Source organism: Pinus tabuliformis, chromosome 6, assembly GCF_031772625.1.
Source record: "Pinus tabuliformis cultivar Carrire ecotype Pingquan chromosome 6, CPIR1, whole genome shotgun sequence".
Classification (NCBI taxonomy): domain Eukaryota; kingdom Viridiplantae; phylum Streptophyta; class Pinopsida; order Pinales; family Pinaceae; genus Pinus; species Pinus tabuliformis.
In genome coordinates, this window is record NC_142292.1 from 1,992,055,211 (window position 1) to 1,992,199,389 (window position 144,179).

At 38.9% G+C, this 144,179-nt stretch overlaps 1 protein-coding gene across 1 annotated transcript; it reads left to right on the forward strand.

Annotated features, from left to right (window-relative positions):
• The first annotated feature begins 56,747 nt into the window (after positions 1–56,747).
• On the forward strand, positions 56,748–103,576 carry LOC149267227 (bidirectional sugar transporter SWEET2a-like). Its single transcript, XM_089410544.1, has 8 exons — positions 56,748–57,043; positions 58,720–58,866; positions 59,071–59,225; positions 101,686–101,722; positions 101,817–102,036; positions 102,111–102,269; positions 102,428–102,547; positions 103,033–103,576. Exons 1-8 carry the CDS (start codon positions 56,748–56,750, stop codon positions 103,249–103,251), a joined length of 1,353 nt encoding a protein of 450 aa, XP_089266670.1. The 3' UTR covers positions 103,252–103,576.
• Positions 103,577–144,179: the final 40,603 nt, after the last annotated feature.

Here is a 144,179-nt window from a genome sequence, read left to right on the forward strand (position 1 = left end):
CTATTGCACCCAACATAATTCAAATGCTAATCTAGAGTAGTAAATTAAACGAAATGTAGAAATTGGATGAAATAACAAATCTGGAAAATGCAGCAAACAACAAATTAGTTGAAAGAAAGGAAATCTACTTTAAGGAATGACAATTGAAATTCAAATAAACAAATACATAACTAAACTACTGTAGATGTTCAAGGCAGCACCTCATCCAAGTTAGTGGGCCCAACTACCCAAGACTCAATTCCACCTTGAGAAATAATTTAGATCGGATTACAAATAACAGATGTAAAACTCAATGGATAACTTCCTTCATTAAAACATATGAGAGAAATAATTACAGCATAATCAAGCTCTTATCTTTGCCTCAAATTCAACAATTGTTCATCTCCCATTTCTCATCTCTTATCTCTTCTTCTACACCCTATCTAACAATTATCCATCTCCTATCTCCTAATTATTCATCCCACTATTCCCCTATTATTCCCCTCATTATCGTCAATTATCTTTTTCTCTTTGATCTTTGTTTTCATTTAAATACACAGAGAGCAAAGGGAAGTTACTAAAAAGTTGATTACAAAATAATTTCAATTACAAATTTGGATTGTACAAAACAAATTTATTAGCAAGATCATATCTTAAAGATCTTTCCATCAACATTCAACATCAACAAATCAAATTTGGTATTGCAATTGGAAGAATTTGGAAAACGGTCACAACAACAAATCTGAGAAAATAATCTTGGAATAACCTTCCGTTTCTCTTAATACATACCGAATTTTGGAAAAGTGCTTCTCACAAAACTAATTCGGTCCGTTCTGGACAAAATCCATGTTTCAAATTTTCTAGATTCTCCTTCATTTGCCCGAAACGTCCAATGAAAAACTATCACTTCTTATTCCAACAAATTTCTAAGTTGGAATATTTAATTATGAGTTGGAGATCAAATTTGCAATCTGGAAAAGATATTGGAGGCTAAAATCATGAGTGATGTTACAACAAATCCATTAATAAACCATCATTGGTAAAATCATGCATAATAATCATCAATTTATTAAAAATAAAGGAGAAAAATAGTATTTATCCATAAGAGCATAAATAATTATAAAATGGAATTATATGATAAATTATGATAAATGACGTGATAAAGAATGGTAGAAATGGATGAAATAGACGTTAAAAAGTGATATTAATAATGTCAAATTGCTGGCCCAACAGTGGGTTCTGGCTGAGGGAAGGACACTAAAGGAAACCACTTCGTAGTTTTAGATTCCAAGGGAGGTTGTGCTTTATGTGCATTGCACAGTTCCATCGAGCAAGGGAAAAAGCTTGAGGGTTGTAGATGTGAAGTGCGCAGTTCAGGAAAGATGGATGAGGCTAGGTTGCTAGGGAAACTCCAGAATTTGGTTAAGTGTGGGATCAGTGGAACCGATGTGAACAATGATAGAACTTGACTATGATCACACACTTAAACACTTAGTGACAGAACATAAACCATCTAGAACATATAAAAACATACTTCGCTTAATGCAACAACCTTTGCGGCAACTTACAAAAAGTGTGGCTCCAATGATAGACTTTGAGAGGATAAAGTCGACACTTGTGAAAGAGTGTGTGAAATGAGTGTGAAACATGTCTATGTGGTGAGGACAACCCATTATCACAAATATTTCCCCTTGAAGCAAAACAATTTTCCCTTTGCATGAAAAGTGATAATCCTCATGCTCAAATATGACACATATTATATAAAGATAAAAGCATGAACGAATCTTAATATCGAAGAGGAGAGATTGAGCTCATCATCTTACCAATAAGTGACTAAAGAAAAATTGATCACAAGATCCACAGTAGGCTCTGAAATTTAATAGTAGGCCAAAATTTTGTAGGGTGTTACAGTTGCTACAACACTTGGTGACACACTGGTTGAATACCAACTTCTCTATCTTGGTTCATTTTAGTGTAGGGCCTTGGTTCTTCAGGGAGTATTGATTCATCGTGCAGATTACTTTGGCTTCCCCACTTACCCCATGGGTAGACATGGTCCCCTTTGTACCTTCTCATTTGAACACAACATAATATTCACCCAAATCACAATGTTTCTAATTAGGAAGGGTAGTTTAGCTTGCAATATTAAGCTTCTTAGAGTATAGTTTTTCATCTCTGGTGTTTCTCCGCTACTAGCAAGCCTAGACAGTACCCCAGTGGAGTCACACAGGAACAAAAGCATTTCTCCACTGCCACCGAGCTTGGAGAGTACCTCGGTGGAGTTGCATGTTTTACCTCTCTGCGTAGGAAGCCTTTCTCTTCTTTTGCATTTATTATTTTTAAAAGATAATTGTGCATCAACACTTATTTATTTTGGGGAAAAAGAGGGATCCTGACTTATTGAGAGCATGAGAGGTTTCTCTGTTAAAGAGGCATATAAAGACCTCTGATTTAGGTTTTCTTGTTCGGATTTTCCCCTTCTCCAATTCTACTAGTTGGATAAGCTTGAAAACGCCAAATTAAAAACAATGAGTATTGGCATGAGGTTCCCAAACTGGACACAGGTCCATGGTTGGACAAAATCTCTCCTTACAGATGAATCGTATTTTCCGTCAGAACTTCATGGGCCAAAAGATACAACCAAATACAAGGAATCCAGATACAAGGCTAGCCAAATGTTGAAGTGTCATAAGGCCCTTTGAACTTCACCCACATACACACTTGGAAGCCACAATAGGTCCAAGCACAACACTTATTTGCGTAATGGAAACTAAAGGAAAACTCGACAAGGAAGAAAACAAAGAAAAAAGGAAGAAGACACAGAACCAGGAGACAAAATCAAAATACACGAGAACAGAAGGCTAAAAAAACACGATGTAGAATAAGAAAAGGAAATAAGGATGGACTACAAAAAATGAGTGCAGAATGAATGTAGGAAAGGGAAAGCTAACAATGTAGCTAATCCTACTCCTGACCTAATAGCTAGAAGGTTGGGGTTATGTATAATGACATTTCTAGTGAATCCACCATAGTCGTTCTTGACCTACATCCACAAAGATATGAACAATTAAAACAAATAAAAAGTGATGTGCAACATAAGATATAAAAACTTGGAAGACTTGCACAAGAGAAGGAAGGTATTTCCTGTGGGCAGAAAGGTGTGTCACAACCACTACTTTCATCCAATTTACATGCTTACCTTATTGATGCATACCACTTTTCAACAAACCTCGAAAGCCTCCTGCGGATGTGTACTCATTTGCACCGAGATTCTCAGCAAGCGCAAGGAAGAATTGAAACTTGCTTCCTGCAACAGAGCTTTCTAAGTAAGATTGTTCTAGCCATTCAACGATTGGATCATAAAATTCATGATGGTTGTCTTGAAAGCCTCATGCTCTTTGAAAATATGATTTTTTGATTTGAGAAGCAAGATCACGATGGGAATATTGTGAAGGAAAATAGATCTGTTCATTCTCGGCAGTCATGCCAAGACAGTGAGGACCTGCCATAACCATCAAAGAAGGCTAAATCATCTCACTTGCTTAACAAAAATATGAATAGAGAGATGTTGAACCTTGAAGACCAAAGGGTGTGAAACATATGTCATTGGATGTGCTTATGGGAAAATGATAAGTTGAATGATAGTCGCCCAAGATAGAGAAATGATCAGGTGAGCTAATTGAAGCATCAGATTTCCAGTTTGCAATAAGCGAAGAAAAATCAATTTGAACAATCTTACGAATTCTCTAAACAATCAAATCAAGTTCCTTGCAAGCTAGATATGACAAAACACCTTCCTACAACTAGTGACCAACTATGCAAGCATTGTAGTCATCGAAATAATTCAAAAAGGATGCTAGCATCAGGAATGCATGAAACTAGTTGATGCATGGTGAATGGAGAAGAACTCGATTCGTGTGACAACTTGTGCATTGATTTTCGCTCAAGAGGATTTCGGGTGTGATGAGAGGAAAAATTTGCAATGTAAGATTCACAAGAAGACCGAGGAGTTGACAATTAAGAGAGAAATTTGATAAGTATGATTCTTGTGGGCAAATATATTCTTTGAGATGACTAAATTCACAATTCCATGACTTCATGAGAGTTTCACATTCCCAACCTGAGTTTGATGAGAGATATTTGCATGAAGACGCGTGGACTACAATAGATTCGTGAATTCGGTGATAGGAAAAATCTTGGAAATCTGAGAGGTCACACCTAGAATACCAAACATTTTTTACACGGGAATTCACATCAAGTGAAACCATGCAGATGGATGGATTGTGTGTGAGAAACTAGATCTAATTTTGTTTGGGGGGTTTACCAGAGTGGTGATATCCTGACATAACCATCAATGGAAATTGAAGTGCCTCGAGTCCCTGATAGGCCCCGAAACTTTCCAATATTTTATTAACACATTTTGAAGCTTGGACCAGATCATGCATGGTTTGAGGGTGGTTGTTGTTGCTAATTTCAAAATTTCTCTCCAGATGGAAGCCATCTCTGTCACAGGTTTCACCAGATTTTTCAGCTTCAACAGCAATCGAATTACTCAATTGAAGAGGCTCTTCTGGTAGTACATTCAAAGATAAATGCATTGGTGATATCTCATAAGCAAGTTGATTTGAAGAGTTGTCTTCATGCAAAGGGAGAGTTGATGAGGGGTGGGAAGATTTCTCTGCGATTTGACTGTTTTCAACTTCATCTTGGACATCCTCACTACCTTGTGTCAATTGAGGAGATAACCAATTGGAGGAAGAAACAAAAGAACATGGAGTATATCTATCACAAGTGGATATGTTGTGAATGGTAGGACACAAGGGATAGTGAGGTGTAGGGGAAGTTTCGATATGAGAATCTTCTTTGACTGAAGCATATTCTAGATCTAAATTAGAATCTTCATGAGAAACAAAAAGATCATTGGATGTGCTTGGGAATAAGTCACGACATATAGAAGAATTGTAATGATTAATTCCCAAGGCTGGGGGTTGATTTAAATAATTTATTGTACAGGATGTTCCACCGAGATTAGTAGATTGAGAATCGTTCAAGAATGGAAGCTCATTGTTTTGATAGGGATAATTTCGAATCAGAGCGGGGAAATTGATAGTGTCCACGCCTCTTTGTTCTTTTACCTACGTAATATGACTACCTTGCGCCTGATCGCAATTTGAGCTACCAACTTGAGAATCAAAAGAATGTGAAGAACTGATTGGTGAAGAAGATGGATTAAGCGATTCATGGTACAAAGAGTCAGGATGTGAAGAAGATAGAGGATAACATAAATCTGGATCAGCGTTGAGATTAGAGTTATGAACAATGATGTCCTCTTGTAGAATGGAGAAGTGAGTCTTCATGGTAGGCTTAAGGCCATTATGGAATTTCCTCCATTGAAGTGGGAGAAGAATGAGAAGATGGGTTGGAGATTAGATTTGTATATTTCCCAGTTTTACAATCACGACAAGGAGGCACCCGCATCGGGACCGAAAAAGGAGGAGGACAAGGAACAAAAGGAGTGGTAGGCTCCTCCTCTGCAATTTGAGGTGTCTTATGATCTGCAAGAGTTGGGGAAGAGGGAAAAATAAGATGTTCAGGCTCACCGTATATTAGACATGAACCAAGCATTCAAACTCTTGTCTCAAGAAATGTGAGTTCAAATCTTTTTTAGTAATTTCACAACAGAGGCGAAGGAACCGATCAGCAAAATTTTCATCTGATTCAACGAGATTCATTCTTAAATGATGGATTATTTCACAAAAATCTTGGTGGCTATACTTATTGAAAGCTTTATACAGCATCCTGCCAAGCTAACCAAATGAACATATAGAAGCAATGGGTAATATATCACACCATTGTTTAACATGACCTTCGAATGTGAGGGTGAATAATCTAGCCATGAAATATTCATAACCTACTATGTGACAAAGACAGAGATGGATAACATGAAATAGATGTTCATGAAAATTTGATTCATCCTCACCGTCGAACTTAAGTTCAGACAGGTCATGAATAACTTCCGCATGGATGGTCCAATTAAGCTCTTTGTAAAAACATCATGGGATTATGATTTTCGGAAGAGCCATTTGAAAATAAGAGATTCAAACTAGACGATATGGGTACAAGTTGTCGTCTAACCCTCCTTCCAGAACCATTTTGTTGACAATGTTGGAAATCCATCAACCAAGGGGATCTCCCTAATATGAAGTCCCAACTAGACCTCATATTGTTTGGTGTAGGAGTCCAATCTAGTGTAAAGGCCCAATTTCCATATACTTAAAGATTTGTCTTAGCTCTAACTGTTAGCACAGGAGAGTGATGCAATGGTATCTTTGAACAATAAGGTAAGTGTGCCTACTGAGTGTGCAACATAATTGTGCCAAGGTTCTCTTACTACAAAACGGGGGGAGAAAAGTGAGCCTTTAAGTGAGAGGTAATAGTACCACCCAAGAAGAGACACACGAATCAGGAAGGTTTGTCCAAAATCCAGTGGAATAGTCCACAACGGACGCAGAAGTCTTTAAAACCAAAGTACAAGGAAAGACCCATCCACCATCCAATGGAACATTCCACAACAGATGTGACATTCATTATAACCAATGAGAGAGAAAGGTCTGTCTATTATCCTATGGAGTAGTCCACAAGGATGAGACAACAACAATAACCAATACAACACATTCGCAACAAGGTAAATACTAAAACAATTGTTCAACTGACTTAGTACATTTGAAACAAACATGAATTACAAATGTCGAAAGAATAGTCTTAATAACATCCACAAAACATTCATGAAAACGTGTTGGCCTGAACAGGCTTCCATATTAAGCAAAAGTTCCAATGTAGGTTTTAACCCCACACAGTAATTACTTGCATATGAATTCTAAAACACAAAAAATAAACAATGCGAGAGCATAACACATAAAACACATATACACAGAGATTTCCCTTGGATCCCAAAACTAGGACTACCAACTTGATTTTTCATTATATTCCTTTCAATGTTACAATACATATTTATACATGCCGAAGCATCCAATACCATGGACCGAAAACCATCGTGTCCAAAACCATGGACCAAAAACCGTAGGTAGGTTTGCCCAACCTAATATAGGGTCCAAAAATACCCGCCCCCCTCAAACCCCCTTGTGACCCCCCCGCTGCGCAATCGGCGCAACAAAGGGGGGGCTCTGCCCCCCCTCTAACTCCCCGTTTGCTACGTAGGTTAGTCATGGAAAAAATATAACACAAACCAACATGCAAGACACATATTTACATCATACATCACTAGCCCCATTGGTGGTACATTGGAGCTACTCCTCGCTCCTCAAAGAAACTGACTAAAACTCTCTATGCTTTGTGGGAGGAGCCAATCTGAATAGTCTTGTGCTCATACAATGAGGGGGTATATATAACCAAGTGGTGATGCTTAACCCTTGTGACTCTTTGACTACCCTCATGATTTTTCAACTTCCTATGAATTTTCAACTGACATGACTCTTCATATTCATTTGTGTCCATTGGACTTCCACTTTACATTACATTCGATTAACAATGGACAAGGCTCATAGTAGTGATGTGGGCTTTTGTAGTATACCTAGGGGGATAATATGGGGTACAGAGGGAGGTACCCAAGGGAATAATGTAATAATGGGATGGGCCATAGTAATAAATAAGGTGGTTAACCCGTATCATGTAAGGGACCACAAGTAGTTAGTAATAATGTAATAAGCCCATGGTATTAGATAGATGGTATTGAGGGAACCATGGTAATGACCCATGGTATTGTATGTATGAGGCCTATATAGAGGGTAGAGACTCCCCATTGAGAGATGTCAAGGATTATTGTATGAACAGGCATATGGCTTGTGGAGCATTCTCCTTCCTTAAGGAGTGAATGTATGGTGTTGTCCTACCTTAAGGGTTTGATCAATAAAGAAGCATTTCTATCTATTTCAATCTTATTATTTCTGGGTATATTTGTATTCTCATATATTTTCATATCAGATCTATAACACCTTTAAAAAATCATGACACGAATTGACATGACACTGCTGACATGGACTAGCTTGTTGAGGTGCCAATGTCAAACCGTTGTTTCTATTGAGTGATAGATGTGTTCTTCAATGCACTTTCTCTTCTCCGCATAGCTTGATGATGCGGGATCTTCAATGATCTTTGGTCTTGCAAGGTAGTTGCATGCATTTGTTCCCTTCGCTTGTACTTGATAAGTTTCACTCATGATGGGACGACATCAAATCCAAACAATCCCTAGTCTAAGATGATGCATTATTATCCATGAACTGAGCTAGGGACAGGTGACATGTTGAGAAACAAGGCCCAGTAACTATGGACTGCGAAGTTCCATTTGAAAGGGAGGGAGACTGGTCACTAAGGCTGCGTAGAGAGTAGCTCAGGCTTGGCTAAGGAACTCCTAAGAACAGTCTTCACTACCAGGAAAAATTGCGGAGAGGCCACTAGGAGATAGGATTGAGCATTTTATACCATCATTGGCTATTGCAAGATGGGGCCCCGGGAGGCAAGTCTGCACATTTTTCAGAGGCAAGGTAGGATTGAGCAGTGAAGGGGCTTGGAGGACAGATTTGCATAGGTTTTTGAGATCAGCGAGTCCTGGATGAGGGAGGACACTAGGGGGAACTTTTGTGCAGTTTTGGGAGGCAAGGAAGGTGAGGTTCTCCACCCATTATGGGATTCCAGTAGGCAAGGAGGAGGCTTGATGACTGATCTTGAGAAATACATAGTTCAGGTCAGGCTAGCAAAAGCTACTGAGAAATTCTAAGGATGAAGGAAGTCTACTCAACTCTGGGATTGCACAGTACAACTACCCTGGGGGACAATGACTACACACTATGCACTTCCAGGTAGCAAGGTTGCATCACTAAGGGCTTACATTGTGCAGTGCGCAGTTCATATGGGGTCTGGTGAAAGTGAGTTCCCCGGTCGGGAGGATTTTCGGAAAAATGGTTGTGTGGGTGGTAGGTGGACTTGTTAGGAACTTAAAATTGTTATCACACACTTAACATACTTCGACGACATGCCAACATAGACCACCAGAATAACAAGAAAAAACATTACCCTCTATGAGACTATGTAAAGAAGTTGTATGGGGTCTGAGTAATCCAAATTACACCTCACCCTCAACTTTATACTATGACACGGGTTGTGCCTCCCAAAGACAACCTTGGATTTCTTACAAGACCAGTGCTTGGGCACATCTAGATTGGTGTGTCCCAAATGATTTACAGGAAGCTGGAGACATCACTTATGTTCTCTCTCTCTCTCTCTCTCTATATATATATATATATATATATAGGAAATGGGTTGGTTCATTTATCCAAAGAAATAATACATGAATTTCTGGTACTTCTTCACAGATTCAGATCTCAGAAATATGCATAAAAATAGTGGAGGCCAAGTAGTCCAAGGGCTTACAACTTAATAAGATTTTGTATAGAAGATGAGAGAGGACAAAGAGAAGGAGCAACTCATCACATAGAGTGTAAGGCTTCAAGACTTCTACACTTAACACATCGATCTTGAGGCATTAAGGATTTCTATACTTATATGAGTTACAAGCGGAAATAATGGATGAAGGAGGGGATGAATGATATGATTCACATGTTTCATATTTAAAGATATGATTTCAATAGTCCACACAGGTATATGCATCAACAATATTGAGAAAAGTGAATATGTGATATAATTACAGGCACTTGCATTAACATATCAATACAAATAAATCTATGAGGAAGCTTGAAATATTTCTGGCAGCTATGATTGCATGAATACAGAGAAGAAATATGAACACAAAATGGGTTTCAATAGAGGGAACACATACAGTAATTCTTGAGGAGGGGATCACCACCATTCCCTTGATATTCTGAAAAATCTGTGTTACAAAGAGATATAGTCTGAAAATAGCATGTAGTGTTTTCTATAGAATTTCTGAACCTTTTCTAAGTCTTTCTTTCCCCTATTTATCTGGAGAGGGGATCAAAAACATTCATTACAGAAAAATATCTCTAGTATAGACTAAATTGTCGAGTTGACTAGCTTTCTCAATCATAAATGGCTCTGTGGCCCAAAATATTACAAAATTAAATGCATAAGGAAAGGAGGAATTTTATAGTACAACAAATAAATAACCATAAGATGAAAAATATACAAATATCTCCTTGCCCATCCTATGAGCGTCTCTGCCTCAGGTAGTAGTTTTCTCATGGTATGGCCTCCTGTGCTACCCATCCGTCCTCTGTCACTTCTATTGTATGTGACACCATGCCTGAGAATTAAATCATCCGAGCTACCAAGTCTCTTTTAACTCCTTCCAACGTCAACCCTAATTATGTGTTTCAATGGGCTTTTATGAATCGGCGCATGACGGTTTTGAATGCACCACATGTTTCCCTTAATGCCACAGCTCTCAGCCCATCAAGCCTTTAAAGCCCTGTATTATCGGCACCTTGATCTTCCAAGTGATTCTCTCTAGGTGGTAATATGGAGGACTTTCCCATGCTGCCTTTTACTGCAAAATACATTGAGAAACAGACGAATCTCGACCCCCTTTAGCCCCTTTCACTTTGGCTCCTTTTCATAGCTTTCTTCATATGGCGAGGGGTGGGAACCAGGGGCTTAGCCTGAGGGTGCTAGAGCCATTGAACTACCCACCAAGGGATTTTCCCTTTGTTATATGAAATCCTACATATCGAAGATTTCCACTGTTGGCCCCTTATATTTCATTTTGACATTGCGATTGCTGATCTATGGGATTGGGCCAACCTAGGGTATCGCAATTGCAAGCTAGGAGAGATAGATTGCTTCACATCTTTTCATATCGTAAGCTAACGGTCCGTTCGTGAAAACTTCACAGGAAAGATCACATAACATACCGCATCTGGGAGCTTCCCACATATTGCAATCGCAATATCGGAAGGGACATCGACGAAGGAAGGGTTTTTCCTTGTGCGATTGTCCATCACCGATTGCGATGGGTGACATCATCAATGCCACATGTCATCCTATGAGTGGTGACACATGTCACCCAGAAATTCCCTCCTTAGGACCAAAATCCTGAATCTACATGACATGTGTCCTTTGTACTACCACATCATTGTGATGTCAGTTTCCATGTCATATATATGAGCCAATGGTATTGCGCCACATGACCTCCTAGAGGAGAGAGAAAAAATGCTCATTCACGCCTATTTTGCATTGATTTTCTTGGCTAAAGTTCTTTGGCCTTTCTCAGTAGTTTAGCACTTCATTTGTGCTTCCCCTGCATATCATAGCCTTCTTAACCCTAGCCCTGTTTAGAATCATCGATCTCTGATATTGCGAGATTGTGGGGTGCCCGATATGTGAGAGCCTTAATATTCTGTCACATGGCCCCCTAGAGGAGAGAGAAAGTGGGCTGCCTGCCTTGGTTTTTTCTTTGAATTCCTTTTTTAAATGAAATCGGCCCTCCCCTGTGATTTAACACTACATCCCCCTGCAATTCCTTAAGGATGGCCCATCAGGTATTATAGGGGCCATGCGGGACTGCGGGATTGTGGGATGGGGGATTTTCCTCCCGTTGATCGTCAATTTGTGAGATTTGCAGGATGCGGGATTGCGATACTGTGGGATGCCTGACTTGCGGGGTCTTCCAACCGTTGATATGCTTGACTTGCTATGCGCAAGGCCCTTTGATAAGCTCTTTTCTTTCACTTCAAGGCAACAGAACTCCTGATCTTCAACATGTCATATCTTCTGATCCAGAAGTCCATTTTGGGACTTCTATATACCATTGGAAATATTGTTCTTGAAACTATGCCATGGAGGGGTTCCTATATGCCTTTAAGTGCTCCTATGGCCTAGAAAGTTGACTTCAAACTTAACTACTCTTGGGAAACCTTGACCAACTGAAACCCACAATGCAGTGGGTGATAACATTGGCTCCAACTAGGGAGAGTGCCTTGCTGGAAAGGTGTTGAGAACTTGCAGACCGGTAGCTTTCCTTCCATTGGGCATGCAGTCATTTATAAGAACTGAAAAATTTACTAATCGACTGCAAACTGAATAAATGATTCTAAGATTCACTAAGTAAATAGCTTATATAGCAGAAAACTTTTAAGAAAAATAAAAATTTTAGACAACACATCACCAAATTCTTAAGGGCTTCTCCTCGGGCTTCAAACATGAATGACAGTTGTCCATACCTACTACAAATAATTATTGGGTGATCTCCTCTCTCCAATGGAACCGGTTAAGCAACTTGTTACTTGACTGAGTTCTGCTCATACCTCTTACGAGTAGGCAGAAGGAAAAAGGGGGTGGCAACTCAAGATTCCACTGATTCTGAAAACAAACCTTTCAATGATATGATCTCCACCACAGGGCACTGGACCTCATTCCATTGTTCTCTAGAAATTCAACGATTAAAGCCAGCATGTACCTCCTAAAATCTTCGGACAAGAACTTTAATATGTGTTACCAACTTGGTAATTGATGATCAACTCTTTTGATCTCCTCCATGAACCTTCTAATTGAGTTACTGAGCTCCTTACCTTATTCTATAAATTGTCTGGTCTGCTTAATAATCATCTCAAATCCTCCAACCACATTCAAGCATTTGACAATCACATTCCTTATTGTTTATAGGCCAAGGATAACTTCTTCATGTTCCACTACGTTGTTGGTCGCCTCAAATTCCAGCTTGAATGAGGGGGGTATCGGGCTGCCCTCCGGAGATACCAACAATATTCCAGCTCCATTTCCCTCTTTTGAGTTTGCTCCGTCAAAGTACATTTTTCCATACTTTGTTTTCATTTAAGTGCTAGTATTCCAACTGCCTTGTTAGTTGTACTAATGCTTCTTCCAAGTGGTTCTCGTCTTCTTCTAAGAATAGGCAGGAGTGGTCGCTTTCTTTTCCATTAGCTGGGAAGTTTTCTAAGCCTTTAGCTGGGGTCACAGTTTTTACAAACTTGGATTCTCTGTATAGCCTCCTTTGCTCACCTCTGAAAGTGGGAATAGTGTCATAAGTCTGATCTAGCTTGATAGAGCCACCCACCTTGGAACCCCAAGATCTGGATAAGAGCATTCCAAAACAAGGAGGTATATCAGCCACCACTATGTCCATTACCACACTTTTCACGGGATCTGAGCCAGGTTTACCACCAGATCCTTTATCATGCCTAAGCACTTGAATCTCTTGGAGTCAAAGGAGTACAGGTCCTTGTATGGTCTGGTGATCTCCAAACCCAGTTGTTCCATTACTGATAATGGCATGAGGTTGTGTGAGGCCCCAGAATCTAGCATGCAATTATGCAACAAAAGGTCATGGATCACCAAAGTCACATAGAAAGGCACAGTAGAAGGGTCCAACTCTTCCACATGCGGCCCAAAAACAACCATGGGCCTCTCCTCTTGGAGGTTCAAACTATCCTGGGTTGGTGTTGAGGTGACTGGATGCATGAATTGAGAGACCTGAGCTTTGTAATTAGGCTATTTTAGGAGCTCAGTTAGGGGAACAAGAATTTTTACCTTTTCAAGCTCCTTCTGGAGATTGAATGTGGGTTGGGCCTTTTCTGTATCTCTCGGCTCTATTATTTTTCCCTTCCTATTGGCAGTTTTCAGCAAAACAGGTGCCTCCTTTTCTATGTGCCCCTCAGGACCATTTCTCTCCTTATTTGCAGAGACTCCTGTCTTGGGTGGTCAGGATGGAGCTTACCTTTCCCCTTGTCTAGTGCTGGAGGAACCACTTGGGGAGCGTCTTCCCCTTGTTGTTTTGGTTCTCTCGTCTTCTTCTTTGAAGATATTATATTATACTTACGTTGGGGTTGTGCTTGCATGAAATCTGCAAACTGTTTTCAATAATAATCCATATCTTCCTCATCGATTGTTGCTTCTCTATCATGACTGGCCTCCTTGTGAGACATATTCTCATGTTATTCTTCGGCAAAAACAGAATACATATTTCCCTATATCTCCTGTGTATCCGATGATTTTTTGTTGGGACCATCTTCCAAGTATAAAGGATGAGGGATCTTATCAAGTTTCTCATTTCTTTCCTTTGGAAGTAGTTGTAGTGGAGGCCTTCTATATTATGGGTTATAGCCCCAATTGTTGAATTGAGCATTGTGTTTGGAGAGGTTCTTGTTCTCAATTTCAAGCTTTCCAACCTTTTGTGATAGACTCCTAATAAGTCTCTCCAGATGGTCCCACTTCGATTCTGATGATTCTCTATCTCGACCGGAGGAGGATGCCTCTTCGTTCCCTCTTTTGGGTTTGGTAGGTTCTTTCTTTACCTGTGAATTCCTTGCCAAGGCTAGATTTGCTTACACTTCGAGATCATTGATCTGAAGTTGGTCTAGAAGTGAGATACTTCCTTTCTCTCAAGGTAAAACCAATGTCAGACTCAAAAGATCCTAAGTAAACCATACAAGCTATAATTGGAGGAGGCTTTATGTCAGCTGACAAGTTATTGTACTACTTATTGAATCTTTTGATAAATTCTAAACTATCCCCCTTCGACTCTTTTCTTATGGCATTAAACTCAATAAGGAGATACTCGTGATTCCTCTTTTCAACCCATTTCTATGTAAAAGAGTTTTCAAGTTCCTCCTAGGTGGCGATGGAGGCATTGGGTAGGGTTTTGAACCACTTTTTGGCCTCTCCATCAAGGGATTGTACAAAAAGTCTCATGACTACATCCAGTTGTTCCACATTTAGGATCTCAGCAAAAGAACCGAAGGTTTCAATGTGACTCTGTGTCATGTTATCATCTTCCCCATTGAACCTAGGCATATTCTTTAGGTAGTCTTGGGGCATTGCACTCAAAGGCTAAGCTAAATTAACAGGTGCATATTTATTTAGTGAAAAACATAGAAAAGCCTTCTGGATTAATGGAGGGAGATTGAGACTTAACTGAGGAACTTGGCCCAAAAACACAGTGGTAGGAGTGACTAGACTGGATGCAGGGTATGTCAGGGCCTTAGGAACAAATCCTGAGTAGTGAGTAACAGCGAGCTAAGAGCTAGATGAGGAAGCTTCAAAGGCTGGTGAGATGGTAGCACAAGCAGGGGGAGTTTTCTCTTTCCAGACTTTCTTGAAAATCAACTTTTCTGGGTCAAATACAAATGGGGCTTTCTACTGAGATGTATCTGACCAAGTATGAGGCCTTTTAAAAGATAGGTTGATAATTGATAATTGGGGGTTGTGGAGTTGCCAAGGTGATTTGAATGCAATCAAAACATACTTCACTCACCTACACAAAGAGTGCTTAATTTTTCGTATCCTGGGGGGGAAATCCTTCAATACGCTCCCTGGAAATGGCACTAAAAGATGTTGTCACTCCTAGAGAGAGCCTTGGATTGCTTACAAGACCAGTGTCTGGGCATATCTATATTGGTGTGTCTCAAATGATTTACAAGAAACTGGAGACATCACTTATGTTCTCTCTCTCTCTCTCTCTCTCTCTCTCTCTCTCTCTCTCTCGATATATATATATATATATATATATATATATAGGAAATGGGTTGGTTCATTTATCCAAAGAAATAAGACATGAATTTCTGGTACTTCTTCACAGGTTCAGATCTCAGAAATATGCATAAAAATAGTGGAGGCCAAGTAGTCCAAGGGCTTACAGCTTAATAAGATTTTGCAGAGCAAATGAGAGAGGACAAAGAGAAGGAGAAACTCATCACATAGAGCATAAGGCTTCAAGACTTCTACACTTAACACATAGAACTTGAGGCATTAAGGATTTCTATACTTATTTGAGTTACAAGCATAAATAATGGATGAAGGAGGGGTTGAATGCTATGATTCACGTATTTCAGATTTAAAGATATGATTTCAATAATCCACACAGGTATATGCATTAACAATATTGAGACAAGTCAATTTTGGATATAATTACAGGCACTTGCATTCACATATCAATACAAATAAATATATGAGGAAGCTTGAAATATTTATAGCAGTTATAATTGCATGAATACAGAGAAGAAATATGAACACAAATTGGGTTTCAACAGAGGGAAAACATACTATAATTCTTGATGAGGGAATCACCACCATTCCCTTGATATTCTAAAAAATTTGTGTAACAAAGAGATACAGTCTGAAAATAGCACACAATTTTTCTATAGAATTTATGAACCTTTTCTAAGTCTTGATTTCCACTATTTATCTACAGAGGGGAGCAAGAACATTCATTACAACAAAATATCTCTAGTCTAGACTCAGCTATCAATTCAACTAGTTGTCTCAGTCATAAATGGCTCTGTGGCCCAAAATACTACAAAATTAAATTCCTCAGGAAAGGAGGCAAGTTACAGTACACTAAATAAATAACCATAAGATGCAAAATATACAAAGATCTACTTGCCCATCCCGTGATCATATCTTCTTCACGTAGTAGTTTGCTCATGGTATGGCCTCCTATGCTGCCCAACTGTCCTCTGTCACTTCTGCTATATGTGACACCATGCCTGAGAATTAAATCCTTCAAGCTACCAATTCTCTTTTCACTCTTTCCAACACCGACCCTGATTATGTGTCACAATGGAATTTTCTGAATCAGCCCATGCTAGTTTTGAATGCACCACATGTTTCCCTTAACACCATATTTGGCGGCCCATCACTCCTTTAAAGCCCTGTACTATCGGGGCCTGATCTACCCAATGATGCTCTCTGGGTGGCAAGATGGATGACTTTCGCATGCTACCCTTTGCTGTAAAATACATTGAGAAATAGACGAATCCCAACCCCCTTTAACCCCTTTCACTTTGGATCCTTTTCATAGCTTTCTTCATATAGCCGGCGGTGGGAACCAAGGGCATAGATCAAGGGTGCTAGAGCCATTGAACTACCCACTGGGGGCTTTTCCATTTGTTATATGAAATCTTGCATATCAACGATTTCCGTTGTTGGCCCCTTATATTTCCTCTTGACATTGCGATTGCCAATCTGCGGGATTGGGCCCACCCGGGGTATTGAAATTGCAAGCTGGGAGAGATAGACCCCTTCACCTATTTTCATAGTGTAAGTTGACGGTCCAGACGCAAAAAATTCAAAGGCTAGATCACATAAAATATCGCATCCGAGAGGTTCCCTCATATTGCAATCGCAACATCAGAAGGGACATTGACAGAGGAAGGATCTTGCCTTGTGCGATCACTGGACATCGATTGTGATGGGTGACATCATCACTACCACGAGTCACCCTATGAGTGGTGACATGTGTCACCCAAAAATTCCCTCCTTAGGACCCTAAAAATGTTGAATCTTCATGACATGTGTCCTCCGTACTACCACGTCATTGTGATGTTAGTTTCCATGTCATATATATGGGCCAATGGTATTGCGCCACATGGTGTCCTGGAGGAGAGAGAAAAAAAGGCTCACCCGCCCTTGTTTTGCATCGATTTTCTTCATTAAAGTTCTTTGGCCTTTCTTGGCAGTTTAGCACTTCATCAGTGCTTCCCCCTGCATATCATAGTCTTCTTAACCCAGGTCCTGTTCAGAATCGTCGATTGCTGATATTGCGGGACTATGGTGTGCCTGATATGAGGGAGCCTTAGTATCCTACCACATTGCCCCTTGGAGGAGAGAGAAAGGGGGGTCGCCTTCCTTGGTTTTTTCTTTGAATTCCTTTATTAAATGAAATCGGCCCTCCCCAACGATTTAACACTACATTGGTGATTTCCCCCTATAATTCCTTAAGGATGGCCCATCAAGTATTGCAGGGGCCATGCGGGACTACACGGTTGTGGGATGCGGGGTTTGCCTGCCATCAATCACCGATTTGTGAGATTTGCAGGATGTGGATTGCGGGACTGTGGGGCGCCTGACATGCGGGGCCTACCCACTGCTGATATGCTTAACTTGCTATGCTCAGGGCCCTCTGATAAGCTCTTTTCTTTCACTTCAAGGCAATAGAACGCCTGATCTTCAACAGGTCATATATTTTGATCCAGAAGTCCATTTTTGGACTTCTATATACCATTGGAAAGCTCATTCTAGGCACTATACAATGGAGGGTCTATGATCTGGGTTTAAGTTCTCCTTAGGCCTAGAAAGGTGACTCAAAAATTCACTTCTCTTGGGCAACCTTGACCAACTGAAACCCACAATGCAGTGAGTGACAACAACACACTTTGAGGGGTTAATAATGTGTTTTGGACCCTCAAAACCCACATTTCCTAAGTTTAGTGGAAATTGTGGCATTTAATTAGGCTAGAATTAAATAAAATAGAGAGAAATAAATTATTCCATGTGATAGAATGACATGGAAATGACTTGGAAATTATCCTAAGTCAAAGAGTTGAGTCAACGGACATGTGGAAGATGACTGAGCACACCGCCTCATAATACACCAGTATTTCATCAAATCAAATTTCCCAGAGATAAAGCAGCAGTTTCACATGTGGAAAATAAAATTTATTAGAGGAGCTCATGCACTGAACGAATATTCCATGGTATATTTGCACTGAATATTATGTGGGGCATCATCTCACAGTTATTTCAGGTTCTTCTACTCTTAACACTCCACTCTTAAGGATTACGAGTTTCACTTGGCCAGACTATGAGTTGCATATGGAGGAATCACCCAGTTCTTAGGGACCTACGCAGAGTTATCTAGGGATCATCTACATATGTGGTATCACTTAGTTCGAGTTTGCATTTGTTGACTGGAGTTATCATTGTACTTGGATTCACTCATGTATGAGTTTACTATGCCATATATGGAATTTGATTTCCCTTGATGTGCACATATGGAATTCGATTTTGCTTTGATGTCTCTATCTTCTCCACATCGAACTTGACTTATCTTTCCTTGGGATTTTCTCCAAGTTTAGCTCTCACATGCATTCTTCCTTGGGATTTTCTCCCAACTCTCTATATAATGAGGCTATATGCTCTCATATTGTATCATGTAATGAGCTATTGGGCTTGAGGAAACTCTGCCATTTTGTACTTGCATACTTTCTTAATACAATCAATACTTTGGGGCTATCTGGCTGGTGTTCTCTTGGCGTTATGAGGTAATGTCCTTTCACGATACTACTATTATGTTTAATTTCTTTTTCACTTTGAATTAATATTAGTTTATAGTTTCCATATTTCTTGGATTGATGTTGGCAAGCTATCTTGCACATATAATTAATTTAGAGCAGTGTTCTAGGGATAATCTTGCCAATAAATTTTAGGAGGAATGCTTGGTTTATCTTATTCATTATATTTCTCTAATATTGTGCAAACTAATACGTGTTCAAGTGTGTAGGAAAGATCTTTTGTAATAGGGGAGCTCAACAAGCTCATTATTAAAGATAAATTTCCCATTCCTGTCATTGATGAAATATTGGATGAACTGCATGGATCAATTTACTTCACCAAGTTGGATCTTCATTCATGATATCATCAAATCAGAATGAAGACTGTATACATTCCAAAAATATCATTTAGAACTCATGAGGGGCATTATGACTTTGTGGTCATGCCTTTTGGCCTTACTAATGCACCTTCTACATTTCAAGGTTTGATGAATTCCATTTTCAAACCCTTCCTTAGAAAATTTGTGTTAGTATTTTTTGATGATATACTAATCTACAACAAGTCTTGGAAGGATCATGTCCAACATGTTGACATGGTGCTCAAACTATTGGAGGAGAAACAATTATATGCAAAAATATCCAAATGTTTCTTTGGAGTACAAGAGGTGGAATATCTGGGTCATATTGTATCTCATGAAGGTGTTAAGGTAGACCCTAGAAAAATTAAAACCATTAAGGAATGGAAAATCCCCACATCCATAAAGCATCTACGAGGATTTATCGGGTTGACAGGGTATTATCGCAAGTTTGTTAGGAATTATGGGAGAATTGCAACACCTCTAACAACATTATTGAAGAAAGATGCATTTTCATGGACTCCAGAAGCAACGAAGGCCTTTGAACATCTTACAGAGGCAATTTTCCAAGCACCAGTCTTAGCTACACCAGACTTCACAAAAACATTTATTGTGGAATGTGATGTGTCAGGAAATGGAATTTGTGTTGCTTTAATGCAAGAAGAAAGACCCATTGCTTTCGAAAGTCGTCCAATCAAAGGAAATTATTTACACAAAGCTATTTATGAGAAAGGAATGTTGGCAATACTACATGCACTTAAGAAATGGCGACCCTACCTAATGGGAAGACACTTCAAGGTAAAAATAGATCATGATAGTCTTAAATACTTTTTAGAACAAATATTATCTTCAAAAGAGTAGCAAAAATGGGTCACAAAGATGTTGGGTTATGACTTTGAAATCATCTACAAAAAAGGGAAGAAAAATGTTGTGGCAGATGCACCCTCAAGAAAGGATGAGGATGTGGAAGCATTTCTTTACACCATTTCTATTATCCAACCAAATTGGATAAATGAAGCAAGGGATGAATGGAAGAATGACGAGGAAGTGTGAGCACTCATTCAAAAGATACAACGAGATCCCAGTACATCTGATACATTTAGCTGGAAAAATGATTCGTTATGGTACAAGGATCAGTTATACCTATGTAAGAATTCCCAACTCAAACAAAAAATTCTTAGGGAATTGCACACCTCTCCCTTAGGAGGGCACTCAGAATTTCTAAAAACCTACCACAGGGTTAAGAAGGATTTTTTTTGGGATCCAGGACTATTACAACTTTTATCCATTCCAAGATAACGTTGGTAGGAGTTTTCAATGGATTTTATCATAGGTTTACCCAAGTTCGAAGGAAAGAGTGTTATCATGGTGGTATTTGACAGACTTACCAAGTATGCACACTTTTGTGCATTATCTCATCCATTTAAAGCAAGTATAGTTTCTACTGCATTAATGGAAACAATTCAAAAGCTGTATGGAAACCCAAAGATTATTGTAAGTGACAGAGATCCCATTTTCATTGGAAATTTTTGGACAGAATTATTTGCTTGTCTTGGTACTCAGTTAGCTCATATCTCATCTTATCATCCTCAATCTGATGGGAAAACTAAGATAGTAAACAAATGTTTGGAAGGATATCTTTGTTGCTTTGTATCTGATAAATAGACACAATGGGTCAAATGGTTGCCTTTTGCTGAATGGTGGTATAACACTTCCTTCCATACTGCAACAAAAATGACCCTTTTATGGCACTTTATGGATATCATCCACCATCCATCACATCATATTTAAGAGAAAATTCTAAGGTTCAAGCAATGGAAGATCACATCAAGCATCAGCAACAAGTTCTCCAACTCTTAAAGGATAACCTCACCTTGGCACAAAATAGAATGAAACAACAAGCAGATCAACATCGCAGCAAAAGAAGTTTTGATTTAGGTGATTAGGTATTCTTATGGCTACACCATATAAACTAATGTCCCTCAAGCAAGCTAAGAAGGATAATAAATTATCACCAAAGTATTATGATCCGTACAAGGTGTTGCAAAAGATAGGTACTATGGCATACAAATTGGAGATTCCTGCAGTTTTACGAGTGCACCCAGTTTTCCATGTTTCATGCTTAAAGAAGGTTATATGTGACAAGCTTCCAGTTCAAACAATATTGCCAGAACTTGATGAGGAAGGAAAAATCATATTGGAACATGAAGCAGTCAAAGAAACAAGAACTCGACAGCGACGAAATCGATCAATTTCAGAGTATCTCATCAAGTGGAAGAACTTACCCGTTGAAGATTCCACATGGGAGGATGAGAATTTTATACAGAAGCATCCATAACTACTCAATCATTGAGGAAAAAACTTTTTTGAAGGAGATGGGCATGTTAGGTCCCTATAATACTAGTGATTCCCCCATTACTATTGTCATTGTATCCCTTATTGTTATTGTTGTGCCCGTATTGTCCCCATATTATTAGCCCCATAGAATCCCTCTATTGTTATTTTTGTGCCTTTATATTATTATTGTTAGGTCGGCTTGGTTATATTGTGACCCCTTAGACTCCTATATATAGAAAGGAGGTTTTTTCATTTGAATCATCCAAGAATTGTTCATTTGTGTAATGTAAAGGAGGTTTCCCCCTCGAAGAGGCTGAATTCTAAGGCATTGATCTATCTTTTCTATCTTTTTGTGAGCTGATTTCATAATAGGAATGGAACAAGCCAATCTTGTTGTAGAAGGAGACTCAAAGAAATTCAAACCCGAAGATGTTAGGGTCCAACCCTAACCCCTCTATTTATGTAATAGGGTCGAGCCATAGTTATAGTTAGTCAAAGAGTCAATAAAGCTCGTATTAATAATTGTAAGTGGTTGACCTGCATTTAAGAAAGGGACCATAGTTAGTTGCAAATGGGCCATCGTATTAGATAGATGGTATTGATAGAACCATGGTAATGACCCATGGTATTGTATGTTTGAATCCTATATAAAGGACAAAGACTCCCCATTGAGAGATATCGAGTCTTATTTTGTAATTGAGCTCTGCTCTGTTGGAGATTGCCCCCTCGAAGAGGCAAGTGAACATTGCTTTCATCTCTGAATAATAAAATACTTGTTGTTTTTCTCATTTTGTTCTATGTTTTGGGTTGTATTTCTTCGCATATTTGGTATTCTAGAATTTCTTGCAGGTCAAGAGCACAACAAGTGGTATCAGAGAGATTTCCAGGGCCAGTGGATACCTCCATTTTTGGCATATTTTTTTTTAGGCTAGAGACTTGTTTCAGCGTCTTTAAACCATGGGATCTATCGCTGAGCGCATAAAACTACAGATTTGGGGAGGCATGCATGTAGGAAATACAAGAGGTGGTCACGCTTGTTGGACTCCCTTGTAACCCCTATGGGTACCCCTTCGAGTAGTAGCGTATTAGACAAAACTACGCACAGACTGCCTTCCACGTACCGTCTGGGTTTATCGAAAGCTCCCTAGGCTCACTTGAAACCTTGCCTTAGATAAGCGGTTGACCATCTTACTGCTACAGTACATTGATAACAGCACTCGGGGAGACTACTTGTGCGTACGATAGGGTAGTCAGGTAGTACGACTAAGGATACGATTGATCCTCCTTAGTTAGTGCCGTGAAAGATTGGACCGAGTACTATTGTTGGACCCTTATGTATATTGCGATCTGCAGCACTTGACACTGCTTTGTGACCATAGTTCCCTCGACTCTCTAAATATTGCCCATTATCTTATTTTCCAGATCAGATCCACCAGTTGGGGTTCTACTACCGCAGTACGATTTACATCTAGTAATTGGGGTTATGTTTCCACCGCAACAATCAGATCCACCAGGTTAGGTTTTATCACCACAGTAACATTCAGATCGAGCAGTTGGGGTTCTGTAGCCACCGCAGTCCAACTCACATTCAACTGTTGGGGTTTCACAGGCAGGTCTGACCATCTGCGCAGTGAGGCTTGTGGCTCTTATAGTCTAGGCCAATTTTCTTGGACATTGGGCAGGATCAGGTTTTTTGGAATTTGGCCACTGTAGTATTGATCAGCGGGGAGTAAAACTCCATTCAGAGTAACAAAAAAAAAATGAGGCCTTCCCGGGACACTTACAAGAGATTTAGCCCATAATATTCAGGACAACAAGCTAATTGCAGTGGTACCATTCACTTGTCAGTATCAATTTTCAGGCAGTCCCAAATCTTTTCAAAGTGACGACAAGTGACCAAGATCTGTGTATGGTAGAAACTAGAGCTCAAGCCATGACCAATGAGAATATTGAGTGCCTTGAAAAATAGTTGGATTCTTTCAAGGACATAGCGGACCAGATGCAGAGATTCATGGAAAATTTCAAAGTGAGCACATCAGGGTTGCATCTGGAGCCATATAGTCTTAATGAAGACCTTGAAGGTGTATGAATTTGAATAATATAACACTTAACCACAAAGATTATCCTGATTATACACTATTTGCGGAATGCATGCATAATACATAACCTCCTCTACCATTGATCATCAATTTGCGGAATTAAAAAAAACAATCACATGCGCACATTGAAACATCAATCACACATATCAACACAGTATGTAATGGGGAAAGCATATAGCTGAAAACCCCCAACTATCTATATATTATAATGATAGAGAACATGTAACAATACATAGTACAATACTCCTCACAAGTACTCAGTACTATCTCCACATGCTACACACAAACTAGCTCAGATCTGAACAAGTCACGGGTTCAAATCTCCTCCACTGTTTGCCTGCCTCTACTGCGCAATCCAAGTTGAGAATAGATCAGATCCAAGTTCGAATTCCCTTGGCTTATACTGTGCAATACTCATTGGCAACCTCAATCAATGATTGTGCAAATCTCATGCACAGGTATAGTCACAACTGATAGTAGTCTCACCCTTTCACCCACCTCTAACACTTGTCTCCACTGAACTGTCCATGCACTGAGTTAACTGATGTATTCTTTAGTTGATTTATGATTTAATAATTAGTGAATTAATTAATAATTAATTCACATCACTCATCACTAGTGTATTTTGTAGTTAGACTAAATACAACTAGTTCAACTAAGTCAAACTGAACACAACTCCATCAACTCCTCAATCAACTCCACCAAACTCAATCACTTGAGTTCTAACTGAAGTCCATCATGCAATAGCTCAACTAACCCATAGTAAAAGCGTATTTCCTTCTGGCAGTTGCATGTGCCACATCCATAGCTCGAACTGAAGTGCTGCAAGAGGATAAGATAATGTTTATAGTCCAAATATTATTGAGCTAATAATATTCGACTATTCTATTTTTTGACTAGCAGTCTAAAAATAGACTCCGCCCATATGTCCAAAAATAGAGGTCCATCTATTTTTACCAACATGACCAATCATCCATAAATAGCATCCTGCAACTCATAGACCATGATCCATATGTCTAAAAATATACATAGTCTAAAAATAGACTTTGCGCCAAAAATAGCCTGCAAGCCCACTTAGTGAAGGCGACTTCTTTTCAGTAAGATCCATCATCTTGTTGCATTTTCAACACTCCCTCTCAATAAGATATGGATTATATGCAACCCCTATCCTACCTCTGTGGTATTCGAATTTGCTCCTGGTGAGCGCCTTCGTCAAGATATCAGCATCCTGATCCTCCGTGGGAATGTATGAAAGTAACATGATTCTCCACTACACACAATCTCTGATATGATGGTACCTGATGTCGATGTGCTTGGATCTATCATGAAATACTAGATTAGTCGAGAGTTTAATGCAACTCTGGTTATCACAATAAGTCACAGTAGGCTCCAAGTGTGACTCGAACAACCCGACCAGGATCTTCCTCATCCATATAGCTTCGCATGCAGCCAAACTTGCTGCCATATACTCGACCTCTGCTGAACTGAGTGCCACGGATCTCTTCTTCCTGCTGTACCAAGAAATTGTTTTCGACCTGATACTAAAGATCCCTCCAGATTTGCTCTTTTTGTCCGTTGGGCTCCCTGCCCAATATGCATCCGTGAAGCCACATAGCTTCAACTCATCCTCCTGTCTGTACCACAATCCATATCCTGATGTGCCTCTGAGATAACGCAATACATGCTTGCCTGCCTCCCAGAAGAACTTGGTTGGCTTAACCATAGCTTGTGAAAGCTGGTTAACAGCATAGCATATATCGGGTCGTGTATTGACCAGATACATAAGCGACCCCACCAACTGTCGATATATAGTGGTATCCACTACCTCCGCTGAAGAAGCATCCTCCTTCCTCCAACCTCCAAGAAGAGGATTATCAACAGGCTTGCAGCCATGCATGTTGAACTTCTCCAGTATCTCCCGGGCATACTTACCCTGAGAAACAAATAGTCCATCACTGCGCTACCAGATTTCCAATCCTAAGAAATAATGATGGAGGCCCAAATCCTTCATCTCAAACTCTCTAGCAAGATCCTCCTTGCATGAAAGTATCAACAGCTCATATCCCGTCAAAATCAAATCATCTACATAAAGTAAAATGATCAACAACTTACCCTCCACCACAATCTGGTATAGGTTAGGATCCACCTCACTCTTGGAGAATCCAAGTCCGGTGAAATAACTATCTATCCATGTGTACCAAGCACGAGGTGCTTGTTTCAATCTATACAACGCTCTCTTGAGCCTCCAAACATGCGACTCACTACTGAAGATCTCGAAACCTTCGGGCTGCTCTATGTACACCTCCTCCTCAATGACTCCATTGAGGAATTCAGTCTTCACATCCATCTTATGGATGTGCCACCCCATCTACGCTGAGAGAGCAAGAATCGTCCGTATGGCAGAATACCTTGCGACAAGTGCAAAGGTCTCCTCATAATCGATCCCCTCTATCTGTGAGAAGCCTCGGGCAACAAATCTTGCCTTGTACTTCTCCACACTCCCGTCAGCTACCTTCTTCACTTTGTAGATCCATCTCGAACCCACCACTGATTTGCCCTCCGATCTTGGGACAATCTCCCATGCACTGTTTCTGACAATCGAATCATACTCTTCCACCATGGCATCTACCCATGCAGGATCCTCCACAGCTTCCTCGAAAGAGGATGGCTCAGTCATGACACATTTGCTCACAAGAGCCATGTATCTAGTGTACCGATCAGGTGACTGTCTCTGTCTGCGCTGTGCTGTAGGTGGTCCTACAACCTTCTCTGCATCTTGAGCCAGTCGCTCAGCTTCTGTAGTGCGCTTTCACCCTCTGATGGTTGGTGCTGCATGAGAAGTCTCTTCCACTCCATGAACTTCATCTTGTGGCTGATCCACATCTTGAAGCTCATCCTTAGGAACTAGTAGCTCCTCACTGCATGCAAGTGTGGCTCCCTCTCAAGCGAACACTTCATGGCTTTCTCCTCCTGAAATTTGATATCCCGTCGCACAACAGTCTTGCGACTGTCTGGAAAATACACACGATAGTTGGGCGTATTAGTGTACCCCACAAATATCCCAACCTCTGCGGTCAGCCCCAGCTTCTTCCTAGCATCCTTCGTCACATGCACCTAAACAGGAGAACCAAAAATCCTCAAATGGGAAATATCAGGCCTCTTACCAGAATAAGCCTCCTCGGGTGTACTCATGCCAAGTATCTTGTGAGGACAACGGTTCTGCACATATACTGCAGTATTGCATGCCTCCACCCACAAGTGAAGGGGTATGCCTTGATCATGCAACATCACCCGTGTAGCAGCCACGATCGTTCTATTCTTCCTCTCAGCAACCCCGTTCTGCTGTGGGTTATGGGGAGCTATGAGCTCTCTTCGAATCCCTTCTGCACTGTAGAAGTCCTTGAACTCACCAGAGATCAATTAACCACCATTGTCACTCCTAAGAGCCTTCACCTTCTTCCCCGATTCCTTCTCGACCAGTGCTTTGAACTCACAGAACTTTGAGTATGTCTCGCTCTTCTTTTGCATGAATAAGATCCGGCACTTTCGAGAGAAATCATCAACAAAGATCACATAGTACTTGTGCTTTGCTGTCGAAGCTACTGAGAAAGGTCCACACACGTCTGTGTGAATTCTCTCAAGGATCATCGTGGCGCCACTATCCTTCTCGTGAAAGGTGGCTTTCACAAATTTTCCTAAAGTACACCCCTTGCACTGATCTGACTGCGCAAGAGTGCCTTTAGGAATCCCAGTAGAAATCTGCTGTAGTATCTTCAAGGCTCCATGGTGAAGGTGGCCCAATCTCCAGTGCCACAGCTCACCATCATCCTGGCTCACCAATCCTTCTACCTTGCATGCCATTGTTGCGCAGCCATATACATGCAATTGATAAAGGTTCTTGACTCGAACCCCTATCTTCTGGGTTTCTCCAGTTGTCTTACTACGCAAGAAAGCCTTTCCCTCGCTGAAGACAACATCATATCCCTTGTCTTCTAACATCGCCACAGAGATAAGATTCTTCTTCAATCCTGAAACATGCATCACTTCCTTCAATACGAATGGTTTATTAGACTCCCTCTCAAAGGAAATGGTACTGATACCGATCGCACTGTATCTACCATCATCGCCCATCTCGATGTGCACTCCAAGATCTTTCTCATCCAGATCAGAAAACAAATCTCGATCTCCTGTCATGTGAAAAGACGCACCACTATCCAAGAACCATACTGGTCCCATCACACTTGATACCAAGCATGCGATCAGTAAAAAATCCAGCTCAAACTGTGAGGCTAATGCCTCTCCCACTGGAGATCCAGTAGCTTGCTTATTTTTCTTCTTCTGCGGACAATTTGTGGCATAATGTCCGTGCTGGTGACAGTGAAAGCACTTCACCTTGGACATGTCCTACTTCTTGCCTTTCGCACCAGAATGATAAGCTTTCTTGTTCTTCCCCTTTTATTGCTTTGGCAGCCAAAGCGCAATTTTCTTCATCAGATGCCTTTGATGAAGATTCATCCCTGGTATTCCGCCTGATCTCCTCTTGCACAAGATCCGACCAAAGTCTCTCCCATCCTGGAAATTTCTCATGACCATTGATAGAGTCCTGATAGGAATGCCAACTCTTCGGAAGACCAAGGAGAGCCAAGCTCACCAAGTCCTCATCATCGACAGTCACCCCCACACTTCCCAGCTCATCCTGGCATTGGGTGAACTTCGTGAGATACTTGAGCATATTGTCTCCTTTCTCACACTTGATGTTTCTGAGTTTATCCTTGAGCGCCAACTTCCTCTGGTCACTCTTGCTTTGGAATAAATCTGTCAACACTTTCCACATCAAGTATGGAGAAGCCTTTCCATGCAGGCTGGATCCAATGCGATCCTTCATGCCATCCAACAGAATCCTTCAACACTTTGCTGTCTTCTTTTGCCAAGCCTCGACTTGAGCAACATCAATAGGCTTTGGGACCTCAGCATCTATGAACTCCTTCAACCCATTGTCATCTAACACCGCCTCCATCCTGTCTTTCCATGCAATATAATTTGAGCTGCCTTCAAGGGCATACTCCAATCGCAATCCATTGAAAGACATTTCAACTTCGACACCAAGGAAACGCTACTGCAAATTCGAATTCCACCAGCTCAAAACTCAACCACTTTTGATCTAAAATTCGTGAGAACAAAGTATTTCTCATATAGAGATTGACTGTATGGGCATTTACCGGATATCTCACCTTCCAAAAGAAGGATGAATCCAGAGGCTACCTGTTATAGACATTTTTGTGCCTTACAGCTATAAGCATGAAATGTCCATAATTCAAGGGATCCAAAGTCCCTAAAGATGTTGTTACAGCTCCTAAAGGAACAAGGTCAACCAATGACAGCTTCTCCCAGAAGTTCTCCACCAAAAACCACTCAGAAACAGTCAATTCAGGATCAATTCAAAGGCTCCACTAGCTGCCTGCGTTGAAATGCAGAGGCTACACTGGCTAGGTGCACTGCAACGCAGGTGGAAGCACTACCAGGGTGCGCTGAGCGGGAAATGACAAATGGTAAGATCATTCAACGAGGTGGAAAGACCCTGGAAGCTTCCAGAATATTCTCCAATGACACTTGCCTCAATGAATTCGACTGGTGATGAGTAAGAGGCTCTCAACCTCCAAGTGGAAGCAAGAACTGACAGAGAGAAGCCACAAGTCAAAACATAAGCTAACTCATCCTCTCTGCTTACATCTATATATGGATCTCTCACCCAGAGGTTCAGGAGGCTGGAATTTTGTACTTTGTAGAGAATTGTTGTTGGTTTGAGATTGAGATTAGTACATTGGGTGATTTATGCTTTGTTGGAGGAGAGGAAGGGATTCCTTTGCTGGGAGGTACATGCTGGATCGGAACTCACTTGGTTGTATCTCCTCTTGGACTTTCTTATTCTATCAATAAACTATTTGAGTTTCTCCTACATGCTGTGTACCAATGATGTTTTGTTATGCTTACATGTTTAGCTTAATCTGATCTTGAGCTTTTTATGAATGTATATCTGTATCTTTGTGTAGTTTCTCTCTCTTGTGATCTTGCAGGAATTCGGTGAAGCTGGGCCGGTGAAGGAGCAAGAAGCTGGGAGCTACTGAAGAGAGCAGTGATTTGGATCGACAAACTAGCGGAAGACACAAGTTAGTTAGATCCTTCTTCCTCATTTACATTTCATAAAGAAGAATACTCAATTAGTTTACCTTGTTTCTTGCTAAGGCACTATCACACCTTAGAGTGGGATAGGGGCATTCCGAATTGGATACTTTTCCCAACAACAAATTGGCGACTCCGCTAGGGACTGGATCTTGTTAGTTTATTTGTGTTTCTATTGTTGTTCTTCTCATAAACTCAGGAGTGCCGAATCGAAATGCATTTGCCATTTTCAAATGCAAAGTAGAGATCTGCCACTCTAGTCCACTCACTGGGCCTGTTTTTATGATCTGAACAGCTGATCCACAAGTTCTCTAACAACCCTTTGTGATAGATCTTAGTCCTCCTTTAAATCATCCTCCTAATTGTACCTAATTGATAGCTTTTATCCGGCCAAAAACTGTAGATTAAACTGCAAACCGTGACCCAGAACCCAGAGACAATTCTCGTTTCTGCTTCAGCGCAGACTCTGTGAAGAGGTTTTGCATTTCAACGCAGGTCCCGTGAAGGATACTTGCGCTGAAGTTTAGTTTCTCTGTGCTGAGGGTGCGCTGATCATCCTTTGCCTTGTGCAGCTGTGGTTCCCTGCTTCCTTTTGCTCAGTTTTATCTTTGTTTTTTGCAGCCTGTTATCAGTCAGTGTACCTATCTGAAACCCCTTTTCTTTGCCTCAATTCCGCCTCAGTTGTATAAAGAAAATGTATTTGTTCTTTGTGTATTTGTTACATCATTTGCAGTTTCCCATTACAAAAGTAAACTAGTCATACTGTCGCCCTTAGATCTAGACCTGTCGTAAGTGTCGTTTTGATCTTAGGAGTGAGTTTGTTTGCTGTTCACAGTTGATTAAACTTTTACTTTTGTCGTTTGGTTTGAATTTATGCATTTCTAGTGTCGAAACAAGTAAATCATAAAGTGTCGTAATCGTCTTTTTGATTTCGAAAAAGGAACTTGTTTATGTTTTCACTTGAAATCAAATTCAAATTTGTACAACAACTTTCTTTTTAGGCATCAATATTAAGAAAGCGAAAACAAATACATGCATATGTGCATTTGCATTTTGATAGTTTGCATGCTTTGATTTAGGAAAAGTGCATTTACAGTGTGCTCTATGCTCTTTGAGAAAAGATTGTGTCTTTCTTTTCCCCTTGTAGCTAGGATTTTCATTGTTGAAAAGATATAAAAGCTTGCTTATCATCTTTAGACTGCATTTAGGAATTGTATCATACATCTCGTGGTGATCCAAAAAGGCAAACTTCTAAGAAAGATCAACCTAAAATAAATTGAATGAACTTAACAACGCTTTGTAACTTAACGCACAACATAGAGGTCTAGGCTAGAGACGTGTTTCGGCGTCGTAAAACCTGGTGACTGTCGATCTCGCTGATGGTTGGGTGATTCCTCCTGAGAGACGATAGCGCCAGTACGGATTGTGCTCCCACGTACCATCGAGTATATATTGGGAGACCCCTATAGGCATAAAACCTTTATCCTTAGGAAGCCGTGTCGGCCGCCCTACTGATCGCAATGCACTGAACACAGCATTCGGGAAGATTGACCGCCCGTACCTTAAAAAGTATTCTGCGGTTTTGCGAAAAGTTTGGCACACCCTCTACCTAGAACTCCAGAGCAGTTCCTTTTGGCCTTTTTCAGACTCTATAACGGAAAAAGTCCATCCGAGCATTTGTCACTTCGGGCTCGTTAAAACATCGAAGGAGACTAGAGTCATCTTTTGCTTTTTCTCGACTCTTTAAAATTGAAAAAGCAAGTTGTGTCTAAAGCGTCTAAAAATTCATTTAATTCGGAAACACACTTTCCCCTTTTTGTATTTTGGTTGATCGAGTAATCCGCAATTGTGGAAGAAAGTCAATTGAAACCCCGTCGTTCGCGGAGGCTTACGAGTCAACCGTCTTTGTCTCCGGAATCGAAAACAGTACGGACAAAGCGAACTCGTTTAACCGGTTCGAAATCTCCTATCAAAGTTAGAACAAGTGTTCCAACAACATCTGAGATTCCGGTTACTCCAAACATTTCTGGAAACCCTGCCTCTACAGAAGAAGTTCAACAGCCACAGAGGGACAGTGATACTGATCCTAGTCTGAGAGCAAACACTTGTGTTACTGAACCAGTTCCATCTGTAACCGGTTCAGAGAGTCTTGTTCCTCAAACATCTGTCGCTGTTGATTCAACCCCTTCTTCGGCACCAGAAATATTTTACGGACCTGACGGTCTTCCCCTTCCACCTGGTTTGATTGCGATAGAGGAAATTGTAGAAGATCCGCAAGCAAGTACTCCAACACATTTTGGAGTCGGGGTCACTCTATTTCCTTCGACATCAGAAGTTAGTCTACCACCAGTGGAAGTTCCTGTAGAATCGCTAGGTAATCTTTTGGATAGACTCAAAATGTCTGAACAACCGTCAACATCTAGGACTGTGTCGAATGACACAGCGACAACAGAACTCCCTGCCGTCACTCCGACAATGTTTGCCAGCATACCATCTGTCCCGACTAGCTCACAACCGCTAGAAGGAGTCCACCCAGGGACTATTTCGACAGTATGGTCCGTTCCTGTTTGTTCCTCCGGAATAATATCCGGCAACTCTTATGTTGAGACTCGCCAAATTGATCCATTTGGAGGTCAATTTGGGCAATCCAGTCCCCAAGGGCAGACAATCCCCTTGAGTTCGGATTTCCACCGTATGGGGGGCAGTATGCCCTTTCATTACCCCCTCCGGGAGGATATCCATACGGGAGTTCACAACAGTATTCAGGTTATACTGGAGTTACATCAAGTGGTTGGGTACCTATACTACCCCAACAACCAAGGGTTGTGTATTCTATGCAACAATGTGTACCTATGTCGAACATCCCGACTACACCAGCTATTGTGACCGTGTCGCAAGTTCAAACGTTGCCTGTTGTATGTCAACCTCAGATTTCTCAGGTTGTAATGCAACAGCCCCTTGACCCTGTGACTCAACCACAATCGCCGACTAGTGGGGCGACACAGGTCCAAACGGGTACAATTACCCCACACCTTGGTCCAACGGTTAGTATAGCGCAACAAAACATGGCTTCACAACTGTGGCTGGTGCAATATCAACAACCACAATTCCAACAAGTATACCAAGGTTCTGAGCAGCAGATCTTTGCGAACAGTGGACAACCGTACATTCAAAACGGTCAAAATCAACCACTTTACGGTGGTCATGTCCACCAACCGTATCAGTCATACCAGCATCAATTACATTATGCTGGTATGCAAAGGCCAACTGCTCAGGAAATTCCATCGTATCCTGGGTATGCTTCACCTAACCTGAATCAACAGTTACCATTCGTGGCAACTTTAGAGTTACCCGATTTACACCGGTTAACAAACGATCCAATTGCTTACGCCCCTTGGTGGCCAGCGATTCCTCACAAACTTCCTTCAGATATTCCTAAATTTAATGGAAATCCAGGTGAGGACCCATCGAATCACGTGATGACATTTCATCTATGGTGTTCATCAAACACCCTAAACGATGATTCGATAAGGCTTCGCCTTTTTCAGAGGACGTTAACGGGTCCAGCGGCAAAATGGTATATTGAATTGCCTAGAGCTTCGTTCGACAATTTCAGCACCTTAGCCACGACTTTCTTAACCCATTTTCAATTACCGATAAGGTATGAAACGGGAACGAAAATCTTAACCAACTTCAAACAGACAACGGCCACTCACATATCTGATCATATACATGAGTGGCGACGTCGTCGTAGGATGGTAAAAACGTACGTTCCCGATCAGCTATTAGCTGAATGGTTTATCAAGTCGTTACTTCCTGCTATAACGGAAGATGTGGCAAAGGGGGGAGTCGTAATGGAAGAGCAAGTTATCGCTCGTGCGCAATATCTAGACTTAGTCTATACTCAGTCTGGCATGCTCTACGACAAAATACCTGACGCCCCTAGACCGGAATTCTCAATTCCTCCTCCTCCTAAATCAAACAATGACTCTCATGCCGGTGATGGCGTGATTGGCACGACAAACGCGAAATCGACAAAGGCCAACTCCAAGAAGGCCCGTAAGATTTCAGATCAAAATGCAAAAGACAAAATTCTTGCTTCGGAAGTAAATGTCGTATCAGCAGATAAGGGCAAAGAAACCAAACAACCAGGAAGCAAGAAGAAGCAAAGTAAAGGGAAGAAGAAGAAACAGGGTGAATCATCTCCTGAAAAAACTTCTTCAAACCCTCCTGGAGATAGGAAACCCCCCTTCGGGTGTCAGATATGTGATGAGAATCACTGGACGAGAGAATGTCCATACAAAGCTGAGCTTAAAAGATTCTTTAAAAGTTCGCAAACCTCAGCTGTGTTAACTGATCCGTTTCCAAATCCAGGCACAAATCTGGTTGAAAGTGGAAATGCTTCCCCGTCGCAAGTGCTAATGTTGTCGATTTCGAAGCAACAAAATGATGCTTTGATTTCGACAAGAAACAAAGATTACGGGAATCCGCAGCTGTCGAACAACAAGGAAAAAGATCAACCAAGCAGTTCGACAACAACTTCGACAGAAGTTGTACCACCCATCATTCCTGAATTAACAATAAAACCGCCAAAGGGAGTAGTACACAAGTCGACATTTAATCCTCGCGCTAGAGCAGCGCAGCATTATAACATAGTGGAAGATTTGGCCCAATCGCCATCCGCTATGTCGACTCTTGAAGTACTACAAAATTGCCCATCCCAAAGGCAGGCTTTGTTATCAGCCATTGGTGGGGTTGATCCTAAGGATTCCAATCTTGTATCCTTTGACCACAAAGGATACGATCCTCAGTTACCAGCTCAACTAGCTTTCCTTATCCAAGTGAAAGCCCTCAACAAAACTGTTCATCGAACAATTATTGATGAGGGGGCATCTACATGTATTATGTCGATGAGTTGCTGGAAAACTTTAGGATCTCCAACCTTGTCGCGATCCTCGACAACATTAAAAGCATTCGACGGAAGGACATATACCCCATATGGTATCCTAAATAACTTGAAGGTTGAACTGGGGGGAAAAACAGTAGAAATAGATGTTGAAGTCATCGATGGGAATCTTGATTACAACATCCTACTAGGAAGACCGTGGATCTATGCCATGGCAGCTGTTGTGTCGACCTATTTTAGAAAGATTGCATTCCCCTTTCAAGGGGGGATTACGATCGTCGACCAACAAAACTTCCTCCCTAATGGTTCACAAGTTACAGGAAGCATTCCCATGATCCATGGAAGCCCCATTCGCTTCAGAATATCGGAGTAGGCCTACTAAAAGATCCTATACTAATGGGAACTTTCGCTCTTCCACCTCCAATCGACTTGGCGGAAGTAGCGTCGATAGGTACCTGCAATATGATATCTTCCACGAAGATCTCAGAAGACGATATCAACATGGATCATGCAATGGTTTTGCCCCCAAGCCCAATAGAAATATTGTAGCAATCAATGTTTCTGGCATGGGAGGCGAACCCAAATCAACGCTCATCAAGCGTTTGGGTAGATAGGTCTAGAGAATATGGTACCCCTTTAGATCCTTGGTCGCGAGTGCATGGAACTGACGAAGGAATTCTACAATCAATGTTGATTGAAGGGGCCCATGGAATGATCACCACCATCGTTCCCTTCTTCCTGATTATGAAGAAGATACTCAAGATGACCTTTATCACCCTACAGTTTTTGAATTCCTATCAAATACTGTAAATACGGTGGATTCCGAGCGAAACTTATCCAATATTGAAGAGACTATAGCCATAAATATCTCGACTAAAACAAATGTTGTAGAGAATATTTATGTCGGCAAAGGTTGTTCTCCTTCAGAACTGGAAATATATAACGCTCTTTTTCGCGAGTTCAGAGATGTCTTTGCTTGGTCATATGATGAAATGCCAGGCATTGACTCGAGTATCGTTGAACACGAAATTAAGATGTATCCAGATGTCAAACCGGTACGACAACGGCTCAGGCAGGTGCACCCCAAGAAAGTCGCTGCCATTAAGGCAGAAGTTGAAAAATTTCTCCATGCTGGTTTCATCTACCCGGTTCCTCTAACCGATTGGGTATCGAATATTGTCCCTGTTATGAAGAAACAAGGGACAATTAGAGTGTGTGTCGATTATAGGGATGTAAACCAAGCTTGTCCAAAAGACAACTACCCTACACCCTTCATCGACCAGATAATTGATGAATGCGCCGGATGTGAAATCTTTTCATTCATGGATGGATTTTCCGGGTATAATCAAATAAATATCCGCCCACAGGACCAGTCAAAGACTGCATTCATTTGTCCGTGGGGCACATTCGCATATCGAAAATTACCCTTTGGTTTAAAGAACGCAGGGGCGACGTTTCAGAGGGCAATGAATTATGCCTTCCATGACATCAAGAACATCGTTCAACCATACCTCGACGACCTTCCGGCTCATTCGCGAAAGCGGACTGATCATCCGCAGCATTTAAGAGCGATATTTCTACGTTGCCGACACTACAAGATACGACTCAATCCGCACAAATGTGTATTTTGCGTCAGTTCTGGTCGTTTACTTGGCTTTGTAGTCTCCAAGGATGGGATTCGTCTCGACCCTTGCAAGGTATAGGCAATCATCAATTTGCCTCCACCTTCAAATTTGCTTCAGATTCAGAAACTCCAAGGGAAAGCAAACTTTCTGAGGAGGTTCATTCCAAATTACGCCGAACTTGCTAAAGGTTATACACGTCTTTTGAAAAAGGAGGTACCCTTCGTCTGGGATCAGGTTGCGCAAGCTTCCTTTGATGCTTTAAAGGATTCCTTAATAAAAGCATCATTAATGTACGCACCCGATTATCAAAGAGACTTTAACCTGTATCTGGCTGCAGCAGATACGACCATCGCAATGGTTTTAGTTCAAGAAGTCAATGGAATTGAACACCCTATATATTATTTAAGTAAAAACTTAAATGATACAGAAAGTAAATATTCTTATGTTGAAAAACTAGCGCTTGCAGCTGTTCAAGCGATACAAAGGTTTCGACACTATGTCCTCTTTCGGAAAACTACCATTTTGTCTGATTGCAACCCCATGACTTATATATTGTCGCGACAGTTGCTGGGGGGAAAATATTCAAAATGGATAGCAATCCTTCAAGAGTTTGATCTGGAATTTGTAAAATCCAAATCAAAGAAAGCTCTAGTTTTCGCAGAATTATTGTGCGATCTCCCATCGTCGTCCAACGATGAAACATCCGAAGAATCAATCGTGGACGAGAATTTGTTTCTGATATCCACAAGCAATGAGTGGTATGGAGATATAATAATTTATCTCCAAACCCAAAAGTTTAGGTATAACACCTCTCACTCAGAACATAAATGTATACGATACCAAGCAAAAGACTACATGATCGTCGGTGATACGCTTTACCGTCGTGGTATCGATACAGTTCTGAGAAGGTGCCTCACCCATGAGGAGGCCGAAAAAGCCCTGAATGAGTGTCATTCAGGCGCGTGTGGGGGGCATCAATCTGGATATGCTACAGCACAAAAAATCTTACGAGCAGGATACTTCTGGCCAACCATGTTCAAAGATTGCATAACCGCAGTCAGAAGTTGCCATGCTTGTCAAATTTTTGATAGCAAAACCAGAAGACCACCCGCACCTTTACAGCCAATAGTTTTTGTTGGGCCTTTCGCCAAATGGGGCATCGATTTCATGACATGTAACCCCACCTCGACCGGGGGGCATGGGTATATTATAGTCGCCATTGACTATTTTACCAAATGGGCCGAGGCGATGCCTACATTAGATAACACTGGTGAAACAGCTGCCCTTTTCTTTTTCAATCATGTAGTCGCCAGATTCGGCGTACCACAGGCTATAGTTACGGATCATGGATCGCATTTTCGCAATCACATGATGGTTGAATTAGCTGCCAAGCTAGGGCTATCTCACGACAGCTCTACCCCGTATTATCCGCAAGCCAACGGACAAGTTGAAGCGATCAACAAAGTCCTGAAGCGTATGTTGCAAAGGATGATCGGAGTTCACAAAAGAAGGTGGCACCTAATCCTGTACTCAGCCTTGTGGGCTTACCGAACATCGGTAAGGAATGCGACCGGGTTCACACCTTTCCAACTGGTATATGGCCTGGAAGCAGTCTTACCAGTCCAGTGTGAAATCTCGTCTCTTAAACTCGCAATTGATCTCCTCCCTGGAACTTCAGAAGAAGAGGCCCGTTTCTTGGAATTAATCCAATTGGATGAAACCCGTCGTGATGCTGCTTTGGCTAACGAAGCCCATAAGAAACGAGTCAAGGCGCATTTCGACAAAAATGTCAAACCCCGTGTCTTCTCAGAAGGTGACTTGGTCTTGCTTTACGACCAAGAATCCGATAAATTGGGAGTAGGTAAATTTAATTCTTTATGGATGGGCCCCTATATTGTTAAACGAGTGTTAGCAAAAGGAGCCTACGAGTTAATGGATTATGACGGAATTCCACTGGCGCAACCCCGTAATGGGTTGTATCTCAAGCGTTACTATGCTTAAATAGTAACCAGTATGCTTTTGTTGTATTTTGGTTTCGCTGAAGTGTTTGTTTTGGTCGAGTAATCCACCTTTTTACATTTATTGCAGATGTCAAACCTTTCGGAGACATGTGTTGGATATGCCGACGGAGCGAGTCGTAGTTCGCGGAACCTGTCCTCCGCAGCCTGGGCCATTTTTGATCCAAGCGGCGAGTTAGTAAGTTTCAGAGGTGTATGTATTGGGCAATCAACGAATAACATCGTTGAGTATAGCGCGTTGATAGAACTGCTCTCTGATGCCATCACCCATGGTATACGCCGACTAATCGTCAGGCTAGACTCACAACTCGTAATACTACAACTCAATGGTATATATTCCGTCCGAAATCCAGCTATTTATCGCATGTTCCTAAGGGTTAAGATTTTGGAAAGACAATTTGATTTAATTCAATACCAACATATTTCCAGAAACTTAAACACATTAACCGACTCATTAGCAAACTATGTGTTAGATAGACATTTGCGACATTTATAAAAAGAAACACATCATTAATGTTGTACATGTGGATCATATAACTCCCAGAATAAAACCCCGAAAATCAAATATATATATATATATATATATATATATATATATATATATATATATATATATATATATATATATATATATATATATATAAGTTGTTTATGGTTTACATATAATGTTCTGTAACCAAGAAAAAATCGGTCACATGACCCAAAAACTCAAAAATGCTAGGGGGCACCCTAGTCTAGTGATGCTCATGATAGCACGTCACGGCCTGTGCGATCATGCGTAAGAGACGAGTCCATCGTCTAGGCACACCAGTAGTATGCCGCTGCAACTGTAGAGGTAACTCGTCGATCCTCACGTCTGGAATGCCGAGAGTAAGGCTCTCAACCTGCTCCTGCACAGCTGTGAGGGTCTCGGCCACATCAAGGTCATGAAGAATAACCCTCCCGGCAGCCTCTCCTGCTGGGGCAGCGGCTGGCGCTCTCGGGTGAACTGCTGGACGAACAGGACCAACATCTGCATGCACACATGAGTTTGATTAAAGTCTTGATAGAATAAAGCACAAGGACATTATGAATAAAAACAGTAAACAGTGATATGGTCGAAAATTTTACCAATAGCGCCCCACTGCTCGCCATCCAGCAGTACCAAATCCGGATCACCCCGGAAGTCCATGCCAACATATGGATACTCGGAATAGACCATCTCCTGACGCTCAAACCACCTGAAGAAGGTATCAGAGAAAGAAATCTGAGATTGACCAGCATGCCTAGACATGTGATCAACCCATCTCTGCATGCGTGGTTCAGTAGGAGAAGGCAAGTCGAGTGCAATATACTGTGGCTGCATCAGTGGTATCTTCTCCAAAGCAAAGGCGGTCAAAATAGAACCGAACCCAAATTCTTCAACCTCCAGTCCTTTACCTTGGTGAACTGACTCATCATCTGAAGAAGTACTGCATCACACCAGTTGAATATTTTCAGTTGGAGGCACTCCAAGGCATGCTGCATATAAGATTTGTTGGCTACATGAAGAGACGCACTACCAGCCATCCTGCCAATAGTGTACAGGATAGACCTAAAGGACCTGTCAGCAACCTCACGGATAACGATCTTGCCGTCTTTACTCGGCTGAGATCCTTCCCTGCAATACTGGTGGACATAATCTCTCACAGAGTCACTCCCTCGGGCCGAACCTGACAAAGAGATGGGGGCACCCTGCCTCGACAAGCCGGTCAAGAAGTAAATGTCTACTGCGGTCAAGGGGATAGATTTGCCCCTAATCTGGAATACTTGGTTGATAGGATCGCAAGCATCGAGCAAATATTGCAATAGGCTAATCTGCTGTCTCATGCTAGAGATGCGGAATAACTTCAGCAGGCCACAGTTCCGCAGCGCATTCACCGTAACCAGATCATGTAAGGCAATCATGTCCTCTTCTTCATGTTCTCGTTCTCACCATGTAAGGGTCATTTTGCTCCAATATCTCTGAAAAACAAACATGAGAGGAGTTAGATCCTGGATTTGATGAGAAACTGGCAAAAATTTTCATCAAAAACTGTGCAACAAAACCCTTTTCTACGCCCAGCGCACCTGCCCAGTGTTCCACCTGCGTTGAAGGTCAGACTGCCTTCATGCTACTTGACATTCAGCGCAGGTTTCGAGTGCACAAGGTGCGCTGATGGCAGAGCGACCCCATCAAACCCCAGGGGCTCAAAAAAATAGGAAATCAAGCACAGAATGCAGAAAGGAAACCATGAAATGAAAGAGCTCAGGTTTAGCTCCTACCTGGTCCAGATGGCGCCGAGAATCGTCCACAGAATCTCCCGAAATCAGTTGATGAAAATCAAGGGGGAAGAGGCACCTCCAAAGCTCCAACAAACCAAGTTCAAATGAAATGGTAAAATGAGAGGTAAAAACACTTTTAATAGATTTTTACATAGTTCAAAGTGAAATATTAGTGTTTTAATCTCATTTTCAAGCAAATGTTATTCATTTCTAACTAGTTTGATGCAGCAATTGAGGGTACAGTACTATCTTTGAAAAGGCAAAGCTATTTATGGTAAAAAATCAAAACAAGACCATGTTATCGAGCAGTTTTAGCACATAGTTCATGCTCGTTAAAAAAATAAACATAAGATCGAGCAGTTTTAGCACATAGTTCATGCTCGTTAAAAAATAAACATAAGATCGAGCAAGTGTTTCAACCCGCGTTTAAGCTCGTTAAAAAATGAACAATCCTCCGATAAATAACCACTGTGAATGTAACATTATCAGCCATTAAAGCCTTGGTCGTGTTTGCACCGTCACCTCCACTTTTCCATTGGCCGATCATTCACCTCCATTTGATTGTTTACCCATTTTTAGGAACAGCTGCGAAGAGTGATTTCACTAGCCATCCTTGTGACACTGCCGTGATTGGAAAATTCCAACCCTTACCTGGAATCAGCTGCTAACCCGTTTTATCACTCGTTCCTCAAAAGATGAGTCTTCTTTAAGCTCTTTTCATCTGACTCGTAAAATATGAAAAGATTGCCGAGTTTTGGCCTTCCAGCTCGTTAAAGTGACCGGAAGTGCTATCCCTCCTCTAGATTTTAATCTTTTTGGACCTGAGGAATTATTGCACAAAAAGATCGAGCACTTGTTTTGTTCGGCTCGTAAAAACTATCGAAAATTCATCCCTTCTGTATTGCTTTATACTTTTTCGGACTTAAGGGATTAGATGACGAAAAAGGACTTTCGGAGTTGACTTTACGTACCTTTTCAGACTCTCTAAAAATGAAAAGGACCGAGTTATCTTTGTCGTTAGACTCGTTAAAAACATTAAATAGTGACAAACTTGTCTTTAGACGAGAACGAGTTTCACTAGCGCTAGGCTCGTTAAAACATAGCGATGGGTTTGCCCGAAGGGTAAATTATAGAACAAGCATATGTTATCCTCCTCAAGCTTGACAAAAATTAAGAGGTACTGGTCAGCAATGACTGGAGAAAATTGGGAAGAAACTCAAAGAACTTTATTGGTAGCAAGTCGCTCTTGAACATGACACTTCCACTCTGTGCCAGAGTCGGGTTGGGTTGTTTCATTCACCGGTCACATCGCCATGGTCTCGCCATACCATCCACCTTTGGGGTAAATGCTACCAATCCTTTACACAAGTGTCGCCGATATGTTCAAGAGAAGTCATCCAGAGAAGTCAACCGTGTCCCATCCACTACCATACATTATCCTTCATTCTTTCATGACCGCCACCCTGAACCATATATCATCAGATCGTTTTCACCTCCATCAAAATCATTTGCTCTGTTCCGTGTCACTGATGTGGGATACATTAAGGCCCTCTTTTGACGGATCGCTTCTTGTCGACATCAGCTCATTATCCAAGAAGTTGATCTAGGGACAACCCCTTCAGTACTTTGAAGCTTGCATGCCTCAATGGCAAGTTTCTCACTTCTGGCGACAGGTATACATCAATGACCTTCGACCGAAAGATTTTGCGTGGTGTTCGAAACCAAGTCCTTTATTCACACCACGTGAATTGTACTGCAGTACCTTGAGGGTCATTATCATTATCGGTGATTCCTCTCGCGCTTGTTAACGGTTTACATCATTGACCGGTAATCAAGCGATGTCTTTCCATGTTCGACTTCAGAAAATTTCTCACATGGATCGACTTGTACTTAGAGTGAAGATCGAATGAGTTTGAAGACCCCAGATCTAGTTTCATCCATCCGGGTTGCGATATATATTCAGGAAAAATAAAGACATTGACATGTACAACATTGCAGCACAGACAATCATCCCACCAAAGGATGATGATTTCAGCAGGATCATCAGTCTATCATCAGACAATTGTCTGTCCTATGCACATAAAAATGAATTTATAAAGCTGAGCATGGGAATGCCCGCCTCAGCTAGATCATGAAAACAGTATGAAAAATAATGTATTGTATTGTATCTTATTACAGGTCTCCTCCCAGCATTGAATGAACTTCGGATCCTCCTAATAAAGCATTTCACCCGATAAACAACCTCATACTTTAGGGGGCAACTGTTATAGACATTTTTGTGCCTTACAGCTATAAGCATGAAATGTCCATAATTCAAGGGATCCAAAGTCCCTAAAGATGTTGTTACAGCTCCTAAAGGAACAAGGTCAACCAATGACAGCTTCTCCCAGAAGTTCTCCACCAAAAACCACTCAGAAACAGTCAATTCAGGATCAATTTAAAGGCTCCACTAGCTGCCTGCGTTGAAATGCAGAGGCTACACTGGCTAGGTGCACTGCAACGCAGGTGGAAGCACTACCAGGGTGCGCTGAGCGGGAAATGACAAATGGCAAGCTCATTCAACGAGGTGGAAAGACCCTGGAAGCTTCCAGAATCTTCTCCAATGACACTTGCCTCAATGAATTCGACTGGTGATGAGTAAGAGGCTCTCAACCTCCAAGTGGAAGCAAGAACTGACAGAGAGAAGCCATAAGTCAAAACATAAGCTGACTCATCCTCTCTGCTTACATCTATATATGGATCTCTCACCCAGAGGTTCAGGAGGCTGGAATTTTGTACTTTGCAGAGAATTGTTGTTGGTTTGAGATTGAGATTAGTACATTGGGTGATTTATGCTTTGTTGGAGGAGAGGAAGGGATTCCTTTGCTGGGAGGTAGATGCTAGATCGGAACTCACTTGGTTGTATCTCCTCTTGGACTTTCTTATTCTATCAATAAACTATTTGAGTTTCACCTACATGTTGTGTATCAATGATGTTTTGTTATGCTTACATGTTTAGCTTAATCTGATCTTGAGCTTTTTATGAATGTATATCTGTATCTTTGTGTAGTTTCTCTCTCTTGTGATCTTGCAGGAATTCGGTGAAGCTGGGCCGGTGAAGGAGCAAGAAGCTGGGAGCTACTGAAGAGAGGAGTGATTTGGATCGACAAACTAGCGGAAGACACAGGTTAGTTAGATCCTTCTTCCTCATTTACATTTCATAAAGAAGAATACTCAATTAGTTTACCTTTTTTGTTGCTCAGGCACTATCACACCTTAGAGTGGGATAGGGGCATTCCGAATTGGATACTTTTCCCAACAACACTACCTGGCCCGATTACAGACTCTGCTTGAAGAAATAAAATGTAATCACTTTCTGAATAATAGATCTGATGATCAACCTCGCTCTGATACCATGTAGGAATTTGAATAATATAACACTTATTCACAGAGATTATCCTGATTATACACTATTTTCGAAATGCATGCATAACACGTAACCTCCTCTACCATTGATCATCAATTTGCGAAATTAAAAAAAACAATCGCATGCGCACATTGAAACATCAATCACACATATCAACACAGTATGTAATGGGGAAAGCATACAGCTGAAAACCCCCAACTATCTGTATATTATAATGATAGAGAACATGTAACAATACATAGTACAATACTCCTCACAAGTACTCAGTACTATCTCCACATGCTACACACAAACTAGCTCAGATCTAAACAAGTCACGGGTTCAAATCTCCTCCACTGTTTGCCTGCCTCTACTGCGCAATCCAAGTTGAGAATAGATTAGATCCAAGTTCGAATTCCCTTGGCTTATATTGCGAAATCCTCATTGGAAATCTCAATCAATGATTGTGCAAATCTCATGCATAGCTATAGTCACAACTGATAGTAGTCTCACCCTTTCACCCACCTCTAACACTTGTCTCCACTGAACTGTCCATGAACTGAGCTAACTGATGTATTCTTTAGTTGATTTATGAGTTAATAATTAGTGAATTAATTAATAATTAATTCACATCACTCATCACTAGTGTATTTGGCAGTTAGACTAAACATAACTAGTTCAACTAAGTCAAACTGAACACAACTCCATCAACTCCTCAATCAACTCCACCAAACTCAATCACTTGAGTCTAACTGAAGTCCATCATGCAATAGCTCAATTAACCCATAGGAAAAGCATATTTCCTTCTTGTAGTTGCATGTGCCACATCCATAGCTCGAACTGAAGTGTTGCAAGAGGATAAGATAATGTTTATAGTCTAAATATTATTAAGAGCTAATAATATTCCACTGTTCTATTTTTTTATTGCAGTCTAAAAATAGACTCCGCCCATATGTCTAAAAATAGAGGTCCATCTATTTTTACCAACATGACCAATCAGCCATAAATAGCATCCTGCAACTCATAGACCATGATCCATATGTCTAAAAATAGACTTTGCGCCAAAAATAGCCTGTGGGCCCACTTAGTGAAGGCAACTTCTTTTCACTAAACTCCATCATCTTGTTGCATTTTCAACAGAAGGAGAGTCTAGCCATCATATTCACTTCCATGGAAATCACCAACATTCCCACCCTCGGCCACCCAAGCTGGACATGTATAAATTTGATGGCTCTAATCCGACAATATGGGTAGCACAAATGGAAAAATATTTCCTTCTGAATGATATCCAAGATGATCAAACTAAACTACATGTGGGAGCCCTTTACTTGGACCAAGAGAGATGGCAATGGTGGCAGTGGCATTGGAAATGCTATCCCGGGAACATAACTTGGCAGGTGTTCTCAAAATCTCTTTGTGACCGCTTTAACAGAGACTCTAATTTTTTGGGTCATCTTACTAAGCTTCAACAGACAGGCATAGTAAAAGAATACATTGCAGCCTTTGAGACATTGGCCATCCACACAGAAGGTCTAGGAGATGAATTCTACTTGGAATGTTTTATAAGTGGTCTCAAAGAAGCCATCCAAGCACATGTCCGGATGCACCACCCACCTACATGAATAGACGCTTGCAACAAGGTTATCGAAGTGGAACGTACTTTAGCTGCCCAGTCCAAATTTCATAGCCAAGGGACGCCCCACCCAGGCTCAGGGGCCTACCCAAACACGTAAGGTTCAAAAGGTGTCTCTAGTAGAAATGGTTGAAAGAAGAAAACAAGGATTGTGCTACTACTGTGATGACAAATAATCCTTGGGGAATAAATGCAAGGAACTAAAATTCTTTCAAATTGATGTTACTGATCACAGCTCATCTGAGGAAGCCCCACCCCTTGAGGGACCAGAGGATGAAATTGAGGAAAGCCAACAAGACAATGAGCTCCTAGCTATGCCAGGGGAACCAGTTATCTCGCTACATGCTTTGGTAGGCATTTCTATGGCCCAAACTCTCAAAATCATAGGCTTTATTAAACATCGCCCTGTAGTAGTATTGATTGATAACGGGAGCACTCATAACTGTATCCATCATCGAGTCACCGAAGTTGTTCATTGTTTTGTCAGGGCAGTCTCTAATTTCCAGGTCTAGATTGCTAATGGGGGGCCAATGAAATGTGAAGGCTGCTGCGAAAACATCAAACTTCAGATGGGAGACTACAACCTAAAGACCCACATGTTCTCTATTAACATGGGTGGTTTTGACATTGTCTTGGGTGTTGAATGGCTTTGCACACTAGGCCCAATCATAATGGATTTCCGAGAGTTATATATGAGCTTCATGTAGAATGACCACATGCATACCCTCCATGGACTCCAAGCAGGTGCTCCTTCTATCATCAGCTCGCATCGAATGGAAGAGTTGTTAAAAAAGGGTCATCATGGAGTTATTGCCCAGTTTAATGCCATCTAGGACATAGAGCCCACTACTCCTCATATTCATCCTGAGATGCAACAGGTCTTAAACCATCACTAGCATGTATTTGACAAACCTAAAGACCTTCCACCCTCTAGAGGGGAACATGATCATAGCATCACTTTGGTCCCATGGGCACAACCACCGAATGTGCACCCATATCGATATTCTTTTTCCCAAAAGAATGAAATTGAAAAAAATTATCAAGGAATTCCTTGAATCCGGTGTTATTCATCCTAGCATCAGCCCTTATTCATCACCAGTGGTCATGGTGCTAAAGAAATATGGGGAATGGCGCATGTGTCCGGAATTCTAGGCCCTCAACATGCTCACTATCAAAGAAAAATTCCCTATCCCAGTTGTTGATGATCTGCTTGATGAACTACATGGTGCGCAATTCTTTACTAAGTTAGATCTTCGCTCGGGCTATCACCAAATATGCATGAAAGAAGTAGACATTCCTAAGACTGCTTTCTGAACTCATGACGACCATTATGAATTCTTGGTCATGCCATTTGGTCTTTGTAATGCCCCATCCACTTTCCAAAGCCTCATGAATCACTTGTTGAAACCATATCTCAGAAAATTTGTCCTCGTTTTCTTTGATGACATTCTCATCTACAACCTAACCTGGGAAAAACGTCTTTAGCATGTACACCTGCTCTTGGAAGTACTCCAGACTCACAAATTATTTGTCAAATTGTCCAAGTGCTCTTTTGGCATAAAAGAAGTTGAGTATTTGGGACACATTGTGGGTTGTGAAGGTGTCTTGGTGGATCCCAAAAAGATACAGGCAATGCAAGATTGGCCCCAACCAAAAACATTGAAGAGTTCAAGGGGATTCTTGGGTCTCACTGGCTACTATCACAAATTTGTCCGCACTTATGGTCACATTGATAGACCCCTCACTAACCTTCTCAAGAAAAATTCATTCCTCTGGACTGATGTAGCACAACATGTGTTTATGGCTCTCAAACAGGCCATGTGTTCCACTCCCGTATTGGCACTGCCCGACTTCACTAAATCTTTTGTGATTGAATGTGATGCTTTAGGTACTGGTATTGATGTTGTTTTAATGCAGGAAGGTCGACCCTTATCTTTCACCAGCCAACAACTGAGTGGGAAACATCTGGGACCATCAAAGCCTCAAATATTTTTTGGAGCAACATCTATCCTCGCCCCAACAAAACAAATGGCTAGCCAGAATGTTGGGATATGATTATGAGATAATTTGCAAACAAGGGTGTGACAATGTAGTAGCGGATGCTTTATCACGCCAATTTGAGGATGAAAGCACCCTGCTATCAATTTCTCTTCCCATACCAAATTAGCTTGAAGAAGCCTGCAAGGAAAGGTTTTCACACCTCTCTCTCTCCCAACTCTTTGATAACTTGATAGCAGATCCTAATTCCTCAGATGGCTACTCTTGGAAGGATGAGATTCTTCGCTACAAGGATAGAGTAGTTATATCATCGACATCTAACCTCAAAACGTGCATCTTGGAAGAGTTGCACTCTTCTCCCACTGGAGTCCATGCAGGCTTTCATAAGGCTTATGCTCGCACTCGTCGTTGTTTCTTTTGGACTGGCATGAAAACTGACATTCTTACCTTTGTAGTTGAATGTGATGTGTCTCAATGCCACAAAGGAGAAACTGTCAAGTTACCAGGCACCTTACAACCATTGCCCATCCTTGCCTCCATCTGGACGGATGTTTCTATGGATTTCATTACAAGTCTCTTGAAGTCAGGCAACAAACTAGTCATCATGGTGGTTGTGGACAGACTTTCTAAATATGTTCATTTTTTCGCTCTACCCCACCCATTTACCCCCACTTTGGTGGCTCAAGCTTTCATGGCCGAGATCTTTAAACTGCATGGCATGCCCACTTCCATTGTATCTTCTCGTGACTCGACTTTCACTAGTACCTTTTGGAAATAACTTTTCAAGCTACAAGGAACCCAACTCCAACTAAGTACTTCCTATCATCCCCAAATTGATGGTCAAACTAAAGTAGTCAACAAATGTTTGGAGACATATATAAGGTGTTTCACTTCAGAAAAGCAACATCAATGGGTACAATGGATACCTTTAGCTGAATGGTGGTATAATACTAACTATCATGAAGCCACCAAGATGACTCCATATGAAGCAGTGTATGGCCAACTCCCACCTTCCCCTATTTCTTATATCCTTGGATTCTCTAAGGTGCAAGCAGTGGATCAACTCCTATAGAACCATGCAGCCATGCTAGCCTGTCTCAAATATAATCTCCATCAAGCTTAGAATTGAATGAAGCAATAGGCAGACCAACATCGTTTAGAGCGCACATTTCAAGAAGGGGATCAGGTATTCCTACAGCTACAACCATATAAGCAAACACTGCTAAAAGAAAAGGGTTGCCAAAAATTAGCTCCAAAATTCTACGGACCTTATCAAATACTTCAACGCATTGGAGCAATAGCCTACACGCTGGCCTTGCCACCAACTTCAAAAATCCATCCAATCGTCCATGTATCATGCCTCAAGAAAGTGGTCGGGAATAATTACAGAATTCAAACTAGTCTACCTGAATTGGATGAAGAAGGTTCACATTGGCTCCAACTTGAACAGGTCCTAGATACGCGAGAACGACATCTGTGCGGCTGCACGATCAAGGAAGTCCTTGTCAAGTGGAAAGAAACCTCTCCAGAAGATGTGACCTGGGAACCATCCACTATTCTTCAGCAGTTTCTACAGCTTCAGCCTTGAGAACAAGGTTGCTTTTAATGGGGGAGGGCATGTTAGGGTCCAACCCTAATCCCTCTAGTTATGTAATAGTGTTGAGTCATAGTTATAGTTAGTCAAAGAGTCAATAAAGCCCCTATTAATAATTGTAAGTGGCTGACCCGCATTCAAGAAAGGGACCACAATTAGTTGCAAATGGGCCATGGTATTAGATAGATGGTATTGAGATAAGCATGGTAATGACCCATGGTATTGTATGTTTGAATCCTATATAAAGGAAAAAGACTCCCCATTGAGATATATCGAGTCTTATTTTGTAATCGAGCTCTACTCTGTTGGAGGTTGCCCCCTCGAAGAGGCAAGTGAACATTGCTTTCATCTCTAAATAATAAAATACTTGTTGTTTTTCTCATTTTGTTCTATGTTTTGGGTTGTATTTCTTCACATATTTGGTCTTCTGGAATTTCTCGCAGGTCAAGATCATAACAGAGGAACCCGACATTAGGGACTTATGCTATTATTTCCTTTGCTTGTAATTTTATATATCTTTTCTATATGTTTTATAATTTATAGATTTTTAACATATTTTTGGAAAATACATTTTGTATTTCTTTCAAGTTTGTAGGTATCCCTCAAGCTTTGGAGGGAGCCCCCAATAACTCTCAAAGATAAGTATCTCACGTCTCTTCATTTTTGGATTCATGTACTCATTTAATTTTGATTATATTAAATACTAATCACCTCTCTCCCTCTATTGTCTTGATTAGGAAAACATTTGCAAGAAGGAGAATCTCTCAAAGACAAAGTTAGTCAAGAAACAAAGGTATGCTTTGAATACATTGATTGAAAGGATTATTAATTTGATGATCTATTACTAACTTTGTTATGACTAGCTATATTGAATCTTATTGATTCTTGTTTGGGTGATTCATCTCTTAATAAATCTACCCACCCCTCTCATATTCTTGATTGACTATGTAGAACCCTAGACAGGTTCTAGAAAACCCTAACCAAAGCGTATGCTATTTTGAACTATTGAAACCCTAAACTGCTTAGGGATATTGTGAAATGCTAGTTGAAATTTTATTGATGATGTCATGTTTGGGATGATTGGGAAATCCTAACTTGTTAGGGTTGAATGATAAGGTATAAATCCTAGAACCTTTGAAGTTTTGGTAATGTAATGTTTTCTATTTTTCTACATTGGAACCCTAGCTCGCTAGGGTTTGGTAGAATGTGTGAGCAAGACCTCTATAATGTCTTAGAAATGTTTTCCTTGGCATTGGTGTATTTGTCTGATAAAACCCTAGTGTAATCAAGGTTGTTGTGTGTCTAACTCTTATTTGATATTGATGTGAAGATGGGCTTAACTAACACATGATATGAAATATATTTGCGTGTTAATGAAATCTAGGCTTGTATAGATATGTCATTTTTTTGTCAAAACCCTAGCTTGGTCTAGGTCAGATGTATTTATTGTTGGACATATGATATGCTTATGAATGATTATGAATTCCTATATATGTGTGTTGACCTAATCATTGACGGCCATGAGTCTTAAGATTTAATGGAAATCCTTGTCTAAGATTCTAGGATGATGATATTTGGAATGTAAGGTTAAATGTAGCTAAATCCTAGTGAAGTTAAATTTTCTAGTATGAGTGATATAACAATCTGAAATCTATTTAAAAGATTGTTGAAAAAATGAAAATCTAGGGTTTTGTAGTTAAATCCTAGTAGTGAAATTGTCTAGTGTGAAATGTAAAAATCTGAGATCTATGTAATTAATGGTTCTTGAGATTGTGTAATTATAGGGTTTTGGAGTTAAAATTTAGTCAAAGTAAAATCTCCGAAATATGATGATTTGAGATTTGTGTAAGATTGTTGAGATTGTGAAATTGGAATTCTATGGTTTTGGAGTTAAACCTTAGTCGAAGTAGAAATCTTGGATATATGATGACTATATGATAATTTGAGATTTGTGAAAGATTGTTGAAATTTGAATATTTGGTTGAGATTGATGATTGATCAGAAATCTAAGGTTTTTAACTAACCCTAGTGGTAGTTGGTCATGTTAGTGACTGATTGATGATTGGTTGAAAATCTAAGGGTTGGAACTAACCCTAGTGGAAGTTGGTCACGTTAATGACTAAGCTATGATTGACTTTGAAGGATTCTTTTGTATGAAATCTAGGATTTGTATGAATCCCTAGTGAAGAAGCCTAACATATGTATTTTTAAAGGTTTTTAGATGATTTGCATATCTATATTTGTGTGAATTACTTCTAGGGTTTTATATATGTTGAAGGAAGGTATCTCATACCTTTGGAAGAAACTTTAAAACCCTAGATGGAATGAGAAGTATTCTGATGTAGTCTAGGGTGTGTGACAAAAGTCCCTAGCAAGATGTTGAAGAGTATATGTCTCTTGTTTCTAATTGAGTTTGGGTATATGATATGTATAAATATGAAATGCTTACGTGATTCTGATATGGCTAACATCATGCTTCTATAGTTTTGGTTGTACTTTCTATTTAAGTTGTGTAGGTACATAATCTTCAACTTCGTGAAGATGCTTGTTGATGTAATAAGCATGATGAGGAAGATGATAACTCTGATGAAATCGTTGGAATCCATGAAATATTCTCCGATATTGAAAAGAAGAAGTTGATCTCTCATAGGAAGCATGACGAGAAGAGATCTCCCTAGATTAAGAGGGAGTCTGGATGAAGAGATGCTTCCTGGTTGAGAGGGAGGGCATAGCTTGGTATTGATTGAAGAATGAATTTCAGAGGATATGTTGTTGCATGGGAAGTAGAAATGTATAATTGAGGAATCTTCTGTCAAAGATTTGGTTGAGAGTCCTACTGTGAAAATTTGAGAAGCAACATCTAGTTGGTTGAAAGACCCCAAAGGTTTGTATTTTTTTATGTACATGTGAAAGTATATTATTGATTGGGGTTGTGCTTGTACAGGTGAATATCTCGAAGGATTTGATAGCATGTTGGTTACCAATCAGTTTGATTGGGAGAGATTGTTCATTCTTGATCTGCTGGATCAAGGGGTGTTGAGGCTTTATGAGTGAAGCATTTCCTCGGAAGACATATGGATGACACTTTGTGTTGATGTCTAAGTCCCGAAGTTGGAAAGATGGTGTTGGTCATTGAGCTCAGTTTTGGATATACACCTATATTTTTGGGTTGATGGTTAGCTAGTAAGCCTAAGGGTACCTAAAGGGTTGAAATATTGAGTCCATCTTAGTCCCACCTAGATAGATTACCTTGGTTAGGAATCTATTCCATGGCATTGTAGTGCCTAAACTGTTGAGTGACTAGATTTCCCTAGTTAGGAATTTAGTCCATGGCATTGTGGTGCCTAAAGTTCTTCATAGTTCATATAGTTTGAGATCTTCCATTGTATTTGTACATTATGAATACCTCCCTAGTGAAGAGGGAGTGTTGGAAAATGTAACTATGTTTGGTCTTCAATAATGTACTTGAGTCATTATGCAATGTACTTGTAAAATAATAAAGAAAAGAATTTTATTATTATTATTGTGACTTATTAAAGTATGTGTTTCATGCTTGGGTCACCATGTTTTAGGCCAAAGTTCCCAATGAAGACTTCTAGGATTTATTCTGAGTCTACAGAATTATTGTACATTTAAAGAGAACCTTCTTAGGCTTTTGAATCATGTAAAAAGGTTAAGTATTGAGTCAAATATGAATTATGGAACCTCCACACCACGTCGGCCTAAGAGAAGATCAAGTCGGTCTAAGGACCCTATTCGACCCCACAAGAAGCCTAAAAAGGGAAGGCCATCGAATTCATTTGGAGCATCATTCTCTCATCAAGTTGGAATTCTCTTGTAGCTAGAAGCAGTGCGAAAATCTCTTGTGGCTGGGCAGAAGTGCGAAGTTCTCTTGTAGTTGGGAAAAGGTGTGAAGTTTGTTTCCGAGAAGCCAAAGTGAATGCGAGTTTGGGGAGGTCTAAGGAGACAAGGAAAATCAAAATTTTGGTCTCTCTCTCTCTCTCTCTCTCTCTCTCTCTCTGTGTGTGTGTGTGTTTTGTGCCCTAGATTGGGAGATCAAAGTCTTCCAAGTTTCACTGTTACCAAAAGCTGTCAGTGGTTGTAAGTTGTTGCATAGTCGAAATTATTGGGAAGAGGTCAAAATTCTGGGAGGCTGACTTGGTGTGGAGGGAAGGTCTGGTCTTGGTCTAGGGTGAAGAGTCTCAAAGAATACTATTGAAAGGAAGTACTGCCTTGACTGGGTTTTCCCCTCGAATGGGGTTTTTCCCTAGCATGTACCTACATCTAGTATCTATTGTTTTATGTGCTGCTACTTTTCATAATTTCTTGATGAACTAAACAAACAAGATATAAAGAATCATAATAATAAGAAACATGACAAGTAATTATCAATAACAAGAAAATCTTTATTGCCTTTCTGATTTTCTAATAAGGAGCTTTTGTGGCTTAAGGTGGGAGAGAGAAACCCTCATTGTATTTCCCTGTTTCGGTGTTGAAATACACACCATAGCTAATGTTTCTTAGTTTCGATGTTGAAAGACACGCCCTAGACAATTATTATGTTGGAGGCATAGTTATCAAAACGAGACTAGTCATTGAATCGGTAGACCCCGCAGACTAAGAACAGTTAGAACCGTATGGAAACCGGTAAAAAAATGGACCAAAAAATCAATCAACCAAAAACACATAGAATATTCAAATTTTAAATAAAAACATATATTCATGTGCATCCATATGAATCCAAACCATTTATACACAAATAAGCAAAAGTTCTCATTTATATAGCATGTAAGGGTGCACATAACCAAAATAGCACTGAATGCAATCCATCTCTAAACAGAAAATACATCAACAAACAAACTCCACATGACCTCTAACATCCAAAAAAAATTATACTACAAGAAATATCTACATATCATCAAAATCATTTCCTATATTGGGATATTCATCATCAATATCACCCTCTAAACATTAAAATAAGATAGAAAAATCATAACATGTCGAGTCAAGATTTTGTTTGAGTGGTGGGTATTGTTTTTAGTAAGCTCATGATAAAGGAGTTCAACAACTAATGCCACTAACATCAAGTATATGCTTGGTGCTCTTGATTAAATATTAGTTCCAGACCCTTGTACATAAGAAAATCTGATGTAGCGATGCAAACCCCCCAATCCTGAAATCCTAGAAAACTGTTAAGTCTCTTGGATTTAGAGTGAGATCTAGAATTCTACTTTCTCCACAAGAAATCCAGTGAGGTTAAAGCCACTCTCAACCATCTTGAGTCATTTCATGGTAATCTTAAAAATTTAAGTAAAAGGATTTCATTTTCATCCTTTTACTTTAAGAATTTAACATTACCATGAAATGCATAGAAATAGTAGGGTCATATGCTTAAATATTAGGCACCTATTTTGGGCTAGTGCCCAACTAAGACAAACATTAAAAGGAAAAAAGGAAAACAAGCCCCACTAGCTACGTTATATGTCACTTTACCGTATCGAGCCAAACAAAAACGGTTCAAGTCACTAGTTTGAACTGGTTTTTGCCTCAAAGTGATAAGACCGGTTTGAATCTGCCGGTTTGGTTTAGTCCTTATAACACTGGTTGGAGGTCGTTAGTTGTGCTTCACAGCGCCGAATTATTATATCTTGGAAGGGTTGAGTTGGTGGACCGAGTTGCTAGAGATTATATTATATAAGTCTGAGAACCAGAAACCCAATATATCTTTCAGGTTTTCTATTTAGTATATTTATACCAATTATTATTAAAAAAAATAAACTTTATGTAATATATTTCTGGCAATTATTCTTGAATAAAATAAAATTGGGTTTCTTGCATCTTGTTTGTAATTTTTATGGATCTGTGTTGCATTCTATATTTTATTAGTATTTACGACAAAAATATATGTTGTAATAAATTCTAAGAAATTTTAGCAAAATAATAAAAAAGAATATTACAGTGGTATTTGAAATATTTCAAAAAATTGAAGAATAAAAAAGTGATAAAAGATTTGAAGATTATAATGGAGACCATGAAAAAGGAACTGAAAATTATAACAGGAATTTCACCAAAAAGGTAGATCAGGTTGAAGCAAGGGCATCATCAATGAATTGATAGCAAAAAAAAAATCAAAAAATAAACAACAATGGAAGAAGAACAAGAACACCCACATTGGAGATGCAGGTAAAACAATGTTGAAGATGAAATTTACAATCAAAATATCAACGACAAGAAAAGTTGCACCCATGAAAAATAAACAATAGCATCATTGGACCTGCACACAACCTCCATATTTGTGGACTGTAACAAAATTCACCTCCATATTGGTGCGTTGTAACAAAATTCACGACTTTTGGCAGTATAACGAAAAACCCTGAAATTTGTGTGCTAGTTATACTTCAGATTCCAATAATCACACTAAGTAGCCCCTTGACATTCTTCTGCATTAAACATTTGTCAATACTATTGACACTTCATTACTAGCACTATTAGTTCGTATGGTCCAACGTGATTTTAGAGGTTGAATAACTTGTAAAGAACAAATCGCATTGCCAATAACAAGGTATGATTCCGCTCATGTGATTGGCATCATCGAATCAATGGATGGTCTACAGTTCAGCGAGCTTTGTCCCCAATCCCCATTATTCCTTTAAATTTTGCAGGAAAAGTACATGGACTTCGTAGGCAAAACGAAAATTACCAAATAATGGTGGGATTATTATGGACCTGCTCGTCCTCATTCATCTGAGAATGAGCATGACTAACCCTAACCTTTCGTTCCCAATGGATATTCTACCATGGTCAGATTGCTACAAAGCGGTATCTGATCGCGCAATAGAAATGATTGCACAAACTATGGCCGAAGCGGTGGGCTCATTTTTGTCTGCACAGACTCCATACAATCCCTAGGCCATAGGGCTTTCGAAACTAAGGATGAGCGTCTTTTATGAAGTTCCCTTTGAAAAAGTTGCCGAGCTAATCGTCCTGCATTGTTTTCCATCAGGATTGGAATTTGAAATAGACTCACCCATTAAATTTGATAGCTTTCTATGAGGGTTCATTTTCACAATTTCAACAAATTTTTTTAACTTTAATTTTATGTAACAGGCAAATCACCCCATAACACACAAATTATCTGTCAAATTCCATCCTTGCTTTCCATGAATCAGCGCGCAGTGGCCACTATATCGAAATGGAGCCGAATGTATCGTGCTTGTCTCAATTTTGGAATAGCAAATTATCTGTTAAAATCCATCCCTGCTTCCCATGAATCAGCGTGCAGTAGCCAAGTATATCGAAATGGAGCCGAATGTATCCTGCTTGTCTCAATTTTGGAAAAGCAGAGCATATACTCTTCATTTTTTAAACCGGGCAGCACTTAACCAGCGGCAGTCTCATGCATTAGGCACTGCAAAGGGCCACAACAACAAAAGTAATTATAGGGGAGCAATCTTTCGCAGTCGTGCACACATTGTTTCTTGTACCAGATCTGCAAAATGCAAGACAACATCCGTGGCAATTGCAAAGTGCTTGTTCGTAGTTCTTTTACTTCGTCGGTATATGGTCACTTTTCAGTGTTATCTTTATGACATCTTGTTAGTAGGGAAGATGTATTGGGTTCATATTTTTCAGACTTCCATGTTTTTGATGTAGATATTTTTGTTAGGGAACAAATTTAAACTAGTCAAATTTTGACACACCTCGAGTAGGTCATTTTATTCTGGGGTTGATTATGGAGGCACAATTTTCAAAAAAATCTAACAATAAGAGTGTTTACATGGTTTTTTATGGTGGAAATGTATTCAGCACTATCAAAACCCCTTAACACTAGAAATCTTGAAATTTGAAAGCTATAACCAGATTTCCCAAAATTTCTACTTGATTTTTGATCAAAATCTGACCAAATTTTCTACTATTTTCCAGAAAAATTTGTAGCTTCATTAAATTACTCTATTCTAAAAACTCTTTGGAAAAATATTTAATTTTCTTTGATGATTCTATTGATGATTGTTACTTATTTGATGGGATTCGTACACCAACTTTGCCAACAGTACCGCCTGGCCATACCTCTGCTGATAAATGTTCTTGGTACAATTTCAAGTACGTTGAAGAGAAGATATTTTGTTGAATCAAATATTGAAGGAAACATTTAGGTCGGTTGTTATTCTCTTATAAGCCTGGCCTTGCTCTTGTTGTTCATGCTTACCTCACCAGGAAAAATATGGCCTCAGAATCAAATGCTGGGAAGTTGAAAAAAGCCCAAAAGTCTAAACTGTTCCCATGTAACAAAACACTCTGTCAAAAAGGAAGGGGATTGGTAGTCCCAAGCGGTTAGAAACGCAAAAGCTAATGACCAAGGTGTTATTGTGGAGTCATCTGTCAGAAAAAAGGAGATGGGCAGCCCCAAGGGAATTAATGGAGGCTGCAACTCTGGTTAAACACAGTAAAATACAAATGCCATATTTTCGGAGGCCTTTTAACACTTCGTTTTTACAGTGTTGCGCCACTATTCTTGCTCCAGACACTCGACTTCATACTAAAAAACTAAAACTTCATGACATTTGTTTCAAACACACATTGATGTATTAATTTTTATGAGAGAGTAACATTAAACCAAAATATGGGTTCACAGACCAAAAAAAAATAATTTTCATTACTTTCAAACACTACGCAATACAAACTCCTTCTTGGGCAGTACACCTTGGCATTTGCAATTTACCAACACCACATAGGAATTAAATCTGAATTTGATTGACTGGTGTTTTGCAGGAGGAAAGAACTTGTAAAGTGTTATTATGGAATTTTTTTTTTCAATTTAAGAAATTGTATTGGGAGTAATTCTCAGGGGTACATAATTCTGTTAGGAAGTAAACCATAAAATTAGTGAGGACCAATTTTTTCACCTAACCATTAGACCACAACCAAAACTATGTTATTGTGGAGCCACCTGCATTACCATCCAACCAAATTTTAATCTTGGGGAGAAGTACCAACACAATATGATTGCAGCACCATCACTGTCAATATCTGTTCACCATGACACAATGTCAGATATTGGATTCGGGTTTGAAAGTGCTTCACATCCGCAAAAGAGAATGCCCCTGCATTGACATCACAATCTAGCTGTGCATTTATACGATTATGTTATTCCCCATAACTTTCTTACCAATGGAGATATAACGAGGGAAATAGTGGAGAGATATTTTAAACATACATGGATCCTTACAGTCTTCATAGAATTCACTGTGGATCTATCTTTTTCATGGCAAAGATACAAGGCTGCATTGTCCACTACCGTTGCACCAACAACAATTCGTGATCCTTCTGACAAACACTACTCCAAGGTTAAGAATCTGTTAATGGATTTGAGGAGTCTTCTGTCAAACGGTGATTCAAATGGCAATGACAGTCAGTCGAAGTTAGTGCGACATTATAACAGTGCCTTGGGAAGACACAAAAGAAGAAACTTATTGCTTGGTAGAAATCGTACCATGGATCAACATTGATAGCAGCCAGTCTTTCGGGGCTGACAAATCTTCATCAAAATTTTAATTTACTACTGTCATTTGTGCTTTTGGCGCTATCATTTGCCAAGTAAAATTGAAGATTACTTTCCAACAAGGTTAGCAGATAACTTGGATAAGCCTATATTGAAAGAGAGTCCAGTAACCATTATTGCATTCATTGCTGAACCTGTCATGGGTGCTGGAGTCATTTCACTCCTTGCCACATATGATGGAAAGGTGGAAAGGTGTGTTAGTTTTGACAATGAATTAGGTAAATTGTAAATAAACAGTTACATACTGAATGTTTAGTTATGTAACGGTAGTTAGTGACATGAATATATCGAATGCTCATGTAGAGGCAGAATCATTGTTGAATAAAGTAGATCAAAATTCAGTTTCGAATTTCTTCGTCATTCTATTGTGTTTTTCTTCTCCTATTTTCTTGATATTCTTTCTACAATCTCTGCTATTCTTTCTACAATTGGTATCAGAGCCAAGTTCAATTAAAAAATGCCCAAAAGATTTCGTGGATGCGTTGAGATATGAGGGCGTTGGAGCAGTTGATCATTTCGATTTGGGCGATTGTTTTGCTGGTGGAGTCTTTTCCGTCTGTTCTGTGTGTTGCAATTAGCAAACGTGGATCCTTTGTTGCGTGAAGACTGGCAGACTGTGGAGTTTTTTTTTTTTTTTTCGCTGGCGCCTGTCACGTTGCTGCGTGGAGAGCCAAAGGTGACGTTTGCAGTGTTTGATTGTTGTGCTGGTGGAGTTTTTTCCATCTGATCTGTGTATTGCAATCAGATCCTTTTGTTGCGTGGAGGCTGAAAGACCTGCATGAGAGGGAAGATCTGAGTTGCTGCCTGCGTGTGGAGACCAAACGTATCCCAAAATCTGCGTTGTTTGCCAGAATTTGTTTGTGTGTTGGTGTTGGCTGCCAAACCTCTGCTGCGTTGGAGCAAGTGGCTCTGAAGTCTGCTGCGTTGGAGCAAGTGGCTCTGAAGTCTGTGTGCTGCTGCCCAGGTCCGCTGCGCGTGTTGGCTGCCAGAATTTATTCAGCAAATCTTCTACAAATCCGGGTATTTTTTAAAGAAATTTGTCTCAGAAAGTATCCTTTTTTCAAAAAGATGTGAAAATAAAATTTGTGCAATTTGAAGATAATTCTGGAAATAAAATGGGAGGTTTTTTTTTTATATAAATATTGGTGGAGAAGAAAGGGGAAAGGGTTCAGGATTCTTTTTTGGCTGTTTTGAAACCAGAAAAACAAAAGGGTTTGCAAGAATGTTTTGAAACCAGAAAAACAAAAGGGTTTGCAAGAAAGAAAGGATTTGTAAATAAAAAAAAAAAAATTTAAGAAAAATATAAACCCTAGTTTAAAAGCTGAGGTTATTTTTTTTTTAAAGGGAGAAAGTCTGAAACCCTAGGAAGAAGGAAAAATGGCCAAGATGTCAAATGCAAGATTCGAGGTGGAGAAATTCACCGGAAAGAGCAATTTTTCTCTTTGGAAACTGAAGGTTAAGGATCTGCTCGTGCAACAAGGGTTGCACAAGGCATTGGATGGGGTAACTAAGAAACCTACAACCATGACTACTTCAGACTAGGAGGACTTGGATGCCCGAGCTCTCAGTACCATCCGGTTATGCCTAGCGGATGAAATTCTCTTCAACATTGTTGAAGAGACTACGGCGTCAGGATTGTGGGAAAAACTTGAAAATCTCTATATGACAAAATCGTTAACCAACAAAATTTATCTGAAACGACAGTTATATAGTCTTCGAATGAAAGAAGGTTCAAACGTTGCAGAACATTTGAATGTTTTTAATACACTAATTTGTCAATTAACAGATATGGAAGTCAAGATACAGGAAGAAGATAAAGCCATAACCTTGTTGTGTTCTCTGCCTGAATCATGGGATCACTTCGTAACTTCAATCAGCTTCAGCTCTGCTGATTCTTTGAAGTTTGAATCAGTCGTGGGAGCTCTTCTGTCTGAAGAAGTACGAAGAAAATCCAGCATTGAAACAGCTGCATCAGAAGCCATGGACGCTAGAGGACGCTCAAAGGAAAGAGGAGAAAAACCAAGGGGGTCTTCCAAGTCGAAATCGAAGGGCAAGAAGTGTAAGGCAAAATGTTGGAACTGCGGTAAAGTTGGACACTTGAAGAAGGACTGTTGGAAACGGAAGGAATCCGAAAACCCGAAGAACGAAGCGAATCACGCTGATTCAGGTATGGTAGACGAAGTTTTATCTGCTGAAGAATTGTGTATGATAGATGAAACTTCACCGAAATGTAATGTCTCTCAGAGTTTTGATAGCTGGCTGTTAGACTCTGGTGCTTCGCATCACATGTGCCCACATAGAAATTGGTTTACTTCGTATGAAAATGTAAACGGTAGTTCTGCGTTTATGGGTAACAATATGTCATGTAAGACTGTTGGGATGGGAGATATCAGGATTAAGATGTATGATAACACAATTAGAACGTTAACTAGTGTTAGACATGTACCTGATTTGAAGAAAAATTTAATCTCTTTGGGAGTGTTGGATTCAGATGGTTATAAGTTTACAGGTCAAGATGGCGTCTTGAAAGTCTTCAAAGGTGCTCTTATCGTTATGAAGGCAGAAAAGGTCGGAAATCCTTACAAGTTAAAAGGAAGTACTCAGGTTGGTGAAGTAGTGGTTGCGTCAGAAAAGGAAGAAGCAGGTACTCGTCTGTGGCATCAGCGTTTGGGTCATAGAGCGAAAAAGGTCTTCACATACTGATGAAACATAAATCTCTTCCCGGTCTGAAATCCTTGAATTTAGATTTCTGTAAACATTGTGTGTATGGAAAATAGTGTAAACAAAGATTTAAAGTTGGCAATCATAATAGTAAAGATGTTTTAGACTACATTCACTCTGATTTGTGGGGGCCTTCCCCTGTTATGTCATATGGAGGTGCATTGTACTTTTTAATGTTCATTGATGATTACTCTCGTAGAGTTTGGGTCTATATGCTAAAAAGGAAAGCTGATGTATTAAATGTCTTTAAATAATTTAAAGTAATGGTAGAGAAAAAAACAGGCAAATCTATTAAATGTCTAAGAACTGACAATGGTGGTGAGTTCACTTCTGTTGAATTTGAACAATACTGTAAGGATGAGGGTATTGTTAGACACAAAACTGCTGTTTATACTCCTCAGCAAAATGGTGTTGCTGAGTGTATGAATCGGACTCTTATGGAAAGAGCCAGAAGCATGATCAGCAATGCTAACTTGTAAAATGAGTTGTGGGCAGAAGCAGTGTCTACTGCTTGTTATTTAGTTAACAGATCACCTTCAGTAGCAATTGATTGTAAAATTCCCGAAGAAGTTTGGACAGGTCAGTCTTGTGACTATTCTCATTTGAGGATATTTGGTTGTGATGCTTATTCTCTTATTCCGAAAAATCAGCGTTCAAAATTAGATCCAAAGTCGAAATGTTATGTCTTTGTTGGGTATGACTATGCAGTGAAAGGATATAGGTTGTGGGATCCTACGTTGCGGAAGATAGTCATTAGTAGAGATGTAACATTTGATGAATCCTCTTTGTTAAAATCAAATGTTGAAAGAATTGAACAGGAACAGGTATCGCCGAGTCAACAAGTTCAATTGGAGGCTAAATCTTTCGGTGACAGTCGAAAGGAAGGAGAGACTTCTGGAGACAAAGGTGTTGAAGACACAAAGGAAGCCGTTGAAGCTTCTGAACCAGTGCAAGTTTCTGAACCAGTTCAGCAACCAATCGCTCTGAGAAGGTCTACAAGGGAAAGGAAAACTCCCAAAAGGTATGAAGATTCTGCTTCATCTATTGCTTTGGTTACTGAAGATGGGGAACCTTCTTGTTATCAGGAAGCAGTAGATGATACAGATAGCGAGAAATGGAAAATGGCTATGGAAGACGAAATGGACTCCTTAGCCAAAAACAATACCTGGGATCTTGTGGAGCTTCCTGAAGGGAGAAGTGTTGTTGGATGTAAATGGGTCTTCAAGCTGAAACAGAAAGTTGATGGTAGTATTGAAAGGTATAAGGCGCGACTGGTAGCAAAAGGGTATTCTCAGGTTGAAGGTATAGACTTTCATGAGATTTTTTCTCCAGTTGTAAAACTTGTCTCTATACGTACTGTGTTGGCACTAACTGCGTTGCTTAATCTTGAGTTAGAACAGTTAGATGTTAAAACAACTTTTCTACATGGTGATTTGAACGAAGAGATATATATGGAACAACCAGAAGGTTTTGTACGAGGTCGCAGCAGAAGATTAGTTTGCAAGCTCAGGAAATCATTGTATGGTCTGAGGCAGTCTCCCAGACAATGGTACAAGAAGTTTGATTCCTTCATGGTGAGCCAGAACTTTATAAGAAGTGAGTATGATCATTATGTGTACTTCAAAAGTTTCAATGACATGTTCATTATCTTAGCTTTGTATGTTGACGATATGCTTATTCCAAGCAAAAGCATGGAAGAGATCAACAGGTTAAAGGCTCAACTCTCTAGGACATTTGATATGAAGGATCTTGGAGCAGCAAAACATATCTTGGGCATGGAGATACACAGAGACAGGAAAAATGGTAAGCTTTGGTTGTCACAGCAGAAGTATGTGGAGAAGGTACTTGAAACGTTCTCTATGAATAATGTGAAACCTGTTAATGTTCCTTTAGCTTCCCATTTTAAGCTTTCTTCGGTTTTGAGTCCTAGAGCTGATGAAGAAAAGCAGTATATGTCTCATGTACCATATGCAAACGCTGTAGGCAACTTAATGTATGCGATGGTATCTACAAGACCTGACATTTCACATGCAGTTGGAGTTGTCAGCAGGTTCATGGCAAATCCAGGGAAAGAACATTGGCAAGCAGTGAAATGGGTGCTTCGATATCTAAGAGGCACAAGTGATCATTTCATCGTCTTTAATGGTAGTGAAGGATCAGTCTGCGGATATGTAGATGCTGACTATGCAGGTGATTTGGACAAAAGAAGATCTACTACAGGTTACGTCTTTACTCTTGCAGGTGGAGCAATTAGTTGGATGTCAAAGCTTCAAAACACGGTTGCATTGTCCACTACCGAAGCTGAATATATAGCTGCTTCAGATGCCAGTAAAGAAGAAATCTGGTTAAAGGGTTTGCTTGATGAGATTGGAAGGACGCAAGAGAAAGTGAATGTACTTTGTGACAGTCAAAGCGCTATTCACTTGGCTACAAACCCTGCCTATCATAGCAGAACCAAGCACATTGATGTAAGGTATCATTTTCTGAGACATGTGATTGATGGCGGAAAAGTAGCTCTTAAAAAGGTCCATACACGAGAAAATTGTGCAGACATATTCACAAAGCCAGTTACAGTAGAGAAGTTGCGGTGGTGTTTAGCTTCTCTTGGCTTGCAGGAAAGATGATGAATGGGAAAATTGTTGTCAAGGTGGAGTTTGTTAGTTTTGACAACGAATTAGGTAAATTGTAAATAAACAGTTACATACCGAATGTTTAGTTATGTAACGGTAGTTAGTGACATGAATATATCGAATGCTCATGTAGAGGCAGAATCATTGTTGAATAAAGTAGATCAAAATTCAGTTTCGAATTTCTTGGTCATTCTATTGTGTTTTTCTTCTCCTATTTTCTTGCTATTCTTTCTACAATCTCTGCTATTCTTTCTACAATTGGTATCAGAGCCAAGTTCAATTAAAAAATGCCCAAAAGATTTCGTGGAGCAGGCGTTGAGATATGAGGGCGTTGGAGCAGTTGATCATTTCGATTTGGGCGATTGCTGTGCTGGTGGAGTCTTTTCCGTCTGTTCTACATGTTGCAATCAGCAAACGTGGATCCTTTGTTGCGTGAAGCCTGGCAAACTGTGGAGTGTTTTTTTTTTTTTTTTGCTGGCGCCTGTCACGTTGCTGCGTGGAGAGCAAAAAGTGACGTTTGCAGTGTTTGATTGTTGTGCTGGTGGAGTTTTTTCCATCTGATCTGTGTATTGCAATCAGATCCTTTTGTTGCGTGGAGGCTGAAAGACCTGCATGAGAGGGAAGATCTGAGTTGCTGCCTGCGTGTGGAGACCAGAACGTATCCCAGAATCTGCGCTGTTTGCCAGAATTTGTTTGTGTGTTGGTGTTGGCTGCCAAACCTCTGTTGCGTTGGAGCAAGTGGCTCTGAAGTCTGCTGCGTTGGAGCAAGTGGCTCTGAAGTCTGTGTGCCGCTGCCCATGTCCGCTGCCTCTATTCTGTGTGTTGGCTGCCAGAATTTATTCGGCAAATCTTCTACAAATCCGGGTATTTTTTAAAGAAATTTGTCTCAGAAAGTATCTTTTTTTCAAAAAGATGTGAAAATAAAATTTGTGCAATTTGAAGATAATTCTGGAAATAAAAGGGGAGGTTTTTTTTTATATAAATATTGGTGGAGAAGAAAGGGGAAAGGGTTCAGGATTCTTTTTTGGCTGTTTTGAAACCAGAAAAACAAAAGGGTTTGCAAGAATATTTTGAAACCAGAAAAACAAAAGGGTTTGCAAGAAAGAAAGGATTTGTAAATAAAATAAAAAAAAAAATTTAAGAAAAATATAAACACTAGTTTAAAAGCTGAGGTTATTTTTTTTTTAAAGGGAGAAAGTCTGAAACCCTAGGAAGAAGGAAAAATGGCCAAGATGTCAAATGCAAGATTCGAGGTGGAGAAATTCACCGGAAAGAGCAATTTTGCTCTTTGGAAACTGAAGGTTAAGGATCTGCTTGTGCAACAAGGGTTGCACAAGGCATTGGATGGGGTAACTAAGAAACCTACAACCATGACTACTTCAGACTGGGAGGACTTGGATGCCCGAGCTCTCAGTACCATCCGGCTATGCCTAGCGGATGAAGTTCTCTTCAACATTGTTGAAGAGACTACGACGTCAAGATTGTGGGAAAAACTTGAAAATCTCTATATGACAAAATAGTTAACCAACAGAATTTATCTGAAACGACAGTTATATAGTCTTCGAATGAAAGAAGGTTCAAACGTTGCAGAACATTTGAATGTTTTTAATACACTAATTTGTCAATTAACAGATATGGAAGTCAAGATACAGGAAGAAGATAAAGCCATAACCTTGTTGTGTTCTCTGCCTGAATCATGGGATCACTTCGTAACTTCAATCAGCTTCAGCTCTGCTGATTCTTTGAAGTTTGAATCAGTCGTGGGAGCTCTTCTGTCTGAAGAAGTACGAAGGAAATCCAGCACTGAAACAGTTGCATCAGAAGCCATGGTCGCTAGAGGACGCTCAAAGGAAAGAGGAGAAAAACCAAGGGGGTCTTCCAGGTCGAAATCGAAGGGCAAGAAGTGTAAGGCAAAATGTTGGAACTGCGGTAAAGTTGGACACTTGAAGAAGGACTGTTGGAAACGGAAGGAATCCGAAAACCCGAAGAACGAAGCGAATCAGGCTGATTCAGGTATGGTAGACGAAGTTTTATCTGCTGAAGAATTGTGTATGATAGATGAAACTTCACCGGAATGTAATGTCTCTCAGAGTTTTGATAGCTGGCTGTTAGACTCTGGTGCTTCGCATCACATGTGCCCACATAGAAATTGGTTTACTTCGTATGAAAATGTAAACGGTAGTTTTGCGTTTATGGGTAACAATATGTCATGTAAGACTGTTGGGATGGGAGATATCAGGATTAAGATGTATGATAACACGGTTAGAACGTTAACTAGTGTTAGACATGTACCTGATTTGAAGAAAAATTTAATCTCTTTGGGAGTGTTGGATTCAGATGGTTATAAGTTTACAGGTCAGGATGGCGTCTTGAAAGTCTTCGAAGGTGCTCTTATGGTTATGAAGGCAGAAAAGGTCGGAAATATTTACAAGTTAAAAGGAAGTACTAAGGTCGGTGAAGCAGCGGTTGCGTCAGAAAAGGAAGAAGCAGGTACTCGTCTATGGCATCAGCGTTTGGGTCATATGAGCGAGAAAGGTCTTCACATACTGATGAAACATAAATCTCTTCCCGGTCTGAAATCCTTGAATTTAGATTTCTGTAAACATTGTGTGTATGGAAAACAGTGTAAACAGAGATTTAAAGTTGGCAATCATAATAGTAAAGATGTTTTAGACTACATTCATTCTGATTTGTGGGGGCCTTCCCCTGTTATGTCATATGGAGGTGCATTGTATTTTTTAACGTTCATTGATGATTACTCTCGTAGAGTTTGGGTCTATATGCTAAAAAGGAAAGCTGATGTATTAAATGTCTTTAAATAATTTAAAGTAATGGTAGATAAAAGAACATGCAAATCTATTAAATGTCTAAGAACTGACAATGGTGGTGAGTTCACTTCTGTTGAATTTGAACAATACTCAAGGATGAGGGCATTGTTAGACACAAAACTGATGTTTATACTCCTCAGCAAAATGGTGTTGCTGAGCGTATGAATCAGACTCTTATGGAAAGAGCCAAAAGCATGATCAGCAATGCTAACTTGCAAAATGAGTTGTGGGCAGAAGCAGTATCTACTGCTTGTTATTTAGTTAACAGATCACCTTCAGTAGCAATTGATTGTAAAATTCCTGAATAAGTTTGGACAGGTCAGTCTTGTGACTATTCTCATTTGAGGATATTTGGTTGTGATGCTTATTCTCTTATTCCGAAAAATCAGCGTTCAAAATTAGATCCAAAGTCGAAATGTTATGTCTTTGTTGGGTATGACTATGAAGTGAAAGGATATAGGTTGTGGGATCCTACGTTGCGGAAGATAGTCATTAGTAGAGATGTAACATTTGATGAATCCTCTTTGTTAAAATCAAATGTTGAAAGAATTGAACAGGAACAGGTATCGCCGAGTCAACAAGTTCAATTGGAGGCTAAATCTTTTGGTGACAGTCGAAAGGAAGGAGAGACTTCTGGAGACAAAGGTGTTGAAGACACAAAGGAAGCCGTTGAAGCTTCTGAACCAGTGCAAGTTTCTGAACCAGTTCAGCAACCAATCGTTCTAAGAAGGTCTACAAGGGAAAGGAAAACTCCCAAAAGGTATGAAGATTCTGCTTCATCTGTTGCTTTGGTTACTGAAGATGGGGAAGCTTCTTGTTATCAGGAAGCAGTAGATGATACAGATAGCGAGAAATGGAAAATGGCTATGGAAGAAGAAATGGACTCCTTAGCCAAAAACAATACCTGGGATCTTGTAGAGCTTCCTGAAGGGAGAAGTGTTGTTGGATGTAAATGGGTCTTCAAGCTGAAACAGAAAGTTGATGGTAGTATTGAAAGGTATAAGGCGCGACTGGTAGCAAAAGGGTATTCTCAGGTTGAAGGTATAGACTTTCATGAGATTTTTTCTCCAGTTGTAAAACTTGTCTCTATACGTACTGTGTTGGCACTAACTGCGTTGCTTAATCTTGAGTTAGAACAGTTAGATGTTAAAACAGCTTTTCTACATGGTGATTTGAACGAAGAGATATATATGGAACAATCAGAAGGTTTTGTACGAGGTCGCAGTAGAAGATTAGTTTGCAAGCTCAGGAAATCATTGTATGGTCTGAGGCAGTCTCCCAGACAATGGTACAAGAAGTTTGATTCCTTCATGGTGAGCCAGAACTTTATAAGAAGTGAGTATGATCATTGTGTGTACTTCAAAAGTTTCAATGACATGTTCATTATCTTAGCTTTGTATGTTGACGATATGCTTATTGCAAGCAAAAGCATGGAAGAGATCAACAGGTTAAAGGCTCAACTCTCTAGGACGTTTGATATGAAGGATCTTGGAGCAGCAAAACATATCTTGGGCATGGAGATACACAGAGACAGGAAAAATGGTAAGCTTTGGTTGTCACAGCAGAAGTATGTGGAGAAGGTACTTAAAAAGTTCTCTATGAATAATGTGAAACCTGTTAATGTTCCTTTAGCTTCGCATTTTAAGCTTTCTTCGGTTTTGAGTCCTAGAGCTGATGAAGAAAAGCAGTATATGTCTCATGTACCATATGCAAAGGCTGTAGGCAACTTAATGTATGCGATGGTATCTACAAGACCTGACATTTCACATGCAGTTGGAGTTGTCAGCAGGTTCATGGCAAATCCAGGTAAAGAACATTGGCAAGCAGTGAAATGGGTGCTTCGATATCTAAGAGGCACAAGTGATCATTTCATCGTCTTTAATGGTAGTGAAGGATCAGTCTGCGGATATGTAGATGCTGACTATGCAGGTGATTTGGACAAAAGAAGATCTACTACAGGTTACGTCTTTACTCTTGCAGGTGGAGCAATTAATTGGATGTCAAAGCTTCAAGACACGGTTGCATTGTCCACTACCGAAGCTGAATATATAGCTGCTTCAGATGCCAGTAAAGAAGCAATCTGGTTAAAGGGTTTGCTTGATGAGATTGGAAGGACGCAAGAGAAAGTGAATGTACTTTGTGACAGTCAAAGCGCTATTCACTTGGCTACAAACCCTGCCTATCATAGCAGAACCAAGCACATTGATGTAAGGTATCATTTTCTGAGACATGTGATTGATGGTGGAAAAGTAGCTCTTAAAAGGGTCCATACACGAGAAAATTGTGCAGACATATTCACAAAGCCAGTTACAGTAGAGAAGTTGCGGTGGTGTTTAGCTTCTCTTGGCTTGTAGGAAAGATGATGAATGGGAAAATTGTTGTCAAGGTGGAGTTTGTTAGTTTTGACAACGAATTAGGTAAATTGTAAATAAATAGTTACATATCGAATGTTTAGTTATGTAATGGTAGTTAGTGACATGAATATATCGAATGCTCATGTAGAGGCAGAATCATTGTTGAATAAAGTAGATCAAAATTCAGTTTCGAATTTCTTCGTCATTCTATTGTGTTTTTCTTCTCCTATTTTCTTGCTATTCTTTCTACAATCTCTACTATTCTTTCTACAATTGGTATCAGAGCCAAGTTCAATTAAAAAATGCCCAAAAGATTTCGTGGAACAGGCGTTGAGATATGAGGGCGTTGGAGCAGTTGATCATTTCGATTTGGGCGATTGCTGTGCTGGTGGAGTCTTTTCCGTCTGTTCTGCGTGTTGCAATCAACAAACGTGGATCCTTTGTTGCGTGAAGGCTGGCAGACTGTGGAGTGTTTTTTTTTTTTTCGCTGGCGCCTGTCACATTGCTGCGTGGAGAGCAAAAAGTGACGTTTGCAGTGTTTGATTGTTGTGCTGGTGGAGTTTTTTCCATCTGATCTGTGTATTGCAATCAGATCCTTTTGTTGCATGGAGGCTGAAAGACCTGCATGAGAGGGAAGATCTGAGTTGCTTCCTGCGTGTGGAGACCAGAACGTATCCCAGAATCTGCGCTGTTTGCCAGAATTTGTTTGTGTGTTGGTGTTGGCTGCCAAACCTCTGCTGCATTGGAGCAAGTGGCTCTGAAGTCTGCTGCGTTGGAGCAAGTGGCTCTGAAGTCTGTGTGCCGCTGCCCAGGTCCGCTGCCTCTATTCTGCGTGTTGGCTGCCAGAATTTATTCGGCAAATCTTCTACAAATCCGGGTATTTTTTAAAGAAATTTGTCTCAGAAAGTATCTTTTTTTCAAAAAGATGTGAAAATAAAATTTGTGCAATTTGAAGATAATTCTGGAAATAAAAGGGGAGGTTTTTTTTTATATATAAATATTGGTGGAGAAGAAAGGGGAAAGGGTTCAGGATTCTTTTTTGGCTGTTTTGAAACCAGAAAAACAAAAGGGTTTGCAAGAAAGAAAGGATTTGTAAAAAAAAAAAAAATTTAAGAAAAATATAAACCCTAGTTTAAAAGCTGAGGTTATTTTTTTTTTAAAGGGAGAAAGTCTGAAACCCTAGGAAGAAGGAAAAATGGCCAAGATGTCAAATGCAAGATTCGAGGTGGAGAAATTCACCGGAAAGAGCAATTTTGCTCTTTGGAAACTGAAGGTTAAGGATCTGCTTGTGCAACAAGGGTTGCACAAGGCATTGGATGGGGTAACTAAGAAACCTACAACCATGACTACTTCAGACTGGGAGGACTTGGATGCCCGAGCTCTCAGTACCATCCGACTATGCCTAGCGGATGAAGTTCTCTTCAACATTGTTGAAGAGACTACGGCGTCAGGATTGTGGGAAAAACTTGAAAATCTCTATATGACAAAATCGTTAACCAACAAAATTTATCTGAAACGACAGTTATATAGTCTTCGAATGAAAGAAGGTTCAAACGTTGCAGAACATTTGAATGTTTTTAATACACTAATTTGTCAATTAACAGATATGGAAGTCAAGATACAGGAAGAAGATAAAGCCATAACCTTGTTGTGTTCTCTGCCTGAATCATGGGATCACTTCGTAACTTCAATCAGCTTCAGCTCTGCTGATTCTTTGAACTTTGAATCAGTCACGGGAGCTCTTCTGTCTCAAGAAGTACGAAGGAAATCCAGCACTGAAACAGCTGCATCAGAAGCCATGGTCGCTAGAGGACGCTCAAAGGAAAGAGGAGAAAAACCAAGGGGGTCTTCCAGGTCGAAATCGAAGGGCAAGAAGTGTAAGGCAAAATGTTGGAACTGCGGTAAAGTTGGACACTTGAAGAAGGACTGTTGGAAACGGAAGGAATCCGAAAACCCGAAGAACGAAGCGAATCAAGCTGATTCAGGTATGGTAGACGAAGTTTTATCTGCTGAAGAATTGTGTATGATAGATGAAACTTCACCGGAATGTAATGTCTCTCAGAGTTTTGATAACTGGCTGTTAGACTCTGGTGCTTCGCATCACATGTGCCCACATAGAAATTGGTTTACTTCGTATGAAAATGTAAACGGTAGTTCTACGTTTATGGGTAACAATATGTCATGTAAGACTGTTGGGATGGGAGATATCAGGATTAAGATGTATGATAACACGGTTAGAACGTTAACTAGTGTTAGACATGTACCTGATTTGAAGAAAAAATTAATCTCTTTGGGAGTGTTGGATTCAGATGGTTATAAGTTTACAGGTCAGGATGGCGTCTTGAAAGTCTTCAAAGGTGCTCTTATGGTTATGAAGGCAGAAAAGGTCGGAAATGTTTACAAGTTAAAAGGAAGTACTCAGGTCGGTGAAGCAGCGGTTGCGTCAGAAAAGGAAGAAGCAGGTACTCGTCTGTGGCATCAGCGTTTGGGTCATATGAGCGAGAAAGGTCTTCACATACTGATGAAACATAAATCTCTTCCCGGTCTGAAATCCTTGAATTTAGATTTCTGTAAACATTGTGTGTATGGAAAACAGTGTAAACAGAGATTTAAAGTTGGCAATCATAATAGTAAAGATGTTTTAGACTACATTCATTCTGATTTGTGGGGGCCTTCCCCTGTTATGTCATATGGAGGTGCATTGTATTTTTTAACGTTCATTGATGATTACTCTCGTAGAGTTTGGGTCTATATGCTAAAAAGGAAAGCTGATGTATTAAATGTCTTTAAATAATTTAAAGTAATGGTAGAGAAAAGAACAGGCAAATCTATTAAATGTCTAAGAACTGACAATGGTGGTGAGTTCACTTCTGTTGAATTTGAACAATACTGTAAGGATGAGGGCATTGTTAGACACAAAACTGTTGTTTATACTCCTCAGCAAAATGGTGTTGCTGAGCGTATGAATCGGACTCTTATGGAAAGAACCAGAAGCATGATCAGCAATGCTAACTTGCAAAATGAGTTGTGGGCAGAAGCAGTATCTACTGCTTGTTATTTAGTTAACAGATCACCTTCAGTAGCAATTGATTGTAAAATTCCTGAAGAAGTTTGGACAGGTCAGTCTTGTGACTATTCTCATTTGAGGATATTTGGCTGTGATGCTTATTCTCTTATTCCGAAAAATCAGCGTTCAAAATTAGATCCAAAGTCGAAATGTTATGTCTTTGTTGGGTATGACTATGAAGTGAAAGGATATAGGTTGTGGGATCCTACGTTGTGGAAGATAGTCATTAGTAGAGATGTAACATTTGATGAATCCTCTTTGTTAAAATCAAATGTTGAAAGAATTGAACAGGAACAGGTATCGCCGAGTCAACAAGTTCAATTGGAGGCTAAATCTTTCGGTGACAGTGGAAAGGAAGGAGAGACTTCTGGAGACAAAGGTGTTGAAGACACAAAGGAAGTCGTTGAAGCTTCTGAACCAGTGCAAGTTTCTGAACCAGTTCAGCAACCAATCGCTCTGAGAAGGTCTACAAGGGAAAGGAAAACTCCCAAAAGGTATGAAGATTCTGCTTCATCTGTTGCTTTGGTTACTGAAGATGGGGAAGCTTCTTTTTATCAGGAAGCAGTAGATGATACAGATAGCGAGAAATGGAAAATGGCTATGGAAGAAGAAATGGACTCCTTAGCCAAAAACAATACCTGGGATCTTGTAGAGCTTCCTGAAGGGAGAAGTGTTGTTGGATGTAAATGGGTCTTCAAGCTGAAACAGAAAGTTGATGGTAGTATTGAAAGGTATAAGGCGCGACTGGTAGCAAAAGGGTATTCTCAGGTTGAAGGTATAGACTTTCATGAGATTTTTTCTCCAGTTGTAAAACTTGTCTCTATACGTACTGTGTTGGCACTAACTGCGTTGCTTAATCTTGAGTTAGAACAGTTAGATGTTAAAACAGCTTTTCTACATGGTGATTTGAACGAAGAGATATATATGGAACAATCAGAAGGTTTTGTACGAGGTCGCAGTAGAAGATTAGTTTGCAAGCTCAGGAAATCATTGTATGGTCTGAGGCAGTCTCCCAGACAATGGTACAAGAAGTTTGATTCCTTCATGGTGAGCCAGAACTTTATAAGAAGTGAGTATGATCATTGTGTGTACTTCAAAAGTTTCAATGACATGTTCATTATCTTAGCTTTGTATGTTGACGATATGCTTATTGCAAGCAAAAGCATGGAAGAGATCAACAGGTTAAAGGCTCAACTCTCTAGGACGTTTGATATGAAGGATCTTGGAGCAGCAAAACATATCTTGGGCATGGAGATACACAGAGACAGGAAAAATGGTAAGCTTTGGTTGTCACAGCAGAAGTATGTGGAGAAGGTACTTAAAAAGTTCTCTATGAATAATGTGAAACCTGTTAATGTTCCTTTAGCTTCGCATTTTAAGCTTTCTTCGGTTTTGAGTCCTAGAGCTGATGAAGAAAAGCAGTATATGTCTCATGTACCATATGCAAAGGCTGTAGGCAACTTAATGTATGCGATGGTATCTACAAGACCTGACATTTCACATGCAGTTGGAGTTGTCAGCAGGTTCATGGCAAATCCAGGTAAAGAACATTGGCAAGCAGTGAAATGGGTGCTTCGATATCTAAGAGGCACAAGTGATCATTTCATCGTCTTTAATGGTAGTGAAGGATCAGTCTGCGGATATGTAGATGCTGACTATGCAGGTGATTTGGACAAAAGAAGATCTACTACAGGTTACGTCTTTACTCTTGCAGGTGGAGCAATTAATTGGATGTCAAAGCTTCAAGACACGGTTGCATTGTCCACTACCGAAGCTGAATATATAGCTGCTTCAGATGCCAGTAAAGAAGCAATCTGGTTAAAGGGTTTGCTTGATGAGATTGGAAGGACGCAAGAGAAAGTGAATGTACTTTGTGACAGTCAAAGCGCTATTCACTTGGCTACAAACCCTGCCTATCATAGCAGAACCAAGCACATTGATGTAAGGTATCATTTTCTGAGACATGTGATTGATGGTGGAAAAGTAGCTCTTAAAAGGGTCCATACACGAGAAAATTGTGCAGACATATTCACAAAGCCAGTTACAGTAGAGAAGTTGCGGTGGTGTTTAGCTTCTCTTGGCTTGTAGGAAAGATGATGAATGGGAAAATTGTTGTCAAGGTGGAGTTTGTTAGTTTTGACAACGAATTAGGTAAATTGTAAATAAATAGTTACATACCGAATGTTTAGTTATGTAATGGTAGTTAGTGACATGAATATATCGAATGCTCATGTAGAGGCAGAATCATTGTTGAATAAAGTAGATCAAAATTCAGTTTCGAATTTCTTCGTCATTCTATTGTGTTTTTCTTCTCCTATTTTCTTGCTATTCTTTCTACAATCTCTACTATTCTTTCTACAATTGGTATCAGAGCCAAGTTCAATTAAAAAATGCCCAAAAGATTTCGTGGAACAGGCGTTGAGATATGAGGGCGTTGGAGCAGTTGATCATTTCGATTTGGGCGATTGCTGTGCTGGTGGAGTCTTTTCCGTCTGTTCTGCGTGTTGCAATCAACAAACGTGGATCCTTTGTTGCGTGAAGGCTGGCAGACTGTGGAGTGTTTTTTTTTTTTTCGCTGGCGCCTGTCACATTGCTGCGTGGAGAGCAAAAAGTGACGTTTGCAGTGTTTGATTGTTGTGCTGGTGGAGTTTTTTCCATCTGATCTGTGTATTGCAATCAGATCCTTTTGTTGCATGGAGGCTGAAAGACCTGCATGAGAGGGAAGATCTGAGTTGCTTCCTGCGTGTGGAGACCAGAACGTATCCCAGAATCTGCGCTGTTTGCCAGAATTTGTTTGTGTGTTGGTGTTGGCTGCCAAACCTCTGCTGCGTTGGAGCAAGTGGCTCTGAAGTCTGCTGCGTTGGAGCAAGTGGCTCTGAAGTCTGTGTGCCGCTGCCCAGGACCGCTGCCTCTATTCTGCGTGTTGGCTGCCAGAATTTATTCGGCAAATCTTCTGCAAATCCGGGTATTTTTTAAAGAAATTTGTCTCAGAAAGTATCTTTTTTCAAAAAGATGTGAAAATAAAATTTGTGCAATTTGAAGATAATTCTGGAAATAAAAGGGGAGGTTTTTTTTTATATATAAATATTGGTGGAGAAGAAAGGGGAAAGGGTTCAGGAATTTTTTGGCTGTTTTGAAACCAGAAAAACAAAAGGGTTTGCAAGAAAGAAAGGATTTGTAAATAAAAAAAAAAATTTAAGAAAAATATAAACCCTAGTTTAAAGGCTGAGGTTATTTTTTTTTTAAAGGGAGAAAGTCTGAAACCCTAGGAAGGAGGAAAAATGGCCAAGATGTCAAATGCAAGATTCGAGGTGGAGAAATTCACCGGAAAGAGCAATTTTGCTCTTTGGAAACTGAAGGTTAAGGATCTGCTTGTGCAACAAGGGTTGCACAAGGCATTGGATGGGGTAACTAAGAAACCTACAACCATGACTACTTCAGACTGGGAGGACTTGGATGCCCGAGCTCTCAGTACCATCCGGCTATGCCTAGCGGATGAAGTTCTCTTCAACATTGTTGAAGAGACTACGGCGTCAGGATTGTGGGAAAAACTTGAAAATCTCTATATGACAAAATCGTTAACCAACAAAATTTATCTGAAACGACAGTTATATAGTCTTCGAATGAAAGAAGGTTCAAACGTTGCAGAACATTTGAATGTTTTTAATACACTAATTTGTCAATTAACAGATATGGAAGTCAAGATACAGGAAGAAGATAAAGCCATAACCTTGTTGTGTTCTCTGCCTGAATCATGGGATCACTTCGTAACTTCAATCAGCTTCAGCTCTGCTGATTCTTTGAACTTTGAATCAGTCACGGGAGCTCTTCTGTCTCAAGAAGTACGAAGGAAATCCAGCACTGAAACAGCTGCATCAGAAGCCATGGTCGCTAGAGGACGCTCAAAGGAAAGAGGAGAAAAACCAAGGGGGTCTTCCAGGTCGAAATCGAAGGGCAAGAAGTGTAAGGCAAAATGTTGGAACTGCGGTAAAGTTGGACACTTGAAGAAGGACTGTTGGAAACGGAAGGAATCCGAAAACCCGAAGAACGAAGCGAATCAAGCTGATTCAGGTATGGTAGACGAAGTTTTATCTGCTGAAGAATTGTGTATGATAGATGAAACTTCACCGGAATGTAATGTCTCTCAGAGTTTTGATAACTGGCTGTTAGACTCTGGTGCTTCGCATCACATGTGCCCACATAGAAATTGGTTTACTTCGTATGAAAATGTAAACGGTAGTTCTGCGTTTATGGGTAACAATATGTCATGTAAGACTGTTGGGATGGGAGATATCAGGATTAAGATGTATGATAACACGGTTAGAACGTTAACTAGTGTTAGACATGTACCTGATTTGAAGAAAAAATTAATCTCTTTGGGAGTGTTGGATTCAGATGGTTATAAGTTTACAGGTCAGGATGGCGTCTTGAAAGTCTTCAAAGGTGCTCTTATGGTTATGAAGGCAGAAAAGGTCGGAAATGTTTACAAGTTAAAAGGAAGTACTCAGGTCGGTGAAGCAGCGGTTGCGTCAGAAAAGGAAGAAGCAGGTACTCGTCTGTGGCATCAGCGTTTGGGTCATATGAGCGAGAAAGGTCTTCACATACTGATGAAACATAAATCTCTTCCCGGTCTGAAATCCTTGAATTTAGATTTCTGTAAACATTGTGTGTATGGAAAACAGTGTAAACAGAGATTTAAAGTTGGCAATCATAATAGTAAAGATGTTTTAGACTACATTCATTCTGATTTGTGGGGGCCTTCCCCTGTTATGTCATATGGAGGTGCATTGTATTTTTTAACGTTCATTGATGATTACTCTCGTAGAGTTTGGGTCTATATGCTAAAAAGGAAAGCTGATGTATTAAATGTCTTTAAATAATTTAAAGTAATGGTAGAGAAAAGAACAGGCAAATCTATTAAATGTCTAAGAACTGACAATGGTGGTGAGTTCACTTCTGTTGAATTTGAACAATACTGTAAGGATGAGGGCATTGTTAGACACAAAACTGTTGTTTATACTCCTCAGCAAAATGGTGTTGCTGAGCGTATGAATCGGACTCTTATGGAAAGAACCAGAAGCATGATCAGCAATGCTAACTTGCAAAATGAGTTGTGGGCAGAAGCAGTATCTACTGCTTGTTATTTAGTTAACAGATCACCTTCAGTAGCAATTGATTGTAAAATTCCTGAAGAAGTTTGGACAGGTCAGTCTTGTGACTATTCTCATTTGAGGATATTTGGCTGTGATGCTTATTCTCTTATTCCGAAAAATCAGCGTTCAAAATTAGATCCAAAGTCGAAATGTTATGTCTTTGTTGGGTATGACTATGAAGTGAAAGGATATAGGTTGTGGGATCCTACGTTGTGGAAGATAGTCATTAGTAGAGATGTAACATTTGATGAATCCTCTTTGTTAAAATCAAATGTTGAAAGAATTGAACAGGAACAGGTATCGCCGAGTCAACAAGTTCAATTGGAGGCTAAATCTTTCGGTGACAGTGGAAAGGAAGGAGAGACTTCTGGAGACAAAGGTGTTGAAGACACAAAGGAAGTCGTTGAAGCTTCTGAACCAGTGCAAGTTTCTGAACCAGTTCAGCAACCAATCGCTCTGAGAAGGTCTACAAGGGAAAGGAAAACTCCCAAAAGGTATGAAGATTCTGCTTCATCTGTTGCTTTGGTTACTGAAGATGGGGAAGCTTCTTGTTATCAGGAAGCAGTAGATGATACAGATAGCGAGAAATGGAAAATGGCTATGGAAGAAGAAATGGACTCCTTAGCCAAAAACAATACCTGGGATCTTGTAGAGCTTCCTGAAGGGAGAAGTGTTGTTGGATGTAAATGGGTCTTCAAGCTGAAACGGAAAGTTGATGGTAGTATTGAAAGGTATAAGGCGCGACTGGTAGCAAAAGGGTATTCTCAGGTTGAAGGTATAGACTTTCATGAGATTTTTTCTCCAGTTGTAAAACTTGTCTCTATACGTACTGTGTTGGCACTAACTGCGTTGCTTAATCTTGAGTTAGAACAGTTAGATGTTAAAACAACTTTTCTACATGGTGATTTGAACGAAGAGATATATATGGAACAACCAGAAGGTTTTGTACGAGGTCGCAGCAGAAGATTAGTTTGCAAGCTCAGGAAATCATTGTATGGTCTGAGGCAGTCTCCCAGACAATGGTACAAGAAGTTTGATTCCTTCATGGTGAGCCAGAACTTTATAAGAAGTGAGTATGATCATTGTGTGTACTTCAAAAGTTTCAATGACATGTTCATTATCTTAGCTTTGTATGTTGACGATATGCTTATTGCAAGCAAAAGCATGGAAGAGATCAACAGGTTAAAGGCTCAACTCTCTAGGACGTTTGATATGAAGGATCTTGGAGCAGCAAAACATATCTTGGGCATGGAGATACACAGAGACAGGAAAAATGGTAAGCTTTGGTTGTCACAGCAGAAGTATGTGGAGAAGGTACTTGAAACGTTCTCTATGAATAATGTGAAACCTGTTAATGTTCCTTTAGCTTCCCATTTTAAGCTTTCTTCGGTTTTGAGTCCTAGAGCTGATGAAGAAAAGCAGTATATGTCTCATGTACCATATGCAAAGGCATTAGGCAACTTAATGTATGCGATGGTATCTACAAGACCTGACATTTCACATGCAGTTGGAGTTGTCAGCAGGTTCATGGCAAATCCAGGTAAAGAACATTGGCAAGCAGTGAAATGGGTGCTTCGATATCTAAGAGGCACAAGTGATCATTTCATCGTCTTTAATGGTAGTGAAGGATCAGTCTGCGGATATGTAGATGCTGACTATGCAGGTGATTTGGACAAAAGAAGATCTACTACAGGTTACGTCTTTACTCTTGCAGGTGGAGCAATTAGTTGGATGTCAAAGCTTCAAGACACGGTTGCATTGTCCACTACCGAAGCTGAATATATAGCTGCTTCAGATGCCAGTAAAGAAGCAATCTGGTTAAAGGGTTTGCTTGATGAGATTGGAAGGACGCAAGAGAAAGTGAATGTACTTTGTGACAGTCAAAGCGCTATTCACTTGGCTACAAACCCTGCCTATCATAGTAGAACCAAGCACATTGATGTAAGGTATCATTTTCTGAGACATGTGATTGATGGTGGAAAAGTAGCTCTTAAAAGGGTCCATACATGAGAAAATTGTGCAGACATATTCACAAAGCCAGTTACAGTAGAGAAGCTGCGGTGGTGTTTAGCTTCTCTTGGCTTGTAGGAAAGATGATGAATGGGAAAATTGTTGTCAAGGTGGAGTTTGTTAGTTTTGACAACGAATTAGGTAAATTGTAAATAAATAGTTACATACCGAATGTTTAGTTATGTAACGGTAGTTAGTGACATGAATATATCGAATGCTCATGTAGAGGCAGAATCATTGTTGAATAAAGTAGATCAAAATTCAGTTTCGAATTTCTTCGTCATTCTATTGTGTTTTTCTTCTCCTATTTTCTTGCTATTCTTTCTACAATCTCTACTATTCTTTCTACAATTGGTATCAGAGCCAAGTTCAATTAAAAAATGCCCAAAAGATTTCGTGGAACAGGCGTTGAGATATGAGGGCGTTGGAGTAGTTGATCATTTCGATTTGGGCGATTGCTGTGCTGGTGGAGTCTTTTCCGTCTGTTCTGCGTGTTGCAATCAGCAAACGTGGATCCTTTGTTGCGTGAAGGCTGGCAGACTGTGGAGTGTTTTTTTTTTTTTTCGCTGGCGCCTATCACGTTGTTGCGTGGAGAGCAAAAAGTGATGTTTGCAGTGTTTGATTGTTGTGCTGGTGGAGTTTTTTCCATCTGATTTGTGTATTGAAATCAGATCCTTTTGTTGCGTGGAGGCTGAAAGACCTGCATGAGAGGGAAGATCTGAGTTGCTGCCTGCGTGTGGAGACCAGAACGTATCCCAGAATCTGCGCTGTTTGCCAGAATTTGTTTGTGTGTTGGTGCTGGCTGCCAAACCTCTGTTGCGTTGGAGCAAGTGGCTCTGAAGTCTGCTGCGTTGCAGCAAGTGGCTCTGAAGTCTGTGTGCCGCTGCCCAGGTCCGCTGCCTCTATTCTGCGTGTTGGCTGCCAGAATTTATTCGGCAAATCTTCTACAAATCCGGGTATTTTTTAAAGAAATTTGTCTCAGAAAGTATCTTTTTTTCAAAAAGATGTGAAAATAAAATTTGTGCAATTTGAAGATAATTCTGGAAATAAAAGGGGAGGTTTTTTTTATATATAAATATTGGTGGAGAAGAAAGGGGAAAGGGTTCAGGATTCTTTTTTGGCTGTTTTGAAACCAGAAAAACAAAAGGGTTTGCAAGAAAGAAAGGATTTGTAAATCTATAATATATATATATATATATATATAAGAAAAATATAAACCCTAGTTTAAAAGCTGAGGTTATTTTTTTTTTAAAGGGAGAAAGTCTGAAACCCTAGGAAGAAGGAAAAATGGCCAAGATGTCAAATGCATGATTCGAGGTGGAGAAATTCACCGGAAAGAGCAATTTTGCTCTTTGGAAACTGAAGGTTAAGGATCTGCTTGTGCAACAAGAGTTGCACAAGGCATTGGATGGGGTAACTAAGAAACCTACAACCATGACTACTTCAGACTGGGAGGACTTGGATGCTCGAGCTCTCTGTACCATCCGGCTATGCCTAGCGGATGAAGTTCTCTTCAACATTGTCGAAGAGACTACGACGTCAGGATTGTGGGAAAAATTTGAAAATCTCTATATGACAAAATCGTTAACCAACAAAGTTTATCTGAAACGAAAGTTATATAGTCTTCGAATGAAAGAAGGTTCAAACGTTGCAGAACATTTGAATGTTTTTAATACACTAATTTGTCAATTAACAGATATGGAAGTCAAGATACAGGAAGAAGATAAAGCCATAACCTTGTTGTGTTCTCTGCCTGAATCATGGGATCACTTCGTAACTTCAATCAGCTTCAGCTCTGCTGATTCTTTGAAGTTTGAATCAGTCGTGGGAGCTCTTCTGTCTGAAGAAGTACGAAGGAAATCCAGCACTGAAACAGTTGCATCAGAAGCCATGGTCGCTAGAGGACGCTCAAAGGAAAGAGGAGAAAAACCAAGGGGGTCTTCCAGGTCGAAATCGAAGGGCAAGAAGTGTAAGGCAAAATGTTGGAACTCCGGTAAAGTTGGACACTTGAAGAAGGACTGTTGGAAATGGAAGGAATCCGAAAACCCGAAGAACGAAGCGAATCGGGCTGATTCAGGTATGGTAGACGAAGTTTTATCTGCTGAAGAATTGTGTATGATACATGAAACTTCACCGAAATGTAATGTCTCTCAGAGTTTTGATAGCTGGCTGTTAGACTCTGGTGCTTCGCATCACATGTGCCCACATAGAAATTGGTTTACTTCGTATGAAAATGTAAACGGTAGTTCTGCGTTTATGGGTAACAATATGTCATGTCAGACTATTGGGATGGGAGATATCAGGAATAAGATGTATGATAACACAGTTAGAACGTTAACTAGTGTTAGACATGTACATGATTTGAAGAAAAATTTAATCTCTTTGGGAGTGTTGGATTCAGATGGTTATAAGTTTACAGGTCAGGATGGCGTCTTGAAAGTCTTCAAAGGTGCTCTTATGGTTATGAAGGCAGAAAAGGTCGGAAATGTTTACAAGTTAAAAGGAAGTACTCAGGTCGGTGAAGCAACGGTTGCGTCAGAAAAGGAAGAAGCAGGTACTCGTCTGTGGCATCATCGTTTGGGTCATATGAGCGAGAAAGGTCTTCACATACTGATGAAACATAAATCTCTTCCCGGTCTGAAATCCTTGAATTTAGATTTCTGTAAACATCGTGTGTATGGAAAACAGTGTAAACAGAGATTTAAAGTTGGCAATCATAATAGTAAAGATGTTTTAGACTACATTCATTCTGATTTGTGGGGGCCTTCCCCTGTTATGTCATATGGAGGTGCATTGTATTTTTTAACGTTCATTGATGATTACTCTCGTAGAGTTTGGGTCTATATGCTAAAAAGGAAAGCTGATGTATTAAATGTCTTTAAATAATTTAAAGTAATGGTAGAGAGAAGAACAGGCAAATCTATTAAATGTCTAAGAACTGACAATGGTGGTGAGTTCACTTCTGTTGAATTTGAACAATACTGTAAGGATGAGGGCATTGTTAGACACAAAACTGCTGTTTATACTCCTCAGCAAAATGGTGTTGCTGAGCGTATGAATCGGACTCTTATGGAAAGAGCCAGAAGCATGATCAGCAATGCTAACTTGCAAAATGAGTTGTGGGCAGAAGCAGTATCTACTGCTTGTTATTTAGTTAACAGATCACCTTCAGTAGCAATTGATTGTAAAATTCCTGAAGAAGTTTGGACAGGTCAGTCTTGTGACTATTCTCATTTGAGGATATTTGGCTGTGATGCTTATTCTCTTATTCCGAAAAATCAGCATTCAAAATTAGATCCAAAGTCGAAATGTTATGTCTTTGTTGGGTATGACTATGCAGTGAAAGGATATAGGTTGTGGGATCCTACGTTGTGGAATATAGTCATTAGTAGAGATGTAACATTTGATGAATCCTCTTTGTTAAAATCAAATGTTGAAAGAATTGAACAGGAACAGGTATCGCCGAGTCAACAAGTTCAATTCGAGGCTAAATATTTCGGTGACAGTCGAAAGGAAGGAGAGACTTCTGGAGACAAAGGTGTTGAAGACACAAAGGAAGCCGTTGAAGCTTCTGAACCAATGCAAGTTTCTGAACCAGTTCAGCAACCAATCGCTCTGAGAAGGTCTACAAGGGAAAGGAAAACTCCCAAAAGGTATGAAGATTCTGCTTCATCTGTTGCTTTGGTTACTGAAGATGGGGAACCTTCTTGTTATCAGGAAGCAGTAGATGATACAGATAGCGAGAAATGGAAAATGGCTACGGAAGAAGAAATGGACTCCTTAGCCAAAAACAATACCTGGGATCTTGTAGAGCTTCCTGAAGGGAGAAGTGTCGTTGGATGTAAATGGGTCTTCAAGCTGAAACGGAAAGTTGATGGTAGTATTGAAAGGTATAAGGCGCGACTGGTAGCAAAAGGGTATTCTCAGGTTGAAGGTATAAACTTTCATGAGATTTTTTCTCCAGTTGTAAAACTTGTCTCTATACGTACTGTGTTGGCACTAACTACGTTGCTTAATCTTGAGTTAGAACAGTTAGATGTTAAATCAGCTTTTCTATATGGTGATTTGAACGAAGAGATATATATGGAACAACCAGAAGGTTTTGTACGAGGTCGCAGCAGAAGATTAGTTTGCAAGCTCAGGAAATCATTGTATGGTCTGAGGCAGTCTCCCAGACAATGGTACAAGAAGTTTGATTCCTTCATGGTGAGCCAAAACTTTATAAGAAGTGAGTATGATCATTGTGTGTACTTCAAAAGTTTCAATGACATTTTCATTATCTTAGCTTTGTATGTTGACGATCTGCTTATTGCAAGCAAAAGCATGGAAGAGATCAACAGGTTAAAGGCTCAACTCTCTAGGACGTTTGATATGAAGGATCTTGGAGCAGCAAAACATATCTTGGGCATGGAGATACACAGAGACAGGAAAAATGGTAAGCTTTGGTTGTCACAGCAGAAGTATGTGGAGAAGGTACTTGAAAAGTTCTCTATGAATAATGTGAAACCTGTTAATGTTCCTTTAGCTTCCCATTTTAAGCTTTCTTCGGTTTTGAGTCCTAGAGCTGATGAAGAAAAGGAGTATATGTCTCATGTACCATATGCAAACGTTGTAGGCAACTTAATGTATGCGATGGTATCTACAAGACCTGACATTTCACATGCAGTTGGAGTTGTCAGCAGGTTCATGGCAAATCCAGGTAAAGAACATTGGCAAGCAGTGAAATGGGTGCTTCGATATCTAAGAGGCACAAGTGATCATTTCATCGTCTTTAATGGTAGTGAAGGATCAGTCTGCGGATATGTAGATGCTGACTATGCAGGTGATTTGGACAAAAGAAGATCTACTACAGGTTACATCTTTACTCTTGCAGGTGGAGCAATTAGTTGGATGTCAAAGCTTCAAGACACGGTTGCATTGTCCACTACCGAAGCTGAATATATAGCTACTTCAGATGCCAGTAAAGAAGCAATCTGGTTAAAGGGTTTGCTTGATGAGATTGGAAGGACGCAAGAGAAAGTGAATGTACTTTGTGACAGCCAAAGCGCTATTCACTTGGCTACAAACCCTGCCTATCATAGCAGAACCAAGCACATTGATGTAAGGTATCATTTTCTGAGACATGTGATTGATGGCGGAAAAGTTGCTCTTAAAAAGGTCCATACATGAGAAAATTGTGCAGACATATTCACAAAGCCAGTTACATTAGAGAAGCTGCGGTGGTGTTTAGCTTCTCTTGGCTTGTAGGAAAGATGATGAATGGGAAAATTGTTGTCAAGGTGGAGTTTGTTAGTTTTGACAACGAATTAGGTAAATTGTAAATAAATAGTTACATACCGAATGTTTAGTTATGTAACGGTAGTTAGTGACATGAATATATCAAATGCTCATGTAGAGGCAGAATCATTGTTGAATAAAGTAGATCAAAATTCAGTTTCGAATTTCTTCGTCATTCTATTGTGTTTTTCTTCTCCTATTTTCTTGCTATTCTTTCTACAATCTCTGTTATTCTTTCTACAATTGGTATCAGAGCCAAGTTCAATTAAAAAATGCCCAAAAGATTTCGTGGAGCAGGCGTTGAGATATGAGGGCTTTGGAGCAGTTGATCATTTCGATTTGGGCGATTGCTGTGCTGGTGGAGTCTTTTCTGTCTGTTTTGCATGTTGCAATCAGCAAACGTGGATCCTTTGTTGCGTGAAGGCTGGCAGACTGTGGAGTGTTTTTTTTTTTTTTCGCTGGCGCCTGTCACGTTGCTGCGTGGAGAGCAAAAAGTGACGTTTGCAGTGTTTGATTGTTGTGCTGGTGGAGTTTTTTCCATATGATCTGTGTATTGCAATCAGATCCTTTTGTTGCGTGGAGGCTGAAAGACCTGCATGAGAGGGAAGATCTGAGTTACTGCCTGCGTGTGGAGACCAGAACGTATCCTAGAATCTGCGTTGTTTTCCAGAATTTGTTTGTGTGTTGGTGTTGGCTACCAAACCTCTGCTGCGTTGGAGCAAGTGGCTCTGAAGTCTGTGTGCCGCTGCCCAGGTCTGCTGCCTCTATTCTGCGTGTTGGCTGCCAGAATTTATTCGGAAAATCTTCTACAAATCCGGGTATTTTTTAAAGAAATTTGTCTTAGAAAGTATCTTTTTTTCAAAAAGATGTGAAAATAAAATTTGTGCAATTTGAAGATAATTCTGGAAATAAAAGGGGAGGTTTTTTTTTTATATAAATATTGGTGGAGAAGAAAGGGGAAAGGGTTCAGGATTCTTTTTTGGTTGTTTTGAAACCAGAAAAACAAAAGGGTTTGCAAGAATGTTTTGAAACCAGAAAAACAAAAGGGTTTGCAAGAAAGAAAGGATTTGTAAATAAAAAAAAATAAAAAAAAAAATTAAGAAAAATATAAACCCTAGTTTAAAAGCTGAGGTTATTTTTTTTTTAAAGGGAGAAAGTCTGAAACCCTAGGAAGAAGGAAAAATGGCCAAGATGTCAAATGCAAGATTCGAGGTGGAGAAATTCACCAGAAAGAGCAATTTTGCTCTTTGGAAACTGAAGGTTAAGGATCTGCTTGTGCAACAAGGGTTGCACAAGGCATTGGATGGGGTAACTAAGAAACCTACAACCATGACTACTTCAGACTGGGAGGACTTGGATGCCCGAGCTCTCAGTACCATCCGGTTATGCCTAGCGGATGAAGTTCTCTTCAACATTGTTGAAGAGACTACGGCGTCAGGATTGTGGGAAAAACTTGAAAATCTCTATATGACAAAATCGTTAACCAACAGAATTTATCTAAAACGACAATTATATAGTCTTCGAATGAAAGAAGGTTCAAACGTTGCAGAACATTTGAATGTTTTTAATACACTAATTTGTCAATTAACAAATATGGAAGTCAAGATACAAGAAGAAGATAAAGCCATAACCTTGTTGTGTTCTCTGCCTGAATCATGGGATCACTTAGTAACTTCAATCAGCTTCAGCTCTGCTGATTCTTTGAAGTTTGAATCAGTCGTGGGAGCTCTTCTGTCTGAAGAAGTACGAAGGAAATCCAGCACTGAAACAGCTGCATCAAAAGCCATGGTCGCTAGAGGACGCTCAAAGGAAAGAGGAGAAAAACCAAGGGGGTCTTCCAGGTCGAAATCGAAGGGCAAGAAGTGTAAGGCAAAATGTTGGAACTGCGGTAAAGTTGGACACTTGAAGAAGGACTGTTGGAAACGGAAGGAATCCGAAAACTCGAAGAACGAAGCAAATCAGGCTGATTCAGGTATGGTAGACGAAGTTTTATCTGCTGAAGAATTGTGTATCATAGATGAAACTTCACCGGAATGTAATGTCTCTCAGAGTTTTGATAGCTGGCTGTTAGACTCTGGTGCTTCGCATCACATGTGCCCACATAGAGATTGGTTTACTTCGTATGAAAATGTAAACCGTAGTTCTGCGTTTATGGGTAACAATATGTCATGTCAGACTGTTGGGATGGGAGATATCAGGATTAAGATGTATGATAACACAATTAGAACGTTAACTAGTGTTAGACATGTACCTGATTTGAAGAAAAATTTAATCTCTTTGGGAGTGTTGGATTCAGATGGTTATAAGTTTACAGGTCAGGATGGCGTCTTGAAAGTCTTCAAAGGTGCTCTTATGGTTATGAAGGCAGAAAAGATCGGAAATCTTTACAAGTTAAAAGGAAGTACTCAGGTCGGTGAAGCAGCGGTTGCGTCAGAAAAGGAAGAAGCAGGTACTCGTATGTGGCATCAGCGTTTGGGTCATATGAGCGAGAAAGATCTTCACATACTGATGAAACATAAATCTCTTCCCGGTCTGAAATCCTTGAATTTAGATTTCTGTAAACATTGTGTGTATGGAAAACAGTGTAAACAGAGATTTAAAGTTGGCAATCATAATAGTAAAGATGTTTTAGACTACATTCATTCTGATTTGTGGGGGCCTTCCCCTGTTATGTCATATGGAGGTGCATTGTATTTTTTAACGTTCATTGATGATTACTCTCGTAGAGTTTGGGTCTATATGCTAAAAAGGAAAGCTGATGTATTAAATGTCTTTAAATAATTTAAAGTAATGGTAGAGAAAAGAACAGGCAAATCTATTAAATGTCTAAGAACTGACAATGGTGGTGAGTTCGCTTCTGTTGAATTTGAACAATACTATAAGGATGAGGGCATTGTTAGACACAAAACTACTGTTTATACTCCTCAGCAAAATGGTGTTGCTGAGCGTATGAATCGGACTCTTATGGAAAGAGCCAGAAGCATGATCAGCAATGCTAACTTGCAAAATGAGTTGTGGGCAGAAGCAGTATCTACTGCTTGTTATTTAGTTAACAGATCACCTTCAGTAGCAATTGATTGTAAAATTCCTGAAGAAGTTTGGACAGGTCAGACTTGTGACTATTCTCATTTGAGGATATTTGGCTGTGATGCTTATTCTCTTATTCCGAAAAATCAGCGTTCAAAATTAGATCCAAAGTCGAAATGTTATGTCTTTTTTGGGTATGACTATGCAGTGAAAGGATATAGTTTGTGGGATCCTACGTTGCGGAAGATAGTCATTAGTAGAGATGTAACATTTGATGAATCCTCTTTGTTAAAATCAAATGTTGAAAGAATTGAACAGGAACAGGTATCGCCGAGTCAACAAGTTCAATTGGAGGCTAAATCTTTCGGTGACAGTCGAAAGGAAGGAGAGACTTCTGGAGATAAAGGTGTTGAAGACACAAAGGAAGCCATTGAAGCTTCTGAACCAATGCAAGTTTCTGAACCAGTTCAGCAACCAATCGCTCTGAGAAGGTCTACAAGGGAAAGGAAAACTCCCAAAAGGTATGAAGATTCTGCTTCATCTGTTGCTTTGGTTACTGAAGATGGGGAACCTTCTTGTTATCAGGAAGCAGTAGATGATACAGATAGCGAGAAATGGAAAATGGCTATGGAAGAAGAAATGGACTCCTTAGCCAAAAACAATACCTGGGATCTTGTAAAGCTTCCTGAAGGGAGAAGTGTTGTTGGATGTAAATGGGTCTTCAAGCTGAAACGGAAAGTTGATGGTAGTATTGAAAGGTATAAGGCGCGACTGGTAGCAAAAGGGTATTCTCAGGTTGAAGGTATAGACTTTCATGAGATTTTTTCTCGAGATGTAAAACTTGTCTCTATACGTACTGTGTTGGCACTAACTGCGTTGCTTAATTTTGAGTTAGAACAGTTAGATGTTAAAACAACTTTTCTACATGGTGATTTGAACGAAGAGATATATATGGAACAACCAGAAGGTTTTGTACGAGGTCACAGCAGAAGATTAGTTTGCAAGCTCAGGAAATCATTGTATGGTCTGAGGCAGTCTCCCAGACAATGGTACAAGAAGTTTGATTCCTTCATGGTGAGCCAGAACTTTATAAGAAGTGAGTATGATCATTGTGTGTACTTCAAAAGTTTCAATGACATGTTCATTATCTTAGCTTTGTATGTTGACGATATGCTTATTGCAAGCAAAAGCATGGAAGAGATCAACAGGTTAAAGGCTCAACTCTCTAGGACGTTTGATATGAAGTATCTTGGAGCAGCAAAACATATCTTGGGCATGGAGATACACAAAGACAGGAAAAATGGTAAGCTTTGGTTGTCACAGCAGAAGTATGTGGAGAAGGTACTTGAAAAGTTCTCTATGAATAATGTGAAACCTGTTAATGTTCCTTTAGCTTCCCATTTTAAGCTTTCTTCGGTTTTGAGTCCTAGAGATGATGAAGAAAAGCAGTATATGTCTCATGTACCATATGCAAACGCTGTAGGCAACTTAATGTATGCGATGGTATCTACAAGACCTGACATTTCACATGCAGTTGGAGTTGTCAGCAAGTTCATGGCAAATCCAGGTAAAGAACATTGGCAAGCAGTGAAATGGGTGCTTCGATATCTAAGAGGCACAAGTGATCATTTCATCGTCTTTAATGGTAGTGAAGGATCAGTCTGCGGATATGTAGATGCTGACTATGCAGGTGATTTGGACAAAAGAAGATCTACTACAGGTTACGTCTTTACTCTTGCAGGTGGAGCAATTAGTTGGATGTCAAAGCTTTAAGACACGGTTGCATTGTCCACTACCGAAGCTGAATATATAGTTGCTTCAGATGCCAGTAAAGAAGCAATCTGGTTAAAGGGTTTGCTTGATGAGATTGGAAGGACGCAAGAGAAAGTGAATGTACTTTGTGACAGTCAAAGCGCTATTCACTTGGCTACAAACCCTGCCTATCATAGCAGAACCAAGCACATTGATGTAAGGTATCATTTTCTGAGACATGTGATTGATGGCGGAAACGTAGCTCTTAAAAAGGTCCATACACGAGAAAATTGTGCAGACATATTCACAAAGCCAGTTACAATAGAGAAGCTGCAGTGGTGTTTAGCTTCTCTTGGCTTGCAGGAAAGATGATGAATGGGAAAATTGTTGTCAAGGTGGAGTTTGTTAGTTTTGACAACGAATTAGGTAAATTGTAAATAAACAGTTACATACCGAATGTTTAGTTATGTAACGGTAGTTAGTGACATGAATATATCGAATGCTCATGTAGAGGCAGAATCATTGTTGAATAAAGTAGATCAAAATTCAGTTTCGAATTTCTTGGTCATTCTATTGTGTTTTTCTTCTCCTATTTTCTTGCTATGCTTTCTACAATCTCTGTTATTCTTTCTACAAGGTGCAAGTTGTTGTAAGGAAATATGTATTCGAGATGAAGTTATATGTGCCTTTGGAAGGTTGGGAACAACGTTGGGATGTGACAAGTACAATATTCAGCCAGAACTGTCGCAGTAGCTAGAGCTCTTTCATCTTCATGCATGCCCGAAGGTGTAGTGTTAGGCAGGAAAAGAGGTTGATAATGTTGTTATTTCTAAAGCCTCAGTGAACATAGATAATAGCAATGATGATTGTGATGGCCAAGCAGAATGTCCTAGAGATGCTAGGAAGGTGTGGCACCTATTTGTTAGAGCATTTTATAGACGAATTTGGAATCCCCGTATTGATATGCAGATTTTGGATCATATGCAGTAGGATTCTCTAAGCTTATTTGGAACTTGCGGGTAGGTATTGGATTTCTTGAGGGCAAGCAATCTCACCATGGAAGACTATAATGTCATTTTTTGAGAATAGAAAGAGAAAATTAATTTAATCATTTAGTATCATTTTGAAAGTCATCTTCACCAGTTAAATTAAAAGAGGACTATAATGTCCATTTTTGAGAATAGAAGAAAGGAGAAAACTAATTTAATTATTTAATATCATTTTGAAAGTGAACTTGAGTAATTAAATTAAAATGAGAATTTTAACTGATTTTTTATTTAATTAGGAAATATAGGGCATAAAGTCACTTTATTATTAAAATGGTGGCCCATGATATTTTAGTGACCCATGGTATTTGGAGGAGAAAATTTATAAAAAGGAAGAGTGTTCATTTCAGAGCATGGATGAGTATTGTTATTTGGTTTATAGTCCCGAGAGTTTTGTGGGTTAAGGTGGTAGGGAGGAACTCTCATTGTATTTCTCAATTTCAGTGTTGAAATACACACCCTAGCTGCTGGTGGTTGGTTTTAGTGTTGAAAGACACACCCTACCCAATTATTATGTTGCAAGTCGTTAGTTGTACTTCATAGGGCCGAATTATTGTATCTCATAAGGGTCGAGTTGGTGGACCAAGATTCTGGAGATCAAATTGCAAAAGGCTAAGTACCAGAAACTCAACATATCTTCCAATTTTTTGATGTAATATCTTTCAGGCAATTATTATTAACTAAATAAAAATGTGTTTCTTGCATATTGTCTGCAATTTATGTGGAACTATGTTGCATTTTATCAGTATTTCCAACAAAAATTTATGTTGTAGTAATTTCTGGGAATTTTTAGCAAAAATAATAAAAAGGAATATTACATAATTCTCCTCCTCCAACATTAGGCCTCATTTTATAGTCTTATGAATTCACTGAGGAGTTGGTAACAAGTTTTAGTGAGGTACAAGTGTACGGATCCCATATGCCCCACCCATGAGTGCAATCTTTGCACATTTTCCAAGGTACATGCACCTTTCTAGTGGGCACAATAATTGTACATACACTTTCCTTCAAAGCCTAAGCATGTGTAAGTGGGATAAAATGCTTTGAGATGAGCAAAGACTGTAACTTATCATTATAAAGACCATAGGGACATTAGAGACGTAACAGCTTCAAATAATGCTATAACAAGTCTGTAACAATCTATAAGCACAATTCTCCCACGTTTGACATATCTATTAATATGAGTAGTTCCTAGAGAAATATCCAACTTTAATAAATTCTAATTATATAGTTATCAATCCACTTCCTTACTGCAAAGATGCTAAATGGGTACAAGTTGGAAGAACACCCAACTAGGTTGGGTTTCATCCCTTGTAGTTGCATTTCACTGACAATTATCAAAGTATCACAGCCATGTCCATTCTATGCATTAGCATTTTACTGAAATGTAGCAAGGTGACACAACTGGGTTTGGTTTCATCCATTCTAGTTGCATTTCATTTGAGGGTATCAAGGTATCCCTACCACGTCCATTTTATGCATCAAGAAGTAATCGTTGCATTCTTAAAGCCACATCTATTTTAAGCATTTTGTCAAGTAATTCATGTGCAATCCCTAACCTACTAGATTTGACATAACCTACAATCCTTGCACTCTATGAAACCACATTCAAATCTATGTTTCCAAATATGTATAAATGTCGATGTGAATAGTGCGCACATCTTGCCTAATAATGTAAACACAAAATTACTTGCCTTGTTGCAAATATTATAAATTAATACATATGTAAGAATTCTCAAAAACAAGGTTGTGTTGTGGTTGCATTCATGAGCGTCAATGTTTCATTGGCATCTCCATTGTGGACATAACTAGAAGCCATTTCACTCCTTGAAACCACGTTTCTTTTAGTTTGTCAAACAAATAGTATGTAACCTTTATACATCCACATTTAGCATACATGATCCATGGCTACAAGAGAAGTTCCAACTTCCCATAACTACATCAAATTCAAACCCAATTCTAGTTATATCATCATAAATTTGATGCATTCTAGTAGAAAGTATGACCTTAAAAAATCCTTGATGATAGAGTTAAAGGTGAACATGGTGTGTATGTCTTCCCATTACTTGCATAAATAACATCATGGGATTCCATAGGAAGAACTTTTAGCATGTTTGGTTTGTCAAAATGTAGGCATGCATTAATAAAATTGGCCAAGACAGCATAAACTCAAACAACTCTAGTGAGTAAAAAACATGTTGATCAAGTTTAGTTGATGGTTCATCCTTCAAATGTATAGAACATCTTTTTATAATCATAAACCTTCCATTTAACAACTAACTTGGCATTTTGCAACGCATGATAACTTAGCTATATGTCAGAGGCAAAGATTATGTACTAGTTGCATTTTGTACTAAGAGAAATTCATTCATAAGAGAAGTAGCTCTACTAATACATATATAACAAATGGAAATAATGTTAATAGACCACCCAATGGGATTCTATATACATCAAAGAAATATATCTATTTGGAAATTAATTAAAAAATGAATGAGCAATAATGTGTATTTTTCACTTTGCACAAATATATTAATGTTACATAGGGACATGTTTCTAAGAGTAGGGCACACACTCCCTGTGCTCTTGAGATGTAAGTATTCTATGTTAATTTTACATAGTTCTATGTTGTTATAATCACTTGATCCCAATTATTAACTTCAATTAGAAATCAATTCAATCTTTGAGTAATCAATAGCAAATGTAGATAGAACAGTAAAAGCAATGTACAATAAGAGACGGTAAGAATCAATGACTGTTGGCATTATAGCTAATGTGTTGTCCTTGATGGCAATGTACTTGATAAAGTTGTACTTGATGTCAACATTAATGACTGTGGAACTCATGCATATTGGTGTAGATGCTACATATGATATGGACAGAGAAATGGTAGTTCAATCACTAGGGAGTGACAAAAGTGAAGTTTGAGAAAGTATATGCAGTTCCTGTGAAGAAGGGTCGCATACATACGCAAGTCTTGTAAGTGAAAGTCGCGTACAGAATTCGAACCATGGAAATATGGATACTAGGGGTCATTACCATGGTATTGACCCGTAGTAATTGAAGCAACAATGTTCATTTGATCTTGTCAACAAATACTAATGAAATTACCAAAATATTTACCTAAGGTATTGCCTAAGGCATAAGCTATATAAGGAGATGGAGATCAAGATGCTAGGTGTGCAAGAAAATAATCTATTCATGTGTGATGTGATTTGGAACATGTGTGCACTGGGGAGCAAGGAGATGGCTCAGATATGATAGATCTGAAAGTGTAGTAAAGACTAATGAAAATACTTGATTGATCTATTTATGCTTGTAATGTTAGATTTGCAGTTATGATGATGGTTTGATCCAAATATAGTAATGTGTGTTGTGATCTTGATTTAAAATATGTTGTGATTTGCAGTGAAGGTTTGATTGAGTAATTCAATATCTATATGTAGGTATGATTATGGTTTGTTGTACATGATTATCGTACATGGGCATTGTGCATGGTAGTCACGTATATACATTGATTTGTCTTATGGAAATTGCGTATATATACCAGGGTTTGTAGTGTTGCTTGATGATAACAGTTAATGAATTATGTTCTATATGTTGTTGTCTGCCAATGGTGTCTTGATTTGTATCTAGCAGTGTTGATTGGGTTGTGGCTTAGTATATTGATCAATGATGTTGCTGCATTATGATTGGGTATTTTAGTGAGACAATATTGATATATCTGATTTATTAGTGTGTCAATTTGACTGTATTTTCAGTAGTCAGTGATTTGAGATCTGTACGCAGGTTTTATGCAAAAGAAGTGTATATATACATAGGTTATCTTAAGACCAATCATATACATATTCTAAAGTTCATTTGTTCTAGTAGGGTTTTGTATTCTTTAGTTTGATGCTTCAGAGATTTAGTTGGTTTACAGTGCTTCAATGATTTATATTCAATATTTCAATTTGTCATGTTGGTTTGGGCTTATTGATGGTGTGAATCCAGTATGAAAATTTGATGAAATGCGGCCTACAGGTTGTTTGATGATTGTTTGACAGGTGGATCTAGTTTGAAACATTCTAAAAAGTGGTCCGAAGGGAGCTGAGGGTTGCATCCTTCAGTAAGGAGGTAGGATCTCCCTTCCGATAGGAGCTGATAAATGAGTTCAAGGGGTTTTGTCTCCCTTCCATTGGGTGTTGGAAAACGAATAGAGGTTGTAGCCTCTTGTAGGCGTGTGTCTACGTATTAGTAAGAGTCTACATCAGCACAAAATGTAATGAATATTTTATTTATATAATAAGAAAGAAGATAGAGACAGTGGCAGCAGTGGTTTTCTCCCACATTGGGTTTCCACCTAAAACCATGGTGTTCTATGTGTGTCGCTTATGTGTTGTCAGTTTTCTGTTTTTATTTCATACTCAAAATTTATTAATGCAGTGGTTAAAGATAAGCATATGATGGAACACATGAAAAAATAGTACACTGGATATACGTTGTTTTCTTTCACTGAAGTCGCATACATACGCCCATTGCTTTAAGAACAATAGTGTATAGAATTATGTATATGAAATTTAAATTTAAATTAAATTGAAATATTGATTCCGCCCCCCCACCATGCGCCCCCCCCCCCCCCCCCCCCCCCCCCCCCAAACCAATATTTTTCTGAACAATTGGAATCAAAGAAAGTCTCTTTGAAGAAGCTTGATCGCTTAAATGGATATCCATTAATATGAGTAGTCAAGAGGGACTATCTTTTATTAAGCCACCTTTTTTTAGTGGAACTAACTTTGTATTTTAGAAAGTCAGAATGTGATAATATTTACAGGCACTTGGATTTTATGTATGGGCAATTATTGAAGATGGATATCAATACCCAGCTTCCATTCCCACATATGATGTAGGGAAGAAAAAGTATGAGAGCAATGCAAAGTCACTTAATGATATCTTAGGAAGTTTTGTTGGAACTGAGTTTGTGAAAGTCATGCAGTTGAATACCGCAAAAGCAATATGAGACAATATGGCCCAAAGCTATGAAGGTGACACTAAGGTAAAACGTGTTAAACTTCAAATGTTTAGAATTCAATATGAGACTCTTAGATTGCATGATGATGAAAGTATTGAAAGATTTTTTCTTACAACAGATGAGATTGTTAACTCAACGAAAAAGCTTGGTGATGAAATAAAGGATTCTATTGTTGTTGAAAATATTTTAAGATCTATAACCTCAAAGTTTGATTCCAAAGTCTCTACCATTGAAGAAATGTAGGATTTGAAGAATCTTACTATTGAACAACTCCATGGGATCTTGACATCTTATGAGATGAGAAAAGGGGGTACATTAGGTATTATAGAAGAAACATTCAAAGCCACAAAAAAGGCAAAGAAAACAAAGAGTCTAAAGAAACAAGTTGTATTTCAGACGGCGAAGACGCCAGTATTGTGAAGAAATTCCAAGTAGGAACTAGCAAGTTCAAAGGTAAGATTCTCTTTAAATGCTTTACATATGGAAGAGTAGGTCAATATGTTGCTAAATGTCCTTATAAAGAAAATCATGAGAAAGAGAAGAGTGTTCCAAAGAAGAATGTTAACTTAAATTTTGATAGAAAGATTTTTTTTTACACTCATGAAAATAGTGAATATTTTTCCAATAAATAGGATGATGAATCAAATCATGATTATCAATTACTTATGGTATTTAAAGAACAATGTGTGGATGAATCTGATGATGTCTTTAAGGATGCTCTAGAACAAATTGATAGACTCAAGATCATAAACAAGAATCAAGAAAAGGAAATCAGTGTGTATAAGGAAAATACCCTTGTTGAAGAAATAACTCAGCTAAAAATATATCTAGAAGAAGCTAAATTATTTGAAGAAGATTTGAAGAAACAAGTGCAAGAAAAGGAAAGGCACTGTGAAAACTTAGAACTTGAAATTGTGGGTCTAAGAAAGGAAATTGAGAAAACAAAGGCTCTAAATATTAGATTTGCTAAAGGATGTGAGACTTTAGAAGAAATCATTAAAGTCTCCTATGATCAAGACAAGTTTTGGATATAATCCAAATGGTGAAACATCAAAACCTATGAAATCTTATGAAACAGGTACAAGAAGCTACGCCAATGTAGTAAAAGGAAGCAATCATCAACAAAATAATGAAGGATCAAATATTTCCCATGCAAAACAACCTTACTGTGAACATAAGGTAAGCTACTCAAGAAGGTATTATACTCCCAGATATTCTTACTTCAATGTTCAATGCTTCACTTGTCACAATTTTGGTCACAAAGCAGTTCATTGTGTTTCTTAAAAAAAGATTATGACTAAAGAAGCAAGAAAACAATAGAATGCAATCGGGACAAAGAAATCTTCTTATAATTGTTTTCTCACCTCTTTTGAATGAAATTAAATGTTCTATTTGCAATAATTTTGGTCGTGAAGAAACTGAATGCAGAAGCAGGATTAAGTCATATTATCAACATGAACATAAGACAATACCACTCAAGGTATGGAAAAAGAAAATTACTTCCTCTAAAAATTGTGGTCTAGCACTATATGCAGGAGATCAAGAGAATCTATGGTACATTGAAAGCATATGTTCAAAGCATATGATAGTTGACAAAGATAAGTTTGTTTCTTTTAATGAAATTAATAAAGAAAAAGATGTGACTTTTGGTAATAACTCACTTGTCGTTATCAAAGGGGAAGGATCTGTGATTTTAAAGAAAAAGGTCAAGGTTGAGAATGTAGTATTTTTTGATAGCTTAAGACATAACTTGTTAAGATTTAGCCAAATGTGTGATCAAGGGCATGAAGTTATTTTCAGATCAAAGAATTGTGTGGTAAGAAATCTGGATAGAGGTAAGATCATATTCAAGGGAACGAAAACTCCAGACAATGTCCATATCCTAGAGGGTGACAAAGAGCACTGTTTTTTTAACAAATTTGAAGAAAGATGGATTTGGCACATTAAAGGTTGGGGCACCTCAATTTTTCTCAATTATACAAATCAAGTAGGATGGGCGCAGTTTGTAACTTGCCCAACATTGCTCAACTTGAAAATAGCATTTGCAAATCATGTCAATTTGGTAAGAAATCCAGAGTTCAATTTAAGGTTAAATAAGGTACTTCAAGTAAACACCTTGGACTTCTTCACGTTGATTTATGTGGACGTATGAAAAATAAATCTCCTCATGGTGAATAATACTTCATATTATTTATTGGTGACTTTACAATAATGTGTTGGATTGGTTTACTGAAGTATAAAGATGAAGCATTTGAAAGATTTGAAATATTAAAGGCTATGGTAGAAAATGAATTGGATCTAAAAATCAAATGTCTTAGATCTGATAAAGGAAAAGAATTTATATCAAATGATTTTTTCAATTTTTATGAACAACATGGCATCAAAAGACAATTTTCTGTAGCTAAAAGCCCTCAACAAAATGGAGTGGAGGTTGGGTATTGATATCCACCTTCAGCGATTTCCCATACATCAGCTCCTAGTTCCTGCAAATATGCTCTCATTATGGTTTTCCAAAATATAAAGTTGTCTCCACTAAAAAAAGGTGGCTTGATAGAAGATACTTCCTCTTGATTGCTCATATTGATAGATCTCCCTTTAAGCAATCAAGCTTCTTCTTAGGGACTTTCTCTGATACCAATTCTTAGGAAAAATATTGGGTGGAAGAGGGGGCAGTTGAATTAGTATTTTGAATTCACTTAAACTTTCCATTTCATATTCAAAATTATGTACGCTATTGTTTTTTATGCAACCCGCGTGTGTACGCGACTCTAGTGAATGCAAACCGCACTTATCCAATTTACTTAATTTTTCATAACATCCATCAGTAAATTAACTTAACTATTGTAGTATTAATTAATTACCATCTAGGATGCAGTAAAGAACAAATAAGTTATATCACATAAGCACAACACATAGGACACCAGGATTTTAGGTGGGAACCCAATGTGGGAGAAAACCATCACTCTCGTCGTCTCTATCTTTTTTCTTATTATATAAAGATAATCTTCATTACATATTTTAGGCACCTACCTACAGGAAGCTACAGCCTCCACTAGTTCTCCAGCACCCACTGGAAGGGAGTTACAACCCCCTGATCTCGTTTATCAACTCCTACCGAAAGGGAGCACCTACCCCCTAAACAAATTTACTATCTACCACTGGTAGAAAGCTCTAACTTCCTTACTGAAGTCTCCAACCCTTAGAACCTCTTGTGGACCATGTTTCCGAATGTTTCACATTGGATCCATCTATCTCAAATAAACATCAAAACTTGTAGGTCACCTTTCATCATATTTTCACATTGGACCCACACCCAACATTATGCTCAATACAAAACTAAATACTAAATCTAAAATACAATTACTAAACCAACGGAATCATTGTAACATTATCCCAATATATATTGAAGCAAACCAATGCAACTAGATCAAATAGATGCATAGCCAAACTGCAACAAATATAAACCATCTAGATCAAGACATCATTGACAGACAACAACAAATACAACAGAACTCATCAACTACCATCATTAAGCAACACTAGAAACCCTCACAAGATATAACTTAGAATATATACACGACCATTATTAAGTAGACATGCGTATATATGCGCTTATCATGTGCAACACCCTCATACAAGTTTCAAAATACTGAAAGATATATCTCTAAATATATATGTGACTAAAGAGAAACAAATCCATGTATGTATGCAACTATTCATAAGAAAACCAACGTATAAATATTAAATTACTAAAACATACTTTTGGTTCCAAACACAATTCACATTTCGTAACTTTCACTGTCAAAACCACAGAATTCTGAAAACTCATTCGCATCACTACATTATTATTACCACAAATCCATCATGGTTAGCCATTTATACATTTGCAACAAGTAAATCAATCAACCATATATTTCAACATATCTTCAGATCTTTCAAATCTAAATCATCTCCTTTCTTCCTAGTGCACTTCTGTTTCCGCTCATGTGATTGGCATCATCGAACCAATGGATAGTCTACAGTTCAGCCGACAAGAGAAGATTGGACAGCGAGTTTTGTCCCCAGTCCCCATTATTCCTTCAAATTTTGCAAGAAAAGTGCATGGACTTCGTAGGCAAAACGAAAATTACCAAATAATGGTGGGATCATTATGGACCTGCTCCTCATTCATCTGAGAATGAGCATGACTAACCCTAACCCTAACCCTTCGTTCCCAATGGATATTCTACCATGGTCAGATTGCTACAAAGCGGTATCTGATCGCGCAATAGAAATGATTGCACCAAATATGGCCGAAGCGGTGGGCTCATCTTTGTCTGCACCGACTCCATACAACCCCTAGGCAATAGGGCTTTCGAAACTAGAGATGAGCGTCTTTTATGAAATTCCCTTTGAAAAAGTTGCCAAGCTTCTTGTTTGTTGTGGAGTATTCTTGCAAAATCGTCCTGCATTGTTTTCAATCAGGATTGGAATTGGAAAATAGACTTACCCATTAAATTGGATAGTTTTTGATAGTTTTCACAACTATCTACTAGTGTTCATTATCACAATTTCAACAAATTTCTTAACTATATTTAACACTCAAATCACCCTGTAACACACAAATTCTGTCAAATTCCATCCCTGTTTCCACGAATCAGCGCGCAGTAATTATGAAAGCCAAGTATATCGGAACACACAAATTATCTGTCAAATTCCAACCCTGTTTCCACGAATCAGCGCGCAGTAATTATGAAAGCCAAGTATATCGAAATGGAGCCCACTGTATCCTGATTGTCTCAAGTTTGGAAAAGCAAGGCATATACTCTTCATTCTTTAAACCGGGCAGCACTTTAACCAGTGGCAGTCTCGTGCATTAGGAACTGCAAAGGGCCACAACAACAAACGTAATTATAGGGGAGCAATCTTTAGCAGTCGTGCACACATTGTTTCTTGTACCAGATCTGCAAAATGCAGGACAACATCCGTGGCAATTGCAAAGGGCTTGTTCTTCTACATACTTTTGCTGTAGTTCCTTTATTTTGTCGGTATACTGTCACCTCTCAGTGTTTTCTTTATGACCTGCGGCTCATCGTTAAAATGATTGCGGGTGGAGATGGATGGCAGATCCTATTTCCACCTCCATGGCAAAGTTAATGCTATGGAGGTACCCCTCTGACAGCCGCAGACAGCCCGGTTGACGTCATTCATCCTCGACCATGCATCATGGCCCGCATCCCTCTCCGGCATGGCATGCATCCCTCTCCGGCTGCCCGATCCGCCCTCGCGCTTCCCCACTAAACTGAATTGAAATGACTACTACTGTCTCTGACAGATCGGTGACTGTACCGTACTTCACATCCACGCCTGCATATTAGTCGCGCTTCCTGTGATTTGAATTTTAAATTTGCTGTCCCGCCCTGTTCTGAAATCAGTTGTCCCGCCTTTTTATCATATAATTGTTTTGATGCATGCTCTTTCATCTAAACGTCCCCTGATACCGCGGATGCGCTGAACAATATCATGGGCAGCATCTTTGGATGCAGGTTCGAATCAATATGCTCGTTGTGCCCGCCTGGTGCCGTTTGTGAGAGCTTTCATTAGCAATATCATCGAAGAGCACCGTCATGTAGAGCAGGCTAGGGAAACCAATGATCAATCTGATTTTGTTGATGTTCTACCGTCGTTACATGGAGAAGATAAGGTGGATGAGGATGATATGATCGTTGTTCTCTGGTGCGTATACACGCTCTACCCACTTTAATTTCTTGGATGCAAGAAGCTTGTTTCCGGTTTCTTAATGTTTCATTTGTTCTTTCATGACAGGCAACATCACTGCCCTGATACTCTTCTTAGTTCCTTTGTGAGTTTTCCCAACTTATGTAGTCATTTAATGAGGAAACATATTGATGCATATATAATTCGTAATTGTTTATGATCCTATTGGTACTTTGCAGAATTACTTTCTGGAAGATTATTAAAAACAAATCGACAGAACAGTTCTCTGGATTTCCGTATGTTTCCACGCTTTTGAATTGCTTGCTTTCTGCATGGTATGGCATGCCGTTTGTATCATCCAATAACCTTCTAGTGAGCACGGTTAACGGAACTGGGGCCGTCATAGAATTCTTCTACGCAGTTGTGTTCATCTGCTATATTCGCGACAAGAAATACAGGGTAAGTATAGTATTGATTAATAAATTTGTTTCTGAGCAGGGTGATGCCCATTTGAATGACGGTGGATGAAACAGGGGAAGATATTTGGCCTTCTGGTAGCTGTTCTCAGTTTTTTTGCAATGGTTGTCCTGGTATCGCTCTTGGCAATGCACGGAAAAGTTAGGAGGTTATTTTGCGGCTTCGTTTGCGCCATCTTCTCCATCTGCATGTACGGGTCTCCTCTGTCAGTAATGGTAAATCTCTCTACTTCCTCTTTAGCAAAACCAATTTTCAGTGAGCATTGTTTAAGTCAGCATAACGGTCAAGAGAATGCGGTTTTTTCCAATAATTTACATTTATGCCTTATTATGATATGTGAAGTGACCTGAAGCGCGATTTCGATGATGTGCAGAGGTTGGTGATTAAGACGAAGAGCGTAAAGTATATGCCGTTCTTCCTGTCTCTCTTTGTATTCCTATGCGGCACCTCCTGGTTCATATTCGGCCTCTTGGGAAACGATCCATTCGTTTATGTACGTTTAACAATACTTACCATAGATGATAAATATATTTGCACGACAATTATAAACATTCACCTTTTGGGTAACTTAGATAAAAAAAATTCTGTTTCATGATTCAATAACCTTCATCATAAAGATCTTTTACAGAAGTAAAAATTGTATAACAAAATAAAATAGGTAAGTATTCAAATTACTTGTCCGAGAACATCATTAAACATGACTGCATAGCATGATCGAAATCAAAGCTGTAGATATAATACTTTTAATTCAGTGTATTATCCTTTAAAATCTACAAGTAACAAAGAATAAAGTAAATATTTTTAAGCATTACACGTTCAGTTCTCTATTATATGCCTTTACCTGCAATCTTTACCGTTGCAACCTAAAATCCTTATAAAACCCGAATTTGGGTAACTCTATTCTAGTGTAACTCTATGTTAGCGCTGTATTTATGAGATGGAGGTGTTAAATTTTTCAATGGTTTTATGGATCCACAGGTACCAAATGGGTCTGGAAGTTTCCTCGGAGCATTGCAGTTGATTCTGTATGTTATTTACAAAGACTGGAAGAATACGAACAACGACAGTGCTACATCGTCTCCTCCTCCAGAAAAAGAGGCAAAGCTACAGGACGTTTATCAAATGAGCCAAGTGGAAAAGGAACAAGGCCGCGTTGATCAAATGAGCCAAGTTGAAAAGGGATATGTTTTTAAATGAGCGAAGTGGAAAAGGGATTTTATGGGCAGGCAAAAGCTTATACTATGGAATGGACATTAAACGTGAATGGAATGGAAATTAAAGTGTAGTATTAAGCAACGAGGAGAATGGAATGGAAATTAAAGTGCAGTAATAAGAAATTTTGTTCAACAACATAATTTGTTGTGAAATAATTTTTACATCTATGTTATAGATGTGTGTAACATAGGTGTGTATTACGAGTTGGTTGTTAATGGTTGAGAGTTTTTATTGGATTTACTCTGTCATCTACTTTTATTTATGTAACTATGCTTTTATCAATAAACCAATAAAGTATAGTGTGATTGGTCTCTGGTGTGTAACTATGTTTGTTTTTGGTAGTTTTTTATGTTTGTCTTTGGTAGTTTTTCCAAATTGGTATCAGAGTTAGTTCCACCATGAGAGGCTATAATTATGCAAATTCTACAAGTTTAAATCATTATATATGAGATAGTGCAGGAAGGTGATTGTGTATTTTTCATGTGTTTATATTTTTGTGTGCATGTGTGTTGTTCTACTATTTAATTGAAGAAGCAATCATTGCCTTATTGTGATTTGATGTGGATATAGTCAAGTTGTCATTAGTGACGAATCCATTAGTGGAATTGTTGAACCCATACCAGATCAGATGTGATATCCAGAGCTAAATAGGGAACATCATCGTTATTATTTTGAAGGGTTGAGATCTTACATTTTGAGTAGGATCTCGTGTATGTATATGAAGTTGTATGAAATCCTCGTAAAACTTTGTGGTGTGGGTTCCAGTTTTCCTATGTTGCAATATGTCATTATTATTATTGAAGTGTGTAATGATGAACTGAAAGTTATTATTGAATAAAGTAACATAGTTTGTATTGAATAAAGTAACATAGTTTGAGTTAGTGGTTATGTTATTTTGTTCCAATAAAACATATCACTAATTTGGTTATGTTTATATTCCATTATATGTGGGTGGTCAAATTGTTTTTCAAATGCTTCAAGATTAACAATTATCATTTATCTTTGTGTGTATGTTAAAAATAGTCAAGTTGTATGATTGACTTCTCAATATACAAAATACCAAAACCATTTAACTATATAACTATCAAAATTGTAATTATCTTTTTGTGTATGTTAAAAATTGTCAAGTTGTATGATTGACTTCTCAATATACACACTACCCAAACTATTTAATTATATAACTATGAAAATTGCAATTCAATGCATTTTGATAGATAGAAGTAAGTCCATACAGTGATTCAATAACAAATTATTTTTCTTTGTAGTCAAGAGCCTTTGGTCGTACAAGTATGTCAATGATGGTCACAAGCTGTTAAATTAGTCAAGTGATGTGCTTGAAGTTTTGGCGGAGAGAGAGGGTAGTATGTGAGGCTCCACTGTGGGTGTAGGTGTTAATGAAGATCAACAAAACAAAGATCAATATTGCTATTGTAATTTGTGATTTTAATATTTGACATGTAAACATTAAGGGAAGGGCTTGGAAGTAATAGTTCCATGTGTATTACATGTGTGTTACACATTGTTAATTGTTGTGAGCTTTTAGGTTAGCTATTTTTAGTAATTATGATCAGTGATCTATTTTGATATATGTAACTATTGATTAATTAATAAAATATAGTGTGACTTTTGTTTGGTGTATAACTATGTCTTCTTTGTTCTTTTTTAAATGTTCCTTCAATTATTATTCCATTGGAGGTTAGTGAGTGCAAAATTTCCTAATAGAAGATATGTGTGAATCTTTGTTTGGGTTCTAACACCTTTGCTCTTCAAGGTGGATAAAATATCATTCTTGTAATGCAATGCAATTCATCATTATTAAATAAGTTTTATGGAGTTGTATGAGTCCAATTAATGTGAAGAGGGCTTATTAGAAAGTTTTTCCCCATTGATAAAAGTGGTATATATAGAGATATAAAAATTGTAAAAGATATCTTTTGGAATAAATTTTAAACTAAATTTTGTACAGTCATAGAGGCAGTTGTGCACAATGATTCCATATTAATGGAAGCATATTGTTCTCGCTCATATGGCCATTGTATTCCCTACACTAATTACTTTAGAAGAACACCAAGATAACAATTGTTTTCTCACTCCCAATATTTCTATTGGGTATCATACAAGTGATACAAGTGGTACCAAATTAAATTTTTATACCAGTAGTACAAATGGTATGAGAGCAAGTGGTACAAGTGGTGCGTAGTACAAATGGTATGAGAGCAAGTGGTACAAGTGGTGCGTGTAGATCTGAAGGGGTTAGTCCCTCTTGTGAGTAGGTCCTTATAAACATTGATGTAATCAAAGCTGGGGCTTCTGATTTACATCATAATAAAAATAAGCTTTGTGTTTTTCTCTAGGATTCGTTTCCAAGTAAAATCACTATGTACATTTGTCATGTGAATAAGGTCTTGCTATTTGCCAATTTTATTAGATTGAATGATTTGTTAAAGGAGTGTACAATTTGTAAAATATTGATTCATGCCCCCACCTCCCTTGGTATATCCTAATTCCCAATAATTTTCTAGTATTCTCGTTCTTAGATCCATTCACAATGATCAAGCTTTGGACTTGCTAGAAATAGAACCAAATCCAATTTGTGGTTCAAAATGAACAAATTGTATTCCTCATTCATTGTTGCTTCCAAGTTGGGATTTCTTTTATCCTCTTCATAAAATTGAGGATCAAAAGATAATATGACATAATAATACAAGGGCATGCATGGTTCCGTTGCTATAAGTGCATGTTGAATTTCTTCCACTTAATATATTTTGGAAAGATAATCTAACAAATTACTGTGATGCACCCGTTCTATGTCAATGGTGGTGGTGAATCTGAATCTTCTACTACTTGCTCAATAGGTTTGGAATTTTCATTTCAAGTGTAAGAAGAATCATAATCTTGAATACTGGCATATGGAAGTGGTGGAGGTTATGGAGCAGGTTCCTATGGAGTTGCATGTAGAGGATCTTCTTCAAACTTTATAGTTTTTTGTGGACATATCTAACAACCTACCTCGTTTGAATCCTTCTGAATATCCAACGAACATGCACTCCTTACTCTGTGGCTCTAAATAGTTTCACCTATCCAATGATATTTAATCCCATTCTCATGATCCAAGGATATGGAGATGGGTGACTTCCGATCTCTTAGTGCAGCATGACTCACAAGGAGTTTTGTGTTTCGTGGATTCATGTGGTACTTTGTTCTAGATGTAAGAAACATAGTTGATTATTTAAGACCATAACTTTGAAGGTAATGAGTTTGCATGCATCATGCAGTTGGTAATTTCTTTTAGTCTCCTATTCTTCCTTTATACCACATCATATTGATTGTATGACACTATGTGTTGAACTAGATAACTCCATCTGAACAAAGCCTTTCCATGCCTTTGTTCACATACTCCCCCCTATTCTCTATGTGCAACATTTTGATGCCTTTCCTATTTTTTCTACATGTGGTTTAATGTCCTGGAAAAGTTCAAAGACCTCTAACTTGGATTTAATAAAATAGACCCAAATTTAACGTTACTAGTTGTCTATGAACGTAAGAGACTACCTCACCTTTTATCATAGATGGTTTAGGAAAATATCTAGTGATATCATTTTGCATGAGATTAAGGGTTGATGATGGCCTTCTTGCATTTCCTTTCTTCAAATATCCTCTAGATGTTTTCCCATAATATAGCCATGGAAAAATCCTTCAAAAGATTGAATGTTGGGAATCCTTGTAACCATTCCTTCTCTATTAATTTGTTGTAGGTACTTGTAGTTCAAGTGTCGAAAAATTGCGTGTCCCAATGGACTCTCTTTGTTTGCATGTGTTACTAACATAATCTAAGAAGATTCGGAAGCAAAATGAAAAGGAATAAAACCTTGCAGAAAGGTCTACTTTACCTAGAATAACTATAGAGCCATTTGTCATCTTACAAATGCTAACAGTCTCAGGTGTAAATTCTACTGGCTTTCCTCTACAAAAATTCATTGTCTGGTAGACTCATAGTATGAGTATGGATTAAATAGGTCATCAAAGAAACCATTATCCCTATCTACTCTTCTTTTTCCACGTACTTTGATAAGGGTATTATCTCCCATAAGTATGGGAGGACCAGAAATGTTTCCATGGTCAAAAAGGAATCTCTTAAGGTATCCATATGGTGTGGTTCTACACTGTGAATAATTTAAGAATAATTGATCTAAACTTAAACATGAACACAAAAACTTACACATATAATCATAAACAGAGAGATGCAATAGAAAAAACCTTCATTTCATTAATAGAAGAATACTCAACTATGCTTATAAACATAATGGAAATAAGATAGTGTTGGCTATGTGGGGCTTGACCTAGGTTCAAATGCGATTTTAGCCAAGCAAATCCCTGTACCACTAGCCCTTTCTGCAACAGTCTATGGAACTTGGACTGAGGTCTCACTCGAAGCAGTATGGGAGGGTGCTAGAACAAAGTTTCGGCACCGTGGGGATGTCTGGTAGGTGGCGATAGGGATGCAATCAAACCTCCATGCTTATTGGACACGAGCATGTTGCTTCCTGTGTTATTACCTTCATGCAGCTCTAGCCGCAGCACGACCCGTGTTAGTTACGCAAGTCTTCCTTAATTAAGTTATAATTGCTAATTAATTAGAATTTTGTCATACGTAAGCATTCATACCAGTGTTTATCAAGTGTAGACATATAAATAACTAGATAACAATAATGCATAACATCAAAATATAGATCCATGAACAGATGGAATGTACTTTGAATCAAGCTTATCTTTATTAATAATATTTTTCATGTTCAATTCAATTACAGACCCAACTACGCCCTACGCACTTAGCTATAGGGGTCTGCGCACTGAGCTGCAGACTCTACTAGGCCTCTGTGCACTGAGCTACAGAGCCTCTTCCTACTGCTGCGACCCAATACGCTTCAACTTCCCTTCATTCTATAACCATGCCTTCGCATCTATCTATTAGTTGCTTGCCAAAAAACTATCTTTACACTTAGAGCTTCTCTCTATTTATAAAATCCCATGGTCCGCGGACCATGGGTAGGTCGACACAACTTTACATTATTTTACAATTCTTAGGACGGACAACCCTATGACTCATCCTAGACTTTTGCACTCCGCGCCCACACTTTACGGAGTCTTATATTATAATTGACCAAAACTCAGGCTTTAAGCCCCAAAACCTACTGTGGGGGATCCCATGCCCAACAGGGCCCCAACACAATCATCGTGACTCATCCCTAGTCACTCTGTTGGTGCATCAATCTTTCCGTGAAGTCCATCCAGCAGGTCTCGCACAACATGTGTGTCCATGGTAGACTATTCTGCTATCTGTTGTACTTGTTTCACATGTATCTCTAAACCTTTGTGAGTAGGGTCACATTCCTATCTAACCGCATAGAGTTCCTGCATTTGTTCTAGCATGTCTTCAATGGTAGCTGTAATTGTAAAAGCTTCATCAATCCATGGTTGGATGCATGCTTTAAGCAGGGCTTCTTTTTGTTGCCCGACGTCTAATTGGTCCTTCAGTGCCCTTGCCTACAGTAGTTTGGCGAGTCGTTGAGTAAGGACAACCGTCTGCATGGTCTGGCGGATACTGTCATACTCTTGTTGCAACTCACTCACCTCTGTCTCTAGGCGTTGTAGTTTTGGATCTTCCTGCAGTTATGTAAGCATGGTTAGTGCTTGATCCAACATACCGGTGCAATCCTGTGTCGCCTGGCCAATTTGATCCAACCCCGTCTAGATAGCATAGGCATGTTGCTCTCTGACTTTTGGGGGCGTGGAGGGCTGTGCCTTCAATCGCAACTCGACGATCTGTAGGTTCAGCTCCAACTAAACCTTCGTCATTTCCTCCCTGGCCTTGTGGACTCTGGTCACCAATCTATGGTCCCGCTCTGCTGCTAGTAGCTCTGTAGGCACGACCAACTTTGGGACGCTCCTACACGCATCCTCTACAATGTGCTCCCGTCTAGGAGCCTGTGCAATCAACTCATCACACTGGAGGCTGAGCTAATCCATGTTTAGTTTCTGCTCATTCAAGACCTGGATCGCGCGGCCTTCCCTAGCGCAGAGCTTTGTGATGACCCCATCCTATAACTAGTACAAGGTTTCATACGGCAGGGCTACCAAGTTTAAGCCGACGCCTTTCATGCTACTCATCGCAGCCCGGTCAACCTCGCTTGCTGCTGCTAGGGCACCATCAGGCGAAATGAAAGGGTTGTCCATATAGGCGCGCAACGTCTGTCCGGCTTCTATGATTCCTGCTATGACGTACAAAGCCATTGTACCTATTTGGGAGGGCTATACATGTAAGCCTTATAGCTGCGCGCTGAGCGCCCCCAACACAGTGTTCTGATCCATCCTCAGTTCCTTGAGTGCATCCTTTGTGAACTCACGAGTCGTTTCGCCGATGTCAAACAGATCACCTTCTGTGAGCATGATTAGGTCAAAAGACGTCTTTGGCACCTTTACCTTCTTCCTAGGAGTTGTTTTCTTAGGGCCGCGTGGCCGCTTGAGTTGGGTTGATGCTGAACCGGGGTCTGTGCACTCTTATGTCTTGTCCACTTCCCTGGTTTGTTTCCCTGTGGACATCTCCCAGCCCTCCTTGGGGTCTTTTGTGGCCATTGTTGTGATTTCTGCCATCTGCGCTGCTGCTGCTACATCGGTTGTCTTCCACTGTGCGGCTACTTCTTGTTCGTAGTGCCTCTTTTCAGCTAGTTGTGTGATGCATAGCTTGGTGTCCTTCTTTCTTTGCTGGGATGTGGCCTTCTCCATTTCTACCAAGTCCAAGGTATGCCACTCTAGAGGCCATGACTCCATTACTGCGAAGATCGCATCATCTGTTGTTATGAACGGAAGCTTCACCCATTTTTGTGCTAGATCCTTGCATGCCCAAATATACAGGTTATTCATATCTACTTTGAACTCTGTCGAGCTCTGCAAGCTGTTATAAACTGTATGGAACAGGCACGACCTTCGATTGATCCACATTCGGATGCTCGTCTCCATGAACACCCAGAACACCTTTGTCTTGCGAATTCTCTTCGCATCTTCGTAGCCCAGAGCAAGGTGTACCTCACGGCTTCAGGAAAATCATCCTCAATATTGGGAAACTGGCTATCCTTGGGTAGTTCCCCTACAACCAACAAGATGGATAAGAGAAACCATGCATAGTGGAAGGTCTTACCCTACTCCTAGGCCTCCTTGCAGTTTGTCAGAAACTCCTCGTAGAGGAACTACACCCAATTGAACTGTACCCCCTCTGTGCACTGCTCTTCCAACGCAATCACATACATTAGTACTTCGTCGGTGCGACATTTCCTCATCAACTTGTCGGCTAGCGGTTAGGTGGCTATGCACACCCCTTTGCCCTTAATTCTTGCTATTGCGTACCCCCTCTTTTTCTTCTCTAGTTTATACTTCACCTTCATGGCTTCTGCGAGGGCCAAGTCACTACTTTTTCCCGCTATGGTCGCGGTGTGTGTCCTTTGAAGGGAAGTTAAGAAATTATGTGAATTAGGTTGGCCATGATGGGAATAGGCTCCTCCAGCCAAATATACCCGTCATGCATTAGGAACGACAACTGCCTGATGACGAAAATGTTGATTGGCGTGTGGTGGTAGTGGGGTATCCATCGTAGATGGAGTAAACCAACCTTCTGCACATCGTGCAACCATTTCTGCTTCATTAACCTCTCTGTGGCCAGGTGTGGGAACTTCTCGCTACCCATGAGGTCCTAGTCCTCGAAATTCATGGTAGGTATTCGTCCCAAAGGTAGACCTTCAAACGTTATACTTTTAGGGAGGAGTAGGGTCTAGAGCGCACTCCTTGTGGCCTCCAGGCCTTTCAGTATCTTGGCTTTCCCTTTCCATGGGGGGACATATGTAGGTAACTTTGTTTCGAAAGGCATTGGTGAGACATGATTTGCCTCATTGTCTTGCACCTAAATTTGAGCAATTAGAGCTTGCAAGTCTTTCTCCTCCTCATCTGATTCAATAGTGATGGATTTTCCCTTTTCTACCATTGAGAATTTGCCAAACCGTGGTTTTCTTGGGGATACAAGGACTCGACCCATAATCTTCTTATCTTTCTATGGTCGTGGCGTTCGTGGTGATTTTGGAACTTCTAGTGAAACTGCTGCCTCTCTAGGCTCCTCATGGGCCATATGGGGCTCCACGATATCTTCGACGAATCGCACTCTTGTTCTAGCAGCGGTCATCGTGTCTATAGTCAAAGGTGGTAAGAGTACGCGATGCTTATTCTTTGTAACTGGTCAATTCTCACACAACCAAGTGTTGCCTCAAGGCTAGCCCTGGGGATTTTATAGCATCTTTTGAATTTTAATTTGACCATTCCCCCCACTTTTGAGTCATTAATGCCTTCTTGGCGGCAGATCATCCAAAATCTAGCTCTTAATTCGTATCTTAATTTCCCGCCGCCTGCTCCTTTTTGCCTTAAATTGGATATATTTCATGAATAGTGACACCAATGGTCACCTCCCAGCCTACCCGAGCGGCAGCACAGCCCCCTATGCGCAGGCACGGCCCCTGTGACATATTGATTCTGCGCACAACCTCCTTATCGTGCAACTCCCATACAAACTCTTTTATAGTCCTGTACTTTCTTTCAACTGCTTGGATTATTGAGACTATGCTCCCTATGGATAGTCAGGTGGTCACACCACGTATGCGAGGCTTCAATTCACCTTCCAGCCTAGTCCGTGGGGACTCCTCAATTACCCTCATGACAGTCAGTGTCGTGCATTCTTCCTTATGCGGTCTGCTCCCCTCGTTACTTTGTCTGGTAAGGTGCAGTCATAGCCATGGTAGCAGAGACACAAATTATCAACAAAAATCTTCTAATGCAGTAGTATGGCTGGCCATACCTTGTCCTGTCATTCTTAGTTTATTGACGCGGCATGCTTACATGATTTGGATTTCTAATTTGTTGATTTCTATGTCCATTAACATTCTTTTCTACCTTAGTCGTACTCGATCTTCTTCGAGTTAGCAAAGCTTAAGTTTCCCTCGTCGAATGGCTTTCTGAATCTGCATATGTTCGTCCTCGCGCGGTTGTATAATTCCTTCATCCTGGTCCTCATGTACTGTCCCAACTGTGGGAGCTACTGCGTGAGGATTCCTTTCTTCCAAAACTATGGTCTCGACACTTTTTGTCACACGGAATGAGTCGATCTTACGGACAAGATAGACCTTCCTAGAATCTAACGATATCTACTGACAAGCAAGCCAATCAAAAACTATCTTTCTCTAAATATGCATTTATAAACAAAGGCAAACAAGTTTTTAGGCCTACCTTAGGTCCAATGCAAGTTATGCGCACATCTTCCGTATATGCCCAGTTTCTGTATATGCACACATCTTCTGTATATGCCCAGTTTCCGTATATGCACACATCTTCTGTATATGCCCAGTTTCCGTATATGCACACATCTTCCGTATATGCACACATCTTCCGTATATGCCCAGTTTCCGTATATGCGCACATCTTCCGTATATGCACACATCTTCCGTATATGCCCAGTTTCCGTATATGCACACATCTTCCGTATATGCGCACATCTTCCGTATATGCACAGTTTCCGTATATGCACACATCTTCCGTATATGCCCAGTTTCCGTATATGCGCACATCTTCCGTATATGCCCAGTTTCCGTATATGCACACATCTTCCGTATATGCTCAGTTTCCGTATATGCGCACATCTTCCGTATATGCACACATCTTCCGTATATGCACAGTTTTCGTATATGCGCACATCTTCCGTATATGCCCAGTTTCCATATATGCACACATCTTCCGTATATGCACAATATGCGCACATCTTCCGTATATGCCCAGTTTCTGTATATGCGCACATCTTCCGTATATGCCCAGTTTCCGTATATGCGCACATCTTCCGTATATGCCTAGTTTCCGTATATGCGCACATCTTCCGTATATGCCCAGTTTCCGTATATGCACACATCTTCCATATATGCCTAGTTTTTGTATATGCGCACATCTTCCGTATATGCCCAGTTTCCGTATATGCGCACATCTTCCGTATATGCACACATCTTCCGTATATGCCCAGTTTCCGTATATGCGCACATCTTCCGTATATGCCCAGTTTCCGTATATGCGCACATCTTCCGTATATGCCCAGTTTCCGTATATGCACACATCTTCCGTATATGCCCAGTTTCCGTATATGCGAACATCTTCCGTATATGCCCAGTTTCCGTATATGCACACATCTTCCGTATATGCACACATCTTTCGTATATGCCTAGTTTCCGTATATGCGGACATCTTCCGTATATGCCCAGTTTCCGTATATGCGCACATCTTCCGTATATGCCTAGTTTCCGTATATGCACACATCTTCCGTATATGCACACATCTTCCGTATATGCCCAGTTTCCGTATATGCGCACATCTTCCGTATATGCCCAGTTTCCGTATATGCGCACATCTTCCGTATATGCCCAGTTTCCGTATATGCGCACATCTTCCGTATATGCCCAGTTTCCGTATATGCGCACATCTTCCGTATATGCCCAGTTTCCGTATATGCACACATCTTCCATATATGCCCAGTTTCCGTATATGCGCACATCTTCCATATATGCCCAGTTTCCGTATATGCCCACATCTTCCGTATATGCCCAGTTTCCGTATATGCACACATCTTCCGTATATGCCCAGTTTCCGTATATGCGCACATCTTCCGTATATGCCCAGTTTCCGTATATGCGCACATCTTCCGTATATGCCTAGTTTCCGTATATGCGCACATCTTCCGTATATGCCCAGTTTCCGTATATGCACACATCTTCCGTATATGCACACATCTTCCGTAGGGCCCAACCAAGGTGCTCAAGGCCCCTTCTATTCTTATTCTTGATGCATTAGTTTAGTCATCCATTTTCGAAAAACCTATCTTTGAAAATATTTGAAGTGTTAGTGAATAGCCTTGCTTCCATGTTTATTTATGCAACTTTATTTCATGAATTTAGTAATAATTTATTTCATTCAATAATACTCTTTTTAGTCAAAATTTCAATTCATCCTTTATGTTGCTAATATTTTTTTCTACAATTAGTTAGTTTATCAATCCACTTATGTATTTTGATTTAAGCTTAGATAGTAGCTCTTGATTTAGAAAAATATATTTTATATAGTTAGTACTCTTGTTGTGCACTTAGCTTACTTAGATTATTATCTCCTTACATACTATTATACATTTCTACAATATATTAGTGCATGAATTTCTATCTCGACAAGATACAAGAAACTACAAATTTTCCTATTTTTTGCATGAACTAATACATTAAAGGTACCTAGGCACTACTTCACCCTTATCTAGGCCTCCTTCACCTTATCCATCTCTGAAATTTCATATAGAATGCATGATAATGCTCTCGGGTATATCTCTTGTTGCAACATAGGGACTCCTGTAGCAACCCACAAATTACATCACAACACCATATTTGCACACAAATAATTTTCGTCCTTCCATGTCACATTACAATGCACACTAGACATTGCGGATGGAATTTAGAAGCTCAGAGATCCTCTAGGATCCTTAACCTAGTGGCTTTATCAAAACTGCTTTCTTTTCTACAAATTAGGGTTTACTATAGTAAACTTAATCCTATTTAAAATTTCTTGAAATTATTTTCTTTCCCTTCTTGCAATTAGATAAGGTTTACTTCTTGCTCTATTCCTTTCTACAACTTTTGAATATTTCTTGTTGCACAAATAACAAAAGTTGTCTTTGTACTACCTTGTAGAATAAACCACTTGGACAAATTCGGAGATATCCAAAAGGCAAACCCTTCAACCATGAGTAAAAATGGGCTCAGAAAAGGGACCAACACACCCTACCATAGACAAACCAATGCATACAACAATGTTATAGGCAAGATAAAAAGAACCAACCTACAAAAAACTAGAGAATGAAGATAATTTTGTTACCTGAGTAAGGGAAAAGAACCTCGGGCATAGAGCATTGGACTTGGTCTACATGAGAGCAGAAACTTCATTCACCTTCAAGCACTAGTTGAACCATTCCACCACACTAGTGACATCGCAAGCCTAATACCTCTCCAGACTCATGGCTACTTATAGGGACTGAATTTTTCCACCATCTAGTGAACCCTTATGCATCCAAATACACAATAGACAAAAAATACAAAAACAATAAGAATTTCCCACCACCCACTCTAACAGGTTGAGTCCAAGCTTAAACTTCCACAATATTCATCCAAAACTTTAGGTCTGAGCTTGCTAATAGTGGAAAGTTGCCTCTTTCTCCATAGGAAAAATCACATAGCATCCCAAATTCCTCACCTCATATTAAATTGGGATCAAACTTTTTAGAAAGAAATGCATCTATTACTTTATAAGTTGCATACATAAACCTTAAAACCCATCCTCCATGACACCCATGAATTGATTGCATAGTAAGACGTGGAGTGTGAGCACTCTCCCCAAAACCAAATCCACTATCACTTTGTCGATCTACCCACATCAAAATACAAGTAATATTAATTTTAAACTTATAAAAAATATTATTAAAATATCATACTTTATAAAATTTAAATATTAATTCTAAATTTATTTAAAATATGTCTAGGATTTCAAATTTTATAAAATATAATGTCCTTAAAAGCATTGCAATGTAGTACAACTTTATTTATTTTTCAAATATCATGGCTATAGTGTACCCCGAAAGTTTTGTTTAGGAAAAGAAGTAGATTTCTTTATTAATATATGAATATTTTAATTTATTTAATTTTAATAAAAGTCAATATCTAAATTGAATACTTTTTAAAATAAATATTTATTTAAAATATTTTATTTCTAAAACAACTTTTCTCATTACCATGTTTCTACAAAAAAAATTATCAGTTTAAAAAAAGACAAGGAATGTTAAAATTTTAATCATATTTAATTATAATAAAGTATGATTAGTCTTTGTTATTTATGGAGAATCATAGTTAACAGGGAACTTGAAAAAGTAGGGCCGCGGAAGAATTCCAAGGCCAGCAAGACTTCCCTCGACCTGATTACCTTGATAGAAGGTGATCTAAATGACATTGGTGATATGGTGAAGGATGCCACTTTGAAACTGCCACAACAGTTCAAGCAGCAGCAGAAGCAGGTCTTAGGTGCCATTCAAACGGGTCTACATGAGGTGCAGATCCAGGCATCATAAGTGCATACCGGTGTAGGTCGTAGTAGTGCAGCATCAACCAGCTTGGTGCCTGGGACAATTGAATTAGCATAAGTGATTAATGCCTTGGACCCCCATTTATCACGCGGCCAGATGGAGCGCTGACCACGGAATCAAAAGATGATTTTGCCACTGTCTGCAACCTCTAAAAGGTCAGGCTAAAATTGGCCACATTTCCAAGAGAAGCCCTTCACACCCTACATGATGGTGTGATGGCAGAACTTCGAGCTTGGGAACAGCAAGCATTAAACGTCATCAGTGAGCAAAAGGTGAACAATGCCAAAATGTTTACCAAGAAGACTTCTGCCATCAAGCTCTTTAAGCCTATGATCACGAAGAATAAGCACACTACCCAGGTAGTGGCAGAGGAATGCAGGTCTGTCACCGAGATGGATATTCCTGAAGATGCGCTAGTGGACAAACCAATTCAGAAGCTCGCTATCAGAGTGCGCAAAGTGAGATCAGAGCTGGCCAATGTTCAGTTGGAACTAAACCTTAATATCACAGAACTTGCATTTAGGGACCAGCCCTCAACTATGCTAGAGGTAAAAGAGCAAGTCTGGGGAAAATAACCGACATCACAACCATCTCAAGGTGCGAAAACCTGGTTCCTGCATCCCCCCATACTACTTCGGGTGAGACTTCAGTCCGCGCTCCACAGATTGATGCCAAAAGGGCTAGTAGTGTAGGTATTTGCTTGGATTCTTAACGTTGAACCTGGGTGAGGGCCTATCAAGCCAACGTCTACAAAATATGATGTACTCTTGGGAGATGACAAGCCAGTTGACACTGAAGGTAAGGGAACATTTATTGTGAAGACAAAACAAGGAAAACCAAAGCATATTAATGATATTTTATATCTAGCACATAATTTTTTGAGTGTGGGGCAACTCCTTGAAAATGGATATCTAATGGTTTTTAAGAACAATAAATGCATAATCTATGATAAAGATGATTATAGTAAAATTATTGCCAAGACTAATATCCTGCAAAATAGAATTTTTTCTTTCAATCTTCCTTGTGAAGCAATTACAACATTAAATGTTTCTTATGATTATAGTTCTCGGATATGACACATGAGGTATTGAAATTTGAATATGAAAGACTTGAAATTGTTATATAACAAGGAAATGGTCAAAGGGCTACCCCTTATTAGTTCTATTGATAAAGTCCCTAAAGGGTGTATTCTTGGTAAGCAACATAGAGATTCATTTCCAATAGGAAAATCATGAAGAGAAAGTAAACCATTGGAGCTATGGCATGAAAATATATGTGGTCCTATGAAAACATTGTCTATCAATAAAAATATGTATTTCATTATTTTTGTGGACGATTTTAGTAGAAGAACATGGGTATATATCATAAAGAAAAAACTGTATTCATTTGTCATATTTCAAAAATTTAAAGCTTTTGTGGAAAAGCAAAGTGCTTGTTCTATAAACGAACTGTTTTGATTTTTCAGAGTGAATATTGACCGTTGGATCTGATAGTAAGAGATCTATGTTGTGGATCGAAGCGTTGTTTGTAAAGCGAAGTTAACGTGGGACCATAGTTTTAAAATAATAAGTGGGGACCTCCATGTAAGGCTAGCCACCAATAGAATCTGTTGCGTCATTGTTTTACATATTATGTATGTGCAAATTTCATGGGCATTTTTAGGCTAAAATTTCCCCTAGTGAGACTATGTGGCAAAAATAGAAATTCAAATAAAGTTTTGTACAACAAATTATCAACTTGCACATATATTCATTAAAACACTACCAAAAGGAAAGTTTCAATACATAAGGGATATTCTTGGAATCACCTCATTAAGCATTAAGGGGGAGTGTTGAGGATAATGCTTAATTACGTTATGTAATTGCTAACAAATTAGTCAGCATATTTTATGTTTGCAAGTTACGAGAATTAGGGCAGAAAATTAATAGATGTAATCAATATTCAAAGTTATTATTCAGCAAATTATTAGGGGCAGTAGATTAGAATAAAAGGTTAGTCAGATAATTGATAATCAAATTAGAAATATCTTAGATATATAATAATGTATGCATTTCTTCCATGACGATATGAGATTCGAATGAGAGTTGAGCTCATGCATTGAGAACTAGAATTTAATAGTTTTTGTTCATTTTTTTTATATGTTTTCATATATATGCTCTTGATAGATTTAATAGAGCTTCACTTACTACGCATAGACTATTCCCAACTATTATAGGAAACAATTGATAATTTTATTGATTCTCAAAAGATCAAATGGGTTTCATTTGGTGGTTCATAGATATAAATTTTTAATAGTACAAATATCAATTACGAAGTGAAGATGTGTGATTGAGATGGTGGAATTCAATCCCCGATATTATTTGGAATTGTCTTAATCAAGCTGAAATTTTACTTTGGATTTGCTCAAACTACAAGCTTGAATATTTAAACAAAATCAAAATCATAGAACTAAAATTGCAGTTTTTCTTCATGCTAGGAGCTTTAATCGCGGTTTTGCTTTATACTACAATATTATTAGCAAGAATAATGGAATGATTCGGCTATATTATGGCATAATATTCCACACTCTTAGCATGTAAGAGAAGTGGACATGTAAGATAATTGTAACCAACGGTTAGTTGTAAAAGGATTGCACACCAAAACTCACATTTACATTAAACTAATCACATTTATAAATACATCAATCATTGGTTGAAGATATAAATTTTATCTTAAACACACAATCACTTAGTTGAATAAATATCTCAACCAAACACTAATCTAGGAACTATTTTAGTTGGACTAAATATCTCACATCGAACTAATTAACAAATACATTTAATGATGATAAACATCAATCAATATGCACAAGAAAACTAGAAGTTAAATCTCCAAGTCCCTCCCTTAATGAGTACTTGTATTTGATCTTCTTGTCTGCAAAGTCTTCATTAGTTTCTTTAAACATCTTCAAAATCCTATAGAATGAACTCCATCAACTTGTCTCATAACCCTCGTAAAGGTGTAGTTGGTAAACTGGATTCTCGAGTTCCACTCGAACTCGCAAATTAAAATCCTCTCGAAGTCAATTATTAAACAATGTCACAAGCTATTGAATAACCTCACAAGAATACCACCCCCACATGTTCAAAAAGTAAGGCATCCTTCCCTAGATCCACAACTACCAAACTATCTCGACAACAATCCATATTCAATTTTACACCACTTGATTTCTTAAATAGTAGTTTGAGACACAATCAATTACCTCTTTACAATAAAAATTGAACTAGTAGTCATTCTATGGCCGAGCACCCATCTACCGAGATACATGGGTTTCAACCATTGTACTCCCTAGTTACATAGAAGAGTCATCTAGATACAGAATGCATCTAGAGTCAGTTCTTACATCATGATTTTTTGATCTGATTTTGAAAATTCATCATCACTTAGTTTACAAACAAATTATATCACTAATAATTTATGTACTACACGCTACCATACCAACACTACCATACCAATAGGACACATGATCTAAGCTTCTATTATAAGCAATCAAAAACACACATGTCCCAAAATTATCATAAAGTTCTCGGACACATCACTCAAGTAGCTTTATTCTTGTACTAACATGATATCAATTTCATCCATCATCGTTTATGTTGCGGATCAAGTATTTGAATTATTTTCTGAAGGTTGAGTTCATGTTGCTAGTAATCACATCTCATTCATTGGCAATGACGGAAACCTTGCGCTCATTTGTAATACTGAGAGAGAGAGAGATATCTCCTACAATAGTTTTTTAGTGGAAGAAGGTGCAACCCAATAAAAGAACAATAGTTTTTGACCTCTCTAAAATTGCAACAAGTGCCAATATAGCAAGTTGTGCCCATGTCCCACATCTAGACCTTCTGTTGTAGTTGGACTTATGAAAAAGACTGGGATGAAAGCTATATTCCCATCCTTTCCCAGGTAATTGATATGATTGAAAATGAATCATGAAGATATAAACTATGAGAACTTTAATCGTGGTTTTCCTTCAAACTCAATTCATAACACATCAAAATCAGCGAACAACATGTTTAGGAACAACCGCTTGGGATCTCTTTCACATAGAATGCCCATGAAAAGTGTTCTCCCTCGCAACGACATGTGATGAATTGACATGTCCTTCATGGTTTTTCACACCCTCTACTACCACGATCATGAGCACCATCAATGATGAAACTGAGGATATCATCAACAACTCTACTACGAAAAAGTCTTGAGCAAGAATGCCTCAAGCACAAAATCTTGTGTTTGTAATATTCCACTAAAATGAAGACACACCTTCATAATGAGTAGATGTGGAAATCAAAAAATTGGCTACCTTGTCTTCATTGTGCTTGGGTCAAACGCGAGAGCTTTTGTATATGGGTTCTCTTTTCAAGTTGATCCTTGTTTTACAAAGGGATACAGTGGGTCATATCCTCTTTATGTAGTGGATACTCTTTTCCTACCAAATAACTAAACAAACATCTTCACACACTTCATCTACAGATTATATCCTGGGTGCTCCCTTAAAGGAGCTACCCACATAGACATTGGCTCTAATACCAAGTTGTAAAACAGATTGCACACCAAAATTCATATTTATATTCGATCAATCACAATTATAAATACATAAATCATTGGTTGAACATAGAAATTCTATCCTAACCACATAATTATTTAGTTGAGCAAATCTCTCAACCAAACACTAATCTAGGAACTATTTTAGTTGGACTAAATATCTCAAACCCAACTAATTAAAAAATCCATTTAATGACAATGAACACCAATCAATATGTAAAAGACATGTAGGAGTTAAATTTCCAAATTGCTTAAATTTGAGAAACTTTCACTAAATTTGAATATATATAGATATATATATATATTCAAATTAAATTACTTTATTTTGGAAGAAACCAATTTGTTAAAGGGTAAAAGTTTAAGGTTCATGCTAAATTTTGAGGACCAATTTTATTTTATGAAATGAGTTAAAGAAATAATAAAAATGTATTTCACATAATTAGACTCTTAGTAATTTCTCTGGTAAAATTAGTAGTTTATTTATTTAGATGTGTGATCACTTTATTCTATAATACTTTTGACATTTTTTTTGGTTGATTTATTTACCAATTTTTAAATATTTAAATATAAATACAGAATATTTAGAATATCCATATGGCATCCATAATATTTAAAATGAATTTTTCAGTTTTGTTAACTAAAATATACAACCATCCTTGTTACCAATGCGCAAATAGCATTACTGTCTAACCAAAAAAAATCGAAGTCAATATGATAACCCACAAATCAAGGCTACTCAAATCCGTAACTAAAACATACAAGCATCGACTCATAGCTACCATCGTACAAAGTTTTAAATGATGGGTAGAATGCTCAGTCAAATTTATACCCTGGTTGCAAGAGATCCAAAGGTAGGAAAATGTGTAGAAAAATTAATGAGAATAAGATCTCCGCTGCATTTTTTTTTAAATGGTACATTGTCATAGGTAATCAATATTGAAACTATCAGCGATCTGAACTTTCCATGTATAGATGATGTGGCCTCTTTCTATCTTCCAATACAATCTTGAAAAGTATGCCTTGAGTGCTTACTGACTGCATGTTACAAGTGCTATATTATTTAATGGGAAGTTATACAACACTCAAGCTGTTGTGGTCACTGTTATTGAGCATGATAATGTTTTACAGCCTTCGTGAGCCTGAGCCAACGTGAGTAGATGATCCATTTATTAGGAATACCAGCTTAAGAAAAACGGATTAAATTAATTTTATTTTGTGTCTACTAACATCTGTAAGTGAACAGTTCCATACAATCCCCGGCTACTCTCATATAAAATATTCCAAACCATAAAATGTTCACATTGCAATTCATGGATTTACAAAATTTTATTAGAAACATTAATCATTTTAAGGCTACAATGTGGATGATGCTTCTACCCTCATAGATATTTTCTGTATAGAAATATTGAAACGCTCGTTACATATATATGGCTGTACGGGGAGCATTGGCTGTGAAGCAAACCAAAGGTACGTGACTGCAAGCAGTTCAGTGGAATGACGATGCTGAGATGATAGGGTACTGCTTTCATGGGATGTAAGTTGTGGCCTGCAAAACAAAACCTACCCGCTCATTTAGCCTCTCAATGCGCATTTTGTTTGCAATAAAAATTGCAATTAGAATTTTACTGAAACTCACCTGCTTTTTTAGGGATATTTTTCCATCCATTGCTGCTATGAATTCGAATGTATTCAGAGAGATTCATATCCTCCATGGCGGACCGAAGACCCTTTGAACAGCTAGGGGATCTAACCATCTTCAATATTCTTCCGTAACCCGTTAACGCTAACTCAAAACAGCTGATGGTCTGCTCTGACACTGGACTGGCCTCCTCGCTTCCCTTTGAAAATAGCGCGCTTCGAAATTCAAATTTGAATTCAAATCAAATGGGTATATGACACCGACTGTCCTCCTCGCTTCTCTTTGGAAATAGGGCGCTTCAAAATTCAAATTTGAATTCAAATCAAATGGGTATATGAGTATTAATGTCGAGGTAAATGTGACGGAGGTTGGTAAATGTGCTCATCAATACGCCAGAGGGAGGCCAAAGTCGCTGCGGGCAGGGTCGCCGTCGAGGGGCAGGAGCACGACAGCCGGAGAGGGATGGATGCGCCGGATGGATACCATGATGCATGGTCCAGGATGAAAGGGCGCCATGACGTCAACCACGTCGTCTGCCGCTGTCAGAGGGGTACCTCCATAGCATTAATTTTGCTATGGAGGTGGAAATAGGAACCGCCGAGATGGATTGGGTTCGTATTTTTCTGACTTCCATGTCCTTGATACAGATACTCTTGTTATGCAACAAATTAAAACTACTCAAATTTTGACACACAGGCCATTTTATTCCGGTGTTGTCTATGGAGGAACAAATTTTCTTAGAAAGTTATTTTTTTTGGAATTTTGTATTTTTTGTCAAAAAAATCTAATTATAGTAATGTTTAAATGGTTTTTAATGGTGGAAATAGATTTAGCATCATCAAAAATCCTAGCATCCAAAATCTTGAAGTTCGAAAGCTATAACCATATTTCCCAAAATTTCTACCTAATTTTTTATCAAAATCCAACCAAAATTTCCACTATTTTCCAGACAAATTTGTAATCTCATTAAACTACTCTATTTTAAGAACTCTTTCGAAAAATATTTTTTTTAGTGGTTCTATTGATGGGATTCATTCACCAGCTTTGCCAATTGTACAATTTCAAGTTGAAGAGAAGATATTTGAAGCCAAGATAACTGATATTTATGTAGGAAACTATTGAATCAAATATTGAAGGAAACATTTATGTCGGTTGTTATTTTCAGAGTCGTTTAACCAGGTGGAGGAATTGCTCGGATGGCCAAAACATAGTTGGAATCCGGGCAAAAAAATCTCAAAAAATCTGGTAGAGGCAATGTTTGAATCATGTTTTTGATGGTGGAAATGGATTCAGCACCATCAAAAACGGCTACGACACCTAAAATTTTGAAGTTTAACAACTATAACTTAGATTTACAAAAATCCTTGCTAGATTTTCCCTAAAAATGACCGAAATTTCCATAACTTTCTAGACAACTCCTCCCCCTCATTAGACTACGTGGTTATTTTCCTATAAGCCTGGCGTTGCTCTTGTTGTTCATGCTTACCTCACCGGGAAAAATATGGCCTCAGAATCAAATGCTGGGAAGCTGAAAAAAGCCCAAAAGTCTAAACTGTTCCCACGCAACAAAACACTGTGTCAAAAAGGAAGGGGATTGGTGGACCCAAGCGGCTAGAAACGCAAAAGCTAATGACCAAGGTGTTATTGTGAAGTCATCTGTCAAAGAAAAAAGAGATGGGCAGCCCTGAGGGAGTTAATAACTAAAGTGTTATTATGGAGTTTATTTTTTTTCAATCTAGAAAATAGCACTTGGAATAGTTCTATAAAACTAGTGAGGAGGACTAAAACCAATCTCCTCACCTAACGGTTAAACCACAGCTATAAGTCTGTGTTATTGTAGAACCACTTGCATTACCATTAAAGCAAATCTTAATCTTTGGAGAGAAGTACCAACACAATATGAGTACAGCACCATCCCAGTCAATATCTGTTCACCATGACACAATGTCAGATATCTGTTCACCATGTCACAATGATTGGGGTTTGAAAGTACTTCACATCCACAAAAGAGAATGCGCCGCATTGACATCACAATCTAGCTGTGCATTTATACGATTATGTTATTCTCCGTAACTTCTTACCAATGGAGATATAACGAGGGAAATAGTGGAGAGATATTTTAAACATACATGGATCTTTCCAGTCTTCAAAGAATTCACTGTGGATGTATCTTTTCCACAAGGCTGCATTGTCCACTGCCCTTGCACCAACAACAATCCGTGATCCTTCTGGCAAACACTACTCCAAGGTTAAGAATCTGTTAATGGATTTGAGGAGTCTTCTGTCAAACGGTGATTCAAATGGCAATGACAGTCAGTCGAAGTTAGTGCGACATTATAACAGTGCCTTGAGAAGACACAAAAGAAGAAACTTATTGCTCGGTAGAAATCGTACCATGGATCAACATTGATAGCAGACAGTCTTTCAGGGCTGACAAATCTTCATCAAATTTTTAATTTACTACTGTCATTTGTGCTGCACACATACGACCCCCACTATTGGCGCTATCATTTGCCAAGTAAAATTGAAGATTACTTTCCAACAAGGTTAGCAGATAACTTGGAAAAGCCGATATTGAAAGAGAGTCCAGTAACGATTATTGCATTCATTGCAGAACCTGTCATGGGTGCTGGAGTCATTTCTCTCCCTGCCACATATGATGGAAAGGTGCAAGTTGTTGTAAGGAAATATGATATCTTATGTATTCGAGATGAAGTTATATGTGGCTTTGGAAGGTTGGAAACAATGTTGGGATGTGACAAGGACAATATTCAGCCAGAACTGTCTCAGTAGCTAAAGCTCTTTCATCTTCATACATGCCCGAAGGTGTAGTGTTGGCAGGAAAAGAGGTTGATAATGTTGTTCTTTCTAAAGCCTCAGTGAACATAGATAATAGCAATGATGATTGTGATGGCCAAGCAGAATGTCCTAGAGATGCTAGGAAGGTGTGGCACCTATTTGTTAAAGCATTTTATAGGCGAATTTGGAATCCCGGTATTGATACGCAGATTTTGGATCATATGCAGTAGGGATTCTCTAAGCTTATTTGGGACTTGGGGGTAGGTTTTGGATTGCTTGAGGGCGAGCAATCTCGGGAGAGAAGACTATAATGTCATTTTTTGAGAATAGAAAGAGAAAACCAATTTAGTTATTTAATATTATTTTGAAAGTCATCTCGACTAGTTAAATTAAAAGGGGACTATAACGTCCTTTTTCAGAACGGAAGAAAGGAGAAAACTAATTTAATTATTTAATATCATTTTGAAAGTGAGATTGAGTAATTAAATTAAAAGGAGAATTTTAAGTTATTATTATTATTATTATTATTTTTTTTTATAGGAAATATAGCATATAAAGTCACTTTATTATTAAAATGGTGGCCATGATATTTTAGTGACACATGGTATTTGGAGGAGAAAAATTATAAAATGAAGAGCATTCATTTCAGAGCATGGATGAGTATTGTTATTTGGTTTATAGTCTCGAGAGTTTTTGTGGCTTAAGGTGGGAGGGAGGAACTCTCATTGTATTTCTCAATTTCAGTGTTGAAATACACACCCTAGGTGGTGGCGGTTGGTTTCAGTATTGAAAGATAGACCCTACCCAATAATTATGTTGCAAGTTGTTAGTTGTGCTTCATAGGGCCGAATTATTGTATCTCATAAGGGTCGAGTTGGTGGACCAAAATTTTGGAGATCAAATTGCAAAAGGCTAAGTACCAAAAACCCAACATATCTTCCAAGTTTTTGATGTAATATCTTGGCAATTATTATTAAATAAAATAAAATTGTGTTTCTTGCATATTGTCTACAAGTTATGTGGAACTATGTTGCATTTTATCGGTATTTCCGACAAAAATTTATGTTGTAGTAATTTTTGGGAATTTTTAGCAAAAATAATAAATAGGAATATTACATAATTCTCCTTCTCCAATATTAGGCCTCATTTTATAGTCTTATGAATTCATTGAGGAGTTGGTAACAAGTTTTAGTGAGGTACAAGTGTACAGATCCTATATGCTCCACCCATGAGTGCAATCTTTGCACATTTTTCAAGGTACATGCACCTTTCTAGTGGGCACAATAATTGTACACACACTTTCCTTCAAAGCCTAAGCATGTGTAAGTGGGATAAAATGCTTTGAGATGAGCAATCACTGTAACTTATCATTATAAATACCATAGGGACATTAGAGACGTAATGGCTTCAAATAATGCTATAACAAGTCTGTAACAATCTATAAGCACAATTCTCCCACATTTGGCATATCTATTAATACGCGTAGTTCCTAGAGAAATATCCAACTTTAATAAATTCTAATTATATAGCTATCAATCCACTTCCTTACTGCAAAGATGCTAAATTGGGTACAAGTTGGAAGAACACCCAACTAGGTTGGGTTTCATCCCTTGTAGTTGCATTTCACTGACAATTATCAAAGTATCACAGCAATGTCCATTCTATGCATTAGCATTTCACTGAAATGTAGCAAGGTGTCACAACTGGGTTTGGTTTCATCGATTTTAGTTGCATTTCATTTGAGGGTATCAAGGCATCCCTACCATGTCCATTTTATGCATCAACAAGTAATCGTTGCATTCCTAAAGCCACATCTATTTTAAGCATTTTTTCAAATAATTCATTTGCAATCTCTAACCTACTAGATTTGACATAACCTACAATCCTTGAACTCTATGCAACCACATTCACATCTATGTTTCCAAACATGCATAAATGTCAATGTGAGTATTGTACACATCTTGCCTAATAATGTAGACATGAAATTACTTGCCTTGTTGCAAATATTATAAATTAATACATATGTCAGAATTCTCAAAAACTAGGTTGTGGTTGCATTTCATGAGTGTTAAGGTTTCATTGGCATCTCCATTGTAGACATAACTAGAAGGCATTGCACTCCATGAAACCACATTTCTTTTAGTTTGTCAAACGAATAGTATGCAACCTTTATACATCCATATTTAGCATACATGATCCATGGCTACAAGGTGTTGAAAATAGCAACAAGAAATGTTAAAAATAGAATCTAGAAATTCCAGTTTAATTTGTCCTTGAATTAAAATGAGAATTTAAATCAAATTCTATTCTCATAGCAACTTGTAATAGTTAATTAAGTTTAATTAACTTAATTAGCTTAGGAATTTCGAGTTGGAAGTCTTTCTAAAGTCATGTATATGTTCTCCCTATATTATAGGGGTCCAAGATGAGTTCATTGTGAGATGTAATTAAATAACTCAGTTTGCTGAGTTATGTTCAGTTAAATTACTTCCAAACTATTTGTGGAACTAATAGAGAGTTAACAGTCAGTTGGTGCACTAGTGCATCCATAAGTGTCGCTATAGTTAACTGAAGGTTCCCTCATCAGAAATTCATGCATGTTGATTTGAGAAAGACCCAGTTGAGACTAGAGTGCAGGGACAGTGTACTATCAGTTGTATGATTTACTGAGTTGTATAGATCATGCGTGCAATTAGGAACTGAACCTCGTGTGGATTGCACAGTTTTGGATGCACTAGTTTCCCCTTAAGATGGGCTAATCAGCCATAGGAATTGCACAAGGAAATAGGGTCTTGGAGAGCAATAGAAGAGGCTAAGGTTTGGCTTGATCTTGCTTGTGAGTAGGGAGATTGATCATACAAAGTGTTGGGATTGTTCTTATGAGAACAAGCATTGTATTATCATCTTGTATTTTTTATTAATGCAATATAGATAGTAGGGGTTTTGAGTTGTGGATTTCCCTGGGAAAACTTATTGTGTTATGTGTATTTGATTGTCTTCCTCTTGTCGATTATTGTTTTCATCGATATATCGGCTTTTGTTGGTTGATAGTAGAAGTAATTTCTTATCCCTTGCTTTAGTACATTGCATGAGGTTGTGAATCTACAAGATTTTCTATATGGTATCAGAGCTAGATTTGTAGAAAAATCTACACAAGGGAAGTTCCAACTTCCCATAACTACATCAAATTCAAACCCAATTCTAGTTATATCATCATAAATTTGATACATTCTAGTAGGAAGTATAACCCCAAAAAATCCTTGATGATAGAGTTAAAGGAGAACATGGTGTGTATGTCTACCCATTCCTTACATAAACAATATCACGAGATTCCATAGGAAGAACGTTTTGCATGTTTGGTTTGGAAAAATGTAAGCATGCATTAATAAAATTGGTCAATAAAGTATAAACTCAAACAACTCTAGTGAGTAAAACTCATGTTGATCAAGTCTAGTTGATGGTTGATCCTTCAAATGTATAGAACACCTTTTTCCAATCATAAACCTTGCATTCAACAATTAACTTGGCATTTTGCAACACATGATTACTTAGCTATATGTCAGAGGTAGAGATTTTGTACCATCTTCATTTTGTACTAAGAGAAATTCATTCTTAAGAGCAGTAGCTCTACTAATACATATATAAAAAATGGAATAATGTTAATAGACCACCAAATGGGATTTTATATACATCAAAAAAAATATCTATTTGGAAATTAATTAAAAAATGAATGAGAAATAATGTGTATTTTTCACTTTGCACAAATATATCAATGTTACATAGGGACATGTTTCTAAAAGTAGGGAACACACTCCCCCTGCTCATGAGATGTGAGTAATCTATGTTAATTTTATGTTGTTACAATCACTTATGCCCAATTATTAACTTAAATTAGAAATCAATTCAATCATCCAATAATCAATAGCAATTATAGATAGAATAGTAAAAGTAGTGTACAATAAGAGACAATAAGAATCAATGATTGTTAGAATTATAGCTAATGTGTTGTCCTTGATGGAAACCTGCTTGATAAAGTTGCACTTGATGTCAACATTAATGATTGTGGAACTCATGCAGGGTGGTATAGATGCTACAATTCATATGGACAAAAAAATGGTAGTTTGGTCACTAAGCAGTGGAAAAAGTGAAGTTTGAGAAAGTATACGTGGTTCCTGTGAAGAAGGGTCGTGTACATACACAATTCTTGTAAGTGAAAACCATGTACAAAATCCAAACCATGGAAATCTTGATACGAGGGGTCATTACCATGGTATTGACCCATAGTAATTGAAGCGACAACCTTCATTTGATCCTATCAACAAATACTAATGACATTACCAAAGTATTTACCTAAGGTATTGGCTAATGCATAATCTATATAAGGAGATGGTGATCAAGGTGTTAGGTGCGCAAGAAAATGATCTATTCATGTGTGATTTGATCTAGAACATGTGTGCACCAAGGAGCAAGGAGATGGCTCATATATGATAGATTTGAAAGGGTAGTAAAGACTAATGAAAATACTTGATTGATCTATTTATGCTTGTAATGTTAGATTTGCACCTATGGTGATGGTTTGATCCAAATATAGTAATTTGTGTCGAGATCTTGGTTTAACAGATGTTGTGATTTGCAACAAATGTTTGATTTAGTAATTCAAGATCTGTATGCAAGTTTGATTCTGGTTTTTCATGTACATACACGGATGTAGTTCAGTAATGTAGCGTATAATTTCTATGATAATTTACTCAGTATGTTGAAGTATATATGTGGGTGTTTTGCATGGTAGTCATGTACATACATTGGTCTATCTTATGGAAATTGTGTATATGTACTAGGGTTTGTAGTGTTGCTTGATGATGACAGTTAATGAATTATGTTCTATTTGTTGTTGTCTGTCAATGATGTCTTGATCTGTATCTGGCAATGATTGGGTTAATTGGATTGTGGCTTGGTATATTGATCATTGATGATGTTGCATTATGATTGGGTTTTTCAGTGAGACAATATTGATATATATGACTTAGTAGTGTTTCAGTTTGACAGTGTTTTTATTAGTCAGTGATTTGAGATATGTACGCAGGTTTTATGCAGAAGAAGCGCGTATATACACAAGTTCTCTTCAGAACAATCGTGTATGTATTCCGAAGTTCATTTGTTCTGGTTGGGTTTTGTATTATGTAGTCTGATGCTTCAAAGATTTAGTTGGTTTACAGTGCTTTGGTGATTCAAATTCAATATTTTAGTTTGTCATGTTGGTTTGGAATTATTAATCGTGTGGGTCCAGTATGAAAGTTCGATGAAAGGCAGCCTACATGTTGTTTGATGATTGTTTCATAGGTGTGTCTAGTTTGAAACATTCTAAAAAGTGGTCCAAAGGGCATTGAGGGTTACAACCTTCAGTAAGGAGGTAGGAGCTCCCTTCTGGTAGGAGCTGATAAACGAGTTCAGGGGTTTGTGGCTCCCTTCCATTGGGTGCTAGAGAATGAGTAGGGGTTATATGATCCTACAGGCGGGGGCTTGTGTAATAGTAAGAGTCTACATCAGTACAAAATGTAATGAAGATTTTATTTATAGAATAAGAAAGAAGACAGAGACAATGGTAGCGATGGTTTTCTCCCACATTGGGTTTCCACCTAAAATCCTGGTTTTCTATGTGTTTTGTTTATGTGCTGTGAGTTTTTTTTCTTTATTACATACTGGAAAGTTATTGATGCAATGGTTAAAGATAAACATCTGATGGAACACATGAAAAATTAGTAAATTTGATATACGTTGTTTTCTTTCACTGAAGTTGTGTACATACGCAGATTGCTTTAAGAACAATAGTGTATAGAATTATGTATATGAAATTAAAAGTTAAATTAAATTAAATTAGTGATTCATTCCCCCCCCCCCCTCAGTATTTTTCCCAACAATTTGTATCAGTGCAGGTCGCTTTGAAGAAGTTTGATCTCTTAAAGGGAGATCCATCAATATGAGTAGTCAAGAGGGAGTATCTTCTATTAAACCACCTTTGTTTAATGGAACTAAATTTTTATTTTAGAAAGTCAGAATGAGAGTGTATTTGCAGGCACTTGGAGTTTATGTATGGGCAATTGTTAAAGGTGGATATCAATACCCAACCTCCATTCCCACAGATGATGTGGGGAAGAAAAACTATGAGATCAATGTGAGGGCAGTCGATGCTATCTTGGGAAGTTTGGTTGGATCTGAGTTTGTGAAAGTCATGCTACTGAATACCGCAAAGGAAACATGGGACACGCTGGTCTAACGCTATGAAGGTGACACTAAGGTAAAAATCTCTAAACTTCAAACATTTAGAACTCAGTATGAGACTCTTAGAATGCATGATGATGAAAGTATTGCAAGATTTTTTCTTAGAGTAGATGAGATTGTTAGCTCAATGAAAAATCTTGGTGATGAAATAAAGGATTCTACTGTTGTTGAAAATATTTTAAGATATCTAACCTCAAAGTTCGATTCCAAAGTTTTTGCCATTGAAGAAATGCAATATTTGAAGATTATTACTATTGAATAGTTCCATGGGATCTTGACAACTTATGAGATGAGAAAATGGGGTACATCAGGTATTAGAGAAGTGACATTCAAATTCACAAACAAAGGGAAAGAAAACTAAGAGCCTAAGGAAATAGGTTATATTTCAAACGAAGAAGAAGTGAATTTTGTGAAGAAACTCCAAGTAGGAACTAGTAGGTTCAGAGGTAAGATTCCTTTTAAATGTTTTTCCTGTGGAAGAGTAGGTCACTATGCTGCTAAATGTCGCTATAAATAAAATAATGAGAAAGGGAAGAATTTTCCAAAGAGGAATGTTAAAGAAATTTAGATAGAAAGAAAAGTTTTTACACTCATGAAGATAGTGAATATTCTTCCAATAAAGAGGATGATGAATAAGATCAGGGTTATCAATTACTGATGTCATTTGAAGAACAATGTGTGGATGAATATGATGATGTATTTATGGATGCTCTAGAATAAATTGATAGACTCAAGGTCATAAACAAGAATCAAGTAAAGCAAATCAATATGTATAACAAAAACACCCTCGTTGAAGAAATAACTTAGCTAAAAATATGACTAAAAGAAGCTAAATTAGTTGAAGAATATTTGAAGAAACAATTCCAAGAAAAGGAAAGACACTATCAAAACTTAGAACTTGAAATTTTGGGTCTAAGAAAGGAACTTGAAAAAACAAAGGCTCTAAATCTTAGATTTGCTAAAGTATCTGAGACTTCAAAATAAATCATTAAAGTGCAATGCTCTCCTCTGATCAAGATAGGTCTTGGATACAATCCAAATGGTAAAACATCAAAACCTATAAAATATTATGAAACAAGTACAAGAAGCTACATCAATATGGTAAAAGAAGCAATCATCAGCAAAAGAATGAAGGATCAAATATTTCCCATGCAAAACAACCTTATGGTGAACAAAAACCAAGCTGCTCAAGAAGGTATTATACTCCCACGTATTTGTTGGACAATTGATGGTGGTTGTGCTAGTATTATGCATGAATGTTGGCACTAATTTCAACCAGACTGGAAAGAATGTGTGTTGCAGCAAATGCATGCCTCAGAATGATTTCTGATCCAGGTGGATGTTGGTGGCCACCCACCTATCCCACTTGGACCCCCACAATTGTCTCTTTCAATTTTTCAGTTTCCTTTTGTAGCACAATTTACTATTTTTAGCAGTTTCTTGGGTCCTGAACTTCCAAAGCCGTTTTGAGGCCCTAAACAACGTTTTTTGGGAAAATTTGGAGCAACATGGGTCTATTGACCGATGTTTCTCTTCCCAAAGTTGTATTCCTCGAATATATATTTCTAGCGAGCTATGGTTCATGTCAAACGGATATTGTATGCCAAAGTTACGACCCCGAGAAGTTGATGTACCAATTTACCAAAAACGGGGCCCATAGTGTGGCACTTCATCTCCTAGGGTTAGGTTTTTGGATGTTTAGGGTTTTCCATTGTTTCTCAACAATAAATAGGCCTTTGAGCCTCATTGTAACACAGTTTAGAGCCAAGTAGCCGCCACATCTCTTCTCAAAGATAAGCTACCATCACCCTAGCTGGTTTATTTCCATTTCTGATTATAAGCATATTTCAATATTTTACATTAATGAAATGAAGCATTATTTCTGCTACATCTCTTTATTTATGGTTATTTCTGTACTTTATTACGTTTTGTATAAATCTGGATTAGTGGTTTTAGAGCGGTCTGCTCTTTCTCTGTTTTTCTTTGCATGTCCCCAACGAGGTCGGGATATAAGGAGTTAGGGCTTGAACCAGTCGAACCTTTACAAGACCAGCCTCGCAAATCTTGATGGCTTCTCATGGCAGATGAAAAGAAAGACGAGGGGGTAGGAGATCCTATTGAAATCTTGCTCGAAGAAGCCCTCAAGCAACAAAGGAACATGATGATGGAAAACTTTTCCCAGATCCTTCAACGGCTACCCAGGGGTGACGCATCAACTTCCAACATCTACTCTAGAAATGCTACACCCTTTAAGGTACAACTTAATTTTGAAATCCCCATATTCGAGGGTCAGATAAATGCAAATGCTATAGATAAATGGTTAAATCTGCTAGAAAGGTATTTTTCTGTTCATGGTTTTTCCAGTCGGGAAAAGATTATTTTCGCTCTTCTCAAAGAAGCCCCCCATGTCAAGGATTGGTGGGAAACCTATTGTGAGTAGAACGATGAAAGTACGGGGTCACTATTTTCAGCCGCACCCACTTGTAATTCATTTCGAGATGCCATCAAGGAGCAGTACTACCCTGTCAAAAGCTATGAGGACAAATACATAAAGTGGACCACGCTGCAACAAGGAAGGGACCAAGATGTGCCGAAGTTCACAAACATTTTTCATACCCTTCGCACACAATTGGGTATCAAGGACTCTAAGCTGCATTTGGTACTCAAATACCGCGGCTGCCTACACAGATACATCCAGGACAAGATGGAGTTCCTGAACATCTCCTTGCTCGGCATGGCGTACCGATATGCTGTCAAAACTGAGCAAAAGTTTAAACATAAGCGAGACTTTGGATCTACCAATCTGAAGCAAGGGAAATGCTTCACCAAATCACAGAACCAAGGACAAAGCCAAGACAGGGCAACCCTAGACAACCCGTCGAAGCCACAAGAAAATAACAACACCACGAAGTCGAAGAAGGACACTGGAAAGTGGTGTGAGTTCCATAAGAGCCCTGCTCACAACACAAGTGAGTGTCGGACCATGTAGTCACTGGTGGCCTAGTTGAAGGCTTTAGAATCAAATGCGTGTTCCAACCTTGAGTTAGAACCCGACAAGGGGAATGGAAAAGGGAAGAAAACCATTGATGCAGAGCCCAGCACCACTGTTGCCACCGCCAAGGTCCAGAAGAATGAACCTAAAGATCCAAAAGAGGGGGAGCACCTTTTCCTCTCATAGGTGTGGGTGAAGGGTTTACCGCTGCAATTCATTGTCAATAGTGGCAGCCAAAAGAGCCTCATTTTAGTAGAGGTCGTGAAGCGGTTGGGCCTATCGACTACACCACACCCACAGTTGTACAATATCGGGTGGCTTCACCAAGGACGAGATCTCCGAGTTCGCCAAAAGTGTCATCTTCCCTACAACATCAAACCCTTCATAGACAAGGTATTGTGTGATGTTTCACCTCCTGATGTTTGTGACGTACTATTAAGCCAACCATAGTTGTGGAGGTGACATTCTGTGTATGAGTCAAGGCCTCGTGCTATTATTATTTCTTGGGTAATTCATTATACAGGATATTGGAGGTAGCCCCACCTACTGCCACCTCTTTGATCACTGCTAATAAATGCAGCAAGCTCATCTCCCAAACTAGGAAATTCATTTTCTATCTGGTTCGCTCCCAAAGCAAGGGGAAGATCGTCACCAGATGGTAGTTGCAGGCTTCATGTATAGGATCATCATGGTGGGTGTGTTTTCAACTGTCTAAAGATTCAATGAGCAGAGAAGTTTGTAGTCATCTTCCAAGCAGCAGAAGGACTCAAAGCCTACATTGGACCCTCCCCATTGGAAAGTGCTCTGAAAAAGTTTTCCACTGATACGCGAAAATCCAAAATGGACTCATGGATCAAAAGATATGGTGTGCTAAAGTTCAGGATTGTGAAGCCGTAGGAAGGAAGAGATATCGGTGCATCAAAATATCAGAGGTCGGAATAATCGACGTATCGGCATATCATAGATCATAATGTCAGAGGTCTAACATATCAGCACAATCAAAATATTGGAGGTCAGCGTATTAACGCATCGTCATATCGAGGATCACAAATTTTTGAGGTCAACATATCAGCGCATCAACATATTAGAGAACAAGATGTTGGAGGATTGGCGCAAGTGGGACATCGGAACATCAACACATCAAAGATCAGAATATCAAAAATTCTTAAAGTGAGGAACCTTTAAAAGTTGTGATATCCAATAAGTGTCGATAAGTCCTTATAAGCACTGAGAAATGGAAAAAGTAGATTAACAAAGGATTTCGGTGCAAAACCAAAGGTTGATGGGCCCTCTTCTCTCTCCTCTAACAAGACACATGGTAGCATATGATTGACTCTGATAAGATACAGTGGTGCCTGACGTCAGTATGGCAGGACATGTGAAAGGAATATTTAACCTTATTGGGTAGTCTAGTGGGCCAGAACTGGGTAACACGTTGTTGGGTGTGGAGCCTAATTATCTTCTTTATTCATACGTATCACCGCATTTGACCCTAGTTTGTATTGGGGTGCAACGCTGCCCATTTTTCATCACTAGAGGGTTCCAGGAGGGGGAAACGACGATTTCTATGAGCCCCCCCCCCCTAGTGGGGATTCGAGGACAACGCCCCCAAAGCTAAAAATAGATGTAAAATTTCCTTGTAAAATGTTGTAATTTCATAGTCAATCTAAGTTGTTCATTAGGTAGATGATCTGACAATAGAAGTTATGTTTAATTTAGAGTTGTTTGCCCTATAAGGCAACCCCTCGCTATATATGAGGGAATTTTATTGTGGTTGTATAGATGTGTGTATTATGAGCAAGAAAGAGAGAGGAGATTGTGTGAGAGTGAAGAGGAAATTACAATGGATCAGCTGTAGGTTGTATCTCTTCATTTTGCTAGATAATATAAAAGAAAGGACTGGTTGTTTCTCCGTGGACGTAGCCCAAATTGGGTGAAACACGTATACCTGTGTCTCTCTCTTATTTTATGCATTTTCTATGTTTGTGTTTCTGCAATATTTTATATGTTCCATTACTTTATAATATATAATTTTCTAGCACACGTGTCACCACTATGGAGTCGCCACATGAAGTGATGGCGTCATATAATAGGTTGAAGATGTTGAAACTCTAGAATAGTTGGAGTTTGGAAAAGTTTCGATAAAGGGGGCTTCTGATATTGGGTTGGCACATGGTCATGAGAGTTCAAAAAATCAAGGGTGAATAGCAATTAGCAAAGGAAGAATGGCCCCCAGCAGGAAAAAAATGCCTTAGCACCTTAATGTTGAGCTACAGGTCACAGCTCTCTGGCCCATGGAGGAGAAATTCTTAAGGAGCTCAGCGACAGAGGAGTATCGAAACACTGCACCACTATGAAGCTACAATATGAAGTGTCTCTAATAATATAGTACATAGAATTAAAGGTGTATGGGTCGGCAACTATGAAACTGAATGCAGGAACAAAGGAGTTGGTAGATTGAAAGGGGCTAAACCTGTAGACTACTTCGCATGCATGAATGGCTGTATTAAATGAGAACAGAGAGGTCACCTCTATGATCTGTCAAAGATCTGTGAAGCGATAAATGAGATTGGGACTCTCGGAGAAGTGTGCAGGTCACCTGAGAATTAATTTCTCAGCATGGGAGCTCTACACAGTCAGACTATGGAGAAATGCAAGGTCCATCTCTATTTTTGGTATTGTGACAAGAAACCAACAGAAGACACAAGAGAGGCAAGGGGAGTCATGCCTAAGTACAATTGGGTAGCTAAATGACAGAAAGGAAAGATTTTCTTGTGTAGAGTGCCTAAGTGAAACAAAAACCATCACCAGAAATAGAGACGATGGGGGAGTTGAGAAAATGTTGTGAGTGTTTTTTTATGAGTGAAGCGCATAGTAACAGAGAGGTTGAAGCGCTTGAGAGGATTCTATCTAATAGAGCAGCAAGAGCAGCGAGATGGTTGTGTGGAGAATTGCAAGGGTAGTTTTGAAGAGAAATCAATGAAGAGCCCTTGATAGTGAAGGCAAAGCGTAGAGGAAGTGTTGTTGTGAGAAGCAAGAGGAGATCTGTTGCAAGTGGGCACAGAAGGTAGGGTGTAGAAGTTGAATATGCAAACAGCCATTTATTGGTATTTTACTTGTATGAGTGTATGCATCTGTTTTCAATTTGAAAATTGTATGAAATAGTAGAACAGTGGAAAGGGCATGTTGGTGCCTGCCTACTAGAGAGGTTGGTGCCTCCTGGAAAGTTGGTGCTTGCTAACCAAAGGGAGTCGGTGCCTCTTGTGATTGGGTGCTCACAAAAAAAATAGATGTAATTAATTGGGTTTTTAATTTACAACATAAACAAACAACAAATTGGTGGTTTTTTCCCTCTGGGTTTCCATGTGAAAAACATTGTGTCAAATGTGTGTTGTTCAAGTGATTGTTGTTTGAATATGTGTGTCGGAAATATTGTTGATTCATTGTTTTGTGAATGAATTCTCTCACAAGTTAAAGAATATAAGAAGGTATTGTAAGCATAATAAGAAAAAGAAAAAGATTTTCTTAATTACTGATTGCCCCTCCCCCCCTCTCAGCAATTCCTTATTTCAAAAATTGGTATTAGAGCGAGGTTCCTTCAGCAGCAGTTTAAACATTAGAAGGTACATCTATAAGGAATTATGTCTAGGAAAGAGAGTCAAGAAGATTACTCAAGTAGAATACTAGACTTTGATAGGACCAACTATGCCTTTTGGAAAGTAAGAATGGAAGCACATCTTATGTCCCTAGGAGTAGATGTTTGGACTTCAGTACTAGTAGACTACAATGTCCCCGATATTCCTCCCACTGATGTAGATGGAAAAAAATTATATTTGAGAAATGGTTAATCCAAGCATGTCATTCTCGTTGGTCTTAGTCAATCAACACTTGTAAAAGTTATGCATTGTAAGTATTCTAAGGAAGTGTGGGTAAAACTTAACTAGATTCATGAAGGAGATTAAAAATCAAGCAACCAAAATGTCAGACTTCCAGAATGACTTTTGAAAGCTTGAGAATGAAAGCATAGCAGAATACTTCCTCAAAGTTGATGAAGTGACTAATATGATTAGAGGACTTGGTGAAGAATTCAAGGAAGAGATGATCATTCAGAAAGTATTAAGATCTCTACCCATGAGATTTAATGCCAAAATCTTAGCTATTGAGGAAATGGCTAATTTAAAGGATCTCAAGATGGATCAGCTGCATGGTACTCTCACAACATATGAGATGAAAGTAGGAATAGAAAAGTATGAACTGAAGGAAGCGACGTTCAAAGTATCCAGAAAGGGCAAGGAGCACAAAGATCATCAAGATTTCTCCAATTGTGAATTTGATCAGGAGTTGGCTCAACTAGCCAGAAAACTGAAGCATGGCTCAGGAAAATATAAAGGGAAGTTTCCCTTTAAGTGTTTTGACTATGGAAGAGTTGGACATTTCTCTTCCAAATTCCCTTATAAAGAGAAGGCTAAAAGGGAAGAGGATCTGAAATTTGGAAACAAGTCTCAGATACATTAGAAGAAAAATCCCTATAAGAAGAAGGGGTTCTACTCCAAAGAGGATAACTTAGCACCAAAGTCAGACTATGAAGACTCATCGGAGAATGAGTCAGATAAGTATCTTCTTATGGCCTTTGAAACAGACTCCAAGAAACAAGGTATTATGGACTCTGAAGAGGAAGGAGTAGTAAACCTTGAAGGGGAACTCATAAGTTCCCTCGATGAATTAAAGAAACCAAGGAAGAAGAATAAGCAATTGAAGGAACAGTTACAATGTGTTGAGGAAGGTATGTATAACTCTGATAATGAGGAGTTTGCCTATCAAAAATAAAATCTTGAAGAAGCTATCAAGAGCAAGGACAATCTAGTCCTTCTACTGAAAGAAAACCAAGGAAACTGTGAGAGATTGGAAGAGGAGAACAAGTAGTTGAAACAGGAGTTGCTCAAGTTAAAAAGGGAAACGATCTCACATATATGAAAAGATGATATTTTATCTTTGAAAGTTGAGCTGGAGGAGGCCAAACGAAAAGAAGAGGTTCTTCAAGACCTGATTCAAGAATGGGAAGAAAATTGTCAGAGTCTTGAAGCAGAGGTTGTCTCTCTGAGAACCGATCTTGAGAAAAAAAATACCAAGAAGGGTCTAAATGAAAAATTTGCTAAAGGGACAAGGAGACTAGATCAGATCCTGAATAGTCAAAGGCCTTCAGGAATCAAAACCGGTCTAGGATACTCTAAGACACAAGAATCTTCTATTGGGAAGATAAACTTCAGGTCCGCGGGTTTTGAAGAACCACAGAGCCACGAGAAGAAGCATCATGAAATAATTAATAAGGACAAAAGAGTAGTCAGACAAAGAGGAGATAGTCAATGAAGAATGAACCAATCAGTCAGACGATCAAGGTATTTTCCTGCATAATCTCATAATTCTTCTAACAATAGGAATTCTTATTTGTTTTATGGTCACTGCTATAGGTGTCATATATTTGGACATAAAGCCATTTATTGTAGAAGAATCAAAGTTGAAAGAGATGAAATTACCAGATATAATATGCATCAAATTTCTAAGTTTCGAAATTCCTCTCTCAGAAATCAGAATGTCTCCTCTCCCTTACTAAGTGAAGTAGACTGCTACAAATGTAATAATTTTGGGCACAAATCCAGTGAGTGCAGGTGTAGGTTTGAACACCTGTCTAAGTCCCAATATTTTAGAAAACAAACTATCCATAAGGATAATGGGAGCTAGAAACGGAAGACTGAAAAAGGCATGTAGTGTGGACTTGCCTTATCAGCTCATAATCAAGAGAACAAATGGTACATGGATAGTGGTTGTTCCAAACATATGACTAAGGACAAAAGAAAATTTATGTCGCTTAAGGAAAAGGACAGAGGAAGAAATGTCACCTTTGGAAACATTTCTCTAATAAGAATCGAGGGTAAAGGCGTAGTTAGTCTTGATAAAAAACAAAAGCACAAAATGTGTTATATGTAGAAGGTCTCAAGCACAATCTTCTTAGTGTTAGCCAAATGTGTGATAATGGCTATGACGTGACCTTTCGATCTAAAGAATGTGAGATCCGCAACATACATAATGGAAAAATGGTGGGAAAAGAAATTAGAACCCATAATAATGTATATGTGTTTAACGATTCCAGGGTTAACTACTATTTAAGAAAAACAAGTGAAGCACAGTTGTGGCACAAGAGGCTTAGGCATATGAATTTTGATAGTTTGATAAAAGTAAGCAATATGGGATCAGTGAGAGGATTACCAAGACTGTCGAAGCCCAATAACAAAATCTGCAAGTCATGTCAGTTTGACAAGCAGACTAGGACCCATTTCAAATCGAAAGAGTTCTCCTCATCCATACCCCTGGAGCTCATTCACATAGACATTTATGGCCCAACTAGAGTAAGAAGCTCAAAAGGAGAGAGGGATTTTATGTTGCTCATTGATGATTTCACTAGTGCCACTTGGATTGTCCTCTTAAAAGAAAAATCAGAAGCATTCAAGCATTTCAAGAAGTTTAAAGCTCAAGTAGAAAATGAGAAAGACTTAAAGATAAAATGCTTAAGATTAGACAGAGGGGGAGAGTAAGCCTTGAGATAATTTTAGGAATTTTGTGAAGAGCATGGTATTAGGAGGCAGTACTCAATGGCTAGAACTCCTCAACAAAATGGGGTTGTAGAGAGGAAGAACAGAGCAATCCAGGAAATGGCTAGAGTAATCTTGGATGAAGCAAGAGTGCCTCACAACTTCTGGGGAGAAGCAGCCCAGACAAAAATATATTTGTCAAACTAAAATTAACTCAAGCCTAATAGTGATAAAACTCCCTATGAGTTATGGAAGGGAAGAACTGTATCAGTTAAACACCTCAAGGTGTTTGGAAGCAAGTGCTCCATCAAAAGAAATGAAAATAACCCTGGGAAGTTTGATTCACGCACTAACGAAGGGATATTGCTCGGGTACTGTACTCAAAGCAAAGGATATAAGTGAAGAAACAAGCGGACGAGGAAGGTCGAGGATTGCATTGACGTAATAATAGATGAGGTAGGCTTACAACCTGAATCCTCTATAAAAAATACGAACTCAGATGATGAAGAAAGCTCATATTTGAGGTTTGCAGATCTCGAAGAAACATATTCAGACAGTGAAGATGAGGAAGTAGACATGAATTCAAGTCTAAAGACACCCTCCAGGTATGTACAGAAGGAACATCCTGAGAGTCAGATTCTTGGAGATCAAATACATGGCGTCCAAACCAAATGATAACTTGTTTCCAATACAAGTTATGTGAATATGGCTCTACTATCACAAATAGAACCCAAGAACCTGTGTCAAGCAAGTGCAGATAAGTTCTGGGTGAAATCCATGAATAAATAAATTGACCAGATTGAAAAGAATGATACATGGGAGCTTGTTCCAATGCTAAGACAGAAAAACGTTATTGGAACCAAATGGGTTTTCAATAAAAAACTAAATGAACATGGTCAAGTAATCAGGAACAAAGCTCAATTGGTCTACAAAGGGGTAGATTTCAAAGAAACCTTTGCACCAGTAGATCAGATGGAAGTTATAAGAATCTTTCTTTCTCTTTCCATCCAGAAGAATATCAAGGTATATCAAATGGATGTGAAGTCTTCCTTTCTCAAATGAGATTTAGCTGAAGAAGTTTACATTGAGTAGCCAAAAGGATTTATACTCTCCTCCGATGAAGGGCTTGTATGAAAATTGAAGAAGGCCCTATATGGATTAAAACAAGCCCACAGAGCTTGGTATGAAAGGCTAGATAGGTATCTTCAGCAACAAGGGTTTAAGAAAGGCATAGTTGATAGTAACCTTTATGTAAAATCTGAAGGCGACCATCTATTGATAGTAGTTGTGTATGTGGATGATATAATATTTGGTAGCGATATGGAACAGTTGGGGCATCAATTTGAAAAATGTATGCAAATAGAGTTTGAAATGTCCATGATTGGAGAATTGTCCTTCTTTCTGGGTCTACAAATTACTCAGTCTCCATAAGGAGTGTTTATATCCCAATCCAAATATCTCAAGGAAACTCTGAAGAAATTTGGAATGGAAGATTGCAAACTTGTCAGCATGCCCATGACTACAGGCTACAAATTGTGCAAAGAAGATGGAACATCATCAGTAAATCAGACTGAATACAGGTCAATTATAGAAAGTTATTGAATCTGATAGCTTCAAGTCTAGACATCATGCAAGCAGTGGGGATTGTGGCCATATTTTAGGCTTTTCCACGAGAAATTCATGTTGTTGTTGTCAAGAGGATCTTCAAATATCTTCAAGGTACAACAGAGTATGGACTGTGGTATGCTAAGAGTGAATATTTCAAGTTGAAAGCCTACATGGATGTAGATTGGGTTGGAAGTCTTGATGACAGGAAGAGTACTTCTAGTGCAGCTTTCTTCTTAGGAAAATGCTTGGTGTCGTGGGTCAGCAAGAAATAGAGCTATATTTCTCTGTTGACTACTGAAATATTTTATATTGCTACTGCCACCTGTTGTACAAAGATTCTATGGATGAAGAAAACCTTGAAATATGTACAGGTAGAAATATTTGATCCCATTCCAATAATGTGTGACAACACAAGTGCCATCAACATATTCAAAAACCCTGTCATGCATTCAAAAACTAAGCATATTCCTATCAATTTCCATTTCTTGAGGGAACAAGTTGTAGTCAACATTGTCAGACTTGAATATGTACCCACTAAAGAGCAACTAGAAGATATCTTTACTAAGCCAATGGCAAGAGAACCATTTGAGTATCTCAGGCAGCAGATAGGAGATGACTTCATTTTGGTAGGTGGTGGAAGCTACTCAGCATGTGGAGTTCATGGTAGAGTAGTCTGAAATGGTTCATGGGGATTGCTCGTGAAGTATTCTTTGCCACTGATGTCAAAGAGGGAGTAGATTGGCATTGGAGTAGGACATCGTAGTAGATCATGCCTAGCCTGAGGGGGAGCTTATGGTGTTGCCATCAATGACAAAGGGGGAGATTGTTGGACAATTGATGGTGGTTGTTCTAATATTGTGTATGAACGTTGGCACTAATGTCAACCATACTGGCAAGAATGTGTGTTGCAGCAAATGCATGACTCATAAGAATTCCTCGTGTAGCTACAGGCTTCATGTAGAGGATCATCATGGTGGGTGTGATTTCATCTATCCAAAGAGTAAATGAGAAGATAATTTTGCAGTCATCTTCCAAGTAGAAGAAGGACTCAAAGTCGAAATTAGACCCTCTCCATTGGAAATTACTCTGAACAAGCTTTCCAACGATATGTAGAAGTTTAAAAATGGACTCCTAGATCAAAAGATATGGTACGCTGAAGTTTAGGGTTGTGAAGCC

What these genes read in the sequence shown, in the direction of transcription:
- LOC149267227 (XM_089410544.1), top strand. Translation starts at nt 56,748, where the DNA reads ATGGAGCCGAATGTATCCTGCTTGTCTCAATTTTGGAAAAGCAGAGCA. An exon ending in TAGTTTTGACAATGAATTAG is followed by an intron (nt 59,226 to 101,685) that starts GTAAATTGTAAA and finishes CTTTCATGACAG; the next exon opens with GCAACATCACTGCCCTGATA. An exon ending in GGTCTCCTCTGTCAGTAATG is followed by an intron (nt 102,270 to 102,427) that starts GTAAATCTCTCT and finishes GATGATGTGCAG; the next exon opens with AGGTTGGTGATTAAGACGAA.